At 35.5% G+C, this 124,386-nt stretch overlaps 7 protein-coding genes, 2 long non-coding RNA genes and 1 other non-coding gene across 11 annotated transcripts; 7 read left to right on the forward strand and 3 right to left on the reverse strand.

Annotated features, from left to right (window-relative positions):
* The first annotated feature begins 20,282 nt into the window (after positions 1-20,282).
* LOC142612302 (uncharacterized) lies at positions 20,283-35,350 on the forward strand. The gene is made up of 4 exons (XR_012840141.1): positions 20,283-20,475; positions 29,035-29,096; positions 33,458-33,495; positions 34,777-35,350. It is a non-coding gene; the product is annotated as an uncharacterized LOC142612302 (long non-coding RNA).
* A 5,267-nt stretch (positions 35,351-40,617) lies between these two features.
* LOC142612307 (uncharacterized) lies at positions 40,618-41,424 on the reverse strand. The gene is made up of 2 exons (XR_012840142.1): positions 41,138-41,424; positions 40,618-40,803 (listed from the first exon to the last, which is right to left on the reverse strand). It is a non-coding gene; the product is annotated as an uncharacterized LOC142612307 (long non-coding RNA).
* A 4,058-nt stretch (positions 41,425-45,482) lies between these two features.
* On the reverse strand, positions 45,483-49,437 carry LOC142612293 (phospholipid hydroperoxide glutathione peroxidase 1, chloroplastic-like). The gene is made up of 6 exons (XM_075784406.1): positions 49,067-49,437; positions 48,304-48,380; positions 48,121-48,182; positions 47,149-47,267; positions 46,896-47,063; positions 45,483-45,742 (listed from the first exon to the last, which is right to left on the reverse strand). Exons 1-6 carry the CDS (start codon positions 49,322-49,324, stop codon positions 45,713-45,715), a joined length of 714 nt encoding a protein of 237 aa, XP_075640521.1. The 5' UTR covers positions 49,325-49,437; the 3' UTR covers positions 45,483-45,712.
* Positions 49,438-56,862: 7,425 nt separating this feature from the next.
* Positions 56,863-60,298, reverse strand: LOC142621937 (uncharacterized). Its single transcript, XM_075795322.1, has 2 exons — positions 59,098-60,298; positions 56,863-57,002 (listed from the first exon to the last, which is right to left on the reverse strand). Exons 1-2 carry the CDS (start codon positions 60,296-60,298, stop codon positions 56,863-56,865), a joined length of 1,341 nt encoding a protein of 446 aa, XP_075651437.1.
* A 2,261-nt stretch (positions 60,299-62,559) lies between these two features.
* LOC142613272 (eukaryotic translation initiation factor-like) lies at positions 62,560-71,018 on the forward strand. Its single transcript, XM_075785554.1, has 9 exons — positions 62,560-62,947; positions 66,994-67,065; positions 67,256-67,351; positions 67,602-67,784; positions 68,190-68,287; positions 68,502-68,589; positions 68,680-69,030; positions 69,116-69,358; positions 69,548-71,018. Exons 1-9 carry the CDS (start codon positions 62,786-62,788, stop codon positions 70,586-70,588), a joined length of 2,334 nt encoding a protein of 777 aa, XP_075641669.1. The 5' UTR covers positions 62,560-62,785; the 3' UTR covers positions 70,589-71,018.
* LOC142622985 (small nucleolar RNA snoR103) lies at positions 63,774-63,877 on the forward strand. Its single transcript, XR_012842017.1, has one exon. It is a non-coding gene; the product is annotated as a small nucleolar RNA snoR103 (small nucleolar RNA).
* Positions 71,019-71,107: 89 nt separating the features above from the next.
* On the forward strand, positions 71,108-72,791 carry LOC142622428 (pentatricopeptide repeat-containing protein At3g29230-like). The gene has a single exon (XM_075795890.1). It carries the CDS (start codon positions 71,108-71,110, stop codon positions 72,641-72,643), a length of 1,536 nt encoding a protein of 511 aa, XP_075652005.1. The 3' UTR covers positions 72,644-72,791.
* A 15,663-nt stretch (positions 72,792-88,454) lies between these two features.
* On the forward strand, positions 88,455-96,790 carry LOC142610894 (putative protein phosphatase 2C 60). 2 transcript variants are annotated; one of them, XM_075782873.1, is made up of 12 exons: positions 88,455-88,659; positions 88,772-88,849; positions 89,476-89,598; positions 90,853-90,916; positions 92,006-92,114; positions 92,729-92,882; positions 93,544-93,669; positions 93,944-94,067; positions 94,402-94,478; positions 94,690-94,742; positions 95,815-95,869; positions 96,268-96,790. In XM_075782873.1, the coding sequence occupies exons 3-12, from the start codon at positions 89,482-89,484 to the stop codon at positions 96,451-96,453; spliced, it is 1,065 nt and encodes a 354-aa protein (XP_075638988.1). In that variant the 5' UTR covers positions 88,455-88,659; positions 88,772-88,849; positions 89,476-89,481; the 3' UTR covers positions 96,454-96,790. The 2 variants fall into 2 exon arrangements, with proteins under 2 accessions (XP_075638988.1, XP_075638996.1); XM_075782881.1 differs by having other exon boundaries at positions 88,460-88,659; positions 88,772-88,845.
* A 2,763-nt stretch (positions 96,791-99,553) lies between these two features.
* Positions 99,554-100,495, forward strand: LOC142621946 (uncharacterized). Its single transcript, XM_075795334.1, has 2 exons — positions 99,554-99,971; positions 100,050-100,495. Exons 1-2 carry the CDS (start codon positions 99,554-99,556, stop codon positions 100,493-100,495), a joined length of 864 nt encoding a protein of 287 aa, XP_075651449.1.
* Positions 100,496-116,213: 15,718 nt separating this feature from the next.
* LOC142621961 (uncharacterized) lies at positions 116,214-120,519 on the forward strand. Its single transcript, XM_075795359.1, has 2 exons — positions 116,214-116,750; positions 119,568-120,519. The coding sequence occupies exons 1-2, from the start codon at positions 116,214-116,216 to the stop codon at positions 120,342-120,344; spliced, it is 1,314 nt and encodes a 437-aa protein (XP_075651474.1). The 3' UTR covers positions 120,345-120,519.
* The last annotated feature ends 3,867 nt before the right edge of the window (positions 120,520-124,386 follow it).

Consider the following 124,386-nt stretch of genomic DNA (forward strand, 5'->3'; position numbering starts at 1 on the left):
ACTATCATCCTATCATATACTAATATTTTTCATGTACATTACCTACATTAAAGAGTCAAAATCTTTACAAACAAATAATACCATAAATTTTTTAGTGGAAGTTAAATTTTTTATTGAAATGGATTTAAGATTGTTTACATCCATGGCTCACAACAACAAAATACAGTAAACATTCATAGCAGTACATTAATCCTAAATTCGGCCAGTTGATCGATGGGACATTCCTATCACTGAATATACAAACAAATTACTCCATAGAAAGTGTATGAAGTGAAGGCATAATGTGATCAGGCACCCTTGAATAATAACAAAAATAAAAAAGCTCCGAATTATAATTACTTGCAAACTAAAAGGTGTACTGATACTCTTAATAATGCTTCTAGCAAACAAAGTATCATAATCTCGCAAACCCACAGTCTCAATCTATCCAGTAAACCAAAAATAGAGGATGACGATGATAACAATCCAATGGAATTAGTGGGAAGGCATCTAAAACCAAAAACTTGTCCCCAACCTTCCTATTAATGACCAACAAACCCTGCCTGAACTTGTTTCTTGTTTTGCCCAATACATAGCCATCTGACCTGGGACAATGACCCAAACACCACATTGGAGCCACTGTTCCCATTTCAGTGACCTGAAGGACATCCCTGAGATTCTCTATTGGCTTCTCTATGTGCTCAAGGTCTGTGTAATTGCGAAGTACATGCATCTGGAAGGAAAAGAAGAGATCAAGTGAATATATAATGCCTTTGATATTTCATGCATCTATTACACAATTATATTTTGTAAAATAACATCTTCAGTCAAATGGTACATAGTAGAATAAAACTTACCGTATTAATATTGAATTATTGATCAAAGGCATACCATTTCAACATCAACATATGGATCAGTTTATGAACAAGATTTGAAAAAATTGTGAAGTCTTAATAGTAACAAAGTGAGAGTGAAAGATGGTGGGAGAATGAAGAAAAATTGAAGGAGAAGGATAATATTGTGGTGGATATGAGAACGTGGTTTTGAATTTCATAGCAAGAGATAGTTGTAATAATCTGATTTTTATAACTACCTTCAGTTATCTATCTATTTATACTACTATTTAAAGGGCTTCTCATTTTTGGACCGGATTTTTTTTTGGTTAAAAAATACTCTTAAAACTCTTAATGTAGCGTTTGGTATGGGGGAATCCACATTACTCTTGGCATCCAGATTCCTAAGGATCACATTCTTAGGGATCACATTCCTAGGAATGTAGCTATTCCTATGTTTGGTTTCATTGAGAATCTCTTAAGATTCCTAGGAATGTGAGATGATAATGTTTGGTTTATTCCTAGGAATCTTAAATGAATTATTTATTTTTCTCATTCTATCCTTAGATTTTATTGTTAACTACCAAGTCTTTTAAAAAAAAATCTTCCTCTAAATAAATAATGATAAACCAAATAAACTATTAATTATGACAAATTCATTAAAATTATAGTTTAACATTTCAAAATGACAAGTATAATACAAAAATAACTATTTAAATTCTCAAATACTTTTATTCTTAATAATAATCTTTAAAAGAGTTTAATCCACAATAATTTGCTTTATATTTTATCTTAATTGCTTAAATGATAAGGAAAAATGGTTAAAACTGTTAATTTATAAAAAAAATACAATTTCCTTTAAATTTAGGAATTTGGATTCCCACCTGTTTTAAAGGGAATCCACATTCCTATTGAGAGGGGTTTAAGGGGTAAATCCAGATTCTCTAGCGTGATTTGCAACCAAACATAAAAATCTTTAAACATTCCTAGGAATCCTAAAATATTACCCCGTACCAAACGCCACATTAAGTTTAAATAGAGATAAAAGTAAAGAATAGTCAGGTAAAAATACATTTCTAACTTACACTAAAACATTGCCTACAAAATAGGATCATTCTCCTGATAGTTTTCAAATTACTTTATCCATTTATATAAAAAATAAATAAATTAAAACAAACACACGTTTGTTTGTGAATACATCTGGCATGATAATTGATTAAAAAAAAGTGCACACACACACATTTGCCGTTATTGCAAAAAAAAAAAATCAATTACCTTTATAAAAAAAAAGAGAGTAAATGTTACCAAAATTCTTATCTCAATCCAATTATCACAACAATTATCTTTTGAACAATAAAAAAACACTATTAAAAATTCATCCACTCTTTTACCCACGTACAAGTTTAAACTCTCCTCATATAAATAAGAAAAAGAAAAAAAAGAAAAGAAAAATTTGGAGTAATGAACATCAAGTACGGTACCAAGATATCACTCGAATCAAGGAATCCTCCCATCTGATAAAGTACTAGAGCACTTTCGTGGTTTTGCTATAAAGGACACATGTCAAAACCAAAAAAAAAAAAATCCTTCTCATAAATGAATGGTAAATGGATGCATTCCATGGGCTAACCCACTAATCTGTCCATTGAGTACAATCGCTCAGGTACGTTTGGCGACTTGATTCTCCCTATAGTAATATCTTTATTTGGTAGAATTACGTATTGCCTAAGATCTTAAAGTCTTACCATTTAGGTGACTCCAAATAAGGCATAAACTTTTCTCGGAACAATTACATTATAGCTATCAAATCGTGTATTTACAATTTGGTATTGCATAACTTAATTTTAGGTAAGTATTCTAGAAAATTTTCTTAAAAAGGAATGGTTCCAATTAAGCAAAGCACCTATTAAAGAGGTCAACTATAGAGATAATAGATACATGCTTAACAATTCAAATTCTTTTAGAAACTTACCATAATCGTCGCTACACCAAAAATAGTGAATGATTTCACAAGAATAGTGTGAATCTCATATTACTTGTTTCAAATAGTCACAGAAATCACAAGAGATACACTTATCCAAAAGAGGGTTTAAATATTTGTACAACTATGAGGTTTAAAAATCTACAGCCTATACAAGAAACACATTGTAGGGACATTGGGCCCAACAATTTACAAAGGATGGCCCAACAAAGTCTATTGGGCTAAAAACCCAATCCGAGGACATCAAATGATCTAGTAGTACATGAATGTACCTCATAAAGAAAATGCCAGGTAAAGATGTGATAACGTGTGAACAATTATGTCCGAGGAAAGCTTTGTCCTCAAATATTAAAGCCGAGGTCATAGGAAGAGAGGTTTAAAATCCCCAGGCTATGTTATAGAAATTCCTATCGTTACGGGAAGACACGGTACACGTAGAGGACAATAGAAAGAGCGGTGGAATATCTAAGGTAAAACTGCTACCACTGCCCACACTTTAAAGACTCTGCAATTGATATACTGACTGCATTAATGGAGAAATGAGACCTGAGCATGAGGTTTGGAACTTGGTCCTTGACCCTAGAGGACTTCGGGGAAATTTGATGGGACAAGTATCTAAAGCCAGCGTTATAACCATGAGGTGGAAGATGATAAAGAGAAAAAGAGGAAGTATAAATAAGAGGAAAGACCTTCGGAAGAAGGGGGGCTTTTTCTGAAAAAAGAAAGAATAGCATATGATAATCGAACGATCCATAATTGTAATCAACCTTAAGAAGCAATATTATAAACTATCCTCGGATTGTGTCCGAGGAAGAGCTTTCATTCATATTCTTACAGTTAACTCCTTGTTTGTGCCATTGGGCCCGAGGCCCGTTCTTTCTTTGTTGTTTGAACCACCTCCAAAATCTAGATTTCAAGCCCACTCTCTACAAATTTATTGTAAAAGGCCTTTCAAGCCCATTCCCTTTTGGTTGTGGATTGGAGGTTCGACTTGTGTCCTTACAATTGGCGCCGTATGTGGGAATTTAGTCTTTGAGGAGGTTTAAAACATCATGGTGGGCTCAGGATCACAACGTCGTGTAGAGTCCGTGGGCTCCCAACATGAGGATCACTCCTTGCATCCTGATCACGAAGAGAACCGGGAAGGTAGTGTGCATACTACGCACACTACCAGAAGTACGAGTCATTCACAAGGGGGAAGCGAAGCTCCTCACGAGAAGAATACCAGGACCATGCAGAAAGAGATTGACAGCCTAAAAAGGAAATTGCGTCATGAGAGGCGGAAGCGAACTCCTTCTGTCTCCAATCCCTCTTCGGAGGGTTCCGAAGATGACAATTACAGGCAGAGGTCCAGGACTCCCCCAGATGAATCTTTTTCTTCTAAGGAGGACAACCTGCATGGGAGGCAAGGCAGATACTACTCCTCTAGGGGCTTGGGAAATGATGCAATGGGTAGGGCATTGCACCAAATCTCCAGGTCACCCTTCACACGCAGGTTGGAGGAAGGGAGGTTACCTCGGCGCTTCACACAACCGGCCTTCACTATTTATAATGGCCGGACGGATCCTTTGGAGCATGTGAGCCATTTCAACCAAAGGATGGTGGTACATTCCAAGAATGAGACCTTGATATGCAAGATCTTTCCCTCTAGCTTGGGGCTTGTGGCCATGAGATGGTTTGATGGCTTGAGGGCAGGCTCTATCAATTCTTTCAAAGAGCTTACTAGAGCATTTGGTTCTCGCTTCATCATGAGCAGTAGAGTTCCTTGGCCTTTGGATTCATTATTATCCATGGCCATGAGGGATGGGGAAACCCTGAGAACGTATTCAGACAAGTATTGGGAGATGTTCAATGAAATTGACGGGGACTTTGATGACATGGCAATAAGAACCTTCAAGGTCGGTCTACCTACGGAGCATGACTTGAGGAAATCTTTGACGAAGAAACCTGTCAGAAGCGTGCATCGGCTCATGGATCGCATCGATGAGTACAAAAGGGTTGAGGAAGATCAGCAGCAAGGAAAGGGTAAGGCGAAGGTTATCCCACAGGAAATGAGGGATTTCAGGTCGGACAGATACAACAACAACGGGCCTGCAAGAGATTTTTCCAGACAAACTGGTCATACGGCCCCACAAGTGGTCAACACCGTTTTCAAAGAACCAGTACAACAGCTGTTGGAGAAAATCATGCATGAGTCATTCTTCAAGTGGCCAAATAAGATGGCAGGGGACCCTTTGAGACACAACCAAAATCTCCACTTCCATTATCACCAGGAGAGTGGTCATACCACCGAGGATTGTCAGACTCTGTGGAATCATTTGGAGCAATTGGTTAAGGAGGGAAAGTTAAAACAATTCCTGTATCAGCCTAATGGGCAAGGAAACCACTTAGGGGCGGCAAACCACGGGGGTTCTTCATCAAGGCCTCCTCTAGGAACAATCAATGTTATTTTTGCGGCACCTGGAAGGACTGGATCAACTCCTTTTAGGGTGATGTCTGTGGCTCGGACCTTGGCTGAGGAATAGAGGGATTAGCTGAAGAGGATTAAGGCAAATATACCACCAGTTTTGGGTTTCTTGGAAGAGGACAAAATCGGGACTATCCAGCCACATGATGACTCCTTAGTTGTTACCCTAAGAATAGGGAATTACGATGTGAAGAGGGTGATGGTCGATCAAGGCAATGGCACAGATATCATGTACCCTGACTTGTTTAAAGGGTTGAATTTAAAGCTTGAAGATCTTATGGCGTACGACTCACCCTTGATAAGCTTTGAGGGAAAGGCTGTTATACCAAAGGGGCAAATTATGCTGCCTGTACAATCAGGCCCAGAAGTGGTAAACGTAGATTTCATCATGGTGGGCGCCTATTCTCCCTATACAGCTATTGTGGCAAGACCTTGGTTGCATGCTTTCGGTGCTGTTTCCTCAACCTTGCATGTCAAGGTTAAATTTCCTTCTGGAGATCAAGTGGTGGAGCTGCTTGGAAGTTAATCTATAGCTAGACAGTGTGTCACGGCTGCAATTCTGCGTCAACTTGAATTGGAGTCCTCGGCCTCGGCTAACGAAAATTTGTAGCAATCAAAGTCTTTGGCCACGACCAAGGTAGATGAACCTGCATGTGAGGAATTGGAGAAGATTCTCATAGACGACGGCCCTGAAAAGCTCTTTCAGGTGGGGGTTCAATTGCCACAGGAGGAGAAGATAGAACTGATTTTGTTTTTAAAGAGAAATATGGATGTATTTGCATGGAATGTTTACGAAGCCCCTGGGGTTGATCCAAGTTTCATTTGTCATCATTTAAAAGTCAATCCAGCTGTGGTACCGAGGAGGCAACCACCTCGGAGGTCCTCCAAAGAGCATTCTGAGGCTGTGAAGGAGAAGGTGCTCAAACTCAAAAAGGCGAGTGCTATCAAAGAAATTTTCTATCCTGAATGGTTAGCCCATACGGTCGTGGTGAAGAAGAAGAATGGGAAATGGAGAGTCTGTGTGGACTTCATAGATTTAAAGAAAGCTTGTCCGAAGGATTCTTTCCCAATGCCTCAGATTGATCAGTTGGTGGATGCCACTGTCGGGCATCCTCGGATGAGTTTTCTTGATGCTTTCCAAGGTTACCACCAGATACCTTTAGCTGTGGAGGACCAGGAGAAGACTGCATTTGTCACTCCTACAGAAAATTATCATTATAAGGTAATGCCCTTTGGTTTGAAAAATGCAGGAACTACCTATCAAAGGATGATGACGAGGATGTTTGAGACACAGCTGGGAAAAACTATCGAGGTATATGTGGATGACATGGTGGTAAAGAGTAAAACGGTTTCTACGCATTTGAAAGATCTGAGCAACACTTTTCAAATGCTAAGAGAGTATAAATTGCGACTCAATGCCTCTAAATATTCTTTTGGTGTGGGGTCGGGCAAGTTTCTAGGCTATATGGTGACTCACCGGGGAATTGAGGTGAATCCTGCTCAGGTTAAGGCCATTAGCAACTTACACCCACCTCGAAATCCTAAAGAGGTACAGAGACTAACAGGAATGACCGTTGCCCTCAACCGATTTATATCTCGGTCCGCGGACAGATGCAGACCTTTCTTTCAGTTGTTGAATAAATAGAAGGGTTTTGAATGGACCGAGGAGTGCGCGGTGGCTTTTCAACAGCTTAAAGAGTATCTCTCGCGACCACCCATTATGTCTCAACCAGAAATTGATGAAGTTCTGTTTGCATATATTGCAGTAGCTAACCATGCAGTTAGTTTGGTTCTTATACGGGATGATAATAATGTCCAGAGGCCAGTTTATTATGTAAGCAAGTCTCTGCATGAGGCCGAGGTGAGTTATTTGCCACTAGAGAAAGCGATCTTGGCGGTGGTGCATGCTACGCGAAGGCTTCCTCATTACTTCCAGTCTCATACGGTTGTTGTCCTAACACAACTCCCTCTTAAATCTATACTTTGAAGTGCGGATTATACGGGAAGAATTGCCAAATGGGGCACTGTCCTAGGAGCTTTTGACATCAAGTATATGCCTCGCACCTCTATAAAAGGGCAAGTCATCGCGGATCTTGTGGCGAAATTTGCTGAGCCCTCAATAGAAGAACATATTGAAGGATCAAGCATGGGTAAAAAAGCAGTAGGCATGATTTTAGACAAAGAGCCTCCGTTATGGAAAGTATATGTTGATGGAGCAGCAAATCAAAGAGGATCTGGTGTAGGGCTAGTTTTGGTATCCCCAGAGGGAATTACTTTTGAGAAATCTTTGAGATTGGGGTTCTTGGCCACCAACAATGAAGCAGAATATGAAGCCGTCCTCGCTGGAATGAACATAGTTCATAAGATGGAAGGGAAGAGGATACAAATGTTCTCGGATTCTTTATTGGTGGTAGGCCAAGTGGAAGGGAAGCTAGAAGCAAGAGATTCAAGAATGCAAGGATACCTAACCCAGGTCAGATGTATGCAATCCAAATTTGAGTCTTTTTCTTTATTGCATGTATCCAGATGTGGGAATACTCATGTCGATTCCTTAGCCACACTGGCAACGTCCTCGGCGTAAAGCCTACATCGGGTCATCCTTGTTGAAGATCTGTGGAAACCCACTGAGACAGGTGGTAACGCCACTCGAATTCTTCAAATTAGGGCAGGGCCTAGTTGGATGGATCCAATTGTGACATTTCTCAAAGATGATATCTTGCCTAGAGAAAAATCCGAAACAGATAAGGTTCGCAGGAAAGCACCTCGGTTCTGGTTATCCGAGGACCAGAAATTATACAAACGCTTTTTTTCGGGACCATATTTGTCATGTATGCACCCCGAGGCAACGGAGTTACTTTTGGAAGAGTTGCATGAAGGGATTTGTGAAAGTCACATTGGAGGAAGGTCTTTAGCTCATAGAGCCCTTACTCAGGGCTATTGGTGGCCCAATATGCAGAAGGAGGCACAGAATTATGTGAAGAAGTGTGACCAATGTCAAAGATTCGCTCCGAACATACATCAACCAAGAGGTGTTCTTAATCCTCTGTCTAGCCCTTGGCCTTTTGCTCAATGGAGCTTGGACATTGTTGGACCTTTCCCAAAAGCAACAGGAAACAGGCGGTGGCTCCTCGTCGGAACGGATTATTTCACCAAATAGGTTGAAGCTGAGCCGTTATCAAATATCAGAGACATGGAAGCAAAAAAGTTTGTATGGAAGAACATTGTTACCAAGTTTGGCATCCCTCATACTCTCATTTCAGATAATGGTCTACAATTTGATAGTAAGGCCTTTAGGAAATACTGTTGTGATCTAGGCATCACGAATAAATATTCCACTCCAGCTTACCCTTAAGGGAATGGGCAAGCCGAGACCGTCAATAAAGTGATAGTTAATGGGCTCAAGAAAAGGTTGGGTGATGCTAAGGGAAGATGGGTGGAAGAACTGCCACATGTCTTGTGGACATATCGAACTACACCACGAAGGTCGACAGGAGAAACACCCTTCTCCATGACTTATGGAGCCGAGGCCGTAATACCCCTAGAAACTGGGTTCCCAACACTAAAGAAAAGCTCCTTCATTCCAGATAGCAACGATAATCTATTAAGGAGAAGTTTAGACTTAGTTGAGGAACGACGAGAGAATGCCATGGTTCAACTAGCTTGTTATCAACACAAACTCAAGCAGGGGTATGATTCTCATGTAAAACTGCGACCTCTTGCACCTGGGGACTTGGTACTGAAGAAAGTTTTAGGTACAACAAAGAACTCAGCATGGGAAAAACTGGGGCCTAACTGGGAAGGACCTTATCGTATTACTTCGGTCGCAGGTATAGGGGCTTATAATCTTGAAGATTTAGATGAACGTGTTGTACAACGTCCTTGGAATGTAAATAACCTATGAAGGTACTATTATTAAATATAAGGCACTTTCGCCATTTTTGTTAACATTATATTACGTTTATTATTTTCTTTCACTAAGTATCAAACTGAAGCTTGGTACGCCTGGATCTTCGGACCACATACCTCGTCTAAATTGATATTTTCTATCATGTGTTAAACAGAACCTTAGTTATGTCTGGTCCTCGGATCATCTGCTTTGGAAAAATTAAAATTTTATATTTTTTACCAAGTGTTGAACAGAACCTTAGTTATGTCTGGTCCTCGAATCATCTACTTTGGAAAAATTAACATTTTATATTTTTTACCAAGTATCAAACTGAAGCTTGGTACGCCTGGATCCTCGGACCACATACCTTGTCTAAATTGATATTTCTATCATGTGTTAAACAGAACCTTAGTTATGTCTGGTCTTCGGATCATCTACTTTGGGAAAATTAACATTTTATATTTTTTACCAAGTATCAAACTGAAGCTCGGTATGCCTGGATTCTCGGACCACATACCTCGTCTAAATTGATATTTTCTATCAAGTGTTAAACAGAACCTTAGTTATGTCTGGTCCTCGGATCATCTACTTTGGAAAAATTAACATTTTATATTTTTTACCAAGTGTTGAACAGAACCTTAGTTATGTCTGGTCCTTGGATCATCTACTTTGGGAAAATTAACATTTTATTTCTTTCACTAAGTATCAAATTGAAGCTTGGTGCGCCTGGATCCTCGGACCACATACCTCGTCTAAATTGATATTTTCTATCAAGTGTTAAACAGAACCTTAGTTATGTCTGGTCCTCGGATCATTTACTTTGGGAAATTTAACATTCCAAATCTTTTTATTAAGTGTTAAAACAGATTCTTAGTGATGTTTGGTCCTCAGATCATCAACTTTGGGGAAATTAATATTCCGTTTCTTTTTCATTAAGTATTAAACTGAAGCTTGATATGCCTAGATCATGGGACCATTTGCCTTATTTAAACATTTGATAAAGCTTACTAAAGGTTTTTGACCCTTAGACGTGCTTCATTTAAGTGAAATTCAACCACTTATATCTTAAAAGTTTCCTTGAGACAGTGATAAATGGATAAAAATCCATGAGCATCACTTAATGCATCTACAAACATACTGAACATGTCTATGGTATAAAGTTCAATCCAAGTTGTTGCTTTGACTTTAATAATTTAACAAGTGTGAAGTGGTATAATCAAGGCAAAACAAAGGTAAAAAGCATCAAAAACAAAGAAAGTAAAACTTGTGCTTTCATTCAAAATTCTTTGGAAATTACAAAAGTACTTGCAAAATTATCAGAATTACACTAAGTAGAAGTAAAGGAAAAGCTAAAAATAAGAGAAGAGCAGTCACTGCTTCAACTTTATTTTCAAAGGGCCTTTAGGGTCTTGAGGAAGTTGAGGCTGCATCGAAGACTCATCAGTAATTCCTTTGCCTTTTGGATCATCTTTCAAAGTTATCGGATTCGCTTGATCACCCAGCACATCCTTAGAAGATTCATCAAGGTCACTTGAGGGCTGTATGTCCTCTAGTGTCTTTCCTTCTATTGGATCAGCTTGCTTGGGGAGTTGATCTTCAGCAAGAATAGAGTCTTCAGCCAGCTCACCTTCCTTATCCTCAGATGGTAGTTGGGCAGCATCATCATCAGCTTGAGGAATGTTAGAGGCTCGAATAGCTGGAGGATAGTAGACACTCTCTGCTTTCAAAGAGTAGAAGAAGCATCAACCTAGCTTGGGAAAGTGCCTCATTCCACACTTGGAGGCAGTAATATCTACATACCTCAGGAACCTGAGCCTTGAAGGTTTTCGTGATCTCCTTCACACCGATCTTGTAACCTTCCTGTTCAGCTAGGTCTTTTGCATTCTCGGCCTCTTCTTTTGCTTTTTCAGCCTCTTCTTTTTCTTGAAGGGCTTTCTCTTTGCCCTTGATGGCCTCCTCCTTGACCCTCTCAGACTCCTTCAAATCTTTTTTAAGATCCTCAATAAGCTTTCGCGCTGCAGCAAGATTCTCGTCAGTTTGTCGGAGCAGCAGTCGTTGGTCCTCGGTCTGTTTAGCATTGTTTTGAGAGTAGCCTTCAAACCTGACCTCTCACTCTCTGCCTTAGTCAGTTTGTCTGAGACCTCCTGCAGTTTTTTCTTCTGTAGGTCCGAGATCCTTTGGGCGGTTTCGCGCCTTGATTCCTCAGCCCTCAGAGATTTGTATGAGCTGATGGCAATCTCTTCTGCCCTATGGGCAGATTGAACAGCCTGTGAACAAAAAAAATATATATATATATATATATATATATATATATATATATAAGTTTTATGGAATAAGGAAAAAAAAATAGACAAGGTTTATAAGAGATACTTACCATCGCAAGTTCCTTCTTCAGAATCATGAAGACATTGTGGTCTCTCTTCTTTCTGAGCTCACCCATGTCCTCGGGGAGCAGCAAAGCTTGCTCCAATGCGTCTGCAACGCATGCAGCAGTCCCCTCATCAGAATTTCTGATGGACGCATCAACAGTAATGGCACGGTCGTCCATAGTCATGTCGGGGAGCCATAGTGGAGCGTGTACGGCCACGTGAGATTCGGTCCGTCTGTCCGACCTCGTCTGCACGGTGCGGGCCTGCTTCCCACCTTTTTCAATCTCAGGCTCTTTAGGGAGAGAGCCCTTTCCTACCTCCATCACTTCCTTTCCCTTTTGCTGATCCCTTTTCCTTTTAAGGTCAGCCAGATTGGTGCGTTGAGGTTGGGAAGGAGGAGGAGGAGGAGGGAGCCTAGACTCAGGGCCTTTTTCAGCACCCTTATCTTGGACCCTAGGGCGAAGTTCCTTAGGAGGCTCTTGAGATCCCGCGTGACCCTCGAGTACATCTTTTAAACTCGGCTTGGCTTTACGCTGAATGCCCATATTATCGGACTGTTGAATAATAGCTTGCGAGACTTGAGAGGAGGTGCCGAGGATAGAAATTGGGTCTTCGAGAGAGTGGGGTTGATTGAAAACCTCGAACTCGTCCTCGGAATCAGATACTTTGACAATCTCTTCTTCTTCCTTTACGCTAGGTTGGGAAGAAGTTGTTTCACCAAGTATGTTCTGTGTTGGAAAAGGGACTAGGGGAATCCCAACCAGAACGGGTTGTGGGGGTTGTATGGGTTGGGTAACCAGAGTACCCTGAGGAATAGGAGCCCCCTCGGGTAGCAGGAAACCTTCAACGGCAACACTGATTCGGGGAAGGCGGGGGTCCTTGGCTTTGATCACACACTTCGGCGCCTGAAAAGCTTTGGGATCGTAGCCAAGGATTAGCCGCTCGGAGTTGGCCGTCTGTGTGCACGAAAACTTCGGCTTGTAAGATTCTGTCCAATCGACCAAAATCGACAAGGAAAGGATGACGATCTGTTGCGTGTGGATCTTTAGAGTTGTCAAAAAAGAAAAAAAAAGGGTAAGAATAAATAAAAAGACAAAAAATGGTGGTTTTGAGGGTTCTAGATAAAATCCAAAACTTCACCTGGGGTCCCCTCCCTTGTCGGACAGGGTAAGCCGTCGTGCCAATCTCCTGATACGATCAGGAAGTCATTTTTTAGACCCTTATTAGATTCGGGCAGACACTGAATTAGTCTAACTGCTGGATGTCTAGATTTTAGGTAATATTCATCTTTCTTTGTTAGGTAGTGGAGGTTATAAACCCAGTTCACGTCGTGATGAGTGAGCCATAAGTTCATCTTCTCATTTAAGGCATCTATAGAACCTAGGATCCTAAAGACATTTGGGGCGCACTGGGTGGGAGCTAATCTAAAGGCCCTAAGGTAATCCCTAGTCACGGTCCCCATTGGGATTCTCATTCCTCCTTCGATGAATGCAATCATCGGGATTACTATCTCCCCCGTTTTTCTTTTTACAAAATATTCCTCTTCGTTACAGTACCTAATAGATACGTTCGAGGGAATTTGGTATTTAGCCTTAAACTGCTCTATTTTTTCGTTTGAATCCACCAGGGATGCAAATCTACCCATCTTTGAAAAATGGGGTGTAAAGAAACCAAAAATACCAAGCCGAGGACAAGGGAGTACAGAGAAAAAGAAAAGGAAAGGAAGAAAAACAAAAGAAACAAAGAGCTGATAAGAAAGGGAGAGAGTGTGGGAGAACTTACTTTAAAAAAAAGGAAGAAGGCACGGTCACCTCAGACAGGGTATTTGGTAAAAAGAGAAAGCACGTGGAGGTAGCAAATGTGGCAGGTACATTATAGGAGTATTGTGGTGTGAGAAGATTTGAAGAAAATTAGTATTTATATATCAATAGGAGTTATGAAGTGGGAGAATTCCCGCCTCAACCCAAGAACAGCTCTCAACCGTTGGATATGTGTCACATCGCTAAAACGTGGGTAACATGAAGACACCAGAATTTAATTCAGGGACGCTTCGCATGCTGAAGCGTCGGGAACATGCGATGGGTAGTTCAAAAGTCATTGTCCCCGTCAGCAATATTGCCAGAAATCCACAAGATAAAAGGAGATTTAAGTCGAGATCCTGTTTTCATCCCGAGTTGAAGAAATAAAGAATCTCGAGGGGCTATTGTAGGGACATTGGGCCCAGCAATTTACAATGGATGGCTCAACAAAGTCTATTGGGTTAAAAACCCAATCCGAGGACATCAAATGATCTAGTAGTACATGAATGTACCTCATAAAGAAAATGCCAGGTAAAGATGTGATAACGTGTGAACAATTATGTCCGAGGAAAGCTTTGTCCTCGGATATTAAAGCCGAGGTCATAGGAAGAGAGGTTTAAAATCCCCAGGCTATGTTATAGAAATTCCTATGGTTACGGAAAGACACGGTACACGTAGAGGACAATAGAAAGAGTGGTGGAATATTTAAGGTAAAACTGCTACCACCGCCCACACATTAAAGACTCTGCAATTGATATACTGACTGTATTAATGGAGAAATGGGACCTGATCATGAGGTTTGGAACTTGGTCCCTGACCCTAGAGGACTTCAGGGAAATTTGATGGGACAAGTATCTAAAGTTAGCGTTATAAACATGAGGTGGAAGATGATAAAGAGAAAAAGAGGAAGTATAAATAAGAGGAAAGACCTTCGGAAGAAGGGGGGCTTTTTTTGAAAAAAGAAAGAATAGCATATGATAATCGAATGATCCATAATTGTAATCAACCTTGAGAAGCAATATTATAAACTATCCTCGGATTGTGTCCGAGGAAGAGCTTTCATTCATATTCTTACAGTTAACTCCTTGTTTGTGCCATTGGGCCCGAGGCCCGTTCTTTCTTTGTTGTTTGAACCACCCTCAAAATCTAGATTTCAAGCCCACTCTCTACAAATTTATTGTAAAAGGCCTTTCAAGCCTATTTCCTTTTGGTTGTGGATTGGAGGTTCGACTTGTGTCCTTACACACACTATAAAATATATAGTAAAAGAAAGAGAAATAAAAAATATTCATGGCCAAATACTGGCAAAGTATTATGATCTTGAATCCAATTTATGGCCATTAGAAAGGGTTTTATTACCTTTCCTAATATTGTAACAGACCGTTTGTGTCTTCAATTGATATTCTGATAACATCTTAATTGATATTCAAGCATTATGGCTTTTTATATCACTACTTTTCTTTCCTAATACATCTTGCTAACATAGGAAAGATGGAAGCCAAGGATTATTGCTTCGCCAAAGATAATAAATCTTAACTTTCTGCATTTGAAAAAAGTGAATTCGAAATTTATTAGCTTAATAGAATTATAGTGTGTCACAATTTTGAGCACTAAAAAGGTGTATTGGAATCTTATTGCCTATCTAAATTATTTATTAAAAAAAAAAACTGCTTTAGGCATTAAACCCGAAGTTTTTTAGTTTCGATTTTTGAAGTTAAAGAATTTCTGGATAAAGAAAGTTAGTGAATACTCCTATATGTTTTTACTTTGTACAGTTAGTTTCCTAGTGGAAATTAATTTTATAAATGCTCCTTAGAGCAGTCAAATAAATGTATAAAACGTTATATGTTCATACTTACAGAGTGGTCAATATCATTAGATATAAGGTGGTTTAAAAAATATGACAATGGCATTATATTTGGGTCAAAGGATCCCGTTATTCAAGGAATGCAAGTTTGTAAAATTTCATAATTCAAAAATCATTAGAATTTATGCCAATATACATAAAGATATTTAATATTAGTACATTTCTTCTTGAAATAAATTCCATCATCTTTGCTAAGATATGAAATTTTATATCTTGAAATGTTCCACCATAGAATGAACAAAGTTTACTATTCAAACTTTTCCATGTATAATTACATGTTACTTTGACTTTGAGAACAGAGAATTTAAATTGTTCCATTTATACATCCCACCATATGGTTACATGAAAACTTCAGTGGTATCTATATGTCTATGCATCATAATTTCATAAATTGAGCCATTATTTTGGTGCTCAATATGAACTAAATTACGCTTCCTTTGTATTATACACACATACATATTTGTGTTACATAGTCACTTGAAGGGATATTTGTGCCAAAGACTATGTCATGGACGCATCAACATATACTGTCCTTGAAAATAAATAAATAATTCAGACATTTGTGGTTAATATTATTTATGCTTGACAATATAGCTCTAAATCTAACACCTTGTGCAACAAGAGTACATTATAGTACAACAACTAGACTAGCTACTGTACATATATTCTTGAAGTCCACATGATTAAAAATGAGAACTCATTAAGAGAGCCTGCCAAGAAGAAGATCAAAGTTTTGTCCCTCGATACTTTAAAGAAGCATATAGTCAGTAGCTTTAGTCTTCATATATCATAGTATACTTCTCTATGATCACATTTAGTTCACTTCGTCAAAAGATATCTATTATAGTTCAACATGCAGTTTGTCTATTTGAATATTGTCATTCCTAACAAAATACAGCAAGCATTATTGAGGTGACTTATTTTGAGTACACAATTAAAGCTAAAATTAAGCCCCAAGAAAGAAATATACGGGTTCAAACCATGACAGATTATTCCTTTGGTTATTACCAAACAGACGACTACACCCTTCATGTTTGAATGGGGGCAAACCCTTTCGTCGTCTTTAGATTCCAAGGACAACAATGATAAAAGAACTCAGGATGACCTTCGTCCTTTGAGAAATGAAATATAGCCTTGGAGAACCTCGACGAATTACCACAATGTGGCCTAGTTCTCATCCCTTCAAATGAATGAAGCAAGAGAGATCTAGGCCCTCAACATGAAATATCATGTTAAGCTTAACAAAAAATATCTCAAAGGAGGAGAACTCGTCAAGGAGACTCCACTAGTAAAAGGAACAATGTACGTGTCAAAATAACTCATCAAGAATCGTGCTAAAAAGAAGATCAAAGGTATGTGACATGATAACATCATACCACCACATCTCTATCTATATATTATTGTTGACACTGCTATAAGGTAATTTTGTATCAAGGCCAAAAATCATGGAAAGGCCTAGAATCTTTTCATAGCATCATGAATATTTCTTCCATAATGGCACTGCTATATGTCTATAATTGTTGACATTGCTATATGTCTATTACATAATGGCTCACACAATGATATGTATGAGATGTGATGTTAAAACATTATCTTGAATATTTATTGAATGTGAAAGTATGATGATAGATCACATGTCAAGCATAAGTACTCTCTTTAAATTGTAGTATATGCACAACCAATTAGGCATGTAATAATAGAAGCACCTAACATAACCTTCATCCCTAAAGGAAGGAAATATAACCTTGAATGAACAACGTGTCCTAGTACTTGTACCTTCAAAAGAATGAAGCAAAAGAGATCTGAGACTTAAACATGAAATAGCATGTCAAGATTAACAAAAGAGATCTTAAAAGAGGGAGAGCTTGTCAAGAAGACTACAACAATGAAAAGATTGAGGTACGTACACAATAGTATTGTGATTTAAGGTCTCTTGTTGAGGTAACTCATTTATTTCTTTCTTTTTAATTAGTCATGCCGTATATTAGCTTATTATAACTAAGTGCAAATCAAACTTGCAGGATTATCTACAAATATGTATATATAGAACATGTTGAAAATATTGCTATAAAAATATTACAAATATCACAATTAATATGGCTATATATATATTCTTAGTAACATATGTTTCATTATCATGAATTTGAGAAGTTCTATTAGGTCTCCTAAACTTAAAATGCTAGATGATCGTGTTCACAATATGGTCATGATTTTAAGTCTCAATAAATTTTCACTATCCTCGTTAGTTCATCAAAATCTTTTTAAATTATACTAACAAAGACCGGTTTAAAGAAGCATATTTTCAAATAGCTTTAATTTTTTTATATCATAGAATACTTCTCTATGATTCATATAGAATGCACTTCGTCATGTGACATCCATAATTGTATAGCATGCAATTGCATATTTGTACATTGTCATTCCTAACAAAATGCAACTATCACTATTAAAGTGACTTAATCGTACAATTAAAGAAGAAGGAAGAGAAAATTGCTATTACAAACAACAATGGCCATAGTCGTCAAAGCACTCAAAAAAAAAAAAAGTTCCAACCATGATAGACCATTCCTTTAGTCGTCAACAAACGAGAATTGCACTTTTCATGTTTGAACGGGGGTAAAAACGTGGCCTAGTTCTTACGCCTTCAAAAAATTGAAGCAACAAAAATCTAGGCCTTAGACATGGAGTATCATGTTGAGCATAAAGAAATCTTGAAAAGAGAAGAGCTCGTCATCTAAAAAAGAGAAGAGCTTGTCAAGAAAATCCCAGCAATATAAAGATCGAGGTATGTGACAAAATAATGTTGTCATTTAAGGTAACACATTTATTTCTGTCTCTTTTATATATATTTAAAAAATTTACACCTAGTAAGGTTTCATGCAAAAATGTATGTACTACTAGACAGATTGCAAAAGAGGTAAAACTCTAGGATTACAAGAAAATAAGAAAAATGTCCACCTAAGCCATTGGTAACTTATTATTCATGTATGAATTGTTCTAAAATTCTTGTTTAACCAAGTCTTGGCAAGTGCATGTATGTTAGGAATCTAGTGGTTCTTAATGGGGATAAATAGGAATTATAGGAGGATTGATGGAAATTGTATGGAAATTGACTTAATTCGAGGTAGTCACCCTCCATAGAGAGAGAGAGAGAGAGAGAGAGAGAGAGAGAGAGATGCACTAATGCACTAAAAAGTTGGTTTATTCTTCAATTGATATCTCATATTGGATTACATTCATGTATTTATAGGAGCCTAGATCTAATCTCATTGGCCCACGTGGCCTCATCCTATTAGTTCTATTATTCCCCATGTGCATTAATAATTCCAACATGTACTAAATGCGATTAACATGCTTGGAATTGTAACTAACTAACTAACTAAATCTCAATACAACAATTATTATCCATATGCTTATAGCATTCCTAACAGTGTACTACTTAATGCATGTATCAACATGGCCTCAAGAATGTCCAAAGCGACATAGCGTTAAGGAATCTTTCCAGTAAAAAATGATACAAATTCCCTAAGTGGGAATATAAATCATAGGACGAGGCTAGTGATAAATTCCCTAATCTAAGGGATGTAAATCACATGACGAGGCCAGATGATAAATTCTTTAAATTGATATAAATCACTGATAAAGCTAAGTATAAAATTCCTTAAATGGATGTACATCACTGACGAAGCCAAGTGATAAAATTCTTTAAATGGATGTACATCACTTAAAAATGGCTAAGTGATAAAATTTCTTAAATGGATGTAAATCATTGAAGAAGTCAAGTGATAAAATTCCTTAAATGGATGTACATCACTTAATAATGGCTAAGTGATAAAATTCATTAAATGTATGTAAATCACTGACGAAGCCAAGTGATAGTATTCCTTAAATGGATGTACATCACTTAAAAATTACTAAGTGGTAAAATTCCTTAAATGAATGTAAATTACTGACTAAGCCAAGTGATAAAATTTCTTAAATGGATATACATCACTTAAAATGGCTAAGTGATAAAATTCCTTAAATGGATGTAAATCACTGACGAAGCAAAGTGATAAAATTCCTTAAATGGATGTACATCACTTAAAAATAGCTAAATGATAAAATTCCTTAAATGTATGTAAATCACAGATGAAGCCAAGTATTAAAATTTCTTAAATGGATGTACATCACTTAAAAATGGCTAAGTGATAAAATTCCTTAAATGAATGTAAATCACTGACGAAACTAAGTGATGAATTCTTTAAATGGATGTAAATCACTTAAAAATGGCTAAGTGATAAAATTCCTTAAATGAATGTAAATTACTGACGAAGCCAAGTGATAAAATTCCTTAAATGGATGTAAATCACTGACGAAACCAAGTGATAAAATTCCTTAAATGGATGTACATCACTTAAATGTTTTAGTGATAAAATTCCTTAAATGGATGTAAATCACCTGAAAGACAAGCTAAGTGGGACAACCCCTAAAAGGATATAGATCACTTCAACGAGGCTAAGGGAGGCAGACCATATGGCAAAGGTCAAGCAAAAAACAAAAAGTTCGCGTAGCAAGCAATGGAAGACGATCATCATAGCTTGAGCAACTTCATTAGCCTCCATTTCTTTATGGACTCAAAGTCCAGGTTCTCCAAATCAACCCCCAGACCACGTTTCACCAAGTACCTCTGTAACACCCCGACCCAACTTTATAGTTTAACTATGTGTTTGAATGGTTGATTATTATTTTAAGCCATATCATTTTTATAATTAATAGAAGAGTATTTAATAAATATATTATTCTATAATGCCTTTGAATAAGAATTGTAAAGATTATAAATAAGTGAATGGTTAATTGTATTATAAAAATATACTAAGTATGTACAAAATTATATTAAGTGGTTAAGTTATTAGATATATAGTTGTTGGTATTTAATTTAGTGTATAAAGTTAAAGGTTTATATGAAAAATTATTTTATTATTTGGGCCTTTCTAGAATATAAGACTATGGGAGGGTGAAAAGTATAAATACGAAAAGTTGAAAAGGTGAGCCAACCTTTTCTTTCCTTATCAACACATGTGCCCCACAAATCCTTCTCCCTTATCTTTTCTTGGCTGCACCAGAAGGTTCTTCTTTTATCATTCTTTCTCTATTCATTTTCTTTGTTCTTAGCTCTTTGTTCTTCTCTTGTTCTTACACGGTAGCACCTTACTTCTCACCAACAGCTCTCCCTCTCTCACCGAGACCATATAGTTCACTCTATGGAAGAAATTAAAAGATAAGCCTTAAGATTTCAGCTTCAAAGTTTGTGGGTAAGTAAATAAAAACCTCATCTTATTATGGGTATTTTAATGGTGGAATGGCTTGCTTTAGTTTCACTTCTATGTTCTCTAATCTGATTGTTAGAAGCTGAAATTTGTGGTTTGGAAAATTAGGAAATCATGAACTTGTAAGTCTATATATATATATATATATATATATATATATATATATATATATATATATATATATATATATATAAACATCCCTATGCTCTTGCTGAATGTTGGAGAAGTTACTTTAATAATCGAATTCTTGATGTCTCTGAAAAATTATGGAAAGACTACCATTTCTTTGGTTGTACAGACAGAATTTCTGTTTTTGTTAACAAACCTTATGTCTCTGCGGTCCGGCACTTACAATGGGCAGAACATGATGACCTAAGAATATTTCTCACAAGAGATCCTGTTTACGAACCATTAATGTATTGTGGTTTCTGTAACCAATATTCAACTTATCATGAATATGAATGCAATGATGATCCCCCATGGGATCCCTCTCCAAGGGACCCTTATGCTAGTTACCCGTCTGATGCAGCTTCTACCTAGAAGCATATTGGTCTAGCTAGATGATGCTACTAGTTACTATTTGCCGAAGATGCTTTCCTGATAATAATGATTTCTTGTTGACTACATTCTTATCTATAGGACAAACCATTCTGGCACCATCCCTACGTATCAACTTTCCTCCATTGTTGACTTTCCAAGATGAAGACTTTTCCAAAAGATAATGCTATTTACTTGCTATTTTGCTGATATTTTGGGCACAACATGCCAAACTACTTTTGGTCTCAAAAGCTGATCTGATTCCTTCCGGATATTGCTCTCTTATTGCCTCTCACGGGTCCTAATATGAATAGTAAAATGTCACTATTTGTTTTGTACTATTTACTGCTTTATTCACATATATAAGGGGGGTTGTCCCTTATTGTTAAACTCAGAATCTTTTCTAGGATTTTCCTTAGAACTCTCTCTAGGACTTCCTTAGATCAAGATATCTCACTGATACATAAAGCTTGTAACTAGGAACCAGGACTAACTTTCAAGCCTTGTACTGTTTACCCAACCTGTTGATCACTGTAATCTTGTTGCTACTACTGCTACTGTAAGTATTTTGATGTATATTCAATAAACACTTCTGTTTTCAATACTTTGAATTATTTTGATATACAACTGTTTGGCTGGTTCTACCGCCTTACTTTCAATTATCATTTACTTTGAATTATTCCATATATTTGCTATCTGTTGTGCTTCCGCCTTCTGCGCTGTCGTCCTTCCCCCTTTACGGTATCAGAGCCATTCTTTCCTTGGCCGATAGTGTTGTTGTGTCTTTCATATTCTGTCCGTGTCTACCTGACCTTGTGATACTTCGTTGTTGTGTTGATCTCACCGTCGTTGGCGCCACCGCCATTGTAAAAAGTCCCATATCCGAACAGTAAGGCCCGTGAAGCCAGGAGAACGTGAGGGCGTGAGAGGAATAGGGTTGATGACTGGTATGTGTTACGAAATGCAACGGTTGTGAGAAAAACATGATAATTGAGTGTTATAACTAAGTTAGATATTAATAGGATGTGGAGATCCGACTCCTCTGTTAGTTCTAGGACTGGTTGTCCTCCTGATATTGTGAATGAAGAAGACCTCACTGTTGGAGAAAGTGAGTACCCGAATTTTAGAAAATGGAATATTCCTAAGGTTTCTACTAAATCTGTTTATGATCTAAATTGGACTGAAAAAAGTATTTTCTCTAAATATAGAGCTAGAACTGTTGAATAAACCTTTTCTATTTCCAAAACTCATGAAAAATGTTGTTTATTTTCCAAGAAAAATATTAACGAGTATTGGTCCAAGAAAAATCTTAAATATTTACACATTGGTTTGGTTCAAGTTGCTATTAAACCTTTAACAAGAAAAGGAATTGATGCTTCTGTGCTTATGTGTTTACGCGATGCTAGATTTAAGAAATTTAAAGATAGCATTCTTGGCATGATTACTGCTTCTATGTATGATGGTCCTGTTTACTTTGATTGTTATCCTGATCTTGCTCTTGCTCTTGCTCCTGCTCTTGCTCTTGCTCTTGATGATCCTAATATTATTAAAGCTTTAACTTTGAATATATCGATATCTGGTTATGATATGGATGATGGTAGTAGACCTTTTACTCTTATTTACCGAATTTTTTATAGATTGCTTGATTCCCAGCTAACTTCTCGGTCTAGAGGACGTGATCCTGCTGGAAAAACTATGTTGATTCAATGTTCCACCCCTGATGCTAAGATCCAAGTCCCTAAAATGATTCAATTGCAAGATATTACTCTTCCCAAAGAATGGACTTTGGAACAAGTTGCACCACCTATTAAACCTGTTTTTGATGAACTTGATCTTACTAAAATTGCACAATACACTGATGGAACTGTTAAAATATTTTTTGATGATACCAAATGTTTTCCTACTCACAAACCTTTAAGAATCAATGAAGGAAGAAAGTCCTTTGTTGGATCTGAAAGTGTTGTTAAAAGAAACGCTGATGTTGACGAATTTTTGAAAAAGAATTTTGAACCACTTGATTTAAAGCTAAAAGGAGTTGCTAGCAACAATTCCCAAGTTAGCAATACTTATTATTCAACTAAACCTGAATTTCTCCCAAAATACGATCAAGAAGAAGAAGAAGCTGCAAAATCTGAGGCTCCTTCTGGATCTGATTTTCCACCTATTGAAACTGAAACCCCTCAGCCTTTCAAACATCTACGTGTGATAAATTTGATGGATATGGATGTTGAAACCCCTGCTTTTCAAATAGATATGGTTGCTTTAAGTAATGAATTCTTTTCTAAAGCACACCGTGATAAAAGAAAGTATTACCAAAGTACTTTTGCTCAGTCTGAGAAAGACAGAATCAAAAGGAAATGGAGAGAAAAAATGAAATTAAAACAACATATTTTGTTTTTTGATTATCTTGAGAATTATTATGTTTCAAGAAATGAGGTTCATACCAATTACTTGAACGTAATAAAAAAATTCGCTTTTGTTAAACATGATAAAACTATTGTTAAATTTAGTCATCCACCCCTTGAAATTGTTTTGATTACTTGCAAAAATGATAAAGAAAGCACTGAGGTGAAAGCCCCCCCTTTCAAAATTTCTGATGATAAAACACATGTTTTTGCCATTATTGAACAAAACAATTTTACTAATGAATCTTTGCATATTATTGGTCAACAGCTTGACCGTATTGAAGAAAAAATTGATGAAAAACCTGCTGTTTCAAAACCTGAGAAACCTTTGATTGATTTACCCAGTCAAAGAAAAAATATTGATTTTAAAACTTCTCAGAGTAAAACTTTTGACTTGGTTAATTCCCAAGGATCAACTGTTGAAAAGATTGAAAAAATGCTTGTTGATCTAAAAGTTAAAACCGAGCAAACTTTTAGAAGCGCTGCTTGTGCTATTTCAAGAAATGAGAAAGAAATTGTTTCTGATGACGACACAAATTCTGACTCATTATCTTCAAAATCTTCTAAAAATGCTTTTGATGATGGCATAAGTTTATTAGAAATTAAAATATTTGTTGGAAAACCCAATCCCACGTCTTTTACAAAAAATTGGTATTCTAAACCCACTCCTCCTGATGTACAGTTTGAAGAAAGATCTTCTCAAACTCAATTTTCTGTTTCTGCTGATAAACTTTATGAATGGAATATTGATGGTTTATCTGAACAAGAAATTATTAACAAAATGGCTCACATGTCTTTGGTTGGTATTGCATACATAAATAACCATGACAATCTTGATCATCCTGATATTGTTGATTTGCTTGCATCTGGTTTTACTAGTTGTCTTCGAGGTTAGTGGGATTCACATCTCACAGAAGAATCCAAAGAATCTATTAAACATGCTATTAAAAGAGATACTGATGGTATGCATATTTTTGATGAAAATATTAATCGTGGCGTTCCTGATGGTGTTAATACTTTGGTTTACACCATTCTTAAACATTTTGTTGGTACTCCTTTCAATATTTCATCTCGAATTTCTGACTATTTGAATAATTTGAGATGTCCTACTATGTCTGATTACAGATGGTACCAAGATGTATTTACTTCTAGAGTCATGCTCAGAAAAGACTCTACGAAGCCTTATTGGAAAGAGAAGTTTATTGACGGTCTGCCTCCTATCTTTGCTCATAAGGTAAAAAATGAATTAATTGATAAAAATGATTCTATTGATTTTGATAATTTAACTTATGGTGATATTTTCAGCACTATTAAGAAAATTGGAATTAATATGTGCAATGATGAAAAATGGTTAAAACAACAGTTAAAAGATAAAAAGAAAGCTAAATATGAAATGAGCAATTTCTGTGAACAATATGGTTTGCCTCCTATTGCCCCTTCCAGGTAAAAAGGAAAAAGTAAACATGATAAGGTTTACAAAAGTTATTCCCATAAAAAACATAAAAGATACAGAACCCACTTTGTTAAACCCAATGATTTTTATGCAAAAAACAAATCTGCTTTTCAAAAACATGATAAACAGAGATCAGGTAAAGGTAAGTGCTTTAACTGTGACAAATTTGACCATTTCAATAAAGACTGTAACCAAAAGCCTGGTAAATTGAAAAATAAGTTGAACATGTTAAACATTAATAATAATGATCAAAATGAATTATTTCAGATTCTTGAATCTGCTGCTTCAACTGATTCCTTTGAAGAGGATTTTTCCTCCTCATCTGATTCTGATTATCACTCCCGTAGTGATGTTTCTAAATCTCTTAATATTAAACTTGGCTGTAGAGATTCTTGTTGTAATGTGATTAAATCTGTTAAAATGTTAACCAAAAGTAAAGAGAATGATGATTTACTATTAACAATGATTAGTAAAATTGAAGACCCTAATTTACAGAAAGATTATCTTGACAAGTTTTTGAAAAACTTAATAAAAGAAGATAAGGTTAAAAGACCTAATTCTACGATAAGTTTTGAAGAAACTCTAAATAGATTTAATAAAAATAAATCAAAAGAGATAACTGTTAATGATCTTCAACGTGAAATAAAAACTGTTAAACAAGAAATAATTCAATTACAAAATGAAGTTAAAACTATTAAACATGATAATGATCATCTTAAACAAGAATTGTTAATTCTAAAAATTGATAAAACTATGGATAAACACCAATCTGATGATGATGAGCATAAAGACAGAGATGAATCCGATAAACAAGCTTCTCCTTCTGGTAATGTTTCTGATCATACCTTGATTAATTTGATTGATAATCAATTGTCTCTTGTTAAACATATGTTGCCCAAATGGTACACTAAAGTCAAAATTGTTGTTGCTCATGATTATGCTTTTGATGTTGTTGCTATGATTGATTTTGGTGCTGATGTTAATTGTATTCAAGAAGAATTGATTCCTTCTAAATATTTTGAAAAATCTACTGAAAGATTAGTTTCTGCTAATGGAACTAAAATGAAAATCAAGTATGAATTAAACAATGCTCACATTTGCCATGATAATGTTTGCTTTAAGATCCTCTCTATACTTGTTAAAAACATGACTGATAAAGTAATTCTTGGTTTGCCTTTTATAGATTCTTTGTATCCTTTTCTTATTGAAGATGATGGAATTACTACTGATCCTTTTGGACAGAAAGTAAAATTCAAATTTTGTTCAAAGTGTGAAACTCATATTGATAATGTTAATAAACATCTTAGCTTCAATAAACAAAACGATAGCTCTAAGAAGACTGGTGGACAACTCTCTACTCATTTGTTGCCAACAATAATTGCCAATTGTCACAGTGTCCTGATGAATGAAAGTTACCCTGACAATATGAATATCTCTCTTGTTGACCACTTACATGATGACAAAAACTCTAGTGAAAAGCATATCTTCACCAAGGAATGTCCTACGGATGCTAAAACTCAAAAAAACATTCTTTGCATTAGGCTTTTGACCAAGTTTTTGCTTTGGTCCAAATTTGTCCGTAGCATGTTCTCCTCTTACCCCAATATTCTCCAAAATAATCATTGTCATCCTAACACTCATTGTCCGGCACAACTAATATATATTACTATTATCCTTTGGCTTTTGAAACATACTTTTTAAAAGAATTTTTTTGATACTATTTACTCTCACTTTTCCAAAAAATATTCTATCATACTATTAACTATGACCAACTGGCTTAACATCCTCTCCCTTACTTGGCAGGATAAAGTAAGATTTAATACTACCACTACTAAGTGGAATATTATGACTTCTTCGGCAGAGAAGAGGGACAAGAGGAAAGCACTTGCACAGGACTTTCCTCAAGACAAAAGGTTCCCAGCGGGACACCCTTTTGCAATGCATGAAGGCGCATCTTCTGGAGTAAAATCTATTGATGCAACATCCCTTCAGGAATTTGTCCTGGCAGAGGTGACATATTCCAGTGGTGATATCATATTAACCTTACAAGAAGTATTGAATAGAGATTTACAATTCCATAATGGAATCTATAGTGAACTACCAGATTCTATTAAATTCATTCTTGACAACCTTCAAGCTGCCTATTCTTCAAACCACCACAAACTATTCAACAAAACCATGAGAGCACTTGAAATTCACCTTGTTAACCTTACTACCCAAATTGTTGACCCCACTACTGAAAATGCAGCCTTTGCCGACCAATTTTTTAGTTGCCTTGTTTACGCTCAAAACCGTCATGATGAATCAAACCTGGTTAGTCAACTCTTTGGCAAAGAGAAAATTCATTCAATGGATAGAAAGACTATAATGGGTACTGATTTTGTTAAATTGAGTCTAAAAAACGAATCTTTGCTTAAAAGTACTATTGCCAACTTGCCTCCAGAAGTACAAACTTGTATTTTTGAAAGCAAGGCTATGACTAAAGATCTTGATCTTTGGTTAAAACATTTCAAAACCCTTGTCTCAATTGCCCCTACCATTGTTGAACCTGATAGCCCTAACAAAGGCTACCTGAAAAAGAAATGGGGAAATAACTTTGGGAGCAATCTTAGAGTACATGAAAAAACCCATCCTTTCTCTGGCCTTTTGATTAATTATGAAGATGGTTCTGATAATTATCCCTTCTGGCTTTCTCAAATGTTTGAATTTGGTTTTGTCAGACTCATCAAATTAACGAGTCATGATCAAATTAACCAGTTTCCTGATATTATCCAAAAGGCTGTTGCAGATGTTGCAGCAACCCTTTATGTTTCAATTCGATGTTGGAGTACTTTGCCCAAATGGGAAAAGAATAATTAGATGAATGTTCAACCTTCTAAGCATCTTGTTCTCATTAATGGATATACTCACCAAGGTCAATGGTATGAAGGAAATGCTTATGTTTCACATAAACATCCCTATGCTCTTGCTGCATGTTAGCGAAGTTACTTTTATATATATATATATATATATATATATATATATATATATATAATGTTTTAAGAAACTTTGAAATTGTGTTGGTGATTTGTTGAAGGTAAATTATGGTTTTTACTAATTGATGATTGTATATGATGAAGGAAGTAAGAAAAAGTTAGGATGAGTACTTTTGATATTACTGCTGGGATTTTTGTTGAATGTAATTTTGCTATAAATGGTTAAATGACTATATATAAGTGTTTTTTAACATGTCTAATGAGTGTATAAAAATCTCTATATGATAATAAGACTATTTGCAATCATTTTGTGACAGATTCTGTGTTTATGCATGATAAATTGTGTATTAAATTGTATATAGTGAATTAGGATGCTAGGAGTAGTTCTTATGAATGCTAAGACACATATGGTTATAATGGAAGTGGTCTCACGGCATTTGGATCAATATAAAAATAATGGTTTAATTCCTAAGTTGCATAAAATTCTGTCAGGATAGATTTGAGTATGCTGTATTGTATGATTTTTAGTAAATTATTGTTTTACGATTTGACTCCGAAATTGATATTGTATTTACTAGACATCCAGAGGAGTTGCTTTGTAAAATTTCATGAAGTTTAGATGTGAATTGATAGCCCATTTGTATTTTATAAGTGAAGTATATGCTGCTGGAATAAAACCGTGAACAGTAAGGGACATGCCTAACTTTGAGGATTTAATTCTAAAGTTAGGGTGAATGATTTGAGCTATAATTTATTATGCTCATCATTTGGTATGTGTGGATCATAGCTAAATTTTTTATACCTTGGTTTAAGGTTTAGTACTTAAAGGAGGGGTTCAAAACTATTCTACTGCTTTTTCATGTTGCCATATGAGTGTATATGGTTATATGACCATGCTTAAAAGAGTTTATGTTTATGCATGCATTATTGCCCTAATCTCAAAGCACCTTTTGAAATGAAGTTGGCTCTTCTAGAGATACGAGATTAATGTGAGAATGTTGGTTTCTCTATGATTTAGTACATCATGTTGTTTGATGAATGTATTTTGTGTTTGTGGGAACCTCGTTGAGGTGGGATTAGGATTTTCTTGATTTTAAGATCTAGGTTTTGAGATGAATGTGTAAGTTTAGGAGTAGGTATAATTGATAGTAATAAGCTTTGATATTTGGTTTAGGTGTTACTAGTTACCAAGCCTGAACTCCTTCGACTTTAGGCTCTCAATTCCTATGCTTTCAGGTAAGGGATAAGTTATATGAGTATTTGGTAAGTCATGAGGTTATTTTAAAGTGTATTATGCATTAAAGTGTATTATGCATTAAAGTGTTTTCGATTAGAGATATGACATATAATCATGTTTCAAACAAAGATATGTTCGTGAGCTTTCGAAACCTTATGTATATGATTTAAGTATATTGATGCTATTACTAATTCCACGAATATGATGTTTAAAGAAAACAATGGAAGTGCTTTTATTATGAAATGTTATGCAAACTATGAATTTCAGTATGATGTATAAGTATGAAATGTTTTCGGGATATGTCATCTGACGATCTGAACTCAACCAGTAGGGGTTTAATTACTGGCTTTCTAAGGAAAATGTTATCTGATTGACCATTAAAAGTGAGACTGGCTTTGCTGTACCCACCCTTGTTGGTAACGGCCAACTTGTGGAGGATGCTAACCTACCCCAATGGTTGAAGATATGTATTATGATGTGATCCCGAGAATACCTGGCATTGTGGGAATGTTGGATGCCTAGCACAGTGGTACTATAAGCCTCCCAAATAAGTACAGATTTATCAAATATGAACTGACCAATATGTTAATTATGAACAACTATATTATGTTATTAACCATAAGAGAATGATTTTGTTTAAATGCATTGTGAAAAGTTAAAAGCTCTCATGGAAAAAAGAAGTTTCTGATGAAAAGAAAAGCTGTTATTTAAAGACAAAAGTTTTTGAAGTTTTGTTGTGCTTTAAAGATAAAGAATCTGATGAAAAGGTTTTAGTGTTCTTTAAAGATAAATATTTTGATGAAGGTACAAGTTTATGTTAAAAAGTCATCAGAAATCTGTTCTTTAAGACACGTTAAGTTTATGACTATGAAATTTATAATATTTTATGAGATGAAGTTTATAACGAAAAGTTTTCTTATTTGTTAAGATGTTTCTAATTTAAGATAAAGTTACCAATTATTAGATTTAAGTCAAAATGATAATTTTGTTATAGGACTATATATATATATATATATATATATATATATATATATGATTTTAAACAATTAATATTATATATGGTGACTTTGTAAGAAATAAAAGAAATTTAGCCTGAAAGGTTTTGGTAATATTATTCTGATAAGAAGGAGATCAATTATTTTCCTATGAAAAATGTATAAGTTATTATTATGAATAATATAAAATACTGTGCATGAAAAGATGTTCTCTTATCTGAATAATCGTAAAATGAAATGAGTTGATTTACATGCATTCTTATTAAATTTTTGTGTATCTTACCCTTACTGAGCTGTGTAGCTCACCCCTTCCACTCTTTCAATCAACAAGTTTTATTTTAGAGCAGAGGGAGCCTTAGTCGAGTTTTGGAAGAAGCTGATTTTAGTTTTAAAAGCATAGATCCCAAATTAGCAATTTGATGTTTAGCTTTGTAGCATTGTGTATTTTAGGACCTAATGAAAGTTGTGTACCTTAAAGTATTAAGAGATGTATCATGTGAAATTTAGAATTTAATTAACTGGTGGATTATGTTATTCTTTGAGTACAGTGTAGATGCCCTGAATGTCAAGTGAAATGTTATATCACTTAAGTAAAGAAACAAGAATGAAAAGAAAGAGGGAAGCTTTTGTAAAAGTTTTGTAAAAATTAAGTTGATTCTTGTTAATATCAGGTTTAAGCCTGATATTAGTATGTCGGTCATGGTCACAAATTTGGGTATCGGGTTTGGGGTGTGACAACCTCCTTAGCAGTTCGAAGCATTTATAATACCAGTTGAACAAGACAGTATTGTACTCCTCAGTAAGCTGGAATGCTTGAATAGCCTAGGCAGTCGCAGTCTTGATCTTTTGATCAAACGACTGGAGCTGCTCGTCCTCTTGCATCGTCAACAACTTCTAGATTCTAAGCTCATTGGTCAGAGCTTTAACTTTCTCCTTGGCAGCATTCCCTTCGTCCATTGTTGATATGAGCTCCTTTCTCAATGTGGAGCCCTCAACCTCCAATGCCTCCAGCTTGGAATCGGCCACAACCGCCTTCTCCTTGTGGACTAGATACTTCGTAGCGATATGGATCGTCTCTCCAAGCACATGGCACTCATAAACATTTGGACGAAGACAATACTACTTTAGAGAGAAATATACAAACACCAATGGAAAAACATCAAGTCTTCCCTAAAGCCTCATTGTCAAAACAACAAATGGCACGACCAAGCTACAAAAGAATGATGAAGGGATCTAAAGAAATAAAAAATGGTCGTCCAAAAAAAAAAATCAAAGTGGTCATCCAAAGAAATCACCTTGCCCTACAGCAATGATAAAAAATGGTCGTCCAAAGAAATTAGCTTGCTCTTCAGTATTGATAAAAAATGATCGTCCAAAGAAATTAGATCACTTTCAAGATCAAACTATGATCCCTCGAACGTCCAAAAAGACCTTCAAAAGGCAAATACTAAGAAGTCGTCACAGAAATACTACCATTCCTGAAGAATAAAGTTGTTGAAGATAAAGAAGTCTGAATCTAAACAAGTCAAGAACATTCCCTAAGCCTGACTAGCATAAAGCAAAATCAGACTTGGGAATGGGGGGCAATTGATGAGTCCATAAAAACTATTAAGGTCGTCCATTTTAATGGACGGTCATTGAGTCATTAGTAGGCCACCAAAGATATATGAGTAACCATCCAACACATTCAATAACGACCATCAAAGATCTTAAACTCTCTCATCAAGACAAAGAACGTTATAATTAAGGTAATAATCACCCTCATTTATGTCCAACAGCTACCTAAGTCACTTATAAAAGGGACAATTTGTCCATTTGCTAAGGTGCGTCACAAACTACTACAAAACATTATCTATATATGAAGGATATGGGTCGATACTAACTTAAGTATCGGAGGCTCCCCCATTGGGCACAATCCGATGGTCTCTTCAATCAACTCTCTTTATCTTGAAGGTACTACAAGATCGTCAAAAGTTACGGATTGGACGAGTGACCCAACTAATGATTTTGACATCATCAGAATTCCCGATTTTTGATAAGTACATCTCCAGTTTACCAGTTCCTGAAATTGAGTGCTGGAGGGTTTTTAGGTGATCTTATGAAGTGAAATTTTGAAAAGTTCTTGGTGCACAAAAATGGTAAAGTTGTTGAAAGATACCAACCAACAACATCACCTTTTTCAAATTGAGGTATTGTTTTCCCTTTTACTTTGCATTCGGTTCAGAAGTTTTGGAAGTTCCTTGTTATTTATATACAGGTTGAAATAAATTTATTGGCAATGGTGATGAATCTGTTTAGCCTATTTGATACATACCAGGACTCCTAACTGTTAAAAAACAAGTGTAATTTCTTTGGAGATATAGCCAAATGACACACTTTCATAATACAAGAAGGAGATATAAAATTGCTTATCAGAAAAAATAAAAAATAAAAAATAAAAGAGAGAGAGAGAGATATAAAATGAAAAATTTTCAAACTAGGTCATGTTTGGAAGTTAAAATGAGAGCTACCATCTCTTTCTAGATCACCTGCTTATTGACACTTATTAGAGCTTTGACAAAGAGTTCTACTAAATTTAAGAACATAACATGTTTCAATTGCATCTAATGGTTTCCCAAATTTACTGGACGAGGAAATTTTATTAGTATCCTAGTATATATTAAGGTTTCATATCCCTAATATGTGGTCGGGTGGTTACATTTGCTCTTCACTGCACATTCAAAATATACGATTATTGATGACATTTCACTCTGCCAAGTTGACTTTTAGTAAATGAATGAACCTTTTGGGATCTTGTATGAATTGTTGACTTGTGTTAGAATTGTGGTTTACCAGGTGTAAGTTTTGAAGAATTAATAACCTTCAATCCAAAAGTACATATTATTTAGAACTTCATAATTTATGCAGTCAACCAAGATTGAGATTTATGCCACCACAAAACTCTCTGGGTTAGTTTACATTTAATAAGGCCATTACCCGCCATTGATTTATTTTCTTCTTCTCTCTTCTTTTTTTTTTTTCTTTTTTTTTTTTTTTGTGAGGGGGGCGGGGGGGAATTGTTTTGATGCTAAAGGCAGTTAATTCACTAACATAGTTATCAATTACGAATTCCAATTATAGTTAGTGTCTCCATGATTTATTACTAATCCAAGAGGAAATTTCAAACCGAGCTTTGCATCCCAAGGTGGTTGCAGAAGAGACAATGTCTGATGATGGTGACACCAATGTTGTGAAAGAGCAACCGGGTTCTTGCGAAGGACCCAAGAATAGTTTGTTATGTTTAATCATGAAGACCAAAATTAAAATTTTTTTTCTTTGGATATGTTTAGTGATGTGTTGAATAATTTGTGTCCTTGATTGTGTAGGATGGATTTTCTTTGGGAAGTCACAGACCCACCACGAGGTACTAACTCATGAGGTTGAGTCCTTGTTTTAATTGAAGCCTAATTTCATATCAAAATCGACTCCCCATTAATTCCAATAGTTGTAAGACATAGAAATCAGAGACCACACATGATATGATATTGAGTTAGCCTTGCTGTTGGGCAGTTGGATTCATTTTGGGTTGCAAGCAAGCATGAAGAGAAGCAAAACCTTTCTCACTTCAAGCTAAAAAAAGTTAATTCAAATATAGAGAGAGTTGTTTTCTTTTGAAAAACAATTCTATCTCCACCAAGCCAAATAAAGGGAATTAAATAATTTTCCAACTCATTTTAAGGAAATTATTAGGTACTCTCGAAGTACCATAAATGCATACTCCCTCCTCTCACATGAATGATGGGTCTCACCATGAATTTAATTAGTGGGACTCACTATTCATGTGAGAGGAGGGAGTACGCATTTATGGTACTCTAGGAGTACACAATAATTTCCCCTTATTTTAAGATTGTTATCAAATATTGGAAAATGAGATAGTTTTCTAAAAATAATGCTTTTTGATAAATGATTCATTTTCTAGAAATTTTAATGTTGTTTATTTCGACGGTTTTTCGTGTTATCTTCTGTCTAGTAGTACCTAGAAATAATGGGTCAAATGAAAATTATCTTTTAACTTTCTTTATTTAACTTGGCATGAAATAGAGTTGTTTTCCATGTCAACATACGCTCTGTTTGTTTCAACAATGATGTTTTCTAGGAAACGAGTCATTTTCTAAAAAGCATTTTCTATAAAACTATTTCAGTTTCCAATGTTTGATAGAAACTTTAAATGAATTAGAAAAACATCCTCCTAACTTCCTTTATTTAGCTTGCTATGAGATATAGTTATTTTCCAAAAAAATTTAACGGAAAACAATCTCTAACAATAAGTCATACTTTTTAGGTTGATCAAACATAGTTTTCTTTTAACTCATCTATTTTATGCTATCAAACACCGGAAAACACAAAAATCTATCTGTACAAATGGTTTTCTATCGTGCCAACCTAATATATTATAAATAGAAAGCCAAAAGATACATGAACCAACAATATCAAATGAAATTTTGTCTTTATGTTTCCACACTTCTTTGACTCATTAAATTCTTTAAAAGCCACTTCTCAATTGAGTTGTTTTCCATACCAACAGTATCATTCTTAACAAAGAACTAAAAAAAGAAAAAGAAAATGGCATCTCCAATTAGTTGCCTATCAATCTTGGTTATCCCTCTACTAGTCACCTCTCTTTTCTACCATGTTTCTAATGCAGATCAAGCCCTTATTCAAAGGGTTTGCGAAATGTCCAATAAGAACTCGTTTTGCTTGTCAGCTTTACTTTCAGACCCACTGAGTAGTACAGCTACTCTATATATGCTGGGAATTATTACTGTTGATTTGAACTTGAAAGTATTCAAAGAAGCCGATAGTCGGATCCCAAATCTTCTTGCATCACTCACAGACTCAGTAGATCGGTCTCGACTTTTGAATTGCCAAACCAATTTAGCTGATGCACACCAGAAAATGATTGCCGCAAGAAACGCTGCGGGAGGACAATCTTATAAGGAAGAGTCAAGTTTAATTATGGATGCATTTACGAAAATTGCAAGTTGTAGTAATGCATATGCGGACCCCCCAAAACGTCAATCACCAATATCAGATCTCACTTACAAAATAGTGGAGCTATCTAATCTTTCTAATGTTATAATTGGAATGATAGGTGCATCTTAAGATATTGTCAACATAATCTTATGTGATCTATAATAAAAATAGGTTTGCTAAGGTCCTTGTAACTCAATTGCTACCTCTTGGAGGTACTGTATAAAAAATATAATCAATAAAGACATACTTGTATTAATATTTATTTTTAATCATCTCTCTTTCCCTCAATCAATATGGTATTATTGCATTATATTCAATACATCTTTGTGTTAACATTATTTCAACCATTGGTCACTTTCAGGTCAGTTTTGGCCCTTTTTTTTTATTTTTTTCTATTTATATAAGATAGAATTTTTACTCTAGCCTAATCTAAGTGTATATGTGTGTGAAACTCCCTCCTGGAGACTTGAACCCCAACTCTTGCCCCCCACACCTTACAAGCATTTATACCTGTGGAGTGACGACCGCACCAAAGGTGCATAGTGGTGGTCAGTTTTGGCCTTGAAAACAGCAAATTCTTAAGTTTTGATAAACTATAAAGCTTTATATCATTAAGTCTTTTTTCCGTGGCCACAAGAATCAAATCAATCCAATATCGGAGTAAAAAGATATGGCCAAATACCAAAACTGGTCAGAATATTTCCATGCTAGGATTTTTTCTATCTTTGACTCAAATGAATTTTTCTCTTTCCTTTTATGTTTCCACACATCTTTGACTTATTAAATTCTTTAAAAGCCACTTCTTAATTGATCTTCACCCTTGGGTCATTAAGGGCCAAAGATGCAAGAAAGTGCCAAATCTCCCATTGGGTTCTTCAAAATTTATTATTTCTAGAGAGTTTCAAGCCCAAAATTCACAATGTATAGCAAACAAAGGCTAATGGTGTTTTAACAAGAGAGAAATCAAAATGCCAATAACAAAAATACTGAAAAATGACTAGAAACACGATAGGTTCAAAACTTCAACCTGGAGTCAGCGAGAAAATAAAATTGAGAGAGGTTGTGAGGAAGAGATGAAATGTTCCCATGTACCCATATTTCCAAGCTTCGGAATTGTGAGAATGTTAGCTGGCATAATGTGCTTTTGCTCTAAAGTTTTAGCTTTAAGGATAAAACATGGTTGGTTCTTTTTTCCTCCAGTTTTGAATCTAAATAGGGTTTTATGTATTGAGTTTTAAGGTACTCTAAGTGATTGGTTTTTGGTCAATAGAAGAGGTTTTGAACCCCAAAGTGCTAAGTTGATTTTTGGTTCAGATTTGTTTTAGTTAGGTAAAAGAGTAGCTTACTTTATGCATAATTTAGGAAAGATTTGACTAAGCCCCCATTGGCTCCTAATTTTTAGTTGTTTCAAACTCTTGAGAGGCTCACCTAAGTGAGGGCTAGCAATTGGAGTTGGCCTATGAGAGCCATATATTTTTAAAGGGAAAAATGGGTTCGAGTAGAAACTTTGGGCCACAATCACCTAGAGCATAAAATCTCTTTTGGGGTGGAAATTTTACATACAAGACCTCCTCCATGAGCCCGAAGTGTTACCAATGTTCCTTACCCACTTGGTAGCACGCATGGTCTGGGCTAATACAAAAGGTCCCAAAAAAAAAAACGACCCATATCCTCCAAACCACATTTTATCAATTTCTCCCAATATGTCACATGAGATTGGACTATGCTTAAAAGATTAAAATATAATATAATACATGAATTAGGCCCTCAAAGAAGTCGAGCTTGGTTGAATCAAGCTTGTAAAGAATGTGAGGCGAAAATGAGTATTAACATTAACCCCAATGGCGAAGCCAGAAATTTATCTTTTGGGGGGGGGGGGGCATTTATAAAATATTTTTTGAGTAATGTACAACACTTCATAACTCAATATGTACTATAAGCAACAACTAAATGCATGTTAATATAGTAGTATATATGGTATATTTTAATCAAACTAATCAAGTACATTTGTAAATTATAATGCCATACAGTATATAATATATTGATTATTATAATAACAAATAATATATTATAAGGAAATCAAAACAAAGCAAATGAAAAATAGAGGAAAACAGGAGCACTACATAGGGGTGAGGGGCCTACAGAAGCTTTAAGCTTGTCTTTCACTATTTTTGTCTAGTCTAGTCACACAGAACTTTTACTTTTTAAATTGTAAACACAAAATTGTAGCAGTGGGAAAAGGAAAAGAAGTAAAAGGACAAAAGAAGAAGAAGGCAAATGCCAACGTAGACAGAGAGAGAAAGAGTCACCTGTGAGAGCACTAAGAGCAAAATGTTCTGCAAAATGTGTGGGGACTTGGTGGTGTGGCGAATCAACAAAACTTCAGACCTTTCAATTTTTCTATTGTTGTGGCACAAGTAAGCCCTAGATGAGTTGGGACGAAAATTAGAATTTTTTTTTCCCATTTATTTTTCTGAGGTAATTGTTAAAATACCTATGTGTTCATTTTAAAGATATTAAATGTTTAATTATTGTAATTTTTTGACATATATATTTATGAATTGTATTCTATTTAGATGAAAGTTATGTTTATTTTTAGACTTTCTTAAATATATATATATATATATATGTATATATGTATGTATGTATGTATGTATGTATGTTATTGGGTATGGGGGGCCAAAGTGATAAGGTTCATTTAAAAATTTTCAAATTATTTAGGATAATTCCAAACAAAATAATTATTTTTTCAAAATTTGGGGGCAGGGGTGCGCCAAGGTTCCCCTCGGTCTTGCTAATCATCCGCCACTAATCAACCCCTCGAGCACGCATGACTCTTGCAGCATGCGTGTGAGTAGATGTTTCCCATTACTTGAAAATGTTGCAAGTTTGAGAATTAGTTTACCCAAATGCTCCATTTTATTTTTTGGCTGAGAAGATATGGGTCAAGGAAGCCCATTCGTAGAAGTATCATGACTCGTGGAGTCCACTTGTAGAAAGGTCACCGATTAAAGAAACCCAAGAAGAGTTGTGTAGTAACCAACTGAAGTTGTGTTTTGCCAGCTTCAAGCTTCATGTCCATGTATCAATTCGGCCAATAGGCTTTCACATATAAGAATTATATTATCTATACTACTATTTAAGGGGTTTCTCCTATTTGAACCGGATTTTTTTTTTGTTCCAAAATACCCCTACATTTCTATGTTTAAGTAGAAACAAAATTAAATGAGAATCTGGTAAAAATACAACCCTAACTTCCACTAAAACATTGCCTAAAAAATATGGTCACTCTTTTGTTGATTTTCAAATTTATTTATCCACTTATAAATTAAATTCTCAAAATAAAAATTATATATAAAATAAAAAAACATAATTTTTTTTTTTTGCTATGACCACTAAAAAAAAAAAAAGTCTTATTAGACGCTCGAAGCGCATATGATGAAGCTAGTTCCTATATTACTTTTCTTTAGATAACCTATAGCCTCCAAACCATTTTCCCTTTGTTTTTATTTTTCTTTAGCTTTGCATTTGTAATTTTGTATAGCTTTTTCTTTGTCAATGCAGCTTGTTAAAAATTGGGCTGGCTCATTTGTTAACAACTAGGCTGGCTCATTAGAGGCCCAAAGTATAATGTGGACCTAATGGTTCTTGGACGCGTAGAAGTCTGAATAATTCCAAAACAAATGGGTGGCTCGCTCATTCATTAAAATTAGTGAGTGGTGGGCCCACTCATGTTCCTCTACTTTATAGCTCTTGGTGAAGGAGGTATTGTTCGTTTGGCATTAGGATCACCTTTTCTCAGAAGTCCCAACAAGTAAATATAGCTAGAATTCCTAACAAGCAAATTTAGTGTCTAATGGCTGATGCCTATGAGTCTTTGACAGTCTCAATTACGAATTCCAATTATAGTTTAGTGTCTCCATGATACATTACTAATCCAAGCTTTGCATCCCAAGGTGGTTGCAGAAGAGACAATGTCTGATGATGGTGACACTAATGTTGTGAAAGAGCAACCAAGTTCTTGTGAAGGACCCAAGAACAGTTTGTTATGTTTGATCATGAAGACCAAAATTAAAATTTTTATTCTTTGGATATGTTTGGCGATGTGTTGAATAATTTGTGTCCTTGATTGTGGAGGATGGATTTTCTTTGGGAAGTCACAGACCCAAAGCGAGGTACCAACTCATGAGGTTGAGTCCTTGTTTTAATTGAAGCATAATTTCATGTCAAAATCGACTCCCCGTTGATTCCAATAGTTGCAAGACATAGAAATCAACGACCACACTTGATATGATATTGAGTTAGCCTTGGTGTTGGGAATAGAATAAGTAATATGCTTGGCTAACAATTCGAGGAAGCGAAGTGAAAGCTCGGCTTGGGTCCTTTTGAGAAGATTATAATAAAAGCGAGGCTATCTTGCATCTCTATGTAAATTGGAATGCATCGAGCATGTGTCAATTTATGAGCTGCTTGCTTGTTGGCCAATTTGATGATATTGTGTTCGCTAAGCATATTTCTAATGAAGCCATAACCATAAGCGCTAAGCGATATTTCTGGCTGCCTTAGGATAGCGCATTTGAGATGGAATGAAGCAAAGATATCACTTGCCAATGTAGTATAGAGATAAGGTGTAGCCACTATGTGGGTTGTCAGCCCCTTATATCGTGTTCTTGAGGCGAACGCAAATGGAAGTTAGGGTCACAAGTTGTTGTTTTGTGCTTGTTGTAATGATGAGGAAATAGTTGGTTGAGACTCCATTGGGATGGGTGTTAACATTAAGACACTTGAAGGTGTTATTGCTTGTGCGGCATTGAAAACAAGGTTGTTGGTGACTATGAAAGGGTAGGGGGGGCGCACTTAGCGGCTTTCCCTCTCTTCGCTCCAAGCATTATGCATTAAAACGTGACATTTTTAAAGCTGAAGAAGGTAGTCGAGTGTTGAAATGCTTAGGAACTTACTCATATGCAAGAAATATCATGTCTAGAGTATTATCATTGCTTGTTTGGCCGCTTCACCATTGTAAAGCATCAAGTGTTGAGATTATTGCATAAGGCATGTGTTCCATAGCTTTGTTACTAGAGAGTGTTGGTGAAGTCAGGATTGGTGATTCCATAAAGCATCTATTGTTTGATCGTGCTTAGAAAACTTCTCGTTCAATATAGAGATGCTTATGCTTGTGGCAATGTTGTAGGCTGCTTGTGGCGATGTTACAGGCATTATTCCTTCTATATAATTGTCAACGAACTCGATGTTTTGCATAGACATCAACTCCGTTTGTTTATTGATTGAATGGTATATGGCATCCAATTGACATGAAAATTGGCATGCATATTAAGAACAAATAGAACATGTAATCCAATAATGAGATTTCTAAAATATGAATTCAATAACATGTTATTGGGTTGTGTAAGATTTCTTAAAATTACACCAAGTTGAATTAAAGATCTGAATTAAAGCAATTTTTACTTATAACACAACAAAAAATTGGGGGTTGGGAAAGGAAAGGAAGAAATCAACTCTGAAAATTGTAAGTACATGTATATCACCAATAACTCATAGAGAAAATACAACTATAAGATGAACAACTAATCTAGACATCACATATTCTCATACATCCTTTTGCCCTTGATTCAGCAGATAATGCATGCATGCCTTTGCAACTCTATGTTCATGCCGCGAGGAACCTTTGGATATCCTTCTGAAATAATTTATGCAATGAATCAGAGAAGCATAAAACAATTCCTTCTAGTGCTCTTTACATATGATAGGACACACACTCATTATCAAAAACTAAACAATTGATTTGAAGTTTCCATGCCAACATTTATATACGCATGCCATCACATGATACCAATTATTCATTGGCCTTTGCATCTTAAAATCTCACATAGTATCATTGATATGTCACAAAAGAACAAAAGGTTTCGATTTCAGTGAATTAACTGCCTTTAGCATAAAAAATAACTCCCCTCACCCTCCCCCCCCCCCCCCCCCAAAAAAAAGAAAATAAATCAATGGCAAGTAACACATACCTCCATTGCCTTGTCGATACATGGATCAAGTGAGACTTTAAAGTTCAACTTGCGTCTTTTGACAATCATATTTTTTGGTTGGAGATAGAAAATTGGAGCTTGAATTCCGAGACAGATCAATTGCAAGTGAGTGTTTCAAATGAAATAGCTTTGGATATTGTTGCAAGTCTTGATCTTCTTTGAGTCCCCCTTTCTTTTTCATTTCTTTTGTTTCTTGAATTTGTTGAAACCTTGAGAACTTGAGTTAGTTGTAATGTGTTATAAGGGTTACTACCTTGGAAACATATTCTCTTGTGTTTCGCTTTTGTAGATAGCCCACTTATGTATAGAGCAGCTCTTATTTAGTGGTATTTCTTGAAACTTTGAGCTTGTGCAGTCATGGTTAGTAGATACAATTTGTATTTTGTACAAAGAAACACATATATGATGTCTCAACATATAATTTGGAATTTTGGAATGAAAAGAATGATTTGTACTTCAATGATGTGAATAGTTTGTATGGTGTACCATGTGAATAGATTTGCATCTTTACATAATAGGCTTTGAGCACGTTTTGCTTGTGATTGAGTAGCATAGTTTTGAAAACTCATGATCACATCACCACATGAGAATGACTCACCTATCTATTGATGAGTTGTGGCATTTTGAGAATGACTTGTTTCGACAAGATGTGAATACTTTGTCAATTTGGATATCTTGCCTTGACTAATTGTGTATACTTAATGGCTTGGAAGTGACTTTTGTTTGATGTCTTTGAATTTGCGTTGGCAAGTTAGTAGACATGTTGTTTGGTTGCTATGTTATTGCGGACAGGTATTGGTGTAATGTACATCTTGCTGTTTGTGCACCATTTTTTTAGTGCTCTATCAAGTTCTTGCATATAGCGACTTATAGAATGCACAATTTGCCATTTTCTTGAGGAGGAGTTTTATCGTCGTGTATAACGAATTACCATGTGGCAATGAGGTATGGATTTGTTGTGCCGACTTTCCCATATTTTAAGGGATGGTTATGTTCCCGCATGTAGTAGATCATCATACTTGAACTATAAGAAAATTTTGGCTTTCCCTACTTTGTTAAGGGCATTTCACCCTCGCAAGTAGGGATTTTGCCACGTATGAATAATATGAGTCATATGACATCTTGTTGGCTTCTTAATCATTCGATAGGACTTGTCTTTGAGGATGCATTGGCTTTCCTACCTTGTCGAGGGCTAGTTGTGCCCTTGCAAGTTGGGGTATCGCCATAATGAAACGTCTTATTGGCTTCCTAACCATTTGATAAGGCTTACCATTATGAGAGTATGTAATTGGCTTTCCTTAACTTATTGAGAGTATTTTCACTCTCATGCAAAGGTATTGCCATAAGAATAAATTATAGGTTTTCTTGCCGCTTCACAAGGTTTTCCATTGGGAGAAAGCATTGGTTTTCCCTACCTTATTGAAGGCATTGCACATTCGCATGTAAGGGTCTCACCATGCTTGGATAATAAGATAGTTCGTAGGCTTCTTAATGTTTCATAATACTTGCCTCCGAAAATTGGTATGAGTGAGATATATTGTTGATGTTTATGATCTTCTACGAGATGCCAAAACAACGACTGATATGCCGCTTAGTGGAGTTGCCTTTAGCCACTTTCATTGCTTTCTTGAGTGGAATTTCTTCCACCCACTTATTGAATTACTTAGTGGCAGCAAAGACCAAAATGTATATGTTCAAGGGCGAATGGATAGGTTTGATGAGATTAAGCTCCCAAGTGTGGAACACTTTGGGCTTTACCTCACTCGATGGCTATAGATAGTTCAAAATATCTTGGAGAGGATCTCTAGGCTTAGTAACATAAGGGCTTAACTGAGTAATGGTGGGAGTCACTAGCTTAGGCCTAGCTAGCAACTTAAAATAGGCCAGGGTTCCATCTAATAGGCCCAGATCTTTAGTAGGTCCCTTGATTTGCTGCACCTTATCACATGACAAATTATTGACCACACTTGCCTTGATGATCCACAAGAACTCAACACCATAATTAGGATGAATATCAAGTGATTGAAGGGATGTTTTTTCTACCACCACATTATCACCACATGGATTCTTGCCCACTGGATTATCGAAATTCCAAAGATCATGATCAATTTCTTGCAAATTAGCCAAAAAAGGATCACCACCTTCAAACTGGCCTGAATTTTTTGCTCCAAAATTTGATTAAAAAATCGTGGACTTCCCAACAACATATGTCCTTTAGACACAGGAGCATAAGCTGGGATTAGGCCTCCCTTAAGGAAAGACTAAGTTTGAGGAGTGGACTTGGAGGAAACTTGATCCCAGCCAACTATTGGGTTAGTACCTGGCATGAGACTGACTGGAAAAGATAATCTTCCTCATTAGTGACTCCATCATGAGTATCCATTGCCATATTTGGATGATTCACCTCCGGGGGAGTGTGGTTAACATCCTCTGCTCTCACGGTTGAGCCACCACCTTTCTTGGTCGTCTTCCTCTTTAAAAACTGTCAATTTTATCGTTATAACTAGGGACAAAAACCATAGGTTTGTTATAGGATCTATATAGGGACACATGTAAACTTTGACCATATTGTCTCTGGTCAGGAGACAGGGTACCTTTGCTTTGAATCTATAGCACACAATCCTAACTACACCAATAACAGATATTAGGCAATCGTTCATACTTGAGACTAACCCAAACCTTGTTCCCATTCTCCAAAGTCACCACACGACCTCGACATAAAGGCAGGAAAACATCCAGAATAACCCTGCACATAGGGATGGCAATGGGTCGGGGCGGGGCCGAAGGATGAGATCTTCGCCCCCGCCCCATATAGATTTTTCTTGCCCCATTCCCGCCCCGCCCCGCATGACAGGGAAAATTTCTTACCCCATCCCCGTTCCTTAAGGCCTTGCGAAGCCCTACCTTACACCGTAAAACTTTATTTCTTGTTAATTTTCCCTATAACTATTACAATTTTTTCAAATAAAATAATATGTTTCAATATTAAAAAATAAAAATAAAAATATACTTGAAATTATAAATAAATTTATTCTATCAAATCAAACTAATTTTTAGCAAAAACTAAATAATATTATCTAAATGTTTAACAAGACAATGTCACAACAAAAATCTCATATTATGTTAATGATAAAAAGTAAGTTGAGAAAGACATGAATCATGAATGAAAAGACAAAAAAAGAGAGTTAAAATTGGTACATTATTTTCAACTTTGCTTGAGAGAAAAGAGAGGTAGAACCACGTTAGGTAGAATAAAATAAGCTGATGATATTTTTGTTTAAATAGTAGGATTTTAGAGTATGAAAAAATTACAATTTAATCCTTATTAAAACGGGGTGGGTCAAGGCGGGGCGGGTCTAAAAAGTGTAAACCCATCCCGCCCCATGGTGCGGGTCTAAAATCTCGTTCCATCCCCACCCCATCACCTTTGCGGGGCAAGAAAAACTCGCACGGAGCGAAGCAGGGAGGGGCGGGTCAAGCGGGGTGGGGAAAAATTGCCATCCCTGCCTGCATAAAACTACCTTCCTCCTTATCAGCACTTCCTGTGGATTGACAAACTAGCCCAACAGTATCACAAATACTTTCAGCAACAGTCTTGGTCATAAACCTAATCGAGATGTCGTGAACTTGAACCCCAAATGTGGCTTGAGTAAAAGGATATCATGTACCAAGCCATCATTGTCATACTTCTTCATAACCACCAGGTGCTTGTCAAAACACAATGGTTCACTTTGGAGAATCTGATTCACATCAACAGGATTACTGAAAACAAACAAAGCAATGTGGCCCTCAAGACTACAAATTTTAAAGCCACCGGTTGATCGCCAATGCTGCCTAAAAGCTCTAGCCACCGCATCCATGTTTAAGACATGTTTCGTCAAGAACTTGGCAGCTATAATAAACTCAGAAGAACGAAATTGATTTCTAAGGGTGAAGCCTACACCTTCTCTTTTGTTGAGAGAAAGGTTGCTCTAGTTTTTTGTTAAGTTTTCCATGAAAGAAAAAATGAAAAACTACTATTTCCCAATAAAACCACGAAGAAAGAACCCATAAGCTCAAGAGACAAACGTGTTGCCTCTGGAGGACTAAACACCTTCAAGATAAAAGGGACAACGCGACAAAGAAACTAAGAGACAAACACCTTCAAGATAAAAGGGACAACGCAACAAAGAAACTAAGAGACAAATGCTCGTTGTTAGTTTATTATTCGTTCATAACGTACTACATCTATGAAACTGTACTAAGGTTTATTCAACTTTTAATTTCACTTTTCAGCCTCACAAATAAGGCAAGTTAATACACACCCCAAGAGAGTCACTTGCAGTAGATTTAAATTAAAGCAATTTTTACTAATAACACAGTAGAAAATTAGGGGACGGGAAAGGAAAGGAAAATTAGTAAATTGTAAGTGTGTGTGTATATATATATATCACCAATAACTCAGAGAAAATACAATTATGAGATGAACGACTAATCCAGATATCTACAAATTCCCATACATTCTTTTGCCCTTGATTCAGCAGATAATGCATTCATGCCTTTGCAAATCTATGTTCATGCCGCAAGGAGCCTTTGGATATCCTTCTGAAATAATTTATGCAATGAATCAGAGAAGCATACAACAATTCCTTCCAGTGCTTTTTACATATGACAAGATACACGCTCATTAGCAAAAACTAAACAATTGATCTGAAGTTTCCGTGCCAATTAATCTCAGAAACACAAAAAACCTTTATGTACATATGCCATCACATAATACCAATGATTCATTGGCCTTTGCATCTTAAACTCTCACATAGTATCATTGATATGTCACAAAAGAACAAAAGGTTTCAATTTCAGAACTGATTCTACCTAAGGATGCTGCTTTGATATGTGAGTGAATTAACTACCTTTAGCATCAAAACAAACTCCCCCCCCCCCCCCCCCCAACAAAAAGAAGATATTAAATCAATGGCGAGTAATGGCCTTATTAAATGTAAACTAACTAGAGAGTTTTGTAGTGGCTTAAATCTCAGTCTTGGTTGACTACATAAATTATAAAGTTCTGAATAATGTGTACTTTTGGTCCTTTGGATTGAAGGTTATTAATACTTCCAAACTTATACCTGGTAAACAACAATTCTAACAGAAGTCAACAATTCATACAAGATCCCAAAAGGTTCATCCATTTACTAAAAGTCAACTTGGAGGAGTGAAATGTCATCAATGATCTTATATTTTGAATGGATTGCAGTGAAGAGCAAATGTAAACACCCACCATCATATTAGGGATATAAAACCTTAATATATACTAGAATACTAATAAAATTTCCTGGGCCAGTAAATTTGGGAAACCATTAGATGCAATCGAAACATGTTATGTTCTTAAATTTAGTAACCCTCTTTGTCAAAGCCCTAAGTGTCAATAAGCAGGTGATCTAGAAAAAGATGGTAGCTCTCATTTTAACTTCCAAACATGACCTAGTTTGAAAATTTTGCATTTTATATATCTCCTTTTTTTTTCTTTTTTCTTTTTTTCTGATCAGCCATTTTATATTCCCTTCTTGCATTATGAAAGTGTGTCATTTGGCCATATATCCAAAGAAATTACACTTGTTTTTTAACAGCTAGGAGTCATGGTATGTTTCAAATAGGCTAAACAGATTCATCACCATTGTTATTTCAACCGGTATATAAATAACAAGGAACTTCCAAAACTTTTGAACTGAATGCAAAGAAAAAGGGAAAACAATACCTCAATTTGAAAAGGTGATGTTGTTGGTTGGTATCTTTCAACAACTTTACCATTTTTGTCCACCAAGAACTTTTCAAAATTCCATTTTATAAGATCACCTAAAAACCCTCCAGCACTCGACTTCAGGAACTGGTAAATTGGAGCTGTACTTGGCCCATTGACATCAACCTGTTGTGCACAAATTATGGTATTTGAGTACTACTCTCTGCACATTATGTTATATATATAGAGAAGAAAAATGCATTTGGCACACCTTATCAAAAATTGGGAATTCTGCTTTAAACCTTGTACAAGCAAATTGCTTGATTTCTGGGTTTGATCCAGGTTCTTGCCCACCAAACTGATTGCAAGGGAAAGCTAGAATCTCCAATCCTGCAATGAGAAAACAATTTAGGAGTACTATATTCATGAGAAAAACAATTTCTTCCTTACAAATTTTCCAAGTGTGTCAAAGAAAGATCAACAGGATTTATCAATAATCAACACAAAATCTTTTTTTTTTTCTTCTGGAACTTCTCATATGCATTACATCGCAATGACTTATGTTGTCCTAAGTTTGAATAAAACAATGATTGATCAGATATACCCGAAAGATATCATAGATTGGCAGGACCAATAAAATTTATCACAGCTATCATCTTGTGGTTGTGGACCATGTGTTGGCTGTGTATGAGATATATATTAGAAATATTATGATGAATATATAGGTCATGCCTCACAGTACATGTACCAAAATGCAGCAAGAGAACAGGGAGGGTTGATGCCACGATGACTTGATAGCATATTTTTATGACAAGTCAATATAGAAATACAACCCAACATGTTTAACTGACTCCACATCCATGAACATTAAAGGTAAACATAATTGACAGCCACTGAAAACTTGCTTGATTTTGTTACACTAAAATATGACCTGGATGTTAAGGATTAATAAAAATAAATGCCTACAAATACTAGGAGAATTTATCAATGTTGTCCTGTTTATACTTGAAACTTAAGAGTTTCCTCCATCTTCAATTTGATTACGAATATGGAGAAAAAAGAAGAAACTTAAAATTTATGGGCATCTTTGGATACATACTCAGAAAGACATTTTCTGAAAAGTTAAACATAAACAGCCAGACACATCAATTATGGTTCAATTGGGTGTAAGTACCAATTTTTTAAAGATCTTTACAATAATTATAAACACATCGGGGAACTATCTCCAATTGCCACTGGATACCTTGAGTTTTGTACTTCTCATATATATGAGACAGTTCTGAGTAATTTGCAGTCGTCAAACCACTGTGATTAAAAAAAAATCCAGTTATATCACAAATTGAAATGACTAACATCGAGACAGGGATTTTCAATAGTTTAAACAAAAGAATTTTAAAGCTGCAAATCATCAATTAGGCGTGCATACCATTTTGAAGCAACATTGACAATCAAGAGAACCTTTCCCTTAAACTTGCTAAGAGAAACATCCTTCCCATCGATATCCTGCATCAACAACCTCCATGCATAAGCACGATATACTATTTTACACGTTCTTCCTGAAATTCAATTGTCCTAATTTTTTTTGAAGATATAACCAGACCCCATGGGAGAGAGATAGAGCAGCCTACGAATCTTATAATTGTAAGTCCAAGCTAAAGTTCACAACACTATTTTTCTTTCTAAACAAACAACATTAGAAACCACATGTACATATTCATTTTTAAATCAATAAAGAAATTAGCAATGTAATGACAATTGAATTCACTTCAAGTCATTGATACCAATTCACATATACACCCATCCAAAACAACTAGACTTTTTTGCCTAAAAAACACACACACACACACCAACTACTAGACTTTCGTTTCATAGCGAGCCAGATAAAAGTTGGGCTATTTCTTCCTTACTTGTCCAAGCGCACCAATTCAAACATTTAGATATTTTCCTTTTGTCACATCTAATTAAATCCTTGAAACTCCTATATATACACACACATTCAATTACATGGCATAAATACTCTCAAATGTTTGTAATTCATTCGACACCCAATACCCATAAGCCAGAACTCAAAAACATCAAAGAAGAGTCAAAATTCAAACAATAACCATAATTTTAAAACTACAAAGAAAGAAAAAAGTGAAAGGGAACAAACAAGAAATGAGTTCTTTACTGTTCCTCAAAACACTTACTTTGACATTGAAATCATAGATAGTCTTCTCTGTAGCGGCTCTGGCGTTGACTGAGAAAGAACGAGAATTGAGAAGAAACCCAGGAAAAGTTGAGGATTGCAAGGAGAACCCATGTTGAGAAATGGCTGATTTGGAGGACCGAAATGAGGTTTTGATGGATGGGATCGATAAGGCAATTGAAGTCCATCTTGGAGAAGTTGGAATCATCTTGGGTTGCAAGCAAGCATGAAGAGAAGCAGAGAAAGGCATGGAAGCCATTTTTTGTCTGTTTGTTTTGGCTCCGGAGTTCGGAGTTGCACAACGTAATCAATCAAGGACCTTGCTAGTTAGTTGAATGTGAACCGTGGACTCCAGAATCCCGTAGGTACTTCAGTGGAGCTTGTGCTTACACGTGGTATTTTACATGTTATCTCCCACATGGGTCCCATTGTATAAACAAAATTCTAAAGCAATTTAAAATTTTATGGTTGAGTGTGATATTTGGGATCAATCTTCCATACACTAAAAATTGATTAGTATCTTAAGGTGGTGATAAAAAATCTAATTATTAGAGGCGAATATTATAGTATAGGTTGAAATTCTATAAAAAAATATGAGTAATACTATATATACAAACTTTTCACAACATTTTTATGACCAGCTTAATATAGATTTAGTTTTATCTAAATAATTATTATTAAGCAAAAGTGTGATGTTAGTGGTAGGTCTATATTAGAACTATTAAAAATTTGTTACATCAATAATTTGTAACAATGTTGTAAAATAATTTGTGTTTGTAACATTACTCAAATTTTATTTATCTTATTAATTGTGAAGATAATATGAAAAATTCAATTATCTAAATGTCCATAAATTTAAGATTTTATTATAACTAAAATTATATTATTGATTAAAGTGAGTTTGAGTTAGCTTAAGTAGTAAAATTTATTATTATCGAATAAGATACTAGAGTTCAATCTTCACTTACACCAAAAATCAATTAATGCTTTGACATGATGAGCGACAATAAAGAGCAATGTAGATGATAAAATACAATTTTCTTTTAAAGTTTGAGATTGTTTTAATTTTTGTCCTTTACAATTCAACATTTTCATTTTGCCCTTTATGTTTAACTTGTTTTCATATTGACCCATTGCATTGTTTGATCCTGTTTTCATATTGACCTTTATGTTTCAAAATTATCGTTTTTCATGTAGGATCAAACTAATTATTGAATCAAATATAGATGGTTAAACATAAAATTGAATTATACATGAAGAGCAAAATGAAAATTTTGAAATGTAAAGGCCAAAAATGAAAATGAAGTCAGACATAAAGGGCCAAATAGAAAACTAAATAAAACATGAAAGGCCAAAATGAAATTTTGAAAACAAAAAGGGCCAAAACAAAAATTGCTCCAAAATATAAGGACCAAAAATGTATTTTAGTCTAACTATGAAATTAGATTATCATATTTTTGGTTAGTGGAAATTTTATTTATGTTGTTAAATCATTAACAACTATGTCAATTTCAAGAGATCTAAAACTATGATGAATTTCACATGTACGTCAAACATGATTAAATAACTATGAGACTTACCTTGAATCCTTGCTTCAATTTTCTCAATTTACACATAATTATCTATAGGTGTCGTTTTTCTCTCTTGACTCTCTTTACTATATACTTTATAATCACTATGATGAGAAAAACAAAAGATATTTTTATAGGTATAGAGGGAGAACTAAATTATTTGTTCAATTTATCTCTACTTGCCCATCAAAGTAAGAGTGACTTAAGAAATTACTTCTCTATTAACTAACTGTCAAGGATATAATTAAGTCCTTATCAAATATCTTTTTTTTTTTTTGAGAATCCAGAGCCGAAGGCCAAGTATTATTTCATAATAACTCAAAAAGATTACAAAAGTCTCGAGTTACTAAGGGAGCTATATTGCCAGGAGATGACTCAATTCAAACCTGTAACTCATTGCCAGAAACAGATTTCTTGGCAAGAAAATGGGCAATTAAATTGCCTATGCGTTTTACAGGAGTAAAATTACAACATCAAAAATCATTAGCTACAATCAAAATATCATTTATCTCATGTCCATACTCCGGATTGGCCATGTCTCTCGCTAGGATAGCCTTGCTAATGACCTGAGAGTCGCCCTCAACAGAAACTTCAAATATGCTTTAATTCCTTCACAAAATATAGAGCCCTCCTACATGCCAATGCTTCAACCACTGCTGGAGAAGATGGCAGCTGGATTCTTTCTGCCAAGGCTCCAAGAACACTGCCTGTATGGTCACGTACAACTGCACCCAACCCAGCAGCACCTAGCTTTTTGAAAGTGGCCCATCAAAGTTAACTTTATATAGTGGATATATAGGAGGGATCCACCGAACAGCTCTTTCGCTCGACAGATTTCGATGACCCTGGCTACATTGCACCTGCTGAAAATCCTGGAGGTAAGCCACTGCTCTCTTTCGAATCTGCTGTACCTCAATGAACTGCTCCCCCACTCTTACCGAGTTTCTTCTATAGACCAGATAAACCAGAAAGTCATGGCCATAAGATTTACATCTAACCTCTCCCTCGTCTTCAATAACATCTCGACAGCTTATCAAATATCTAACTTTACGTTTACTTTATCAAATAGAAGTGAATACCATTTTGAAGTAACATGACCGCCTTATTATTATCACTATTGAATGTTTCCATATATAAATATGAGTTACAATCTCATTTTGTTAATGTTTTAGTCTTTGGTTGGTATCTACAAAGAATAAAATTCAAAGGGAGAACCGATATAATGGCCATAATAATGGAAACAGGAAAGGCAAAGCGATGGAAGATTGGCAAACATTGATTATTGTGGCAGGCACAAATAGATAGATGAGTACATTGGGGGAGGTGGCGAAGTCTAGAAAAGGCCTAAGAATTTTTGTCGGCACTATTAGACTATTAGTTGCAGTATTGTGATAGTAAGAAAAATATTAAGTTCCTAGTTGTGAGGGAGGTTAAGATTCAAGCAAGAAAGAGGGGTTTGCAAAAATTAGATTTTGTTAATCACTTCAAAGGAAATTGAGAGCCTAATTACTTGTAGTAGTGTCTAATTAATCTGTGGCAATGTGTAACTATATTGTAGGACATAAGAGATATGGGGCATGAAGGGGTGAGAACATGTGTTTTCACTACTCTAAAAAATTCTAAGGTGTGTTTGGTAAATTATAAGAGCATCTCCAACAATGTAGCCAAATTTTCACATTATTTAAAAATCCAACATTCTTATCTATCTACTTTTCCAATGCATTTTTCAACCAACTTTCTATCTTTTCTCTATATCACATTTTAAATATTATGACTGCATTAATTTTTTAATATTTAATCTTTAATATGTTTTTCTTTCTAATATCTCCCCACAGACCCGATTTCTTCCCAAACCAAACTCTACCCATAGTCCCACACAAACGAGAGAGAGAGAGAGAGGAAAAAATTAATCGACAACATGCTTCCATTGCCACTATCGTCCTTGCCTTCTGTTGTTGTGCTCATCCACCCTCCGAGATCGTCGTTCCACAGCTTCTCCACACAACTCCACTACCTAGATCAAAATTATCCCCTCCACTCTAACGGCCTTCCCCCCATCTCCCTCTTTCTTTGTTTTTTTTTTTTTTTGCCTTAAGCCCAAGTCAAAAAAAAAAAGGAAGGTTACTGTTTTGTTATGAGAAAAGTTTGAGAGAGAGAGAGAGAGAGGGAGGGAGAGGAGTTAAGGTGCATAAACAAAAAGAGAGGTTGAATATTTTAGTTTTAAAAATTCATTTGGAGAGCAACAATAAGACTATGATTTTTGTGGACTTGCTCTTCAAAATGGAGAGGAACATGGCTTTGAAGAATCTATTGGAGATATGCTATAATGGTAATGTAATGTTTATTCTTATGGTTTCTTAAATAAAAAAAAATTATTTTGTAATTTTGTTATATTTTTATTACATGGAAAAGTAATTTTTTATGAATAGCTATTATTTAAAATATAAAATAATTATTCTTTAAAAGGGTTGTCAATTTTGTAATAATTATTTATTAGTAAATGTGATAATAACTAAAATTAATATAATTTCAAATATACAAACTTTTGACATGCTTTTTTTTTTGAGAAACCAACTTCTATATTGAAAATTGAAATCAGCCAAAATCGGCTAAAAGTACATCAGTGACTTGTGGTGAGACATCTTCCATCCACACAGAAAAACTATCAATAAGTCTCGCATATTTTGCTAAAAAATGAGCAATTGAGTTACCCGACCTGCGGGTGTGAGAAAAGGAAATACAATTGCAAAAGGGTAGATAGTGCTTAATAGAAGAAATTAAAAGACCAAAAGATGAGAAAGACTCTTCTTCCTTTCTTAAGGCAGAGAAGGCCACCTCTGAATCTCCCTCGACAATGAAAGAGGGTAGGTTGAGTTCCATAGCTAAGGTGATAGCTCACACTGCTGCTAGAGCTTCGACTTCATCTGATGAGGATGGGAGCCTGATTTTCTCCGCCAAGAAAGCAACCACCATCCCTTGAGAGTCACGGACAACCACTCCCACCCCTGCCTCATCTGTATCATCAAACACTGCCCCATTGAAATTGATCTTAAGGAGTGATGGAGGAGGGGGCTTCCACTTGGGTTTTGGTCTTTGGGGCGGAGACATCTGTACCTGAGCCACTGGTTGCACCTGTGTAATTTCCTGGAACATTTGTTTGGCTGAAGACAGAACTTAGGCTAACGGATAAGGCTTGCTACTACTTCGAAGTTGATTGCGACGAGACCATATCGTCCATGTAATTACCGCGAACAAATCTGGACTACTGCCATTCTCCAACACGAAGTGTGCAAGCTCGTAGAAAGTAGAGAACTTCTTAGACCTGCAAAACAACCACAACGTGTCAGCTTCTTATATGGCTGAGAGTTCAGGATAGTCCCACAAAGCATGGTAACCATCCTTGGCCTTCAAGTTGTAGTTGCAACACACGTCTTTAGCAATGATTTTCTTGCGGACCAGATTCTTCTTCACCGGTAGAGCTTCCTTACATGCCCTCCAGAGGAAGTTTTTGACTTTGTTCGGCACCGAGAGTCCCCAAATCCTACGCCAAACATATGAGGTTGCAGCTTGAGATTGTAGAGATGGCCAAGGACCTGCTTTTTCTTGAAAAAGAAAATGATATCCGAACTTCACAGTATATGCTCCATTAGATACATGGGGCCAAATAAGTTTATCCTCGACATTGGTGGGACTAAGTGGAATTTTCAATATCAACTCAGCTTCCAAAGGAGCAAAGAAACCAGCTACAACGTTTCTATCCCAGCTCCTACTTAATGGATTGATGAGACAATCCACTTTAGCTTCATGAAGACCCTCAATGACTGGAGATAAAATTCTTGGGTGCTCTAGGCTAGGCAGCCAAGGGTAGTCCCATATCTTAATGGACTCTCCGTTGCCCACTCTCCAGTGGGCCCTTCTCCACAATACCTCCCTGCCCTTGAGTAAACTACTCCAAGCATATGAACCACTAGAGTTATCTGGGGCCTCCATAAATGAGCACATCGGGAAAATTTTGCTTTTAAAGACTTTGTGAGGAAGTGATTCTTCATTGTGTAGAAGACGCCAAGCTTGTTTAGCTAACAGAGCATCGTTGAAGAGAGCCAAATCTTTAAAGCCCATACCACCATCATTCTTAGATTGGATGAGAGTCTCCCATTTTAACCAATATATTTTACTCCGATCTCCTCGTTGACCTCACCAAAATTTTTGAATTAGACTTTCCAAATCGTGGCAAAGCCCTAATGGGAGTTTGAAGCAACTCATAATGTAGGTGGGAATTGCTTGTACGATTACTTTAATCAAGATCTCCCTTCCAGCCTGAGATAACAATTTTTCCTTCCACCCTGCAATTTCCTCCAAACCTTCTCCTTGATAAAGTCAAAGTTGGCTTCCTTCCTCCTCCATACAAAGGATGGTAATCCAAGATACTTCTCATACTGTTTAATCTCTGGGACCCCCAAAGCTTGTTTGATATGCTCCCTTTTTTCCTCTGAGGTGTGTTTACTGAAGAAGATGGTAGTTTTATTCCTGTTTATTTGTTGGCCAGAACAACTTCCATACACATCTAGGATATCCAAAATATTTTTGCATTCCTGTTCTGTGGCCTTGCAGAAAAGGAGACTATCATTTGCAAAAATGAGATGTGTTAGTCTCGGGCTATTTCTACATAAAGCAAATCCCTTAATGTCTCCACAGCTAGCAGCTTGGGCTATCAGACCATTCAAACCTTTAGTACACAGGAAAAAGAGGAAGGGTGACAGTAGGTCACCTTGTCTGATACTGCGGGTTGGAACCACCATGCCTTTTGGTTCCCCATTTATCATAATGGAATAAGACACAGTAGTAATGCAAATCATCATCAATTGGACCCATCTTTCAGCAAACCCCATTTTCCTCATCACTACTTCTAAATAAACCCACTCCACCTTATCGTAAGCTTTACTCATGTCTAGCTATATGGCCATATAATCATCTTTCCCTACGTGCCTCTGCATACTATGTAATGACTCAAAAGCCACCAAAATATTATCTGATATAAGACGACTCTTTGTAAAATCACTTTGATTTTCAATAATAATATTTGGTGGGATTTCTTTGAGCCTATTTGCTAAAACTTTGAAAAAATTTTATACTAGTACATTGCACAGGCTAATAGGCCGAAATTCAAACACAAATTTCGGATTTTTAACCTTAGGAATGAGGGTAATAAAAGTATTGTAAGGACACAATTCGAGCTCGAACCCACAGTCAGAAGGGGATGGGCCTGAAAGGCCTTTTTACAATAAAATTTGTAGAAAGTGGGCTTGAAATTTGGGTTTTAATGATGTTTTGATAACAAAAATGATGGGTTTTGATCACAATGGTACACATAAGGAACTGTTTATATAAGTATGAAAGAAATCTTCTCCTTGGACATAAGCCGAGGATGACTTATATTACTTCTTCCCAAGATAGGTTACAATTATGGATAGTGAGGTCTACAGTGTTTTTTCTCTCCCTTTTTTACCTCTCCTTTGCTGAAGGTCCCTTCTTTCTTTTATACTCCATTCTTCCTTTCCTCTTCATCTTCCATGTTAGGGTTAGATTGTTGGTTTAGATACTTGTCTCATCCACCTCCTTTGAAGTCTTTGGAGATAGGAGCAAAGTTAAACTTTGATGTTCAGGTCTCACTTCCCCATTAATGCGGCCAGAATAACAGTTGCAGAGCATTCAATGCAGGGGCGGTGGTAATAGCTTTATTTCAGATATTTCACCGCCTATCTTCTTATCTTCCACGTTTACCATATCTACCCTTATCTGTAGGATTTTCGAGAACATAGCCTGTGGATGTTAACGAACCCTTCTCCTACCTCGGCTTCACATAGCCGAGGACATAATCTTCCTCGGACTAACTTCTTGGACACACTTATTCAGACATTATCTCTTCTTTATTTAGTATTGTCTTATGAGTTAACATTCATACACCCTCGGACCATTCAGTGTCCTCGGACTGGGCTTCTAGCCCGAAGAATACTCTTGGGCCACCCCACATATATTCCTGGGCCCAATGACCCTACAATAGCCCCTCGAGATTCTCATTTTGTTACCTCGGGAGGAAAGGAGGATCTTGGGATTTGTCATCGTTAGCTTGTGTACACCATACATCTTTGCTGACAGAGATGATGACTTTTGAACTGCCCCTAGCACATTCCTGACGTATCGGCATGCGAAGCGTCCTCAAATTAAATTATGACGTCTTTCTGTCCCCCACGCCTAGCGACGTGATGCGCATCCAACAAACAGCGTGCACAAATACTTCAGCCTGCAGTATCCTGTCTAATCTTGCGAAATCAACAAGATGAGAATGGCGATCCGCTGCGTATAGGTCTGCAAAATCGTTGAGAAGAAAAACAATATTAAAATAAGTAAACATTTTATATAAACCTAGGTTTAAAAAGAATGGTTATGAATAGTTCAATCGGATCCAAAACTTCACCTGGTTTCCCTTCCCTTGTCGGACAGGGAATGCCGTCATGCCAATTCCCTGATATAAGTAGGAAGTCATTTTTCAGACCCTTGTTGAATTCAGGGAGGCATTGGATTAACCTAACCTCTAGATGTCTACATTTTAGATAATATCCACCTTGTTTCTTTAAGTAGTGAAGATTATAAACCCAGTTCACATTATGATGGGTGAGTCCTAGGTTCATCTTTTTATTTAGGGCATCTATGGAACCTAGAATCCTAAACATGTTTGGGGCGCATTGGGTAGGAGCTAATCTAAATGCCCTAAGATAATCCCTGGTAACGGTCCTTATTGGGATTTTCATCCCTCCTTCTATGAATGCTATCATCGGGATTACTACCTCTCTCGTTTCCCTTTGTTCATACCACTCCCCTTCCGAACAGTATTTAACAGATACCGCTGGTGGAATTCTGTACCTAACCTTAAATTGTTTTATTTTTTCGTTTGAATCTACTAGCGATGCAAATCTGCCTATGTTTGGGAGCAAGGTGTGGGTATGAGGGAAGAACTAAGAAATTATATGAGCCGAGGAAAAGTAAACACCAGAGAGAGAAAAAGATAAATAATGAAAGATGGAGTCTGGGAAACTTACTTTAAGCACGACAGATTCACCTCGGCCTAGTTCTTGGTAAGTGTGAGGGCGCGTGTAGATTACAAAAAATTGGCAGATACGTTGAATGGGTGTTGTAATGTGTAAAATAGTTTGAATTGTTGGTTTTTATACCAGTGGAAATCATTAAGGCATGAAACTTCCCGCCTATGTCTCTATGTCATCCTCAACCGTTGGATGCGCATCACATCGTTAGGCGTGGGGGACAGAAAGACGTCAGAATTTAATTTGAGGACGCTTCGCATGCCGATACGTCAGGAATGTGCTAGGGGCAATTCAAAAGTCATCATCCTTGTCAGCAAAGGTGTATGGTGTATACAAGCTAACGGTGACAGATGTCGAGATCCTCTTTTCCTCCCGAGGTAACAAAATAAGAATCTCGAGTGGCTATTGTAGGGTCATTGGGCCCAGGAATATATGTGGGGTGGCCCAAGAGTATTCTTCGGGCTAGAAGCCTAGTCCAAGGACACTAAATGATCCGAGGGTGTACGAATGTTAACTCATAAGGCAATACTAAATAAATAAGAGATAATGTTTGAATAAATGTGTCCAAGAAGTTAGTCCAAGGAAGATTATGTCCTCGGCTATGTGAAGCCGAGGTAGGAGAAGTGTTGGTTAACATCCACAGGCTATGTTCTCGAAAATCCTACAGATAAGGGTAGATACGGTAAATGTGGAGGATAAGAAGATGGGCGGTGGAATATCTAAAATAAAGCTGTTACCACCACCCCCGCATTGAATGCTCTGCAACTGCTATTCTGGCCGCATTAATGGGGAAGTGAGACCTGAACATCAAAGTTTAACTTTGCTCCTATCTTCAAAAACTTTAGGGGAGGTGGATGGGACAAGTATCTAAACCAGCAATCTAACCTTGACGTGAAAGATGAAGAGGAAAAGAAGAATGTAGTATAAAAGAAAGAAGGGACCTTCAGCAAAGGGGGAGGTAAAAAAGGGAGAGAAAAAACACTGTAGACCTCACTATTCATAATTGTAACCTATTCTGGGAAGAAGTAATATAAGTCATCCTCGGCTTATGTCCGAGGAGAAGATTTTTTTCATACTCATATAAACAGTTCCTTATGTGTACCATTGTGATCAAAGCCCATCATTTTTGTTATCAAAACATCATTAAAACCCAGATTTCAAGCCCACTTTCTACAAATTTTATTGTAAAAAGGCCTTTCAGGCCCATCCCCTTCTGACTGTGGGTTCGGGCTCGAATTGTGTCCTTACAAGTATGATTAAGGTTAGCAAGCAAAGATGCAGAGTTTAAAAAGTGAAGTATAGAAGAGGTAACATCCGCACCTAATAAATCCCAATAATTTTGATAAAAGATAGGGGCATACCATCTGGGCCAGGAGCTTTTAGGGGGGCCATTTGTTTAATTGCTTCACACACTTCTGAAGCTTCAAAATCAGCCACCAATTTTGCATTCATCTCCTCATTTATAATGGGATTAATGTACTGAGTAGTGCTTTCTAAATTAGTGGGGTTGGCCGAATGAAATAACTCTTGGTAATAGGACACAATAGTTTCGGCTACTTCATCGTGGCTTTGACACCATGTACCATCAGCTTTCTTCAGAAAATGGATGGTGTTTCGTCGAAGTCTTTGGGTGGCTCTTGCATGGAAATATTTTGAATTCCCATCACCATATTTAGCCCATTGAACTTTGGATCTTTGCAGCCACATCCTAACCTCCTTATCCATTAGAATATTTAGTTCAAGCATTAATTCCTTAACTCGATAATTCTGCCCAGACCTCATGGCTTCCTTTTCAGCTTTCACAATTTCTTTTTTCTTAAGTTCCTGCTCTCTCCTTATACTGCCAAAGCTCTTCATACTCCACTTCTTCAATTCAACCCCACATCTCTCAATCTTCTTTATAACTCTAATACCCGGATCAGCTGAATCTTGCACGGCCCAAACTGCTTGAATAGTGTCAGTACACCCTTTCTCTGCCAGCCACATTTCTTCAAACCGGAAGGGCTTGGCTGCACTCGATAGAATCAAATCCCTTGGCACTACCCATAGTGGACAATGATCCAAAGAGACGGATGGTAAGTGGTGGACGATGGTTCTAGCAAATCTAAGCATCCATTCCCTATTAGCCATACCTCGATCCAATCGTTCCCAAACCGAATAACCATCATTAAAGTGATTTTTCCAAGTAAATTGAGATCCCGTAAAGCCAAGATCTATAAAACCACACTCATTAATGACATCTTTGAAGAGTTGCATCTGTGCTTGACTTCTAACACTCCCATCCAATTTTTCCGATTGTCTAGTAATTTCATTAAAGTCACCCAAACAAAGCCAAGGAAGTGTCATACTAGAATTAAGCTCTCGGAGGAGATTCCAAGCCTCTATTCTTTTATGTGTCACGGGTTCACCATAAAATCCCATAAACCTCCAAGCTCCTTCTTTCCCTTTATTAACAATAGCCTCAATATGGTTTTTAGATGTCGTTTCAACATGCAAATCAATAGTGTTCTTCCATAAGGAAGCCGAACCCCCTCCTTTATTTAATCTTTCCACAAAGTGCATATTGTCAAAACTCAAGTTTCATTTAATTTCTTTTAGCATTACTTTGTTTGCCTATGTCTTGGCTAAGAACACGACAGATGGATCTTTTGCCTGGATTAAATCTCCAAGCTCCCAAATTGTACATAGGTTCCCAAACCCACAACAGTTCCATGTGAAACAACTCATTGGGATTGGCAAGGCTGCACAGCAGCCTCCACCAATAAATTGTGATCTCCATTAGAAATTTGTATCTTCTTACTTGCCTGCTCTGTCTCATCAACCTCCATGGCCTTAATCGGATGTTTGCCCAAGGTTTGTGCATGCATGGCTTGTTCTAAATTTTGATTCATACGTGCTGAACGTTTCTAGGTTCTCAAACATGGTTGGCTTCCTTCAAGGTCACGTGCATTTTTAGTGTACTCATGCGCATCATTATGGGTCAAGGGAGCATTGATGTCGCATGCTATTACCTTATCAGAACAACTAGACATGTGTGGATACAAATCTTCCTGAAAATTTGAGTTAGCTATATGGATAATCGGAAAATCACATTTAATTAAGTCCATATCAATATCCTGAATTTGAGCTTCAAAGTTTACCATAGTTGTGTGCGTATTAACAAGCATCACAATAGGAAAAGATTCAGGATCATCTACATCGTTATTTGCATGGGAAGCTTGAGGATTTGTTGCTTGATTATCCGGAGTTGCTTTATTTTGAACATCCGTGGATGGATTGGGGTCTACCAGGTTTTCAACCTCCTTCAGCAGCGCCTTCGATCTCCGTGACCACCTTTCTGGACCACCACCATTCCTCACGGGGTTGTCTTCCTCACCAAAATCCCCTCATGAACCTGGGACGAACACAAAAGACCCATTGAGAAGGGGTTAGCTCAAAGCCAGGCACCATACCCCTGTTGATCTAAAGGCAACGACCCTTTGCTGGAAAGCCAAACACTACATTCCTTCGCATCATGCAACACCATTCCACACCAATAGCAAAAATTAGGGATCTTCTCGTATTTAAAAGTTACCCACACCTCATAGTTGTTGCCGAGAAGGACTTTACGTCCTCTGCTGAGGGGTCTAGTGACATTTATGCCCACTTGGATCCTTAAAAATTACCACCAATTAGTTCCTCGGCTTGTGTAGCTCTAAACACTTCCCCAAGGCTTTTACCAATCTTATAGGCTGTTCTTTTGTTTAGTCTGTTCACTGGGAGACCATGGAGTTGAACCCAAAATTTAACAGTGTGAAATCTAATATTCTGGATCGGGTAAGAGCCATCATAATGCGAGAGAATGATGAGATGTTTGTCATAGGTCCATGGTTCTGTAGCTAAAATTCTTTCAGCCTCGTATCCATTATCAAACACAAACAATAGGATATGGTTACCAACATCTCGGATTTCAAAACCGTTTCGGGTTTTCCATAATGGCTTGAGAGTTCTTCCAATTGCCTCGATATTAAGCGTTCTTCTTGTCATAAACTTGGCTGCAAGAATCACCTCTTTGGCAGCATGGTTTTCTTCATCCAAAGTAACCTTATTATTTTCTTCCTCCAGAAGGGAGAATCGTTTCCAGTTGTTTAGTATGTCTTCCATAAACTCCAGAGGACACTCAGTGCAATATAAAGAAAGAAAAGAAAGCTTACTGTTTTCCCACCCCAAGAAAAGAGACCATAAGCCCTACTATCAACGATGTCAATAGAGTGGAAAAATATCACTCCTAAAGGAAGATAAAGGATTCTATAGCCCCGCTGCCCTAGGATTCAGATCCTCTAGAGTTCTTAGGGTACTCTACCAGTAGATTTCATTAAATCCTAACCATTCTTTAATGATTTAATGGTTTAGATTCTGCCATGTCAGCATTTCATTAATAATATTCTTGAAATAATAAAATAATGTTGTAAACAAAATAATTAAAATGATTGTTAATGAAATGCTGACATGGCAAAATCTAGACCATTAAATCATTAAAGAGTGGTTAGAATTTAATGAACTCTACTTGGTAGAGTACCCTAGGAACTCTAGAGGATCTGAATCCGCTGCCCTAAGCAGCATTAGAGAGACGTGAGCAAAAAAATTATTCCCTAAAGTTTAAGGAGCTTTTCCTTTCAATTTTATATCTTAAAATTTTATAATTTCGATTTTACCGTATTTTATTTAGTTCATCCAATCAAATAAACTCATCTCACTTGTTTTATTACGTAACTTGTTATCATTTTATAGGACAACTAAAAAACGGCCAATAAAAAGGATTTTTCCTGTAGCAGAAGGTCCTTTCCTCCTCGTCCTCATTGCGGCTGGATTGGGAGAGTGAGAGAAAGAGATAGCAGACAAAAAAAAAAGCTCTATCTCTATCTTTTACAAATAATAATAATTATATCTCTATCTCTCAGTCTCTCTCTCTCTCTCTCTCTCTCTCTCTCTCAATCGGACGGCTATAATTATCTCATCCTCTTCCTCTGTGTGTCCCCCTTCCAGAAAACGTTTCGAAGTCACGGAGTTATGCAGGCGGATCAGACGGTGATAAGCTTGAGACCAGGCGGCGGCGGCGGTGGCGGCGGCAGTGGCGGTCTACGTGGCACCAGATTCCTCCTCCCTCGCTTCGAATCTTCTTCTTCTTTTTCGTCCGATGCTCAGTCTCTCCGTCTCGCTCCCACACTCAAGGTCCCCCACCTCCTCTCTCCAAAACCCTAACTTTATACATGCACTACACACAGTTACTCTTTTTACACATCTATGTTTGATTTTATATATATACACGTGGATTCATGCATTGTTTCATTTTACAGATCCGAGGTTATGATATTTTTTTTTTCATTGTTTAAGGTGCCACAAAATCTGAGACCAGTTTCAAATTTTATGGGTTTTTTTTTTGTTTTTGTTTGTCAGATCCAGAAAGTAATTCAGTGTTTATGTTTAGTGTTGTTTTGATGTAGTGTGTAGTCAGACTCAGAGGTTGTCTTGTCTCTGTTACATTGAATTAAGTAATGGAGTTGTAGCAATTACCTTAGCTAAACCTTAAACCTCTTAAATTCAAATTCATTTCACTTTGATTTCAAATTATTAATCACGTTTAAAAAAAAAAAAACTTATTAATGTCTTGTTACATTTGAAATCTCTAAGATTGGGCCTAATTTTGACGCTTTTTTTTTTCATTATTTATTTATACCTCAGATTGTAGTGTATTGTGATTTGACATTTCTCTTAATCATAAAAAAAAAAAGTGTATTGCGATTTCCATGTAAAACTTTTTTCCAACATATTTTACGATTGCCGAGGTGACAAGTTGTGAATGGTAGATGATTTAGTGACGTCAGTGGTGGGTCTAGATGAAAACCAATAAAACTTGCCAACTTAACTGTTGTAATTTGTAAAAGAATGTTGTGAAAATCATTGTGTATGTAGCGTTACTCATAAAACATAGCAAATCATGGATTCTTTAAATTATATGCAATTTTAAAATTCGGTTGTCCCAATTCTTAGCTGGGCACTCAAGTGTGTGTACCTGCTGTAAATATGGACAAACAGCGATATGTGGGTTTAGGTGGGCATGCAGTGAGCAAATCATGCCCATGAAGAAACTACATTATATGGAGAGTTTCAGACATCATTAAGAACACTAAAGTACTAAGCATAATACGTGCATAATCTTCCCAAAATTGTAGTTGATTTTTAGATCTTTATTTTCTTAAATCTTAATACAATTTATGTTGATAGAATTACTTACCAAGAGTTGTAGATTCTTCAGCGTTATGAGTCTAAAGGGGTGGAATAATTGAGCTATCCCGGTATGAAGGCCATTTTGAAATATCCATTCAGTTTGGCCCAATTAATATTGCTAGAATAAATGATAGTTTACCTTTGTAGTTCCATGATTGGTCATACATAATTGGGCAAAATTTGTAAAATAATATTACTTTAATAATTATTATTTAAATTCGCACTGTTTTGAAACTATTTGGGGATCAGTTTTTTCACTTGAAATTTAGTGGAGTGATCTTAATCATGAAATTGTGTTCCAAAACACAATTAAAAAGTAAAAAGCTAGATCCCCAAATAACTTCAAAACAATGCCAATTTATATAATTAACATTACAAATATCTTATTTTGCAAATTTTGCCTACATGTGGAATTTTACAATGAATTAGTATGGGTGCATTCTTTTTGTCTTGCATTTTACAAGATTGTTATTATTGATTCTTGAGGAAAGTTGCTATTTGGAATGAAATAGTCATGCAACTCAAATTTGGCACTTGACAGCATAATCTATTTGTTATGGTATATTAAACCTGTCTTCTAGCTTTACTTGATTTTTACTTGTCAAAAGTTAGAACTTATCTTTGTATGTTCAGATTTGGAGTTATACTGGACTTCTAGTTCAAATCTGCAATTATTTGTTTATTTTTCATGAAACGTGAATAAAGGATGTTTTTTGATAATGTTAATTGATTTTTTGTATAATTGATTGAACCAATCTGATATTCCAACTTTTTTTTTGATGAGTAAAAGTTTATTGATCTCAAAAAAGGTGGAACACCCAAGTACACAGGGAGTGAACAAGGGGTCAAACAATCAAGAACAAAAATTACAAGAATCTAAGTAATCAAGAAATGATGAAAAGGATTGGTTCCGCAAGGCAGCCAACCAATCCATTAAAGTTCAAAGAAAAATAGCTTGAGGTTTGATATGGGTCTCTCCTTATCTTCAAAGCACCGACTATTTCTCTCCCTCCAAAGGCACCACAATAAGCAATGGGGAACCATAAGCCATATATACCCATTTCGATGGTGGCCAAAACTACCTTGCCAACATGATAGAAGCCCCACTACAGATTGCGGCATAACCCAGCTCACTCCAAACAACCCGAACACTATAGCCCACATATCCATTGCAACCGGACAATGAAGAAAAAGATGATCAACCGATTCACTATTGCACTTGCACATATAGCACCAGTCCAATATCCAAACCTTCCTTCTTCGTAAATTGTCAATCGTTAAGCATTTCCCCAAAGCAGCAGTCCAAACAAAGAAAGCTACTCGAGAAGGAATTTTCTGCTTCCAAATGCTTTTCCAAGGAAAGCAATAGTCATTAGAGCCCACTAAGAGATTGTAATAATCCCTAACCATGAAACCCTTCTCTCTAACAGATTTCCAACACATTTCATCATCACCAAACCCTCTCACCGAAGCACCATATATGGTATCCATGAAACCGGCCAATGCCTCTAGTTCCCGAGCATGCACACCCCTAAAGAAACTTACATCCCAAAACAGAATACTGTTGTCAAACTTCATAACCTCAGCCACACTAACTTCTTCATCTCGGCAAAATCTAAACAATTCAGGATAGCTGATAGCAAGAGATGTTTCACCACACCAACGGTCTTGCCAAAATTTCACTCTAGACCCATCCCCAATATCATATAGAATGTGGCGAGAGAAAGAATGCCATCCCCGACTAATATTTTTCCACAAGCCAACACCATATGAACCATTAGTAGGCCTAGTACACCAATTACCCCATCCACAACCATATTTCACGGCTATCACTTGCCTCCAAAGGGCAGCCCTCTCCTTCCCAAATCTCCATAGCCACTTCCCAAGCAGAACTTCATTAAAAAGTCGTACCTTTTGAATCCCCAAACCACCCGAAGCAATGGGAGTGCAAACAGTAGCCCATTTAACCAAATGGAATTTTGGTTCATCACCTATGCCACCCCATAAGAAATCCCTCTGAAGTTTCTCAATTCGGTTAGCCACAGAAGCAGAGATAGGAAATAAAGATAGAAAGTAAGTGGGTAAATTAGATAGAGTGCTTTTAATTAAAGTGACTCTACCTCCCTTGGATAAGTACAAACATTTCCATCCTGCTAATCTCCGTTCTATCTTCTCCAGAATTGGGTTCCAAATTGTCTTATCCTTGCATTTAGCTCCCAAAGGTAGGCCTAAATATTTCATTGGAAGGGTACCTTGATTACAACCAAGTACATTCAGCAGTAAGTCAAGATTATGCACCATACCAACAGGAATCAGCTCTGACTTGCCCAAATTTATCTTTAGACCAGAAACCGCCTCAAACCAAATGAGAATCATACGGAGGAACAAAAACTGATCCAAATCTGCATCACAAAAAATTACAAAAAATTAAAGTGTAATCCGCAAAGAGCAGATGTGACACCTCCAAAGAGCTTCCCTCCAAACGACCTACACCAAAGCCTGACATGTGACCATCATCAACAGCCTTATCCAACATTCTCCCAAGGGCTTCCATCACCAAGACAAACAACAAAGGGGACAATGGGTCACCTTGTCTCAACCCCCTAGAGCTCTCAAAAAACCCACAAGGAGTGCCTTTTATCTGCCAGTTTGTGTGCAATTAGATGAGTCACTTGTATGCCTATTGATGTGGCTCTCTATACTGATGCTCTGTTCTGTTCCAAACTTGTATTTTTAAAGCTTAGATGTGATTTACATCTTGTATACATCCTGTATACTTGATGTTCATTTTTCTTCTAATGCAACTTATTACTTATCAAAATAAAGTTCCAGATTTGCCATATGGTTATAATAAAATTGCGTGCCATTTTCACTCTTTGTTTGTTTGCCTGTATGTACGTTTTTTCTGGCATATTGCTGTACGATGGGTCATTAGAAAACTGCATGGTCTACATAATGACTTTGAATTGCTGTGTTGTAACTTGTAATAGAGCGGAGAGTTGCAGTTTGAAGATCATGATCGTGTCCGGTACACCCAAGACCAACTGTTGCAACTTAGGGAGGTACTTGTCACAATGATTATCCTACTAGTTTCTTTAACTTCAATTAGCAGAAGACAAAAATTTGGTAAATTCTTTTAATGTGTTACTTTATAGGAAACTCAGCTGCTAACCATCATGTATGACTAACAGACATTAAGGTTTTCCAGTGGATTTGATGGTTGTATGTAATTATTACATCTTACTTGCCTAGGTTGCTGCTATCCCTGAAGATATTTTGAAGATCAAACAAGAAATTGAAGCTGAGTTAGCTGGCGAGGATCAAACTTGGGTTCATTCAGATGCCAATGTGAGTTTAGCAAAAAATTTCTGATATTGTTATTTTTGTTTTATTAGTTCTTTACTTCTTTATGGTTGGAAAAATGGTCTGTATGGACCGTCATTTCTATTGCAGAGAAAAATGTACATCTGATTATTTTTTTCAAACAAGTTTGCTTGTGTGTTGGACTTTTTTTGGTGATATTTCACTATTTTGTCTCCTTTCTTTATTCATAGCTGTTGGGAACTATAATATTTATTTATTCTTTAATCTTTTTTAGTTGCAACCTCAATCCCAAAGTCGTTATTCTGAGTCAGACAATCGTGACTGGCGTGGCCGTTCTGCTCAGCTCGCTGCCTCTGGAGAGGAGAGACCCTGGGAAGCAATTCGAGATAATAAGGAATATTCTAACCAATTTGAGTCAAGGCCACAGGAATTTAACAATGGCCAGTATATCCAAGGGGTAACTGCTTACATATTCTTCTTCTTCTTCTTCTTCTTCTTCTTCTTTTGTTTGCTATGTAGCAGAGAAATGCGTTTGTGTGACTGTGCTCCTTTTCCTGATCTTCTGATGTAAACTGTTTATAGAACTTAATAACCTATGGAGTATGGACATGAGCTACTTCTTTATGTGGAATATTTCTTCATCAATTCTGCTAAATTTGTGATGGGGGCCCAATGATATGAGATATTGGATATCCAAGATTGATAGTGTAGAATCAAGCTCTATTATTTGGTCCCCTCTTAATCCTTTTTCTTTATTTTTCATGTTTTGTGGAGTTCTTGAAATGAAGTTGAATTTTAAACTTAGTTCTATCTTCATACTTAACTTTCAGTTAGCATCATTCTGACATCTTGTGCTAATCAGGCTGGACCTGCTCCTACCCTAGTTAAGGCTGAAGTGCCATGGTCTGTTCGAAGAGGGACTCTCTCTGAGAAAGAACGTGTCTTGAAGACTGTGAAAGGGTAATTGATCCTCTAGTCACCATACTTGTCATATGCTTCTATGATTGACATTATCTTAAAATTGTTGCAAGGAAGTAAGTATGGGTTATTTGCTTGAATGCTCCAATTAGAGGAAATTGTTTATTCATCATGTGTTATTTTTTGGTACTGCTTGAAATGCTATATGGATGTGTCATGACATTTTTTTTTTTTGCATTTATGTATTCTTTTTCAGTATACTGAACAAATTGACCCCAGAGAAGTTTGATGTTCTGAAGGGTCAGCTGATTGACTCTGGAATTACAACCCCAGACATTTTAAAGGTTCTAATTGAACAAGTCTCAAATTCATTTGTTAAGTTATTTGTCATTTTATACAGTTTAATGAATTTGAGGGTTCCATTTATATTGCAGGATGTCATCTCTCTGATATTTGATAAGGCTGTGCTGGAGCCCACATTTTGTCCCATGTATGCTCTTTTATGTTATGACCTTAATGAGAAGCTTCCTCCATTCCCATCTGATGAGCCTGGTGGGAAAGATATCACTTTTAAGCGAGTGCTCTTGAATAATTGCCAGGAGGCGTTTGAAGGTGCTGACAGCCTGAGGGCAGAAATCAGGCAGATGGCAGCCCCCGAGCAAGAAATGGAACGCAGGGATAAAGAACGGTTGATTAAGCTGCGAACTCTAGGAAACATACGCCTTATCGGGGAGCTTTTGAAGCAGAGGATGGTGCCTGAAAAGATAGTCCACCATATTGTTCAGGTCCTTTGGAGTTCTTTCATTTGGTATTGCCTTTTTCTTACTGCAATTGGAATGCTCCCTAAAAGCATTTTTGTGCATTGTATAGGAGCTTTTGGGACAAGAAGGTAAAACATGCCCAGCAGAGGAGAATGTTGAGGCAATTTGCCAATTTTTTAACACCATTGGCAAGCAGCTGGATGAGAGCCGAAAATCTCGGCAGGTCAATGATATTTATTTTGGCAGGTTGAAGGAGCTGACAACAAACCCTCAACTTCTTCCACGATTAAGGTTCATGGTCCGTGATGTTCTTGATTTGAGGGCTAACAACTGGATCCCCAGACGTGAAGAGGTTAATTTTCCATGCCTTGTCAACACTATTTCTTCTCTCTCTTTTTTTTTTTTCTTTGGTGGGGGCGGAGGTTGAAGCAAGGGCTTGTTTCCAGCATGTTGCTGATGCGAGCATTTTCAATTTATTTTTTATGTTTAAGATTTTTATTTTTAATTTTTAATTCTCCTTATAATTTCTCTAATTTGGCAGGTGAAAGCCAAAACCATCACTGAAATCCATTCAGAGGCAGAGAAGAATCTAGGGTTGCGTCCTGGTGCTACTGCATTCATGAGAAATGGCCGTAATACAGGGGCAAGTGGGGGTATGAGCCCTGTAGATTTCCCCCCTAACAGACCAGGTTCTGGGGGTATAATGCCTGGAATGCCTGGGGCAAGGAAAATGCCTGGAATGCCTGGGCTTGATACTTACAATTGGGAGGTTCCTCGATCCCGATCAATGCCAAGGTCTAATGGTTCTGCTCTGATCCAGTCTGCCAGACACGTTCAGCCGCCTTTGATCGGCAAAACACCCACCCTCAATTCAAAGTTTTTACCACAAGGTAGTGGCGGTATTGTTGCTGGTAAAACAAGTGCCTTGTTGCAGGGTGGTGGTACACCTGTCGAACCAAGTTCTCTTTCAGGAATTGAACCTGTTACTCAAAACCCTAAGCCTGTAGCTCCTCCTGCTGCATCAGTGGTACCTTCTCCTGAGAAGCCAATGGCTCCTGCTACAGGATCAATTCCTGTCAATTTTCATAGGAAAACTGTTTCCCTTTTGGAGGAATATTTCAGTGTTCGAATGCTTGATGAAGCACTACAATGTGTGGAGGAGCTAAAAGCCCCTGCTTATCACTCTGAGGTTGTTAAAGAAGCAATTTCCCTTGCACTAGAAAAGAGCCCACCATGTGTGGAACCCGTCATAAAGCTTCTTGAGTACTTGCTTAATAAAAATGTCTTAACTGCTATAGATATAGGAACTGGGTGCCTTCTTTATGGCTCAATGCTGGATGACATTGGCATTGATTTGCCGAAAGCGCCAAATAACTTTGGCGAGGTTCTGGGGCAATTGGTTCTGGCTGGGGGTTTAGGCTTCAAGGTTATAAAGGAAGTTCTGAAGAAGGTGGAAGATGATAGCTTTCAGACAGTGATCTTTGGTGCTGCTATGAGAATCATTAATTCAAGCCCTTCTGGGCAACAAGTGGTGGCAGTGCAGGGAGCTGATATTCAGGATTGTGAGAGTTTGCTCCCTTGATTCAATTCAGTTTTACATGGTCGTCATGGGAAGCTGCCCAGCATTTTGTGAATTGCAGAATGCAGATATTGAAGAGTAACTAATTTTGCTTTGCATACTTTTTATATATATTTAATTTCTACCCCTATCATTAAATTAGGGAACTGAAATTTTATTGAGTTGTATAATTTTTTGGCGTTCTATGATGAGTTTGTTTATTAAGTGAGAAACAAAATACCTTGTATTTTGCTCGAGATCTGGCTAATTCTTTTGTTGGATGTTCGAGATAAACAGCGTCATATGTGACCCAATTGCATTAAATTTTGAATTCATATGTACCAAGTACTTTCTTTTTGTAACTGGCCACTTTGTCTGGTCCAAATTTTCTCTGTGGATAACGAAGACATTTTTGTCTTTAGCTTCAATAAACGTCCGCCTTATATTTTGAGAATCTTTTATAGTACTGTTTGAAGATTTTCTTTCACGCTTGCCATATTAAAAAGCTTTCATGGTTTTTGACATTGAAAAGGTAAACTTTTAATGGCTTTCTTGGCCTACAACTTCATTTGCCTGTCACCAGTGCTTGATGACTCACGAAGTTGGAATAAGAATATTAAGAAGCAAGTGCTCAAGGGTAATGTAGAGAGAGCAATTCTAACATATATAAATATGCAGGAACTTGGTTACCAAGCTGATAACTATACATTTCCCATTTTACTGAAGGCAGCTGGGAATCATTCAAGTTCTTGTATTGGGTTTGCACTCCACGGTGCGACGATAAAAACGGGATTCTGTGGTCATGCTTTTGTCCAAACTGCCTTACTGAACATGTATTCATCTCTTGGTCTCATTGATGATGCTTGTAAAGTGTTTGAGAAGATGCCTGTGAAAGATGTGGTTGCTTGGAATTCAATGTTAGATGCATACACGTCTAGTGGCCGGATGGAGAATGCAACAGAACTTTTTGATTCGATGCCTTTGAAGGACCTTTCATCTTTCAATATCATGGTCTCCGGTTATGGAAGCGTAGGAAGAATAATACCTGCTAGAAGTATCTTTGATAAAATTCGTATCAAAGATACCGTCTCTTGGAACTCAATAATACTGGCATATACTAATGCCGGAGATATGGTTGAAGCACAAAAATTATTCAACGAGATGCCAGCAAAAGATGTCATAACATGGAATACAATGGTAAGAGGCTACATACACAATCAACTTTATGCCGTGGCTGCTGATTTGTTTGAAGAAATGCAGGCTGCAAATGTAAAGCCTGATTTTCTAACGGTGACTAGTGTTTTGTCTGCCTGTGCTCATCTGGGGTCACTTGAAAGAGGCACTAAAGCACACATTTATGCTAAAAATCATTGTCTTGACTCAAGTCCTCATGTCACAACAGCATTAATAGTCATGTATGCCAAGTGTGGAAGCATACTGAACGCCTTAGAGGTATTCTATAAGTCCCAATTTAAAGATATATACTGTTGGAATGCCACAATTTCGGCACTCTCTCTGCACGGCTATGGATCTGCTGCTCTTGAACTTTTTGACAATATGGTAGAGAGCTGCATAATGCCTGATGACATTACCTTCATTGGCCTACTTAGTGCCTGTAGCCATGCAGGCTTGGTGGAAGATGGATGCAAATTATTCAATAGCATGGAAAAGGCCTTTGGAATCACTCCCAAGAGAGAGCATTATGGGTGCATGGTTGATCTTCTGGGTAGAGCCAAGCTTCTTAACCAAGCATTTCAACTCATACAAGCCATGCCATTTGAACCGGGGCAGTCCATCTTGGGTGCTTTGCTTAGCGCCTGTGTCATTAATCGTGACCTTGACACCGGAGAGAAAGTAATGAAGCTATATTTTGACAGTACTAGTCAATTAGGTGATGGAGAGTTTATGATGTTTGCTAACTTGTATGCATCATGTGGTAAATGGGAGGAAGCTAAGATGTGGAGAGAAAAGATGAATGACTCGGGCATTGCAAAGACTGCTGGGTGCAGTATTGTCGAGCTTAATGGGAGATTTCACCAGTTTTTGGCTGGGGAAATTGGCATTGACTTAAAGCCTTGAACGGAGTACATGTGCTGTAGCTGCAATAGTAATAAATTTTGTGTTAGTTGAGTATAGATATATTACTTATTGTTACTTGTATAGATTTATGTTGTCCATTGCGTTGAACTGTGAGAGATTTATTTGTTTGTATTGACATGATTTTCAACGATTAGGTATCTACTTAAGATCTTTTTTTTAAACCTTGAGAGGGGAATCACCATAATATATAAGTAGGGAGGTTGGTCATTGGTATTTGGTAAAATGCATGTAGCGTCCTTATTAGAATAGCCTTTTTTTTTCTTATTGTCATTTTGCTGTGACAATTTAGAGATGGGAAGATTTACGTAGAGAAAACACTAGGATAAAGTTAATTATGAAGAGGAAGTTTACCAGGACTGTCAAAGGGTGGGTACTAGAAAAGTAGATGTAGAAGTTTCAAAGCTCTTTAAGCAGAAAACGTTATAAGGTTTGACAATTTTGTACTAAACACTAAAGAGTTTTAAGGAATCTTAAAAAGCTGAAAACAACTTTAATACTAAAATTGAAATTATAGCTCTACAATTCACATCCGAAATCTTCGATTATTTTAACATTTCAAAGACTACTTTATCAATCATATCATACTATTTTAGAATACACCCAACATCTAATTTCTTATTTATTTCATTTATTCATTAAAATATTAATTTCACCAACTCTTTCTCTCTCTTCCTCTTCATAAAAAAATAATTAAAAATACCCACACACCATCACTAGAGATAAAAACAGTATAAAAATGTATACAAGTTGCTATGGTGCCATCATAAAAATAGGATGGCATTGTAGCACAATTGCAATTTTTTTTGCAATTGTAGGACTTTGCAAGATTGGGTAATGGGGTTTTGAGTCACTGATACTAAATATTACCAACATATGGCATATACAATACCCAATGTGTAACACTTTATAAATCTGTCCATTTGTCATTGTTGGAGGTAGAGGTTTATGTAGAATGTTTTTGCAATAAGCTTTATTTTGAATACTTTTTTAGTGTTTTGAGTATTTTGGCAAACTACAGTGAATAGTACTTTAAAGTTTTGAATGGGTAAAGTATGAACAATAAATTATTGTTTAAAGGCTCAAAATTACTACTTTAGTCTTAAAACTATTTACAACCAACTTTCAAGATCCCCTAAAAACTATTTCGTGAACTTATAAAAAAAGAAAAGGTGAGTTCCAGTTAGCTCAGCTGGTAAAATCTCTGATGGTTGTATAAGAAATCTGGGGTTCAATCCCCGCCTGCACCAAAAACTGATTGGTGTCTTGGTTTGATAATAAATAGCTATTATCAGGAGCGGACACTATAGGTTGAAACTCTTTCAAAAAAAAAAATAAAAAAAGAAAAGAACTCATTTGCAAAATTTTGGCAATTTCAACTAAAAGAACTTTAAGCATTTTAAAACACTTTTGAATCCTTCCAAAAGAAAAACCAAACAAACTTATATAAAAAAGTGTTTTCATATTAAAGATCTATTGTTATTGTTCTACTTTCTTACTTCCTACTAGGGTTGTCCATATCCAACCAAACCCAATGAATTGTCCGACTTGAATCCATCCGATCCAAAGCTTGACCAATTTGATCATTATGGCAATTGATGGAGGTTCTTTGAGATGAAAATCTGAAAAAGTCAGTTTGAATCTAGGTTTTGGCTTCTCTTAACCCGTTGAAGCTAATCCGACTAATATCCCCCTCTCCTCCTTTTTCCATCAAATTCTCTGTCCATATCTGGCAGAGAACTTAAGATCTCTGACCAGATATGGAGGAGATCTCGAGATCTTTGACTAGATTTGGTAGAGATTTGGAGATTTTTGACCAGATCAAGCAAAGATCTTGAGTTCTTTGACAAGATCCGACAAAGATCTCCTCTCCATGTTGTTTTACTAACTCCGATTGACATTCAACAATCGCCTATTGAGACTCGAGCCGTTTGAATTACCGTTCCTTCCAAGTTAACACTAGGTTCCATTCTTCCCCAATCGAAGTGATTGGTTTGAGTTTGAATTGAGCACAAACCATGAAACCAAACCTAGAACTAGGGGACACCCATACTTCTTAGTTCCTACAAAATTGTCAAATTGTAGTCAAATAAGGTCATTATTCAATGTTTAACTTTGTGAAGTCATCTTTTATTTATTTACTAGTATTATTTTCGTATTATGCATGGTGTTGATGAAGATTATATGTAACTACTTTTTTTTTTAAATAATTAAAAAAATAACAATAATAAATTACAAAATAAGTAAATAGTTTTAATATAAAAAAATTGCTTTGAATTCTTATTGTTTAGAGTTTGGACTTTAACTTAAATATGTGCTTATTGTTTTGCTTCTTTCGAGTAAACTTTCTTTAGCATAATATCTTGCACGCAAATTCAAAAGCAAATTCAAAAGCAAAAAATAATAAGGAAGATGAAATTCATTAGATTAAAACGTAAGTATAAGTTGCATCTTGGGGAAAAAAAAGTAAAAAATAAAAAAAACAACAACGTGAGGTGTATTGCGTGGGATTTAATTATAAGGATGACTTTAATGGTTAAATTAAACAGTTGTTAAATATTATCCCTTAATTTGAGAAAATACACCATAATTTATAATATACAATTAATTAATTAATTATTTATTATTAAAATGTTGATAATAGACTTTTAGTTGAAATAGAAGTCAAAAGGTGGTTTTTTTTTTTAGAAAGAAAACATGGGTTGTTGTTTGGAGTTTAAGTTTAGAATTTTTTATAATAGACTTTTAGTTTGGATAGAATTTAACTTTGTTGAAATATTTAAGTTTAGAAAATTTTGATAATAGACTTTTAGTTTATATAGAATTTAAATTTGTTGAAGTTTAAATAATAAAGTTTTATCTAAATTAAATAATTGTTAAATATTATCCCTTAATTTGAGGAAATGTATCCTAACAAATAATATGAAATTAATTACAAATAGTGAGAGTAGCCACTGGGTGTAACCACAACTTCTAAGTCCGACTTTTATTGTATTGTATAGTATAGTATATGATTAGTTGTCCCTAAAATGTTGATAATCGACTTTTAATTGGAGTAGAAGTTAAAATGTGGTTTTTTTTTTTAAAGAAATAAAATGTGGGTTGTTGTCTGGGGTTTAAGTTTAGAATTTTTTTTTTATTTTATAATAGACTTTTAGTTTGAATAGAATTTATATTTGTTGAAATACTTAAGTTTAGAAATTTTTGATAATAGACTTTTAGTTTGAATAAAATTTTAATTTATTGAAATTTAAATGATATAATTTTATCTAAATTAAACCATTGTTAAATATTATCCCTTAATATGAATAAATATATCATAATAAATAATATAAAATTAATTTATTAATTAGTTGTTCTAAAATATTGATAATGGACTTTTAGACGGAGTAGAAGTCAAAACATGGGGTTTTTTTTTTTTGAAAAAGAAAACTTGAGTCGTTGTTTGAGATTTAAGTTTAGAATTTTTTATAATAGACTTTTAATTTAAATAGAATTTAAATTTGTTAAAATTTAAATCATAAAGTTTTACCTAAATTAAACAGTTGTTAAATGTTATCCTTTAATTTGAGGAAATATATCCTAACAAATAATATAAAATTAATTTATTAATTAGTGAGAGTAGCTATTTGGCAACCACGGCTTCTAAATCCAACTTTTATCTATACTATCTATAAGAGAATTTCCCTCTTTGGAGTGGACTTTTATATAATTCATAAATACTCATAGACCTTATGTTTAACAGAAAAAAAACTCAAGGATAACCTGGTAAAAATATATCTTCAACTCCACTTAAAATGCCTACAACATAAGACACTCTTCTACTAATCCATGTCTTCAAAACAAACTTATCCATTTTTTTTTTTAAAAAATCTTAGTCCACTTTGTATATTTCCTTCAAGATGATGTTCCGACTTTATTTTTTATTTAATACTTTATCAAGACTCACCGGTTTCTTTTATTTAATTTTTAGGTTGTGTTAATCTAAATATTGAGATGAATGAAAAATTATGACACTTGACCAAAAAAAAAAAAGTCTCATCGCACGTGCAAAGCGTGTGTGATGATGCTCTCTCTCTCTCTCTCTCTATATATATATATATATATATATATATATATATATATATATATATATATATATATGATTGAGTTCAAGTTACACCTGATGTAACTCTAAGTAATATTACACCACCATCCAATAACTTGTTATAGAATTCATATTTTGAAAATCCCCGTTTGAATTATATATTTTATATGTTCTTCACATTCATTCTAATTTTTATATTAATTGGATGTTATTTACCATTTGACCCATAAACTTATCGTTTATGCATTATTTTAAATTACAAAAACTTGAATTTAAACAATTGGTTAATGACATGATTATTAATCTTTGATCACCTTAAAATTTTGCAAGCATAGAGAATATATAAAGATTTTTTAACTTAATGGTGAATTTGTTAAAATTCACATCTAATAAAAAAAAATTGAATGATGTAATATTACTTAAAATTATATCAGGAATAGTTCTATAACATTGTGTGGTATACATATTTAATCTAGCAAAGAGGCTAGTACTTCAGACAAGGAATTATAGAATTACCAGAGTCAAAAGAACAAAGGCCCTTAAACAAGGAATTAAAGAATTATCGTTGAGTGAACCATCTATCTTCAAGTCCACGGACATTGTCCTTACTATTTCTTTGGGAATTGCGAGTTGTGACTAATTTACTCTTCCCAAGTGAACCAAGACAAGAATTTGGAGCTCAACTAAACTATTAAAAGCCAAGCCAAGGTACAAATGAACCTAGGCCTATGTTGCTACTTGTTTCTCCACCTCCACTAGATACTTTTTTATCCCCAGAAGGGAAAGAAAAAAAAAAAGTTTTGAAGGAAATATTTAATGAAGGATTTTGACAGCTTAGAAAGATTATGTCTTGTTTAGTACAGCTCCATAACCAACATAGATATGAGAAGAAGAAAAAAAAAAGTCCACACAAAAAAGAGGAAATAAATTTTGAGTAATTGTGTCTTATATATTAATTGTTAGATTATAATTGATTGTCCATCACATTTACATGATCTTGTCATTTTTTCTTCATTATTTACGGTTTGCCATATGGACAATTATGGCACACATTATGATATTTTACTTGGTTTTAGAATTTTTCATAATATATCTATCAATACCCAGACATTTTTAATTAAAAAGAAGAGAAAAAGGAAGTAGAAAGTATCAATAGAGAGACAAAGAGATCATGTACAGGTTACTCTAGAGTCAAGAGTGGGTTGCACTAATGATTGATGATATAAATCTGATGGTTTGATGGGCATTATTTTTGATAGGGGACAGGTCAATTTGCATAAGCGATTAGCACACAGATCTCCAATTTTTTAATTAAAGCTTTTCTAAAAGAATTCAAGTATCTGATTGATCTTTCTCTATACTTTCATTATAGAATTGCTTCTAAAGATTTGGTTCAATGTACAAGATGATTTCATGCTTCCTTGACTGGAAATATTGAACCCACACGCTTATACACACACATAGAGGGAGAAAGATTCCTTGCTAAAGAATTAGGTACTTTTCAATTGTTTTATCATAATCTTCACTCATATATTATAAACTAACAAGTTGTATTAAACTAACAATCTATGATGTATAATACCAACACAAAGTAGATCTTATCCTCATTGAACCAAAGTAAAACTTTAACACCACATTTTTTTACCCATTATAGAAAAAGCAATAGTTAAATATAATTTTCCAATTACTTTAAGGCCTAACAAGGTTTGTCACTAGGATTAAACTATTCTTTCTATACTCTCATGGGCGTAAATGAAAGCTATGCAAAAACAACCATTCTTATCGTTACCATCATCTCCAAAAAGAAATGTGTGTAAACCCAACCATACCCGCCTACCAAAGTTGAATATCCCAACCGAAATTTATTGTAGAAAAAAGTGTAGAAAAATGAAAAACCATTTTGGCATATATGGGTCCCTTCAAAATTCACAATTCTTTGGTCTTTGTTTTAAAAAAATAATAGTACTATATTTCTACACTATCAATCTTCTATCGTTACTTTCTTATATTATCCTTTTTTTTAATAGATTAAACTTTTATTATAAGAGGATTTTTAAGAGTTCTTAGAAAACTCCATGCACTCGAGTTTCTTAACGGCACTAAAAGAATGCATGAGTTAGATGCTTCCACGTCACTCACATTTAAAAAGTAATATTGAAGAAGTGGTAACCAAAATTCCTCTTATTTTCTTCTTTTAAAAAAAAATTTCCTCTTATTTTGACCATAATTAGAGAAATTATTTTGTACACCTGTGTTACACTCTCTTTCACATAAATGTGATTTTTTATGTAGACTGCAGTAAACTGAGAGTGGGGATAGAATAATAATAATAATTTTTTAAAATATTTTTAGATAGAGGATAGAATGGGGATAGAATTTTGTTAGTCAAATTCTTTCTTACCTTGTCGCTAAGTGTGTATAGATATATTTATCTAATTTATATAATCTTCTTTATACATATTCTATTATCATCAATAAAAATCTCTCCGTATCACAAAAAAAAAATCTCTCTCTCTCTCTCTCTCTCTCTCATTAGTGCTAAAATCACACTCTTAGAGAAGGCAAAATTCTCAAAAATTCTAAAAAAATATACCATTTAACATCTCAAAACTCTACTTTTTTTAATTTTAATCCACTTTAGAGAAGGCAAAATGCCTCCATCACAATCGTCCTTGTTCTTGCCTTGCACAGGTTCTTGTGCTGTCTTAATTCGGCAAGGATAGGGCACTTATGGTTTGCCCTACCCTATGATGTTGCCATTCCTAACCATGTTTATTATTTATGAATTATGCTAGGACCACACAAATGGCCACAACTCGCCCACGTGGCGAGTTGTGGTTGGTGGAGGGGTGATCCACCGTCACCCCTCCACCATCCACAACTCGCCACGTGGGCGAGTTGCGGCCAATGTTGCGGCCATTTGTGTGGTCCTAGCACAACTCATTATTTATTGAAGCTTTCTACAAAATTCTATTATTGGTGAAATTCTCTCCTAACTTTTTCTTAATTTCCAAGTCCATACTCAAATAATGAAATATTTAATTTGCAAGTAACACGTAATTGAGATTAATTTGCAATGTCCATCCTATCATCAAAAATTAGTTTTAAAATCAACAAATTAGTGGGCACATTAATATGTCAAAATTAATTGATTAATTCTCATTATACGCGAATCAACCACTAATTTGTTAATTTTTATATTGATTTTAGATCATGGGGTTCGCAATGCAAATTAATTTCAAATAGAAGGCCAAACGCAATGCAAATTAGGTCAGACTTAGGTCTAGTGTCTGGTAGTACTGGATTAGTTGAGATGATGACATGTATCCATTTTTGGACACGTGTCACAATCTGACCAGGTCCAGTGTACTGGATGCACTAAACCTAAACCAAGTCCATGCAAATTAATTTCAAATTAACTCTCTAACATCTAAATTGGAAATTGGAAATTGGAAATTAGAAAGGTGTAAAGTGTCACTCTAAGTTCCTATAATAATGAGGATTCCATAGACAAGCACGATGGCAAGGAGAATTTTACACACAAAAAAAAAAAAAAATCTTTTTTTTTTTCATTTAATAATTACAACAAGAAGTGTGGGATAATCAAATCATAATTCTCGTCATGAATAATAGCAAGTAATGCAACTGAGCTATAAAACTCTTTACTTCAAATAGGATTTGATCTCATTAAAAAATTTTACTGGAAATTTGGGATTGTAACGTATAACACAATTTACAAGAGTTTGATTCTCATAATAATTTCTTGCTAATGTAAAGATGATTAGAAGAAAATACAAACATGAAAACATACAATAAGAGATATTAATGAAACTAGAGGGGAAAATCATGCAAGTCTAAGGAGGTGAGTTGGCAGTTTTAGAATGTTTATAACACAATATTATGTGAGGTTTAATCACGTGTGATCCATCCATTTCACACTCACCCTTTGGAATAAGGGAGCTTTATGTCTTAGAGTTTCTCAAGAAATCCAAAAGATCTAACTAAAATATTTTTTATATAATTTTTTATACATATTTCCAACTATAAGCTTGCCATGGCCAGCACATTATAATCTCCATTCATTCTTTCATTTTATTTATTTTTTCAGTTGATTTGATTATGGTTTAAGAAATGAATTGGGGACTTTTATACACCTAACATTTGGATTTGGTAATGATTGTCAACCAAACTGAATTTGTTTTTATAAGCATGCATGTTACCCGTGTGTGCTTGCAATATTTTGCTTTGTCACATAAATATTTATTGCAATCTTCTTAATTAAGGACTACTTGAACGGTTGAACCTTTAATATTCAATACACTCAGTAGAGATAGGGCAAGAATCCTACAATTGGGAGGTCATATTAGAAAGGAAGTTGTATATGACTCAGGATTTGAAGGCTACATCTTATACTTTAATACATAGATATTTGGAGACTCTTTTATATATTTTTTTGTACAAAAAGAATAAGCTTTGAATGTAAGGCCTATTTTTAAAGAGAGGTGCTACGTCCACAACATTTTTATAACAATTTTACAACAAATCATAGGTGGTTAGTTGTTATAGGTTCAAATTTGAATCTAATACTAAGATTACTTTTTTGTCTCAACAATAACAACCAGTAACAACTTGCCACTTAGGATTTGTTGTAAAAATGTTGTAAAAATGTTGTGGACATATCATTTCTCATTTTTAAAAGCATTTCACCAGAGTCGCTCCGTGATCCATGCAAACCCACCTACTACATCTACATGTTCACAAAATATTAGCGAAAAGTACATGATGACACATTGATAATTAAGATTTTTCCATACTCAAAAATTTATTATAATTCCTTTTTTTTTGTTCTATTTTTAATTTAATCTTTTTCAATGCTGATAGGAGGGCCAAAATGAGATTTTACCCATTTTTCACAAATTTTTCAGTAAAATGCTCTCTTTTTTAAACTATTTAGGGAAATGCTCTTATTTTGAAAAGCGATTTTCTAAAAATCGAGTTCCAAATGTAAAACTCAATTTTTGGCCAATCGAGTTATAGCGAAAATGGACTTAGAAATTTTTTTTTTTCTTCTTCTGGAACTTGAGTTCCATATAAAGAACTCAGTTCATGGAACTCGAGTTCCACAAAAAAAATTTCAAGGAACTCGAGTTCTTTGTATGGAACTCAAGTTTCTTGAATGGAACTCGAGTTCCCTGAACTCGAGTTTTAGATTTTTTTTTTTTTTTAAATTTACAATTTTGTATAACTCGATTGTCCAATAATCAAGTTTTAAATTGAAACTTGATTTTTAGAAAATCGAGTTTCAAAACAGTGGCATTTTCCTAAATAGTTTCAGACATAGGACATTTTGCTGGAAAGTTTTGGTGAAAGAGGCAAATACCCATTTTGGCCCTAGTAAGAGCATACCCATTACTAGGAGAAAGTTTGTCTTGTTCCCAACCCAACTCTTTTTATTTTTTTATTTATTTACAGCAGTGTATATTGACTCTCCAATTACAAGGGTTTTGCAAAAAATTTCATAGCATGATGAGTCTAGATAAATACCAATAAACTTATCAAATCAGCTTTTATGAAAAAATGTTGTAAAAATTATTGGGTACGTCGTATGCAACATTACTCTTAACTCTCTAGACTCTAGGGTTTGAAACTCGGACGCCATGTGCTCCCTAAAATAAATTAATCCATGTAATACAAAATTACTAATACCTCACAATCTCTTCTTGCTTGTGTTGGTACATGGTAATTTTGTTTGGTCCAGAAGCTAAAAAAAGTTAGTTATGGGATCATTTAATTGCATGTTGCAAGAGGACCCCCAATATTAAATGAAATTTATGTCTATATCTTTTTTCTTCTTTTTTTTTTTTGACAAATTTTCCCAACCTTTTTAGCTGAAGGAGATATTTTGATGCATTCTAAATGTCAACTGCCAGCAGACAGAGACATTTATAAATAAATAAATTAAAATCTTGGCCAAAACCAAACGTCTCACTTAGGACTTAGCTGGGTTTCATTGATCCATTTGTCTCTCTTCGTGTTTCATACCAACCTTTGTTGTTGTTGCTATTGTTGTTTTTTCAACGAAAACAGGAAAAGAATAGTTTGAAAATAAGAAATAGGCTTTAACATAAAGAGAGGAAATTTAACAACTATAGTCTATAGTGAATATATAGTAATTTTGAAAGAGAATAAAATAATTTATTGTTTTAATTAATCGCAAGTTGTAATCATGTAAACTCTAGAACAATCATTGAACTAGAGAATTTTGGATGCTTAATTTCACTATGATTTAGACATTCACCTACCTTTGTAAACATGAAGACTGAACATACGTACGTAAAGTATTCTACGCTCTTCTTTTTCACCCATTTCTCTGATGACTAATTGTTAGTGCACATTTTTTGTTGCACACAAAATATACGTAAGTTTATTTTTCAAGTCATAACTTTAGTTTAAAAACAAACTTATATGTACTTTGTATGTAATAGAGCCCTGTGTAATAAACATTGTCTTTTTTTTTATATAGGGGGCCGACAATCTTGCCATATGTGAACACTTCATGTCCCTATACTTATGAGTTTGGTTCCGTTTTGTAAGATCCACATTGCTCCACCTATACTCCAAATGTGTGAATATGATGTCCCAGTCTTACTCTATCATTCAGGAATGTGTCATTGGGGGAAGTACTTTGCCTTCAAAATTTTATACTCAAAAGTGATTTTGTTCATTTTTGGAGTAGCCACCAAACCTGTTTAGCTAGTAATATTTTATACTCAAAAGTGATTTTGTTCATTTGGAGTAGCCACCAAGCCTGTTTAGCTGGTAATATTTGGTACTCAAAAGTGATTTTGTTCATTTTGGAGTAGCCACCAAACTTGTAGTTTAGCTAGTAATATTTGGTCAAAAGTCTCCAAATCTTTGAACCCTAAGCCACTCCATTCTTCTTTCAACATAATGTTTCCCAGCTCACCCAATGGGTTCCTCGATCTCGAGCATCCCCCACCAAAATCTACCTATCATATATGGCATTAGTCTCCTTGATTGCATATTGACACCAATAGTGATTTTCAAAAAAAGACACCAATAGTTTGAAAACACTTTTGGCATATGTGGAGATGACTTGTGCCACTGCTTTTACAAGAATTTCTCTCCCCACTTTACTCAATAATTTTCTCTATTTCCATTGCTTTTATAGTTATTCACTGTTATTAACATCTTTTAAAAATATATATATATTTTGCTAATGCAATTTGCTCTTTATAAATCATAGGAAATTCTTTCTTATAGAACGATTTTAATTTTAATTTTTTTTTTTTTTGCGTTATAAAGGAGTTAATAGCAGTGATAAATATGATATCACTGCATGCCATTAATTAACTCCTTTTTTAAACTTTTTTTTTTTGAGTTTTTTAAAAAAATCTTTCTTAAACTTTAACAAATATAAAACAATATCATATTCTTTATAGATCATAGCCTAAAATTTGTTAAAGTTTTGTAAATGAAATGTTATGAATATGATATTGTTTTATATTTCCACGTCAATTGATACTTAATGGACTATATATGTTTACACTTTGGGTTTGGACAATGAATGTCTTAAGTGTATTGGAAATTGGTTAAGGTTGAGTTTTATTGCAATTGATCATTTTTTTTTAGGGAGTTGCACAACTTTTAGTTAAATGATTTTTTTTTTTTTTTTTTTTTGGAATTTAGTTTAGGTCTAGTACATCCAGTGCATTAGACCCAGTCAGACGGTGACACGTGTCTAAAAGTGGACACTTGTCTAAAAGTGGATACATGTCTAAAAGTGTCCAATGCCACTAGACACTGGACCTAACCCTTTTTTTTAATTTTATTTTTGCTACTTTTCAATACAAACAAGATAACCCAGTCCATAAGTTATCCTTAATGATTGCAGTTGAGCACCTTATACTATTTTCCTAATACCTTTTTTTTGTTTTTGTTTTTTTGGGTAGAAACATTTTCCTAATACTTTATATATGGTGTCTATTGACTTTATCTTTGTGTGACATGTACAACTTGTAACCTTTGTGTTGCCTTGTTATTAGACTGTGATATGCTACAATAGACTGTTATAATTAATGCTCAAGTGGCCCTTATTTTTATTTTTGACTCGTCACAGTTTAAACAGGAATATATATATATATATATATATATCAACTAAACAGACTCACATATTTTTTATTTTCTAGAGTTCCAATACACGATAGGTTTCCTTATTCTTAGTCTTTCTAGACATTGTAGTTTCATTTTCCAGTCTTTCTATCTGAAATCATTAAATTGTTTTTTTCCCAGTGTATAGCAAATGAGGACGTAGGAGTTGAATCCAGATTCTTTCTACTAAGAAATTATGAAATTGTCTTTACACATTGAGATATATTAGTAAAGATATTAAATTCTATAAATACTTGGTGACCGATATAAATCAAAAGTTATATAGACTTAGAGCATTAGCAATTGAGATTGTAAAAAATTTCTACTGTATTTTACACCTTAAAAACCTATTTTATTTATTTTACCATCTTATTTTACAACTCTCCCAACGTCCTAATATCTAATTTTACAAACAACTCATTAAAATAATATAAAACATACCAACAAATAATATTAAAAATTATTATCTCTTCCATTATTTCATCTTTGTCTCTATCCTCAACAACCATTGGAGAGAGAAAATATTAACTTAAAATAATACAACCTTGCTACAGTAAGGTTGTATAAATGCAACTTTACTGTAGCAAGTTGCAAAAAAAAAATTAAGTTCCCATACCCGGTTGGAGCTTCATTTTATGGGTTTGGTGGGTAAAATAGCAACTGGGGAATGTCTACACCCCCCACTACTAGTGCTCTTAGTGTAAACCAAAGGGTTTACACCCTTTAATAAGGACATATCACATCATCATATTACTAAAATATAAATACATCTAATCACAGAAGAATCCAAGATAACACATCATATTTTAGATTTTAACTTTTAAGTAAGGGATTAATATGATGTTATTAGATGCGGTAGGATGCATTAAGTTTTAAATAAAAGACTTATGTGACAATATCTTATTGGTAATTAGATAGGATAAAATATTGGTTGTACACATCATTCTTACCAAATTCAAACTAATTAATAAATGGTGGTTATATATTAATAAATTCATGATGAATTCAGATCGTCTATACCATTTTTTTATATTTTCCTTTATACTCCACTAATTGTGATATGCCACGTACTTGATTTTTTTTTTTTTTTTTGATAATTTGATAGTTATAATGGCAAAGGGGGATTTGAATCTAAAATGTATCTATTGTAAATATGCAAAAATACCAATTAGTTGAATTACAAAACTTTTCTTATGCTTTAAATATTTTATAAGGAAAATAAAAGCAACACATGAGAAATTGTGATAGATGGAAAATTAAGTAAAACATCAAAAGTGGTACAAAAATTTGTATTTGTATATGATAGGAATACATTGGGTTGTGAACACCAGTTAATGTAGTCCTGTCAAAATGTTTGTAATGTCTTCTCTTTTGTTTTATTCTTCTTTTATCACTTTGATGGGTCTTTTATGACAATCACATACTAATTAGGTTGACACTTATTGCACAAAGCTTGATAAATTTGGTGCAAAGAAGGTTACAATGAAGGATGAGCCATTCTTTTTTTCTTTTTCTTTTTCAAGGACGAGCCATCCTTTTGTCTCTTGGCAGTTGGTACACAGATAAGGTTACATACTTAAAATGGGAGAGATAGTCCAATCCTTGATTGACTGTGCTTGGATTGAAATATCATTATCCAAGAAAGATGAGTCAAATCCTTGAATTGCTTAATGTGGATTGAAATAACATTATCCAATCAAATGTCTCTCAATACAGAATTAATTATACATGTTTGGTCTGGATTAATGCCCCAGAATCTGCTATTGGAGAAATGATACATGTTGATTGCAATTTGCAATCACTATCTCAATTACTTACACGTCGTTTTGTGTTGCTTGCTGGCGACACTGTCATATCACCATGAAGTGTGAAGTATCACCTAACTACAACTCTCCCATTGAAGAGCATTTCATACTATCTCCTCAGTCCTAACATATCATCTTAACGATCTTTCTTGAACCAGCAAGTCGTTTCTTTGTAGGCTGAATGAGAGTGTGCTAAATTTTTAGGAAAAAGTGATTATTGGGTAGTTTTTTTTTTTTTTTTTTAATTTTGTTGAATTACAATTTTAACCACATTTTTTATTTTTTAAGAATAAGAATTATCTAATTAAATTAGAGGTATTTTTGACATCTTTTGAAGTCATAACTAACTTTTTAAATTCTCTTAATGTATAAAGATTATAGAGATAAAAAAGGACAAAAGAAACAGATAAGTTTATCTTTTCTAAGATAAAAACATATAAGTCTAGATAAAAGAAAAAAAAGTAAAAAGTAAAAACGCGGAGTTAGTGGAACATGGGAGAGATAGGAGAGATGAGAATACGGAATAGTAGTGGTTTTTTTATTTTTATTAGGAGTTTTTTTTTTTCAAAATAAAATAGAGGAGATTGGGAAAAAAAACCGTGAGATTAGAGTAAGGATAAAAGAAAAAAGAAAAGAAAAGAAAAGAAAAAAAAAAAAAAGTAAAAACGCCGCGTGAGTGGGATACAAGAGATATGTGATAGTTGAATTTAAAAAATCAAGTAGAAAATTTTCTCTCATCTCTCTTTGTGTGTTTTATAATATTTAGTATTTTAAAAAAAAAGAGTGAAAAAGTGGTTCTATTTTATAAAACATTAAAGATGTATTTTTATCAAAATATCCTATTTAATCCTAATTTATAGGGATATTATTTTTAACCACAAAATTAAAGATTCCAAGCAAGAGAAATAGTAGTATTAGTATAAAAGAAAATGATCTTATCAATTTGCAATATCACCAATTATTTGGCGATACACCGACAAAGGATAAAACTGAAAGACAAAGAAGTCAAAAAAATTAACATGGAAGTTGGAAAAACTGGAGGTTTTTTACATGGTTGATCATGTCACATCCTGGCCAGCCCAGTCCTAGTATGGAAATTGGATAGCTCCTGCTCTCTGTGTAGTAAAGAGTAATGGCCTGTTTGGATGTTTAAAAAAGGAGGGGGAGTAGAGTAGAGGGAAGGGGAGTAATTCAATTACCTTGTTTGTGAGTTTTTTAAGGAAGGAGGGGAGGGGTTTGAAGGGGTTTCAACTACCTCCAACCCCTTCATTTTTAATTCCCCCAAATTGGAGAGATTTGGAGGGAGAGTAAAGTACATAAAATTATTGATAAAGTAAATTACCTAATTTACCCTTATTATATTTATAAAATTACAATGTTAAAAACAAGGGGAAGGGCTAATTACTCCCTTCCCCCTTACTAATTATAAAAACATTCAAACAAGGTGGAGGGTAATCATTCTCCTCTACTCTACTCTCCTCTACTCTCCTCCCCTCTACTCTCCTCTACTCTCATCCCTCTCTAAACTCCCAAACAGGCCATAAGAGACAGAGAGTCTGACATTGAGAGAGAGGGTGTAATAAACTAATCTGATTATAATTAGTGATACACAAAGAGACACAGAGAGAGAAAATAAAATATATAATTTATAAAAAATAAAAAATAAACAACAACAACAACAACAACATTTTACTGCTACTATTTCCAAAGAAAGATAGCCGAGGATGATATTTTAGAGAGAGAAAGAAAGAGAGAGAGAGTGTGTGTAAGTGTTTGGAAAAAAACATTGGCCACACCACAAGACATCACATCACATTCAACACTATAGTCCATCAACAGTCACCGGAATCCACCAGACTTCAAATAAAAAGTCCCCCCCCCCCCCTCTCTCTCTCTCTATATTTTTCTCCATTCGATTTGTTGTTTTTTGCACTGTTGAGTCTCTCTCTCTCTCTTTTTCTCTTTCTCTTTTTTAAAAATATCTTCATGCTTGTCTCTTTGGTTCGTTTCTTCTCTCACCCATTTCCTCAAATTTTATTCTTATAGATTTCATTCATTCCGTGAGGGTTTTTGAGGCTTCTAATCTCCAACCCTTTGCAGACAGCCCAATCGGGCGTTTTGTGAGTATGCCCACACCTCTATTTTTTTTTTTTTTTTTTTTTTTTTTTTTTTCCAGTTGTTGTTTTTCAATGGAGGTTGATAATTAATCTAGACACAAATTTGGCATCTGGGTCTTTCATATTTTATGCTTTGGTGTTGTTTTTTCATAATTAGATCTTGAACGAACATGTGGGATTGCTTCAACCTTTTATTTAGATACAGATTTTTCTTTTTTATAAGTTTGTTTTGTGGGTCTTGAATGTCTATGAGCCTTTTCAAATGATGGGTGATTCTTGTTTTGGACCTTAGATCGTTGCTAAATTGGTTTGCATGATGTGGGCATGTTGTAATGGTTTTTGATCTCACAAGTCTGGTTTGATCTATTAATAACTTAATCTTAATTCTTATATGTTTAATTTATTTTAATTACCAGAAAGTGACAAGCTGTTATTTAGCCTCTTTGTAGTGCAGATTCTTTCTGTATACAGTCTCAATTAGGATTCTGAATTTTGTTTGAACTTGTATTATATTATGTTTTTAATTTTTTACATTTTGTATATTCGGTGGGGGTGTTTTATTGGCATGCTTTTATTCCAATTGTTAACTAATAGTTACTTATCATGAACAGAAGCTATTGTTTATGGTTTCAGGTAAATATGGGTATATACCTCAGCACTCCCAAAACTGAAAAGTTCTCTGATGATGGTGAGAATGATAGGCTTAGGTATGGTTTATCATCAATGCAAGGTTGGCGCGCAACCATGGAAGATGCTGTGAGTAATTTAATGAAAGCTTTGCTCTTTCTAAATTACTACATAAATCCTGTTTTATTACTATATCTGGTTTATGTGATATAGGTGGAATTGGGTTTACTATAAAGTGATTGGGCATGAAAATATACTGCACTGTATTATCCACTGTTAATTGTAATCTCCATTATCCAGCTGTGATAGAAAATATAAATACAATATCAATTATCTCCTCCTCTGTTTACGTTTTTTCTCTTCTCAAATATTGTTATCCCAAGTTTGGAGATCTGCCACATGATTGTCACTGAGAAAGGGGAGAGCAGGGGGTTGGGTATGGGGAATAGGGGGTCGAACGCATCCTCGTCATAAAAGTCAATGAGCCCCAAATGATAGAGGAAGCAAATGTACTCAAAAATTCCAAATTTGGAATTTTAAACATTTGTAAGATTAAGAGGGTAGATTTTTAGGATATGTTTGTGCCTTTTTCTTTTGTTCATATTTTTAACAAGCAAGACCAGTACCTGAAAATGGTGAATGTTTGAAGTTTTTGAAATGGGAAATGATTGAGAAAAATTCTTGCATCTTTTAATTATCATTTTCTGTTTTAAAATAATTTTGGTGACAAATTTGTTATGTGCATTATCTTTCATGAGGTAGTTGCAGCTGTAAAATTTGTACTTTTTCAACTAGGCTAATTGCTATACAGTCTGTTTAGTTTTCATCCTGATTACAGAGTAATGGACTCATTTGTTTTATATTTGGTAACAAATTGAACATCAGCCCGAATCTTTCCTATACATGTTTCTTTACCTCTCCCAGATCCTGCAGAAGCAAGAGCCTTATGCATTGCATATGGCCGTTTTAAGATTCCAACTGTTGTCATGAGAAATTTGTGGTGCACATGTCAGATACTTAAATTTACATTTCGATTGTGAGTGTGTTTGTTACGGGTGTATACACAAACAGACACACACCCATATTGTTTATGTATATTTTTGAGGGCTTTAAGTTAATTGGATGCAGGATACCTGTATCAGTAATGTTTTGTTGTTATTGCTTCATAGCTGTTGATAATTTATGAGGTAGCTTCTATAGGAATACAGAAATAAATATTTATCTTTGTGACTTGGGATATTCACATTATCTGGACTTATTTGATTTATCTGTTGACTTAACTTTATTATTGTTGTTGTTGTTATTATTTTTATTTTTTTTATTTTATTTTTTTTATAGATTTACCATTAACCTGTTGGTCAATATGATTATTATTTTTGTTAGCATGCTGCGTTCCCTGATCTCGGTCCATCCACTTCGTTCTTTGGTGTTTATGATGGCCATGGAGGTAAGAATTGGCAAGTTCAAGTACTTGAATCTATGATAGATGGCTGATTCTACTAATGTAATAGGGACTTGTATGTTTGGCATCATAGTCAATTTATCTTTGTGTTACTTTCCAGTTATTAGTTATGCTGTTATTAGGAATAGTATAATTTGATAAATTAATCCACAAGTGGTTGATTACGTTACAATTGGAAGGGGATTTCATCAGATCTGGTCTGCCTTTCTTCAGTTGCCTTTCTGGATCTAAATTGTATTTTCTTAATTGGAGGATTGGACTAAACTTTTGTTGTATGCATTAATCATGTAGATTGGTTGCTATGATGCAAATTTATGTATTTATAAAATTATAATATAATTTCAAACATAATACATTTGGTTTTTTGGTGCTATTCTCAACTGGTTGCTACTGGTTTCATTATGCGTGGTTGGTTATGGTTTGTTGTTTCTAGTTTCAATCCCAAAATTTTAGAACTGTGAAAATTTGAGTTCTATTTTTTCTCTTTTTATTAACTTTGATTTAGCTTTAAATATATGTGCATGCTTTTGCTTTTCCAGTGAAGGGCAAGAAATTGTTTATTTAGCAGTTCATTTGTATGTGAGATTTCTTTCAGTGGCTTTGTCCATTATAAGTATATTTTCTGAAGCTTTTTGAGAGCTCATATCTGGGTCGGCAAGCTAAAACTGCTAGTTTGTCTGTATGTAATTTATATAATCATTTTGAGTCTATAGGTGAAAATGAAAAGATGTGTGGTGCTTAGAATAGATTCTCATCCCAGTGTCCAGAGCAGCAGGGCTTGATTCTACCAAATGGCATGGATTTTAGGTCTTCTCAAGGTTCAACACGTAATAAATATAATTCTTATATCTAGAAGGATGAAAGTCTTGTTTGTTGTGCTTCTCAAGATTATAGATTATTAGCGTCGAGGAAAACTGATGTTCCACGATTCAAGCTTTAGATTCTTGGGTGCTTGGGCATTTCTATTTGTTATGCATTTTATCCTTCCGATTTGCTTCCTGTTAGCAATTATCTTATCTTTGTGTAATAGTAATTGAGATAATTGTACTCATGTAAAATCCAATGGCATTTCAGGGAAGGTGGTTGCAAAGTTCTGTGCCAAGTATCTTCATCAACAGATGCTTAGGAATGAAGCATATTCAGCTGGAGACATAGGAACTTCTGTTCAGAAAGCATTTTTCAGGTTAAATAATTTAGTTTTTGAGTTTTAGGTTCCTTTTCATCATTTCCTGGTGATTATTGTTACATATATAATAATTTTCTATAGTGGTCATAGAATCTGCTGTTGTGCTGCATAATGTCATACCCAAAACTGTGCTCCTGATTTTTTATATAAGTAATTGGCTTTGCAAATGCATCATTAGAATTTTGGTAGCATAATATATATATATATATATATATATATATATATATATATATATATATATATATATATATATATTTTTAAATACTGTGCATGTATGCCTGCCTGCTTGCATGCGCACATCTGTGTATGTACTGTCAATGATAGTCTCACAATCTCAATTTGTGAACTTCTGACTTAAATAATTTAGACTCATCTCAATTTTTGGATTTAACATCAGATAAGTGTAATTTTATGACTTGAATACCTAAATACTTTCTTGTATGTAATTAAGTTTTTGTGTGTGAGATATAGAATATAATAAGCTCATTATTTAGGCCCTTTACCAATGGCTTTCAACTTTTTTATGGGTTTATAGCTCCATTGTCATGCTGCTACCTTTGCACTCATGGTCTCATTTTGCGGTTCCAATTATTACTATTTGGGTTATGCAGAATGGATGAAATGATGCGTGGACAGAGGGGTTGGAGGGAACTAGCTGTTTTGGGTGATAAAATAAACAAGTTTACTGGCATGATAGAAGGGTTGATTTGGTCTCCAAGGGGCAGTGATAGTAATGACCATGTTGATGATTGGGCTTTTGAGGAGGTAGGTGCAAGAAACAAATAAATTGTCAAAGTTACTGTCTTCTGCAGTCAGCATTGATCTGGTTGATCCAGTTTTTGCTTTTAGCTTATTCATACTTACATCACTCAGTAAATGGAGCTCATTCCCATTTCACATTTAGGTGTGGCCTACTGTATGCATGCTTGACCTTTTTTATTTTTATTTTAATGAAACTTAATTGTTGACCTCATTTCCATTTTGCATCTAGGTTTGACAAATTCTCTATACACGCTTGTGTGTGTGCATACTACATGCACAAATGCTCTCATCTACAAACATATAATTGCTTATGTGGTACTCTCATGAGGTGAAATCTAAATTGTAATGCCATACATGATATACCTGTATTACACCTATCAATTTGTTCATCATTTGATACATAGGGATGCAGAGTATTTCATTTTTTCTTTCATTTAATTTTGAGGATGATTTTTTTTTTTTTTTTGGTTGGAAATTCTTAGTAGCAATCATCTTAATCATAAAAGTGTGGTCATCTTTGTAAATGAGTGTATAGGATATATGTATCAAAGACAGATGACGTATTAGGCTAATGTATAATGTGGTTCTTTTGGTGTATGGAATTTGAGAAAAAGAAATTAATTTGGCCATATCTTCTTTGTGTTTTAAACGCACTTTTTACCAGGGGCCTCATTCTGATTTCGCTGGACCAACTTCTGGGAGCACGGCTTGTGTTGCCATTATTAGAAACTACCAACTTATTGTTGCAAATGCTGGTGATTCTCGTTGTGTGATATCTAGGAAGGGTCAGGTATTTTTTTAATTTACAGGAGTTCTTCAGCATGTTTGTTGCTGTTATTAGCCATGGATGTTTAAAGACATCTTCTAATTTGAACTCTAACAAGTATACAAAGATTATATCAAAATTATTAGACAATGATAATATGCTAATACTGGAGCAGATCCCAACAAAAGTAAATAAAATGAAAAAAGTTCTCTATCCAGAATTTTAATTCCTGGTTCTTATGGCTTCTGATTCTCTCTCTCTCTCTCTCTCACTGGGACCTGTGGCTTCTCCTTTTCAGGCATACAATCTGTCTAGGGATCACAAACCTGATCTTGAGGTTGAGAAGGAAAGGATTTTAAAGGCTGGTGGTTTTATACATGCAGGACGAGTCAATGGCAGTTTAAATCTTGCTAGAGCTATAGGTATCTTATCAACATGCATGTGAATCTCTAACAGAAAGCTTTTGAAACTTTAAGTCAATCTTTTGATATTTTGCTTCAAGCTGCTGGCCTGTGTTCATACTTTAAGCTGAAGTGAAAGTGTGAAACTTGTGGACGTGGTCTGTGGAGCTTCTTTAGTAGAGGCAGTTAGATACCACTAGTACAAGCCCAGTGCTATCTTTTCTTCAAATTGAATATACATGCATATATACGCACACATGTATATATGTATGGGTCATAACATGTGTTTCTAGAGAAAGAGTGGGAGATGTGTTTTATGAAGTTTACAGACTGATGTAGTTTCCATTTACTGCAGGTGACATGGAATTCAAGCAGAATAAATATTTGCCTGCTGAAAAGCAAATTGTAACTGCCAATCCAGATATAAACACTGTATGTATATCCTGTCATAAGTTGATGACATTTTTAATTACATTTTGTGTTTTTCTTTGCAATATGGTCACTTTGGAGATCAAATCTCCAACATTTCTACATGTTTTGCATTATTGCTTTAGCATCTCTCTTATTTTATTTTATTTTATTTTCCCCTAGATTGAAACTTCTTAAACATTGGTATTCAATTGATTATTATTTTTTTCTCAAGGTTGAGCTTTGTGATGATGACGATTTTATCGTGTTAGCATGTGATGGTATCTGGTAAGCATCTTAAGCTTTCCCTTCCAGATTTGGTTTTGAAGTTTGTCAAATCTTTTAAGGAAGTTGGGCTCACTAAGCCAATGTATTCCATATGTGCTTCCAAATTATTAAGACATGTTAGCTACTAATAATGAATTTAAGCTCCTCTTGTTTGAAACAGAACCTCTTGAAATGGAATATCACTTAATGAGGTGTATGTTATTTCAATTGTGATTTTGATATGCTATATTTACGTTATTGTGGCTGTGTAAGAAGTTGGTACATGCTCTTGTTGCATTATATTTTTTACACTCAGAAGAAAACATGCACCAATGGAGATAAAATGTCAGTCTAGGTATGACATAAATTATTTTCTTCTCTCTATAGCTATATAATGAGAAATCATGGACATTATACAAGGTGGGCGGGGAGAGAGAGAGAGTCTTTGTGATTTTGGAAAGTTTTTAAATTGTCGTCAAAAGAGTACTAACGTTTTATGATATTTTTATGACTTGTAAGGTTCCTTGAACCATAACTACCATTGCCTTTGGCCAAAATTTATTCCAAGTGATCAGACACAATATATATATATATATATATATATATATATTTTTTTTTTTTTCTTTTGCTGAGAGACAAAGAATAATGTTGGTGGATTGTAGGTTGCATTTTACAAAATTCTACATTATAATTGAATCCCTCTGAGTGGATGTTTAGATGGGAGCAAAACATAATATAGGATACAATAAGGAAGAGAATTAAGCTAGGTGCATTATACTAATATTGATTTTCAATATCTTTTACCAATAACAGTTGCTGGACAATTTCTAATTCCATGCTATTGATTGACCAGTATTACAGTATCTTAAAATTCTTTTTATTATCCTTGACTTAGTTTCCACAACTTAGTTTCCACCTTGCTCTAATTTTTAGTTCTCCTACCGAGGCTTTTTAAAAAAATAAAACCATATATACATACATACATACATACATACATATATAGTATCTGTTGATTTTATTTGAATAACTTGGTTGCTTTCAGTTTATGCAAATTTTAATTTATGATGTTTACTGTCCTGTTAATTACTTTCAGGGATTGCATGTCAAGCCAGCAACTGGTAGATTTTGTTCATGAACAACTACGCATGGTGAGTGCATAGGTCTCCTCTCTTTTTAAAAACTTGACAATGCAGTTTGATTAATATTCAGCGAGTCTTACCAAAAATAAATAAATAAATAGAGTGAGGGATAATGACCTATCAATGCATGAATGTTAAGCTAATACTGAGTTAAAAATTTGAGATCACAAATGTTTGGTTTCAAAGAAATTGTGAGAAGAAACAGCAGTTCAGTTTTGTCTGTGCTTTGGTTATGGTAAGAATTTTAAGTACTGACCTGCCATTCAAGTGGTGCCTGAATAAAATGTTGCTCAACAACTGATTAAGGAATACTATATATATTTGGCTAGTTGATCCAATGGGACTATATATGCCTTACAATTGTAATATTTCAGCCTGTTTGACGCTGAAAACTGTAACTCATGCAGGAAAACAAGCTTTCTGTGGTGTGTGAGAGAGTACTTGATAGGTGTTTGGCACCATCAACAGCTGGTGGTGAGGGATGCGACAACATGACCATGGTCTTGGTGCAGTTCAAGAAACCCATTCAGTCCCCTCCATCTGTGGATGAGCAATCCTCACCATCCAAAACAGCTGACCCTGAATCAAAGTAGCTGCAGCAGTCTATCCACATTTCAGATCCTATGCTGCATAACTCTCATTGGAAGAAGAATTTACGAGAATCCCCTACATTCTTGAAATTGAGTCCTTGGATCTGTAACTATAGATGGCTTTGTAAGAAAATGAAAGCATCAAATATTAATAGAATTCGTTTTTGGCTCTGCGTGTTTAGGTTTGAGAATTTAACAATATCACTACTTAAAATAACATGTACAGTTTATTAACAACCGCATCTCTGAACAGCATCTATGCATATATTTCAATGATGCTATTCAAGCCAGCTGCTTATGATTCAGCTTGATATGAGCAAGGAAAAAATGGAATTACTAATGTGTGATTTTCTTTCCAGTTTATAATCAGACACACCTTTCAGTTCATCTCCCACTATGCACACCCAGTAGGAGAAAGATAGTTGGGGTTGCTTTGGCTGGACAATGCTTGTTGCACACAATTGCAACTACACATGCATAGCTGTTGTGTACTCTTATTTTCTACTAATAATTATTTCATGAATCGAGTATATGCATTCTTTCTATCGTAGTGTGGATTTCACAATCGAATGGGATATACTCTCATTTTCTTTTTTCTCCCATCTCACATGTGACTATGTTGCAAATACTCATCCTATAAAGAAAAAGGAGAATGGTTATCAATTAGTTTGCAAGCTTCTACTTTTTTCAAGTAATTACTCATTTGGAAATTGCTTTTTATTTTTGGTGGGTTTTTTAATCGTCCAAAAGTTTGTTTTGTAATCGATCAAGAGCTGGGGCAAGGGATTAGATAATCTCTGTTAGGAAAAATGTAGTAGAGCATCTTTGGTTTTTATCTTTTTTTGGGGTTCTTATATTATGACCAAAATGAAAATTTAGGGCTTTCAAAATTAGAGATCCTATTTCAAAATTATATATATATTGATAAGATAGTAATGTGGTAGTTTTTCTTTAAAAAAGCTAGGATGAGTACAAAGAATATTCATATGGTTTTCAAAATTGATTTGTGTCTTTATCAATAGGCGGAGCCAAGGTTTTCTCAAGTGAACGCAAACTCTAACTAGAAAATAATATATATATATATATATATATATATATATATATATATATATATATATATATATATATACACACACACGCACCTGGATTTATATATCTTTATATGAAAAAGAAAATTCTATTTCTAATCAATAACTCATTACATTCTGAAAAAAAAAAAAACTCATTACATTTTCTTAGGTGGATGCAAACTTAAATTAGAAAAATATATAAATACCTAGATTTTTATTCTTTATATGAAAAAGAAAATTATATTTCAAATCAATAACTCATTACAATTGATTTTGACAAGTTTCACATTCTAAACTATCTTCCAAGTCAACTTCAACTTGAAGTCGCTTTAAATAATTTTGTTAAGTATTGAGGTTTCTAGTTTCTTAACTGATGTCAGCTTCCCCAAGAGAAATTTATTAATAACTTATTCAAAAATAAGAATTTAATAAATTTTAAATACTTCTGCGTTTCTGGTTAGGTTAAATTGATGATAGGTGTGAAGACCCGAGGACCCGAAGACTTAAAGACCCGAAAATATACTGGGAAGCATAAGGAATAGAGGAGAGTAAAAGTTAAGGGCCCGAGGATGAAGTGGGATGGTCCGGAAAAGTACGAAAGGTAGATTGATGATGTATGGGATATATTGCAAATATCAAGGTTGGGATAGATAATTATGAACGTTGCATTGAATGTTCTGTACCAAACTTTCTGGCCGCATTGAATAGGGAGTATCAACTTTATCCGTTGCATTAATGTGGAAATGACCTGAACAGTACAAGGCACAAAGTAAGAGCTTTTCTCCATTACTGACTACAAGGGAATGGACAAGTGTCAGTAAATGGGGTTGATTAGATGAGAGGTGTAGGGCTGAGATAGTAAGGGCAAGGAGTATAAATAAGAGATAAGGAAAAGAGGGAAAGAAAAAAAGACACAATCAGAACGCCATGAACTTTGTTGTTGATACCCTCTCTACAAATTCATTGTTTTGGGCCTTGAATTATTAAACGTTATTATTGTTGGGCTTGTGCTTGATTTTTGGTCCTTACAATTGGCGCCGTCCGTGGGAATAATAAGGTGTGACGTTCTGGTTTAAAGGTGAATGGCGGAAGTGAATCAGGAAAGGGAAGAATCAATAGGTTCACAAAGGGGGAACCAAGCTATAAATATGTAACGCAGAGATGGAAAGCAACACACCCCAAGTCTGGTGGTAGAATCGTATCACAGTGATCGAGTAGCTGGACGACGATCACAGACTGAGAGACAAATGTCCCGTGATGATGTGTTGCAGCAAATGCAATCAGAGATAGATTATCTGCGCAAACGCTTAGATTGTAGGAAGCGTGGTAGGAGGAGCCCATCTTATTCGTCCAGTGATAGCTCCGAGGAAAAACGAGGAGGAGATGACCATCAAGCATCCAAGTCTCTTCCTAATGAGTCCCGTTTAGTTACTTCTTCTGGTGGCAGGGCAAAGAGGGGGGAGGAGACGCGAGGTGGGGATGGGTCATATCAAGGTGAGGGGAATGATGCAATGGGTAAAGCTTTGTGGCAAATTTCTAAATCCCCTTTCGTGGCCCGAATAAATAAGGAAAAGCTCCCCCATAGATTTTCTCAACCTATATATACCATTTATTATGGCAGGACTGATCCTGTAGAACACGTCAGTCATTTTAATCAAAAGATGACAGTTTATTCGAATAATGAAGCGTTGATGTGTAAAGTTTTTCCTTCCAGTTTGGGGCTAGTGGCCATGCGATGGTTTGATGCTTTGGAGGAAGGTTCCCTAAAGTCCTTGGAAGAGTTAACGAGGGCATTCGGGGCTCGGTTCATAACATGTAGTAGGGTCCCAAAGCCCTTGGGTGCATTACTATCTATGGCAATGAAGGAAGGAGAAACGCTTAAAACTTATTCCGATTGATATTGGGAAATGTATAATGAAATTGATGGAGATGTTGAAAATGTGGTTGTAAGAACTTTTAAGGTGGGGCTCCCTACGGAGCACGGATTGAGGAAGTCCTTGACAATGAAAGCAGCTGTAGACATGCACTAGCTTATGGATCGTATAGACAAGTATAAGCGGGTTGAGGAGGACCAGATTCAAAGTAAAGGGAAAGTAAAGTTATTTCCGGAGAAGAAAGATCTCCAGGGAATGGGGTATCAAGGCAATCGTCCTAGGCGAGATTTTCCAAGTCGTCCATTGCCAGCTGGAACTCCTTTGGTTAATTCACTGTTCAAGGAACCTATACATCAAATATTGGAGAAAAAACGAGACGAACCATACTTTAGACAACCTAACAAGATGAGTGGAGATGCATCCTTGAGGAATCAAAGTCTTCATTGTCATTATCATCAAGACAAGGGACACACCACAAAAGAGTGTCGAACGTTGCGTGACCATTTGAACCAATTGGCCAAGCCGGGAAAGCTCAATCATTTCTTGTCTAGGCCGGATGGGCAAGTTGGACATCAAGGTACGAGAATTTAACGTGGAAATATTCCTCGGCCAGCATTAGGCACCATTAACGTCATTTTGGCGCAACCAAGAAAAGGAGCCGATGATCCTTCTCGGTTCATGTCCATGCATAGTAGTTTTGGGAATGAAGTCATGGAGGGAAGCAATCAACTGGCTAAAAGGATGAGGTTCTCGGCAATGCCAGTGTTGGGTTTTTCTGAGAAAGATAAGGAAGGAACATGTCAACCCTATGATGATGCATTGGTAGTAACTATTCGTATCAGGGGATATGACGTGAAACGAGTCTTGGTGGATGATGGAAGTGGAGCGGAAATTATGTATCCAGACTTATTTAATGGTTTAAAGTTGAAAGATGATGATTTGGAGAAGTATGATTCTCCGTTAGTAGGCTTTGATGGGAAACCGGTGATTCCACAGGGGATGATTAGGTTGTCTGTACAGGTTGAGGATGCAGAAGTCCAAGTTAACTTCATAGTAGTCAGGGCGTATTCACCTTACACGACCATTTTGGCTAGGCCCTAGCTCCATGCAATAGGGGCAGTTTCTTCAACTTTGCACGTAAAGGTGAAGTATCCTATCCGAGGAAGGGTGGGAGTATTACACGGCAGTCAGTCGGTAGCCAGACAGTGTCTGATGTCTGCAAGTGTTAGAACAGGGGAAGGTTTAGCAATGGGAGCAACTCTGAAAACTTTATAGCAATTAAGGAAATCTGCTTGGGGGATGGGTATTGATGTGGATGGAGGTTCCACTGAAGAACTGGACAAGGTATTTATAGGGGAGGATAAGGAGAGATATTTTCAGGTGGGATCCCGATTACCAATATCGAAAAAGGAGGAATTAGTTAAGTTCTTAAAGGATAACATTGGTGTTTTTGCATGGACGACCTATGATGTCTCGGGGATTGATCCAGAGTTCATTTGTCACCATTTGAATGTTAGTCCCGACACATTGCCCCGCAAGCAACCTCCTCGGCGTGCATCCCAAGAGCATGCCGAGGCAGTAAAAAAGGAGGTTAATAAGTTAAAGCAAGCTGGGGCAATCAAGGAAATCTTTTATCCTGAATGGCTTGCTAACACTGTTGTGGTTAAAAAGAAGAACGGAAAGTGGAAAGTTTGTGTCGATTTCACTGATTTGAATAAGGTATGTCCAAGTGACCCTTTCCCTATTCCGAGAATTGATCAATTGGTGAATGCAACTATTGCGCATCCTCGGATGAGTTTCCTAGATGCTTTTCAGGGTTATCATCAAATACCTCTGTCATTGAGTCATCAGGAGAAAACAGCTTTTCGTGCTCCTAATGGCAATTACCATTATCGAGTAATGCCTTTTGGTCTTAAGAATGCAGGCTCCACTTATCAAAGAATGGTGACTAGAATGTTTGAATTGCAGTTAGAGTGTAATATGGAAGCATATATAGATGACATGGTAATTAAAAGTAAAAAAGTAGGGGACCATTTGAGGGACTTGGAAGAAACCTTCTCAGTCCTTAAGAGGTATAAATTGCATTTGAATGCTTCCAAGTGTTCTTTCGGAGTAAGTTCGGGAAAGTTTCTTGGGTATATGATAACGCATCAGGGAATTGAAGTTAGTCCTGACCATATTAAGGCTATCTTAGGGTTGCATCCTCCTCGGAATCCTAAGGAGGTACAGAAGCTGACTGGTATGTCTGCGGCATTGAATCGATTTATTTCGCGATCTGCAGACAGGTGTCAACCTTTTTATAACCTTTTTGCATAAGTGGAGAGATTTTTAATGGACGGATGAGTGTAATTTGGCTTTTGAGGATTTGAAGCAATATTTGGTGAATCCGCCAATATTATCACGGCCGAAGAAGGAAGAGGTGTTGTATGCCTATTTGGCAATTACAGATTATGCTGTAAGTCTTATCCTAGTACAGAATGATGGTGGAATTCAGAAACCGGTATATTACATTAGTAAAACTTTGTAAGAGGCCGAGAAGCGGTATTTACCTTTGGAAAAGGCTATGCTAGCCATCGTACATGCAACAAGGAAGCTTCCCCATTATTTTCAAGCCCATACAGTAGTGGTACTTACCCAATTGCCTTTGCAGACTCTCATGAGGAAGTCCGATTACACTGGTCACGTAGCTAAGTGGGGAACGAGGCTTAGAGGTTATGGCGTTAAGTATATGCCCCGGAAAACTATCAAAGGACAAGTTCTTGCCGATTTCGTGGCCGAATTTACGGAGGGTGGCGTTAGGTAGGAAGATGTCATGCTAACCGTGATGTCAATTGGGCCCGGGAGTGTTCTCCTTTGGGAAGTTTATACGGATGGGGCATTTAACCGAAAGGAAGCAGGGATTGAAATTGTGTTAATCACCCATGAGAAGTTAGTCATGGAAAAGTCATTACGACTAGGGTTCGCAGCTACTAATAATGAGGCCGAGTATGAAGCTCTCCTGGCAGGTGCTCAAATGGTTAGGCATTTAGGAGGAGAAATAATCGAACTCTATTGTGATTCCAGATTAATTGTTGGACAAGTTAACTGAGAATTTGAGGCCAGGGATGAAAGGATGAAAACATATCTCAGCAGAGTCAAAGGGGAATTATGCATGTTTAAAAGCTTCAAAGTAAGACAAATTCCAAGAGGGCAGAATGCTCATGCCGATTCGTTGGCCATGTTAGCCACATCCTTGGGATTGAAGTTACAGCAGACGATGATGGTGGAGGATTTGATGAATTCTAGTCTTACTAGCACCCTAACAGTTGGGGTTCACAACATTCACGTTGGTCCGAGTTGGATGGATCCGATTGTGACATTCTTAAAACATGGTATGTTACCCGAGGATAAAGTGGAAGCAGAGAAGGTACAAAGAAGTGCTCCCCGTTATTGGCTTTCTGAGGAGAATAAGTTGTACAAACGTTCTTACTCGGGGCCATATCTGCTCTGCGTGCATCCTGAAGCTGTTGAGCCTTTATTGGAAGAGTTGCATGAGGGAATATGTGGAAGTCATACTGGGGGAAGATCGTTAGCCCACAGGGCCATGACTCAAGGGTATTGGTGGCCAAATATGCAGAAGGCCTCCCAGGAGTATGCAAGGAAGTGTGATCAATGTCAAAGGTTTGTACCAAACATTCATCAACCAGGGGGAGTCTTAAATCCATTATCTAGTCCATGGCCTTTTGCTAAGTGGGGCTTGGATATCGTCAGACCTTTTCCTTGGGCAACTGGTAATAGAAGATGGCTCCTCGTCGGCATGAATTATTTTACTAAGTGGGTAGAAGCTGAACCACTAGCTAACATCAAAGACGCAGATGCTAAGAAGTTTATTTGGAAGAATATTGTAACTAGCTTTGGACTCCCGCATACTCTGATTTCCAACAATGGACTTCAATTTGACAGCAAGGCTTTTCGTAGGTATTGTGGGGATCTGGGAATAAGGAATGGATACTCAACACCGGCCTACCCTCAAGGAAATGGTCAAGCAGAGGCTACAAACAAGGTCATTTTGGTGGGGTTAAAGAAGCGATTAGACAATGCTAAAGGAAGATGGGTAGAGGAGTTGCCTCATGTGTTGTGGACTTATCGCACTACCCCCTCAAAGATCAATGAGCGAGACACCCTTTTCAATGTCATATGGAATGGAGGCGGTAATCCCGTTGGAGTCAGGCTTCCCCACCTTGAGATCTGATCAATATAATGTTAAGAGCAATCATGACATGCTATGTGATAGTCTAGATACTATCAAAAAAGGAAGAGAAGTAGCCAATGTGAAGATGGGCAGCTACCAACAGAAACTCAAGCAAACATACGATAAAGGAGTGAAGCCGAGACCTTTGGTGCCAGGAGATTTGGTTTTGAGAAAAGTAGTGGGAACAGCAAAGAATCCTGCCTAGGGTAAGTTAGGGTCCAATTGGGAAGGACCATATAGAATTATGTCCGTAGCAGGTGTGGGGGCCTATCATTTAGAAGATTTAGATGAAAAAGTAGTCCATCGCCCCTGGAATGTAAGCAACTTACGACGTTATTACTATTAAAGGAAGAGCCTTCTTTTGTATAAGTTGTAGGCCTGTTTTGTTTTATTAGTCTGTGCTTCTTTATTGGAATAACTTATTTCCAAGTGTTAAACTGACCTTAGTTCTTATTCGGCTCCTCGGGCCTCAAGTCTAAGAAAAATTAACACCCTAAGGAAAATCCAAGTGTTAAACTGATCTTAGTTCTTGTCCGGCTCCTCGGGCCACAAGTCTAAGAAAAATTAACACCCTAAGGAAAATCCAAGTGTTAAACTGATCTTAGTTCTTGTCCGGCTCCTCGAGCCACAAGTCTAAGAAAAATTAATACCCTAAGGAAAAGCCAAGTGTTAAACTGATCTTAGTTCTTGTTCGGCTCCTCGGGTCACAAGTTTAAGAAAATTAACACCGTGAAAAAAATGTTGAACCAAGCTCAGTCCTTGTCCGGCTTCTCGGGCCGTAAGATTAGAAGAAATTAACACCATACATAAGGCATTCCAAGTGTCAAGGTAACAAAAATGTGTACCATAGGTATTATTCTGGCTTACGTTGCAAAGTTGATGATCATGTTGTGTTTTATGTGTATATGAAAGTTATTATTTTAGCAGTAAAGAATTGTGATTGACAATGAGCAAAAACAAAAATTTAATATTTGAATCTCGCGATATGTTGACAATAAAACAATATGCATCATTTGCACTACTATTAATTCCTTGAAATCAGTTTAACAAACAAACAACAAAAAAAAAGAGGAAAACAACAGCACCAAACTCTAAACAACTTTTTACAAACTCTTGAGCTCATATGTCAAGTGTTTGTTTGTTTCTCTTTAGTGTTCTTTTTCTCTGGTTCCTTCTCTTTCTTTTTCTTTTTTGTCTGACCCACCTCCTTCGTATCAGCTTCATTTTCTACGTTTACTAATTCGGTGTTGGGAAAAGGGTTCTCAGCTATTTCTTTGTCCTTGGAGTGAACAGAGGAAGGTTCTGGATCCGGAGTGGTTGTAGATAAGGGAGGAATGGAATTGGAGTCGCTCGTTGGTTTGGGAGGAGCAGGTGCCAGATGTAAAGCAGAGGGATAATAAACGCTGTCTGGATTTCGGAGCTCAGATTTGACGGATACTCCCACAGCGTCTAAGGCCTGACCCCAGACTTCCAGACAGAATGCACAGGCGACACCCTTGAGTTGAGCTGTAAGGCTGTCAGCAACTTTCTTCATACTGGCATCATATGCTGCTTGCTCGGCATCAGCTTTTTCCTGCTCCTTAGATGCTAATTGCTTTAGCACCTGTTTGAGCTTCACCACAGTGAGGGCTAGTCGGTTTTGGGTTTGCGTCTAGGCTTCAGGGGCAATATTTGCCTGTGACTCATAGCTTTGCAAGGCAGACTCTGCATTCTTATGAGCTTTTTCCACTCAGCCAGTCGAATGAGGGTCTCCTTCAGATTCTGTTCTGCTTCGTTTTGAGCCCTCACAGCGACTTCGGCGTTGTTTTCAACTTTTTAGGCTAAGTCTAAGGAATGATCCACCCATTCTTTAACCATGAAAGAAGCCTGGACAGCCTATTATGTACATCAATTACAAAAGCCATATGAGTAACGCTTTTAATAGTAATAAAGATAAGATGATATAGAATTGTGAAAGATACCTTAGCCAAGTCTTGTTTCAAAGACAAGAAGACTTCTCTTTTGTTGAAAGACCGCAGCTCAGCCATGTCCTCGGGGAGGCATAGGGCCTTTTCCAAACACTCAGCCACCAAACTTGAGCTTTTTTTTTTCGGATCTCTTAGATTGGCATCATCAAGTACGAGGCTGCCTGAACTTAAAGTAAAGCTGGGGTGCCAAACAGAGATTTTCCTTGATTGATCACCACTGGTTTCCTTGGAAGACCCAATATAAGCGGGCTTCTTGGAGTGGTTTTTTCCCGCCCGAGTATCCTTAGAAGGGAGGTCGGGGTTCTCTCATTCCTCGATCTCTATGATATTCTTACCACCCTGACCCTTTTTCCTTTTCTTGTCCACGGCCTCAGGGGGAGGGGAACGTGTCACTGCTGGGGTGATGGGACGAGGAGGAACGATTACAGCATGAGAAGAACTTTCGGTATGGGCTTCTAGTAAAGCCAGGAGATCGGGTTCTTTCTCTTGGAAGCCCATGTTACTTGTTGAAGGAAGTTGTGAGTCGTGAGGGGCGTCTTCACGATAAAAAACTTCAAAGTCCTTATCCATTACCTTGGGACGACTCGGCTCGGAAGCTGAATTTTTTTCCTCGTCCGCAAGATCAGTGGATTGCTCTTGGGAGTAAAGTAGTCTGGTTGCGAGAGGGGCTAGGAGTTGTGCGTCCTGTGTTCCTGCTAGAGGGGGCGTAGGTAGTAAAAAGCCAGGCATCGCTACGTCAATTCGAGCTAAACGAAGATCCCTGGCCCGAATTACGTTTTTTGGACTTTGAAAACGTTTGGTGGAAGGGGTGTAACTGAGAATGACGTGGGCCGCTCTAAGTTGCCCCTCCCTGTGCAAAAATATTTTCGACCGGAGAATTCTGTTCAGGTCCTGACGGTTTACTGAGAATTTGTTTGGAGCGGTGTGGCAGTCGTCTGCAGTAAGGGATAAAAATTGTTAGAAAGAGTTAATCAATGTAAGATTATAAAAGAAAACAATTGATATTCCTAAGTATCACATCGGTCCTCGGGAACCCTACCTGGCACCCCATCTTGGGTAGGGCAGTGTAATCCGTCATGCCAATTCCCCGAGATGATGAGGTAATCCTCATCCATGCCTTTACTTGAGTCAGGCAAGCAGGAGATCAGCCTAACGGTTGGGACCCTACACTTCATATAGTATTTGGTTTTTTCCCCTTTTTGGCAATTGTATATCAAGTTTACATCATGCTAGGTTAAGTTAGTCCCTATTTTTCGATTTAGGGCATCTACACATCCTAAGATCCTAAGGACATTGGGGGAACATTGGGCGGGGGTAAGTCTATAGTTTATAAGAAAATCCCAGGTCACCCTACCCATGGAAATTTCCATTCCGCCTTCGATAAAAGCGATCATGGGAATTATAACTGACTCGGGTGGCTGGGGTAAAACTAGCCAATCTCCTTCCTCACAATGTTGAATATCTACATCGTCAGGAATCCTATATCAGGCCTTAAAAGCGGCCTTTGCCTCATCCGTTTTCACTAATTTAGCGTATCTACCCATTAAACTTTATGACAAGAAGAGGAAAAAAATAAATAATGAAGGAGAAGCAATAGGAGAACTGACACACCTCTGAATAATGCTTAAAACTGCTCCTCGAGAGGTCCTTTTCCTTTAATCCTTCAAAACGCCAAAATGAAACTTAGCCAGCCCCCTAAGTATTGCTTTTATAAGGGTAAAAAAGGCGCGGTAATTTTCCTGCTCATAAATGAGAGAGCGATCTGAACCGTACGATGTTACTCCAGCCGTAGAACGTGCGGAGATAGGGAACCACCTGACACCATAAATGATCCATCGTGGACTACGAGGTGTCAGGAGCGTGTCACAGGCAGCGAAAAGACGTTTGTACGTGTGAAAGCAAAATGCACGTAAGAAGTGTACCCGAGGAGTTAAAACTTGGCTATTAATTTGTGGTTAATAGCCTAAGTTTTAAGGGGCTATTGTGAGGACCCGAAGACTTAAAGACCCGAAGACATACTGGGAAGCATAAGGAATAGAGGAGAGTAAAAGTCAAGGGCCCGAAGATGAAGTGGGATGGTCCGAAAAAGTACGAAAGATAGATTGGTGATGTATGGGATATATTGCAAATATTTGGGTTGGGATAGATAACTATGAACGTTGCATTGAATGTTCTACACCAAGCTTTCTGGCTGCATTGAATAGGAAGTACCAACTTTATCCGTTGCATTAATGTGAAAATGACCTGAACAGTACAAAGCACAGAGCAAGAGCTTTTCTCCGTTACCGACTACAAGGGAATGGACAAGTGTCAGTAAATGGGGTTGATTAGATGAGAAGTGTAGGGCTAAGATAGTAAGGGCAAGGAGTATAAATAAGAAAGGAGGGAAAGAGGGAAAGAAAAAAAGACACACAATCAGAACGCCATGAACTTTGTTGTTGATACCCTCTCTACAAATTCATTGTTTTGGGCCTTGAATTATTAAACGTTATTATTGTTGGGCTTGTGCTTGATTTTTGGTCCTTACAATAGGTATTATGTGGAGGGGGTTTGGGGACAACATTTGAATAACAAAGGATCACTTTTTGTTTGGGAGAAGGGAGGAACCACATATAATAAATAAAGTGCATTAGTATACCTACTATAAGTTCTAAAAATTATAATAAGATCTAATTTTTTTAAAATATATTCTCATATATTTACAATACCTGATATGTACATGTTTCTTTTGGTTCTTTTTTCTTTTTTTTTTTTTAATTGAGTTAAGAAGTGAGCATAAAAAATAAAAAATAAAAAAGGAAATAAAAAACCCTGTAAATAGACATGTATTCGAAACTAAAGGAACAACACGTGTTATATTATTTCGCTTATTATTTTCTAATTTAATAGCATAATTATTTTATCTTTGGATAGTTTCATAAGATGTATCAAAAACCAATTAATTATTTAATATAATTAGTATCGGGGACGTTTTGTGACAAGGGCCGAAAATGCGAGAACGGCCCAAATCTCCCCTTCGGTTCTTTAAAAGTGTTTATTGTGGAGATCAAGCCCAAAATTCCAACTATATAATAAACAAAAGGCTAATGGTGGTTTGACAAGAGAGAATCAAACCGCAACTAACAAAAGTGCAGAAAAAGCATAAAAACATAACAGGTCTGAAACTTCAACCCACAGTCAGCGAGAAGATGAAATTGAGAGAGGTTGTGAGGAAGAGAGGGAAGGTTCCCATGTACTCATATTTCCACAATTCCACCCCTATGCTTCAGAATTGTGAGAATGTTAGCTGGCTAAATGGGCTTTTGGTCTCAAGTTTCAGCTTTGTGGGGGAAAACGTGGTTTTTCATCATTTTTGAGATGAAGAAAGAGTCTTATATTGAGTTTGGAGTGTTGCTAATGACTGGTTTCTTGGTAGTAGAAGGTGCTTTTATTCCCCATGACACTAATTTGGTGTCTTGGCTTAGGTTGCTTTCGTTTAGGGAAAAGTTTGACAAGCTTTTAACATGATTTAGGAAATAAAGGGGGGTTTGCTCTAATTGACTGCCTTTGGTGAGACATTTTAGACTATTGGAATACTCACCTAAGTGAGGGCTAGCTACTGGAGTTGGCCAATGAGAGCCAACTATGTTTTAAAGGTAAGAGTGGGTTAGGGCAGAAACTTTAGGCCACAATTAGCCAGAGCACAAAAACTCTTTTGAGGTGAAAATTTTGGGTACAAGACCTCCTCTATGAGCCTAGCTACCAGTGACCCTTGTCCATTTGGTCTAGGCTCATGCAAAAGGTCCGAAAGAAATCGACCCATACTCTCCAAACCATACTTTCTCAATTTCCTTCATAAGTCACATGGGCTTGGGCCATGCTTAAAAGAATAAAATATAATGTAATATATAAAATGAGCCCACAAGGAGGTCAGGCTTGGTTGAATCGGGCTTGTAGAAAATGTGTCGCGAAAATGAATATCAACAACTAGTATGTGTGTTTTTTTTTCAATTTTTGTAAGTATTTTCAAGAAAAATAACAATAATATTATTTATTGTCTAATGTAATAATAATTTAAAATGATTTGGTTTTTTCTTACATAAAATCAGATATACATACATATATAGTACGCAGTACACACATACATATTTTTTTATGAAATTAAGATTCAATCATCCAATTAATATTTTAATAATAAAATTTAAGAGAAAAAAAATCAAGATTATGTTAAAAAAAATAGAATTTTGATGTTTGATATAAAAAATAAAAAAATATAAAATAAAATTAAACAATATTGATTTTAATAATTTATGTTATATATAATAAATTAATAACAATCTTTGACACAGTAAACAATCATATTTGTAAATGTTTAATAGGTATTTTAAAGCATTTCGTATAATTATAATATGGTAAATGTATAATAAATATTTTAATATTTTTAATTACATCAATTGCGTATTTTTCAAAATATTTTCATTTTGGATTAAATAAGAAAAGACATCCCATATTATTGTTGAAGATGCTCTCCGGAAGAAGTCATGCTTGGCTACGGGACTATAGTATCCTTTGGAAAGGTCACTCACAAGGATACTTGAAGATATTATTTTAATTTTGAAAGTTTTCATTCATTTCTTTTGTTAGTATTTCTTTGCAATGTATTAGAGCTACTCTAACAGCTGCATAAGAGAAAAAGAAGGCACTATGCCATTTTTTCTTTTACCAATTGTATAACGTGATTATAAACAAATAAAGTCTATTTCTGATTTCCCTAAAAATAAAATTATTAAATCACTTATCAAAAAAGGAAAATAACATTACATTGAGATCATTTTGATATGGTTGGAAAAGTTAATTCAACCTACTTCAGAATAGGTTGTAATTTGTGCATTATGGTACGCAATGACATGATAAAAGAGAGGTTAATACTAATAATAGGTACTAGGGATTCAAGTAATTATTCAATTATAAGGCTAAATTTTGTTGCACATTCTTTATTATACGCTCCCGTAAAATTGTGTTTTAAAAATACAAAACAATATCATGTGGAACCATCATCGCTCCAATTATAACAGTGTCTTTTTATCACCCATCTACCTAAAAAATACTAACTTTTTGAATATTAGTTGAAGATAACAAAACTAAGGAGTGGCATGTTAAGATTTCAAAATTGAAAGTCGGTGGAGTATAGGAGTTGGAAAGAATACTACTAACATTTACCTCTGGGAATCTAAAAAAAATACATATATTACACTCTAAAATGCTATTTTATCTATTTTACCAACTCATTTAACAATACATCCAATATTCTGTGAGAGTCTGTTTTTTTGAACAGTATCCGAGTCCAAGCTTGAATAAGGACCCCGGGCCCTCTAGTTGTAGTTTAAAAGGACTGGACTTAGTCTACTGCAGCTAAGTGGACTGTTTAAAGACCAAGTAGTGCATAAGGCAAAACTCCTGCAATACACATACACAAGCAGGCGAGAATATATGTATTGATTAACAAGGAAAACGACAAAGGGAGGCAAGCGTAATAAAGAAGAAAACAGAATAATTGCTCGAGATCCTCAAATCAGTAGGAAATATTTCATTAGTTTTCTTAGTTGTGGATTACAATGAGCTCACCAAGACTTAATACAAGGTTAAAATAAGCTCAAAAATTATAGACTTAGATGACTCTCTAGGTCTCTAAAACTTGCAAAATTTGAATCCTTTTTAATCTAAATATGTGCTATAGTGGCTGTTTCTGGGATTTCGGGAGATATTTTCCTATTTCCTTTTAGTTTTACAGAGTTTTTTCTTGATGATTCTATACGATTTCTTCCTTGTTGCCCCTCTCAACGTTGGCTGCTTCCTCCTTTTATAGTGTCACATTAGGGTTCCGAGATACCATTGATTCTTCCCCCTTGGCTCCCTAGGTACCAGAGCTCCCTGTGTGATGCCCTAATTTGATTGATTGTATGATGAGTCCCACATCGGATATTTATTGGGTTGAATTGGGCTTTATTAACAACTGCAAGGAGCCTCAATTGTGACTAGTCCTTTTGAGGTATAGGGCAGATGTGGCTAGCGCTTTTTTTTGGGTCGTTACATATGGTATCGGAGCCAGCCCGATAATCATGTGTGGGCTCAGAGACACTGCCCCACAAAGTGGGCCCTAACGAGGACGATAGAGATTTAAGTGGGGGAGATTGTGATGCTCCAATTTGATTGATTGTGTGATGTGTGTGGGTGTGTGATGACTCCCACATCAGGTATTTATTAAGTTGAACTGAACTTTATTAACAACTACGAGGAGCCTCAATTGTGACTAGTCCTTTTGAGGTATAGCGCAGATTTGACTAGCGCTTTTTCTTGGGTTGTTACACCCTGTTTATCTCAATCCCTGTTTATCTCAATCCCTCTATCAACTGATCCTTTCCTTATTTCCCCTAGTTCTCTTCTTTTGGTGTTATTTCTTCAAAAGTGTCTTGCTGACCTTCTGATCTGAGGTGCCTTTGGGGGACCCAAACTTTTAACTTTGCTCTTTCTCCAATCATTTCTTTCTTTGTCTTCTCTTTTCGGGCTTACCTCCTTTTAGCCGCTCCTCCTCTTTTTTGTCATTTTTCCCAGTAAGTAGAGTCTTCTTTTGCCAATCCGAAGGTTTCCTTAGCCATTTCCTTTCGTAGATCTCCTTTTTCTAGGTTCCCCAAGGCACCGACTTCTTGCTCCTGAGTCGTTGCTCTCTAAGTCTTCAGGCTTTGTGCTGCATCACTGGTGCTTCGAGAAGGGCCCATCTATTTTCTCGTTCTTGGTGCCTTTTGATCCCTCTTTGAGCTGTCTTTCTCTCCCTTTAGTCGTGCTGCACATCCAGAGTTCTCAGACAGCTTCCGGCGTCCTAGCCCATCTCCCCTTTTTTTTATGGTCTTTCTTTGATTTCTTCTTCTCTTCTGATCAGGCTAACTTCTTCTTCTTCTTTTTCTTTGTTTTATGGGCTCTAAGCCTTGCCTCTTTATGGATCCAGGGCCCTAGGCCCATTATTTTTTTTTTCATTTGTAAGCCCAATTTCCTTTCCTCAATTCTTTTGCCCCCCATGGGTTGGCCCAATGTGCCATTTTTTTGGCCCTTTTATCATGATTTTTTAGACTTCAACACATTTCATTTCTTATTTTTACATACATCCCAATAAAATAATATAAACTACACAATAAAATAATATAAATTACTCTTCTCTCTCTTCCCTTTCTTCCTCTCTGTCTCTATCTCTCTCCATTGCCAAGTGATCAACCAACCACCACCACTAAACCATCAAACTAGCCATCCAAATCGCAAATCAATTCAAACCCAATGCAACTACCGAAACAGCACTGACCACCAAAAAAGCACCAACAAAACTCTAAAACCAACCCAAGATAATTATACATTATTATATTAAAATTACAAAATAATTATTTAGTCACATGCATCGCGTGACTCTGCGACTAGTAAATATTAAAACCAACGGCAATTTACCATTGCATTACATAATTACAAAATGCTTAATAAGGAAATATCAACATATAATTTATAGCAAGAGTTAGACCCTTTTGGATATACACTACTGTCAGTTTCTTTAAGGCCTTCTCCCATCTTCTCATGTGTATGTGTTAAAAAATACTTGGTATTCTCAAAAGAAAACAAAAACATATAATTTCTAGCACTTGAGAAAGAAACTAATAAGTCAAAAATTGATTTCATCAATTCCCTAAAAAGAGCATTTAATAAATTTTAACATTTTTATCAAAATAATCCTACAAAAATAAATAGTATTAGAGTTGTTGTGTGATTGTGTGTGATGATTGAATGAAGAGCAGAAGCATAAAAGGGAGTTTCTAATGAGAAAACCCTTGACCACTGCATACTTGTGTTATAAAGAACCCAAAGTTTATATACTAGAGAACATTTTACTAACACTAGGCTAACCAAACTAATTTAAGATTAAGTTGCTTGTTCCACAAGTAAGCGACCTACACAGAGTTTCTAGCATAATCAAGGCCAATTACTTCTCTCTCTAAAACCTAAATTTAGAGCACACAAACTCTGTGCAACGTAGTTTCCATGGAGTTCAATTACAAAGCAATGGACAAAAGAGCCTCCACTCACATCCCTTCTTCCTCTTCAACCACTAAGCCTCGTCAATCTCACCCATTCAATGCCAACAATACCGTATTAACTACAAACATGGCTTTAAACAACAACAACAACAACGATTCGATAGTTACAATGAGAGAAGGAGGATTTGAACCCTAGGTAGCTCTGTTAGAAACACTAAAAGAGATGTTGTATATATAATATTATTGATCCATTAGTTTTGTGAAGCTTAGGAGGAGTAATTTTCATTATTCAGGAAGAAATGCTTGCTCTTCTCACAAATTAATCGTGGACTCATCATTCATGTGAAAGGAGGAAACTTTGGTGTCAAAATATTGAATATTTTTTTGAAGCTAAGGATGATGGTTAGGAAAAGCTAGAGTATTGATGGCCACATATGGGAAAGTTGGAGATTAATGTTGGATGGAATTTTCTATCACTTATGGGAACATGATGAAGCATGTGCTACGTAGTCAACACTACTTCTGAAAATATATCAGTTTAAAATTTAAAAATTTACTGTCTTTTTGAAAAGTAAAAGAAAGGAGATTTTTTCTATTTATCTCATACATTTTTAGAAGTGGTATTGGCTAAAAGGGTTTCCGGATGTTTCCAGGTGGTCCTTAGTTTTAAAAGATATACGGAGATCATTGATGAGGTTTTGGCTTATAATGTTGCTCATCTCTGTTGTTGAATGATTTATAAGCCTTAGTAATCAAGCAAGGCAAGACCATGAAGCTATATAAGGATAAGCCCCCTTAGTTGTAGAAAGCTAAGATTACCAAATTCATCAATAATTCTTTGATTCTTTTCTTTCATAGAGATCTTAATATTGTTTTCTTAATTGCCTCGTTCTGTTTCCTCTCTTGTTTTGGATGCTAAGAGAGAGGATTATCTTTGGCTGACAGTGAAAGCACCCTTGAAACTGATTTGGCAAAATAGTACAGTTTGGATTGTGCCAAGTTTGCTGTTGGTCTTCACTGAAATAGTACCGTTCGGGGCTGATTTGACAAAAATAAAACATGTCAACATACACATATGTCACTTAAGAACAAAAACTAACCGTGGAATGTGAATTGTTAACGAAACCAAACTTTAGGGTGTAAAATCAAATTTTTAAAACATTGGGTGTAAAATTCAAGCATCTCCAAACTTTAAGGGTGTAATTTGTAATTTACTATATTCTAAACTATTTCCCTATTCAATTTTAACTTGATGTCGTTTCAAATAATTTTGTTAAGTATTGAGGTTACTAGTTTCTTGGATAAGTGGTGTTTTCTTTTGAAAATTTTTTATTCATAACTTATCTATCTATAGTATATATAAAAGGATTTTCTTCTTTCAATTAGACTTTTATGTGATTCAAAAATATCCTCATTAATGAAAGGTAACTTCATTTAGAAATAAGGTCATAAATGTCAAATAACAAATTCTATTTTAAATTCAAAAGGAGAATTTTTAAATTTAAGTTTTTTTTCCCTTCACATCCAAAAAAATAAATTATTGTTATTGTTTATCTTTAAAGTTTATCTTTTTTATTTGTTTAAAAATTTTAAAAAAAAATTATTTCTAAATTATAATAAATGCAAATTATTTCTAAGTACGTGCACGAGTACGTGTGCTCACAGGCTAGTTGATATATAATAATTTAATTAATTTTTTAGCAAAAGCCCAAGCAAGTTTAACTAATTTAGTAAATATAATAATTAATTTCCCAGTCTCTTAACTCTTTAGCAAATGCCAACGAGTAAAGCTAAAGTCAAGCCCAACACAAAATTGAAAATTTTCTTCTTTTTCATTTTAGTATTAACTTTTATCTTTCCCTCAATTCTCAGATATCCCACCTGTCAAAATTATGTAAAGATTTAAATCAAATGTCAGACCACATTTATTTCTTACCTTGTTTCTCTTTTTCTTTTTATTTTTCTTTTTTTCCTATTAAGCAATGATAAGACGATAAATTTTTTTTTTTTTTCAGGTGTTATTGTTTGGTGCCGATACACTCATTTCGCCCGGCATGCCGAAATTTAGGCCGGAACCAAATCTTTTCCCTCCATCCACCTTCCTATCTGAAAGTTTTTGAAAGTGAATCATGTAATGTGAGTGTCAGAGGTCAAAGATTACAAAACTGAAGAGTGACGTGTTGAAGATATCAAAGTTGAGAGTCGGTGTAGTTGTAGGAGAGTAGAAGGAATATTAGATTACTACTAATAGGAAAAAGGAGTGTGGCTTGTATCTGTCCCAAACAAAGAAACCAGAACAGAGTCCCAAATCGAATCAGAGATGGACATCAAAAAATCTCTCTCTACTGACAATAAATACTATAGAATCATAGAAGTAGTAACAAGTACTAACACGCAAAACTTCAATTTTCACTTCAAAATTTTCTCAGAGGCAGAGCCAAAAAAGAACAAAAAAAGCACATACACACTGTTTTATAGTTTCAGCATAATCAGTGCCGAATATTTCTCTTCTTTGAAACCCTAAATTTACATCAGTCAAAAACTTTTTGTGGTGTTGTGTAGTGTTGTTGATGGAGTTCAAGTACAGAGCAATCGATGAAAGAGCCTCCAATACTCAGATTCCTCCTCCTTCTTCTTCAACCACTCTGCCTCACTCTTTGCAACACCTTACTGCTATCAATGGCAGTGTCAGTGATACCCTAATGACCCAAAACGCTCTGTCTCTGGCTCTGAACAATAACAACGAAATAGCTTTGGCTCGGCGGCGACTCGAGCTCAAAGCAGAGGTGGAGAGACAGATGATGGTAGACATGGAACAGAGGAAGATGTCTTTGCTGGGACAACACCAGTATTCTTCATCACCATTTGGATTTTCCCAAGATTTTTACAACAACTACATGGGCATGAATCCCTTCTTGATGATGAATCATCATCATCAGCAGCAGCAGCAGCAGTGGCAGCAGCTTCAGCTTCAGCTGCAGCAGCAACACCGCCGCAGCAGCCCCGCCGAGGTCTCTGGTAATGTGGCGGCGATTCAGCAGCTGACGACAAGGCCCTTTAATCAGCCTTCGTCTGAGGATATAAAGGAACCAGTAGTGGAGGACACGGTAAGTGTTTCAACTTTCATGTTGTTGCCTTCAATTACTTGCTTGCTCTGTTTTCTTGTTAAGAAATTTTTTTTTGTTAGAGATATATTAGCCCATTAGTATAAGCCCAAGTTTAATTCTACTTTGTATGCAAGTCAAGTTTGTTACTTGTACTAGAAGTCTATTAGTTTAGGGTTTAGTCTACTATATATACACATGTTATGGTTCATTGTAATACAGGATTTGTTCTACACTCTAATATATTATTGTTGTAATACAGGATTTGTTCTACACTCTAATATATTATTGATGTAGCCCTTTAGGGTTTTCTCCGTGGATGTAGGCCGTTAGGCTAAACCACGTAATCCTCTTGTATTACTGTGTTCTTATACTTTATGTTTTCGCTTCCGCATCCATAATAATATATTCAACATGGTGTATCAATGCTAATATTTAACAGTTTTTTAATAATGGTTTTGGGATCTTGCTTTGCCAGTATTAATAACTTATATTATAATAAAGGGTCTGTCTTTGTTATGACTTTGGAGTTATATATTGATACTATTGATATTATATGTAACACGTGCCTGATTGGATGAAGTTTAGGAAGGAGCATTGCTTCCAGAGTATTGAATATTTTTTTTGAAGCTTAGGACGATGATCAGGAAAATATGTAGTAAAATAATGATTTTTTGTCTTACTTAAAAAGCTTGATTTGGGATGCAAGGTGCTTCTGGCAATCAAAGCTTGGGGGTAATAAAGGAATGTAAGAGTTAGAGACTAATGTTGGATGGAATTTGTTAGCGTATATGGCGAATATAATGAAGCATGTGTTACTTATCCAATTTTACTATTTTTTTTTTTTAAATCTAAAGAAATTTGGAACTTTTGTAATTTAAATCAGAGATATATTCAGAAGTAATCTCATACATTTTTGGGTAAAAGGGTTCATCATTATGTTTCCAGGTAGTCCTTAGTTTTGAAAGATATTTGGAGATCAGCAATGAGGTTTTGGTTTATAATGTTGTCTCTTCTATGTTCTTGAATGATTGTTAGGCCTTGCAATTGCCCTAGAAAAAAGCCATGTTAATCAATAGAAAGCATGTATGGCTATATAATAGAGTTTAAATATAACAGTATTCTTATACCTCACCAAAAAAAAAATTCTCCTGTTTTATCCCTTGAATTCAGTTTGTTGTACCTCACAGTTTCATGTGACAGTCTTTTTCAATCAAATAGAAGTTTTACGATATGAGAGCCATGAGTAAAAAGAAGTTCAAGCACTGTATCATTCAGTATATGCTAGTTTTGTGAATTTGACTTTAAAGTTTAAACCCTTTTTTTGATATAACAAAAATAAATAAATAACACATAATCTTGCCAGAGACCAGTGGCAATATTGGTGCTTTATTATGCTAAAATTGTCATTAATGTTTTATGTTTCTGTAAGTTTTCGCTTTTTGGTTGTGGCAATATGTAATTTTGTTGCCAAGGGTTCAAGTTAGTTATACAAAAGTAAAAGAATTAGTGGTAACTTTGATATGAAAATTTCCACTATTGCCTATTCTCTCTGATAGTTGTGTATTATTTTTGGTGCGGTTGGTTAAAAGGTCAATCTGATAGTGTTGGTTTGTCAATTTGAAATTGTCTTTAGTATCTTATTTTTTTGCTAGTTTTTCATATGAAAAATAAGTCAGTTTTGCTTGTCATGTTCAAAATTCTTGCATGAAAATAATTGTCAATGATCATTTTGGTGTGGTAAATCACCCTTATTATCTTCTCTTTTTTATATGTTGTCTTCTACAAAATAGATTTTATTGCAATGCTCTTTTTGGACATATCAATTAGGGTCAGTTAGGCTTATGAGCTATTGATTTTAGCTTATTTGTTATTAGAGCTCAAACTTGATAATTTTGTCTTATGGGTAAGCCATATTGTGGTCCAAGCCAACCTCTTGATGAGGTTTGGGTTCTTAGGAACTCTCCTGTGCTGCCACCACCTCCTCCACTCGACACTGCTGCCGCCGCCAACACCACCACCACTACCACTCCCTCCCTCACTCCTCCCCCTTGTCTTTTTAGTTGTCTAAAATGCTCAAGGTAGCATATGATATCGTCAATAAACTCATAGCTTGTTGTCTATGGGTTGGCCTATACCTTTTCTCCCTTCTATTTTAAAATGACATTACCTGTGATCAGGTGCTTACAAAAAGAAAATGAAGAACTTCCAACCAAATCAGGTGAAAGTTCATACTTCTTTAGCTTGACATTTTTATTGGATTTAGTTCCTAGGCTTGAGATTCACTTGCCAGGGTTTTATTATGGATTGGTAGCCTTCGTATGGTTGTTCTGTTTACTTGCTGTGGTGGAAAATATGGGTAAAACTTGATTAAATAAATGCTGTGTAGGTGTCTTTTGTTTGTGTGTTTTAGCCCTCTAAATTCTGCAATCAACATTCTAAACCTATTTCAAGATTAATTTATTGTTTTTCTTATGGTCGAAATTAATTGCTTAATGGGAACTATGTACTCTAGACTAGGGAGCATTTTATGCGTGCTCCCTAAACTACAACAGTTCTACAATGTCCTAATTTTAGATTTAGTTACCTACTAATCTGATCATTTGGACAGTGGATTGACATTGTGAATTAATGTAAAATTTGGAGGGTGTTGATTACATAGTAGGGTGATATCGGCAACTGATCCTTTTTATTTTCCACTTAATATTGCATTAAGGAATATGTCCAGAATGGAATTCTACTTATGTTGAATTTGTAATGGATCGTGTAACTTGATAGTCTAATTTTAGCAATTTCATGCCATGTTCAACAAAATGACAGGTTATGCAAACAAAGAATGTCAACTTTGTGGAAAAGAGGAAAGCTGAAACACCAGTGGTGGCAGATGGTAATGACTCTAATGAGGCCCCTTCACATAGTGCTGTTAAGAAAAGTCGAATCGAATGGAGCTGCGATCTCTGTCAAGTAATAACCACAAGCCAACAAACCCTGGAGGGTCACCTGAAAGGGAAGAAACACAAGAACAAGGTGGCATCATTGAATGCTAATAAGATACCAGAGGATGAGAGTGCTAAAGAGGATGAGAATGCTAATGATGATGAAGGTAAGAAAAACAAATTCTGGTGCCAAGTGTGCAGGGTAAGGACTAACAGTGAAGCTATGCTGAAAAGTCATTGCAATGGGAAGAAACACCAGGCCAAGGAAGCATTGTTAAATGCCAGTAAGACAATAGAGGAGAGTAATGGTGATGAAGAGAAGAAACACAAGGACAAGTTGGCATTAGTAAATGGTGGCAAGACACTAGAGGAGGAGGAGGAGTGTAACAATGAAAGGAAGGCCAATTTGGCTTTGTTAAATACAAATAAGGCACCCGAAAAGAGTAGCAATGATGAGCTCCTTGTAGATGAAAGCCAAAAGCATCACAAATTCTGGTGTCAAATGTGTGAGGTCGGGACTACCAGTGAAACTTTGATGGCAAAACATCGCAATGGGAATGAACACATGAACTTGCTGCAAAAAAAAAGAGGGGCTATCATTGTCATATCCATGATGCCCGAGGATGTCCAAGAAGTAGAAAAAACAGCTGCCAAAAACTGATTCAAATAGAGAACATACTGAAAATACAGAATTGGGGGATGAACACAGATTGCAGAAGATTCTATTTCTTTTAGTTAGCCTTTTTTTTGGTTTTAATGAAAATAAAACTTGCACTGCATGAGGTTTTCTTTATTTTTCACATTTTTCCTTGGTTGTTGGAAGGTGGGTTAGTGTTGGGCAGGGGAATAGCAACCTCTATGTATATTTTTATCTTCTGCAGTCCTAATGCTCATATTTATACCTTTTTTGTTGGGCAGGCAGTCATATCTTTTGGTTAAAAACTACTGAAGTATTAGCAAAACTAAATTGAGAATATCTAGTGTTAGCTAGGCCTGGGGAACACAAACCCTATGCATATTTTTATCTTGTATTTAAATTAGGTATTATTGTGTTCAATTTGAATTACACCTACATTAAAAAGAAAGTTATTGGTCTTGACATGATAGTAAATAACGATCATCTTAGAGGCAGACGTTATAGATTCAAATTCTATTATGTTTTTACTGACACTTTTATTTATATATATATATATATATTTATTTATTTATTTATTTATTTATTTTAGAATCCATTAAGGACACATTTGGTATGTAGAAATAGATTCATGAATAAAATTGTGATCATTATTCAGATGTGTTTTATTACAGGGAATAGCAATTATCAAAATGGAAGAATAACTATTCCTTACTAAAAGTATCATAATAGCTAAAAAAACATAGTCGGTTGCTACTACTTAAAATCTTTTGCCTATATACAAATATAAGGTTAATTTCAATAAAAGTAAACAAATTAGTTAGAAAAACTATTGACAAGTATAAGTTTAATTAATTTTATTATGTGTGAAATTTAATATAGTAAAAAAAAGGCAAAAGCATTTTTTAATGTATTAATTTGAATTTCAAATATGTATTAACTTTTTTTTTATCAAACACGTATTTTTTAAAATAAAAAAATCAAGTTTGTTTTATGTATCATTATTTTATTCACATAAGAGAATTTATTAGTTACTAGTGCATATCCCGCGTGATGCACTGTACGTTTTGATAAATTTAGTAAAAAATTATTTATGATCCATTGATTTTATGAATACTATTATTGTTTTTCATAATTAAACTATGAAGTTTTCTAGTAAAACAAAATTGAAACTAAATAAATTGGGGGAAAATTCTTGTAATTCATGCAACCAACAAATGTCACCATATTATGTTCACATTGTCACCTACAAACCTGGTGGTTCTTAGGTGTCTATCTTGTATGATTTATGCTTTATATATAGATTGTATGATTTATGCTTTATATATAGATTTTATAGTGTTAATTTCTAAATTTCTTATGCCACTAAAGTCTCTATCTCCACTATATCAACACCTATAATTTTTATGTCTGTGAAAGTAGCTTTTCTTTAGTTTCAGAATTGATATGAGATAAAAGTAAGGCCCATTAATATTTTAATTAAACAAAAGTTTGATTTTCTAAGACCTTAATTATAAGAGGTAAAAATTGAGAGAATGATATCTTAATCAATTAGCTATAAAAATTGCTAGAATACAACAACAGAAACAATAATGTCATAATGACGCAATCATATCACAATTTAACCTCCAAATTTTAATTGAATTAAAAGCCGCCAAAACACCAAATTTACTACAAATCCTTACCAAGTATATGCATCATATAGAAAACCCAAAATCTAAATTAGCACATAATATGGAAAAACCATCATAACCACATTATGAAGCTACATCAGTAAAAACAAATACATAAAATCTAAACATAATATTAGAGATGAACATAATATTTTGGAAGTTAACATACCTCTCAGAAAAGGAATCAAAGATATTGTGAGAGAAATTATGTAAGTTTGATTTTTAAGTCCAAAGGAAATGGGGGTTTATATTTGACAAATGTGGAGACAAATAATCATATTACTCAATATTTATTGAATCTAACTCCTGTAATTCTGCATTGAAGTTAGACTTATGCTTAAAATTGAAAAGTTTTCTTAATTCCTATCTTTCTCATGACGTTTTAGATCCATCTGTATCGATCCAAAGCATTTCAAATAATAAATGTATACAAATTCTTTGAATTTTATTAATGCATCCAAATAAATGCATATGTCATTACTTAATAGTTTGATATAAATGCTAAATTTAGATGAGGTGGAAGCCCAAATGACAAAAATGTCATACAATACGCCACTTGGCAGAACCTTAAGCTCTCACACATGAGGTCTCTACTTTCTACTTTTAACATTTATGGAGATACCAATTTTAAACAAAAAGACAATGATATAATTATTTAATAAACATAATCAAATGTTAAGAGAGATCCACATCAGTGTAGATTCAAATTATCTTAACTGATAAAATCTCTGTCTACACCAAAAACCGATCTGTGAAATATAGTTTTAGAGTTCTAATTTTGTGCTATCATCAAATTGATGCATAAAAGTAGATATTCATTATAACTTCTTGTAATCATTGTAATATTTGTTTTCATTCCCAAAAAATCTTATATTAGTGTCAAGCTTTTCCTAAGTATTATTTGCACTCGAGCAAAAGAATTCTCCTCTCATCCTACCTTCTCTATCATTATCTACAACAAAATCTAGTTTTTATTGTTGATCTTTGCAACCATTAATACCAAGATCTTGTAAAGCAACACTATATATTATGCTTTTTTTGTGTGTAAATATAACAACTTATAATTCTAATATTTACATTTTTTTAATTATATTTTGATCATGTATTTGCCTATATTCGACTAAATTGAGAAAATCTATACCATATTTATAACTTACATAAGAGAGCACAATTTTTTGGTATCCACCTTTTAAATGGGCAAAATATGAAATATCCTCACACATTAATCTTTTTTTTTTGGGGGTTTGAACCTCACACATTAATCACAAAACCGACTTATGAGTTATAGTGCATGTACGATGTGGTCCATCTCATTGTTGTGTGTTGATGTTTATTGTGTATCATTTAGTCGGTGATTTATTTATTTCATTTTGATTCTCAAATTAAATATATATAAAAAAATATTCATTTTAGTTGAACAAATATATTCAATGACCAGTCAAGATTTTGGTCCAATGCCGGTAAGAGTAAAAGACAAAATTGAAAATAGAGTTGAAAATAAGATTAGTTCAAAACATGTTAATTTAATGTAAATAATACATAGATAAAAAGTTTTAAAAAATAATTAATCAACACAAAATAAATATAATGATAATTTTATTATATTATATTTTTTCATGTCTTTAATCTATATTAACAAAAATTACTACAGTATATTTATCAATAGAATAACTTTAAAAAAGAAATCTAAATAAAGAAAAAAATTGACAGCTTAAGAGTTAATTGAGAACATAAATGAATGTAGTAGTATAAAAAATTTGACAACATACACAAATATCTTCAAGAAATTTTATATGTACTTTGATTTATTTTAAGAGCTTTTGCAATACCTAGTCTTTCATATTTCTACCCTAAGTCCATAGCTTTCATTTCTAATTATTAAAAATACATGTATGATAGAAAACTCCAAAAGATTGTTGCTGTGGGGGGTAAAAATGCTTAAATGCATGTTTGGACCTTGGGCCTGGTTAGTTGGTATAAGTCTGTTCAATCAGAGTCTTTGAGACCCACAGGCCAGTCCGCGCTACAAGAGGCAGAGGAGTTGTCCGAGGAGGAGTATCTCCTCGGACGGACCTAGTAAAGGCCAAGGGACGTTCTAAAGGATTTAGAGACAGAATTCTAGAAGATCTGTTGGGTAAAGGCGTGATCCAAGCACTCGTTAGAAGGAGGAACGTGTGAGAAATATCTGAGGAAAAAGCTGCTACCACCGCATTAAAGACCCTGCATCTGCCTCCCTGGCCGCATTAATGGAGAAATAACCTCTGAACAGTAATATTCAGCCTTCCAGCTATTATTTGAAAACTTTAAGAAGGTGGTGGATGGGACAAGTATATATGAGGAAAATCTGTGTTACACGTGGATGAAACAGGGAAGAAGAAGAAGGTTATAAGAAGATG

Source organism: Castanea sativa, chromosome 1 (assembly GCF_040712315.1).
Source record: "Castanea sativa cultivar Marrone di Chiusa Pesio chromosome 1, ASM4071231v1".
NCBI lineage: Eukaryota > Viridiplantae > Streptophyta > Magnoliopsida > Fagales > Fagaceae > Castanea > Castanea sativa.

Bases quoted from the DNA above. Each gene is read 5' to 3' on its own strand.
- LOC142622428 (XM_075795890.1), top strand. From the start codon at position 71,108: ATGGCTTTCTTGGCCTACAACTTCATTTGCCTGTCACCAGTGCTTGAT.
- LOC142613272 (XM_075785554.1), top strand. From the start codon at position 62,786: ATGCAGGCGGATCAGACGGTGATAAGCTTGAGACCAGGCGGCGGCGGC. The intron at 67,785-68,189 runs GTAACTGCTTAC...TGTGCTAATCAG, and splicing joins ATGGCCAGTATATCCAAGGG to GCTGGACCTGCTCCTACCCT. The intron at 69,031-69,115 runs GTCCTTTGGAGT...TGCATTGTATAG, and splicing joins TAGTCCACCATATTGTTCAG to GAGCTTTTGGGACAAGAAGG.
- LOC142621946 (XM_075795334.1), top strand. From the start codon at position 99,554: ATGGATCGTATAGACAAGTATAAGCGGGTTGAGGAGGACCAGATTCAA. The intron at 99,972-100,049 runs GTACGAGAATTT...AACCAAGAAAAG, and splicing joins TGGGCAAGTTGGACATCAAG to GAGCCGATGATCCTTCTCGG.
- LOC142621961 (XM_075795359.1), top strand. From the start codon at position 116,214: ATGGAGTTCAAGTACAGAGCAATCGATGAAAGAGCCTCCAATACTCAG. The intron at 116,751-119,567 runs GTAAGTGTTTCA...ACAAAATGACAG, and splicing joins AACCAGTAGTGGAGGACACG to GTTATGCAAACAAAGAATGT.
- LOC142610894 (XM_075782873.1), top strand. From the start codon at position 89,482: ATGGGTATATACCTCAGCACTCCCAAAACTGAAAAGTTCTCTGATGAT. The intron at 93,670-93,943 runs GTATTTTTTTAA...TCTCCTTTTCAG, and splicing joins TGATATCTAGGAAGGGTCAG to GCATACAATCTGTCTAGGGA. The intron at 94,743-95,814 runs GTAAGCATCTTA...AATTACTTTCAG, and splicing joins TTAGCATGTGATGGTATCTG to GGATTGCATGTCAAGCCAGC.
- LOC142612293 (XM_075784406.1), bottom strand. From the start codon at position 49,324: ATGGCTTCCATGCCTTTCTCTGCTTCTCTTCATGCTTGCTTGCAACCC. The intron at 48,183-48,303 runs GTATGCACGCCT...TTTTAATCACAG, and splicing joins GTCAATGTTGCTTCAAAATG to TGGTTTGACGACTGCAAATT. The intron at 45,743-46,895 runs GTATTGTTTTCC...AAATTATTTCAG, and splicing joins CATCACCTTTTCAAATTGAG to AAGGATATCCAAAGGCTCCT.
- LOC142621937 (XM_075795322.1), bottom strand. From the start codon at position 60,298: ATGCACTTTGTGGAAAGATTAAATAAAGGAGGGGGTTCGGCTTCCTTA. The intron at 57,003-59,097 runs GTATGCCCCTAT...ACGATTTTGCAG, and splicing joins AAAAGCTCCTGGCCCAGATG to ACCTATACGCAGCGGATCGC.